Genomic DNA, 129,128 nt, shown 5'->3' with positions numbered 1-129,128 from the left:
TGTAAAGCAGGTGGTTAGAGTGTTGGACTAGTTAACCGTAAGGTTGCAAGATTGAATCCCCGAGCTGACAAGGTAAAAATCTGTCGTTCTGCCCCTGAACAAGGCAGTTAACCCATCGTTCCTAGGCCGTCATTGAAAATAAGAATGTGTTCTTAACTGACTTGCCTAGTTAAATAAAGGTGTAAAAAAAAAAAACGGCCAAACCGATTTCCGATTGTTATGAAATCGGCCCTAATTAATCGGCCATTCCGAATAATCGGTCGATCTCTAGTTTAAAGTTCAGTCTGCCAGCTCTGCCACCCTTCACAGATTAGTGCGTATTTAGCTAATTTTAGCTAGAGGGGTTTGGATTGTGGGATGAGGGGATGAAGGAGGGGGGAGAGAGGGAGGAAAGGAGGGGGGGCATAACCTTAGCTGCAGTCTTTTCTTCGGGAGAGGGAGATGATGGGTTGTGTGTGAGTGTGTGTGTGACAGAGAGAAAAAGAGAGCTGTCTGGGTTGTGTGTGCGTGTCTGTGGAGGAGGAGAGGGAAGGGTGCGTGCGGTGGGTCTGTGGAGACGGAGAGGGGTGTGTGTGCATGAGCACATACATGCGTGCGTGTCAGCTTTCTTTTTGGGTTGTGTTARACCCTGCCACAGACTTAATGAAGAGTAATAAGATCAACCCCATAGACCGGCAGTGAGACAGAGCCATGTGGTGTTCGTCAATGAACAGAGGAATCGATTATTTATTCACTTTGTTACTCACCAGCTGGGGATCCAAACAGGTCTCTATAGACAACCGTTCGTATTGTGAATTCAGTGTTGACCTGAGAAATTACAGCTAATTAACTGCTATGGTATAGAGATGACTGTTGATGGCTTTTGGCTTTAAATGGCTTCAAATAGCAGCGGAGGTCAAACGATTGCGTTCGCTGGACAAGCCTTCATCGGCGTTTGAAGAACGTCTATACGCATGATAGCGTCGCACGGGTAAGAGGGCGATGGTCAGAAGTCATGTGGTTGTTTCTGATGTCGTCACCAAGCTCGCATGGAATCCCGGTAAGGATATTTGTCCTGCCCTGCTACAGAGGAGAAAAGCCATTTGAAATTATGTAGATTGTCGTAGGAATTCTGGAACGCAGAATTCCTACGACAATCTACATAATTTCAAATGGCTTTTCTCCTCTATAGCAGGGCAGGACAAATATCCTTACAACCCGGGTGGGAGATAGCTTAGACTTACATAGCTATAAGTCCTATAAATAATGATAGCGTAGCAATAGTAATAGAGCTGAATACTATAAAGACTAAAAGCTATGTTATAGCATACTAATAGCAATAGCCATAGCTAAGAAATTGCAACAATGGAAGTCATATTATTAGTTAGGGCCTCATTAGTAATTGAACCATGGCTGTGCTGCAGAGGTGCATGGTGACCCAGCCTGGCCTGCAGTCACATAGACAGTGGTCTTCTTAGCCTCGAATCTATTTTTAGTGTTACCGGCCAGTGTCACCCACAAGTTGCCTGCCAGATCTCAGAAGGGACAGGGAGAGGGCAGCCGTGTCTGTGTGTTTGCGTGCGTGTGCACGCATGCACGTGAGTGTGCGTAACTAGGCAAGTGTGGCTCCTCTGTGTTCTTGGTGCTAAGCATCTTTCTAATTTCGGAAGGGGAGGAGAGAGGGTGCGCCTTGCAACGAGAGAGGGTGGAGCACATACAGTATAGTCCTCGGACTTAATCGAGCGGCTGACAAATTACACAAGACTTTAGTTCTGGGTTGACCAACATTATTCTTGGTCTAAAGGTCGAGCCTTCAGTACTTGGCTAGTAGGGTTAGCTGAGTCTGTGTTTCTGCTTCCTCTCTCAGACCAGTCTGTGTGTGTGTGCGTGTGTGCGTGTGTGTGCGTGTGTGTGCGTGTGCGTGTGTGCGTGCGTGTGTGTGTGCGTGTGTGTGTGCTAGGATAGTTCCCTTCTCAGACCAGTGTAGAATGCTGCTCTCTGACCCTTACAGATATTATTAGAAATAGGATGCTAACCTTACGCTAACATGTCTCCTAATGAATTTCACTAATAAACACACAGGAACTGCAGCAGTTTCATAACGATCATTGCGTAAATTGCACTGTAAGTGTTTAGAAGGGTAGTAGGTGCCTGTAGACACAGATCTAGGATCATCTTGTTATTCCCTGAAGCGTAACCCAGCACCATTAGGGTGCACGATTATGAACAGACCGTAGATCAGTAGAGGGACAGCTTCCTCCTACTTCCACTTAGCCCTGCTAGAGATAACCTTTGACCCGTCTGATGATAATGAGACACACAGATTGTATCTGCCCTGGTTGAAAACGTCCCAAATTATTTTGTTGGAGGACAAAACCGCTTATGGGCCTTTTGAGATCTTTCATGGTCACTCATTGTCGCAAGAAAAACTTGAAAAAGAGATGTGTGTTTGTGTGTCACTACATGGACACAAAAGCTATTCTGTCCCATGTGCAGGAGGAATGCATTGGAGTCTGTCGCAAATGACACCCTATTACCTTTCAAATGTACTACTTTTGACCGGAGCCAGTCATCTCAGTTGATATCTAGATCTGACAGAACGCAAGGCATTCTTCACTACACTGCAAAGAAAGATGGGTCGGCTGCAGACCTGGGTTCAAATGCTATTTGATATCATTTCAAGTACTTTATCTGAACTATTGAACTTACCTGTTAAAACCCTGCCTCGTCTGGCACTCCAGGCAGGCTAGTGCAAACGCTCAATGTATTTGAGAGATTTCAAATAGTATTTGAACCCATGTATGGTTGGTAGTGTTGCTGCACTCAGAACTAATGTGTTGTGCACATGTTATATACTACCACACCATTATTATGGCTGTAGTTTGGAACGATTGGAACGCATTGTTGTAGATATAGTAGCAGAATCACTGATGTGGGACTTGGGGTAGCAAAATATTTGATTCCGATTCCGATTGTTTAATGGTCACATGTACAGGGTGACTAGAGCAAAGTTCCTGTCCTTTTCACTGCAATGGATTGTGTAAAAACCCTCCACTCTTCTCCCTCCCTTCCTTCCACCCTTCCTGTATTGCAGTCCTGTCCCAGGATTTTGGTGACTTCGACCTGTCTGATGCCTTGGATGATGGCGATGTCACTAAAGCACGTAAGTACAGAAAGACAAAATGACTGTAAAATGTACAGTATTCAAATGCTTTAGACTTGCTGCTGTCTATTTCTGGCAAAACCTGGATTCATGCTTTAGGTCTATGGAATCATACATTTATTACGACAAAGTCATGGACAATGCATTCAGTTGACAATGTTTATCTAACAGGGTTTGGGTCCATTCCATTTCAATTCAGTCAATTCAGGAAGTCAACTGAAATTCCAATTGTTTCTCATACAGACGCATTGAGGATAACTGAATTTGAAATGTCAGTTTACTTCCTGAATTGACTGAATTCTAACCATGATTTCCAGTGTTTGAGGACGAAGCTATACATTCTGTGTAACATTGTTCTCTTCTCCTCAGCAGCAGCAGCCACACCGAAACCCAAACCGGTTCCATCGGGAGCAGGTAAACGATCCCAGATTTACTGATTCATCTAGATATGGACTTTCTCTGTTATTGATTATATCTGCCTGTACCGTAGATACTGGGCTTACATGAGTAAACACAATGCTCCTAATTGATTACCATTTATTAAARTGGTAGGCGTTAAAGCTGGTATTGACCACTTGAAAGACTACTAATAAAGATGTAGTMTATTTTCTGCTAATGATTATATAAGGTTCTAATATTAGAATAAGCAGCATCTACTTCCAATTCTCCCTATATCAGCCTAATGCAGATACTGTGTTTGACAAGCTGGCTGATACCGTGACATCTAAAAGGCATAAAAGAGGAACTGAGAAATAGTCTTAATAAAAGTACTTCTTAAAAACGGCTGATTTCGCGTTGCTTTGCCCTCAGCGCCTGGTCAATGTGACGCTCCACCTGCTACACCGAGCGTTGTTTTTTCCCTCATTATTTCAAATCACAATATAGAATGAACACATCGAGAATTGAACCTCGGCCATTCCTGAGCTTGGACGCTGCCYCCGGACGTGACGCAACGTGAGCGCAACACGGGCAGCACAGCAGCTTTCGTTGAGTTCAAAGGAAGAATTCCCTTGATGGCTGATGGCAATGGCGGACGCCCGGTGGCTGTAGTGTCGCAGGGTCCTTACAAAGTAAACGCACATGACTGCTGGCTAAAACAAATGGCTCTCCCACAGTCAGGAAAAAACCTTTTCAAGAAAACACAAGCCCTGGTTACACATTGGAGGCACCTGTGCCAATGAGCAGTGCAATACAACAGAAAATGTTGGCAGTGACAGAAAGCGCCGGTTATGGATTAAACGAATGCATTTATACAGAGCATAAATAACATTGCATGATGTCAATAAATACTTTGAATCCATATGTTTAAAAAGAGTAATTTAGTACTTAGTGAACGGCTCTCCCTCACATTTCTTCCCCCTTGTCCAGTTTCACAAAGCTTGAATCGGTGAGACAGGAAGAGAAACAGCCACCCGTGTAGTTGCCATTGAGTTCACTTCAATTGAATTACTGTCCAACCTTCACCTTGCTATTGTGCATACTGAATGAATGAAATACACCTGAACCGGTGCTCTCCTATACCAGGCTCCGCTGCTCTCCTCAGGGCTGAGCAACCGTCTACTCCCGCCCATCCTGGACTCTCCTCCAACGGAACACTTGCACCACTGTGGTTAGTTGACCTCCTCTGCTGCTGGTCTGCATCCTCAGGACTGTATCTGCCCGAGGCCACTATCACCGGCTGTTAATTCAGTCCATCCTGGAACCTCAGTCTTCTAAAAAAAAACTTTTAAAACCATAGGTCACCCCAAAGGTTAGGGGCTAATCCCAATTCTGACAGCAAATGTGACAAGCTGACCGATACCTTCTCATCTAAAAGGCATTAAAAGAGGAACTGAGAAATAAATAGCTATAAAATGACTTCATTTATTTTAAAAAGTGCAAACTTGCAAAGTAAACGTCTTCTTCTTCTGAGGTTTTACGGCGGTTGGCATCCAATATATGTTGCATTACCGCCACCAACTGGACTTGGGTAAACACATGATAATTTGCGCCACAAAATAAAATAAAGACATTTAAAGAAGGCGAAAGGGAAAATGGGGGAAAAAATAAACAAATCTCGTACCATCCCTGCAGTACAGTTGATAACCGTTGCTATGAATGCTAGGAAGCCAATCTTACTGAAGCATATATCACTTGTTGGCCTATCCCTCTTTGCTGGCACAGATCCACTTACTTACACGGATCCTCTCAGGATCTTTTCTCCCTTGACCCCTCTTCCTCTACTTTCTTCACTGTCTCAGCATACGACACCCCCTGGACTACTCCCTTGCACTGGCACTTCTGATCCCCAGCACCTTGGCCACCTTTACAATTAACACATACCGCTTCTTAGTAATCACAATAATCTATGGTTTAAACATGCCAATAAGTACTTTGAATCCATATATTTAAAAATACTTTTACCGTCTACTGTAGCTACGGTGCCTTCAGAAAGTATTCATACCCCTTGACTTATTCCACATTTTGTTGTGTTACAGCCTGAATTCAAAATGGATTAAATATATATTTTTCTCACCCATCTACACACAATACCCCATAATGACAAAGTGAAAACATGTTTTTAGAAATATTAGCACATTTATTGAAAATTAAATAAAGAAATATCTAATTTACTTAAGTATTCACAACCTTGAGTCAATACATGTTAGAATCACCTTTAGCAGCGATTACAGCTGTGAGTCTTTCTGGGTAAGTCTCTTAAGAGCTTTGCACACCTGGATTGTACAACATTTGCAAATTTTTATTWAAAAAATTCTTCAAGCTCAGTCAAGTTAGTTATTGATCATTGCTAGACATCCATTTTCAAGTCTTGCCAAAGATTTTCAAGTCGATTTAGGTCCAAACTGTAACTAGGCTACTCAGGAACATTAAATGTCGTCTTGGTAAGCAACTCCAGTGTAGATTTGACCTTGTGTTTTAGGTTATTGTCCTGCTGAAAAGTACATTTGTCTCCCAGCGTATTCAGGACATAAAGTTAATTTCTGTGCCACATTTTTTGCAATTTTACGTTAATGTCTTATTGCAAACAGGATGCACGTTTTTGAATATTTTTATTCTGTACACGCTTCATTCTTTTCACTCTGTCCTTTAGGTTAGTATTGTGGAGTAACTACAATGCTGTTGATCCATCCTATCACAGCCTTTAAACTCTGTAACTGTTTTAATGTCACTATTGTCCTCATGGTGAAATCCCTGAGTGGTTTCCTTGCTCTCCGGCAACTGAGTTAGGAAGGACGCCTGTATTTGTGTAGTGACTGGATGTATTGCTTTACCATCCAAAGTGTAATTAATAACTTCACCATGCTTTTAATGTTTTTTTTTACCTATCTACCAATAGGTGCCCTTTGCGAGGCATTGGAAAACCTCCCTGGCCTTTGTGATTGAATCTGTGTTTTACATTCACAGATAATTGTTTGTGTGGGGTACTGAGATGAGGTAGTCATTCAAAAATCATTTTAAACACTATTATTGCACACAAGAGTCCATGCAACTTATTATGTGACTTATTAAGCAGACTTTTACTCCTGAACGTATTTAGGCTTGCCATAACAATGTCTAAAAACATCCTTCCACTTTGACATTATGGGGTATTGTCTGTGGGCCTGTCAGTGACAAAAAAAACAACTAAATTTAATCCATTTTATAACGCAACAAAATGTGAAAAAAAGTTAAGGGGTGTGAATACGTACTTTTTCTTATTTTTTCTCTCCCAGTACTAATCAGGCCGACCCTAAACAGGCGTGTTCAGGGTGGTATGGCCACAAGCGAATTTTGTTTATCCCGTTTTCTCCCTGAATTTGGTCCCTTGGCTCATCTCTGTGTGAATACTTTCTGAAGGCACCGTATGTACTAAAGGGCTACTTACCACATGCATGAAAATAATTCCTAGTGCAAATTTAGACCAATGACAAAGACCTATAGGTGTACGGGCACAAAGCAGCTAAATCATCTCTTAAGCAGGTGGGCAATAATAATTCATATACAGGCTTTGTCTTGACGTATATCCAATCTAGCCGTGGTTTGACGGTACTGACTACGGTCATTTTGATGTTGTGTTCTTCAGACCTGGACCTGTCAGACTTCTTTGGAGAGGGGGACAAGATTACCACCACCAAAGCTCCTTCTAAGGTTCCTCCTAAAGTCCCAGCAACCAAGGCCCCGCTCAAACCCAAACCCAAACCAGGTGAGACATGAGGGAAGAAACCACCATAAAATACAGGCTTTCTAATCAGACCCTTTACACTTAGCACGTGAATGGAGAAATCCCTGCAACGGCCTGCTTACTAAACCCGCATGCATTAAGTCTCTCGTTTAGGAGAGGCTTTTACCCTAAGTGACTCACAAGTAGGCTATGTAGAAGACAGGTGGTGTACTTAGCAAATGCAATGGCCGCAGTCGAGTCGTGTAGAGTCAGCCAATACTGCTTGTCAATAGATATTGATTATAAGCTAAATGCAGTCTCGGGTTTGAGTCAGCTGGAACAGTTGATGGGTAAACTATTGACAACAAAGTCTCGACAATGCTTAAGATGGATCACTACACACAAACCGTTTTGAGAACCACTGCTATAAGATAGCATGGTACCATCAACACATGTATGTCTGTATCTCTCTTGTGAAAAAGGCTGTCCCTTATTTGTTAGTCATAGTCTTGGCCTCGCACCTCTTGTTTATGTTGTGCAGAGGAGGCTGGTGGGATGAGCTATCGGAGGACGGGCTCGATGTAATGGCTGGAATATAATAGATGGAACAGAGTCAGATACGTTGTTTTTGTGTGCTTGATGTTTGGTACCATTCCATTGATTCCATTCCAGCCATTACAATGAGCCCGTCCTCCTATAGCTCCTCCCACCAGCCTCCTCTGATGTTGTGGTATTAACGTGTATGTACATTTGCAGTCACCATACTATTCTCAGATCATCTCTAGCTAAATCCACTACAACTCACAAGCATCTCTACTATAGTACTGTATGGGATTCCATTAACCCTACTAGCTATCCCTAGAGTGATCACAACACTAACAGATCTGTACAGAACTTGTCCTAACACACCTTAAACGAAGGGCTAGATTCAATCCGGAGCGTGGAAGAGCCGCGTTATCGCGTGATTTACATTTAAAGGGGATTTCCGATTGAGCCGGCATATGCAGCGTTTACTTTGAATGCAGTCCCTATGAACGCAGAAACATTGCCTTTAAATTCCAATCACGCTATAGCCGAATCTTCCACGCTCTGGATTGAATCTAGTCCTAAGCCTAGCATTAAGCCTTGTTAAACCAGACTGAACGCTAACTAGGCTATACTAATTCCTGAGCACTCACTACACTAACAGATGACACCCAGGCTGATTTTGACTTTGGGCCCGGCCTCCGCCCGGGCCTGCTCCCCCGCGCCACCAAGGGCCCCCGTAACCCACCTAGGCCCCAGCCCGGTTGGTACCGCTACCACTTAACGAACAGACGTGGGTTCAAATACTATTTGAAACGCTTCAAAACGTAAATACTTTGAGCCTGCTGAAGTGCCAGATGGGCGGGAGCTTGCAATCTTCAGACTATTCTATTGGTCCATTAAGCTAGGCGAGCTCAAAACAAGCACCGATAAAGTATTTCAAACGATTTTGAATAGCGTTTGAACCCAGGTCTTAGAACCACCATCCCACCCTCCAGTCCGTTTTCACATCTTGCGTGCGGGTCCCAAATGGCACCCTGTTCCCTATATAGCGCACTACTTTTGACCAGGCCCAGATGTGGGGAACAGGGTGCCATTTCAGATGCAGCCTATGTATCAGCGTCAATATATGTGTGTATTCCCGTTGTCGCACATCATCATCCCTTCTGCACGGTTGGTTCGAAAGACCAGCGCTGCTTGTGGGTGACGTAGGCCTCTTGTCAGACTATGTCCCATCAGTCTGAAACAGAGGTGTAGATATACAGAGTTTGGCAAACTCCGTTTTAGATTTTAGAATTTGTATAGGCACCGTTTTGACACCATTCTCATTAGAATGCATATTAGAACGTTAATGGCATGGAATGTTTGGATTCAACATGGAGGCTAGTTTGCCAAAATCTCTATACAATATCAATGGCTCTGGTCTAAACTAGCTTCCTTGTTCCCGGTCTCTGCTTTGCCTCATGCACACTGGTCTGATTGGACCGGACAGATGACAACTCATAATGGTTATCATGGGGGAGAGGAGATGAGGAAAGGAAGCGAGTGAAGATTATTGGAACACACTCCATGTCTATATTCACACACGTTATAGTGGTATCTTGTCTGCATCAGTTACATCTTGTTCTCCTATAGCACACCATTGTAGACACACTATAGACACACACGCCATGTTGTTTTCATGTTGTTGTTGTTTGTCATCTGTTGTCACACATGTTGTTGTGTGTGTAAATATTGTGTTTTGAGTCAGTATCTTCTTTCACTGTTGGGCTTTTGAGCCATAGAACTCTGTCACATTCTGGAATGCAACCAAGTGACCAAACAACAATTTGACCTTTGAATGACCTTTGGACCTATTTAGTATGTATTCAATCCCAAAATGTCTCGTTGTCCTTATTTGTGGTCATTGTAAGTTTGTCTATTTGTTGTATACAACAGCTTGTTGTATATTGCTCTATTTCTGGAACGCTTGGTATATTGTGACATAAGTGTAGCCTAAGTGCATGTTTGGCTTGACAATGACAGCAATGGAATTGGCAAGAGCACAAACAGATCTTGGACCAGGCTAACAGAAGTCACTACTGCAGTGGTTTCCTCTCGGGTGAGGTGTGCTAGATGCCCTAACGCATCGTAGCAGTGGTTTGTTCAGGCTCACCTTTGTGACAAATTTTCCCCACATTTCCTGGTTTTCCAGAAATCCCAGTTGGAAGATTCCTAGAATAAGGAGAGAATAAGCACGAAAACTTGGGTATTTTGGGAAAGTTACTGTAATTTTGCAACTCTACCTTTGACCTTTGACCCCTGACCTGTGACCTTTCCCTGCAGCAGGTGATGAGTTTGACCTGAGTGATGCTCTGGACCCCAAAAACGACATTGGAGGGAAGGACAAGAACAAGGGACAAGCAGGTTACCTATTATTTTATTATTTGTCTATTTAAGTGTTTTGTATTTTTTTTGTTAATTTGTTAATTTATTTGTATTTGACATACCTATAGTGGGGGTTTGCAATAGGTATGGTACAGGGCACCAGAACGAATCAGTTGGACGGGCATTTGATTTCCAGAGGGGGCGCGCTTTTTCACAGGACCTCCTATGTGCGAACGAGCTTGGCACGAACACATCCAGTCATGATGCCTTCATCTGATTGTCAAACAAATCACGTAAAAAAGTAGGTTATTTTCGCACATTCTTCCGAAATAAGTCAAGCATCCGAACAGCGCATTCTCCAACTTTCCTTCAATTCGCAAGTGGCTGAAACTATCTCACCGGAGAAAGCATTCGATCGAGCGAAACAGCGCCCCTCTGTCTTACTATATGTTAATCAAATCAAATGTGGTCACATACACGTGTTTAGCAGATGTTATTGCGGGTGTAGCGAAAAGCCCATGTATCTGATGCTGTCATACTCTTTCTGGCCAGACAGCATCAGATACATGGGCTACATATAGTAACTAATCAAAAGAGAACCATCGCGTTCTCCCAGAAGCTTGGCTGGTGCGTAAACCCGCGAATTCAGACAAACAGGTGTAATGGGGTCGCACTCAATTTTATTTTATATATATATATATATATATATATATATATGTTTACCTCATCAGGGATAGRGTACACAGATGTTTCGGCTTTACAGCCTTCAGTGTGTAGTGTGTAGGTACAAATTTCTTTCATTCAAAACAGCATTTGCAAAGATCAACAGCTGTGCAGCAGGTGCTTCTAATCAGAGGTTGCATTCATCTGCCAATCAGGGATATCGCTTTTCTGGTCTACCTGTATACAAATGAGTCACAAAGAGATACAGAATTATAGGATATGGGAGCGGGCACGGGCAACTCACAAATCAATCGCCCTCAGGTGTCCACTCACCTAAATACATCACATCAATTCATCAGATAGCGTACCACAAAGGACATCAGGCAAAGCCGTTCATCAATATGTCGGGACAACTCATAAACGATATGCAAAATCTGATATGGACAGTTCTTGTATAACAGTCTAAATGTGGCATATAGGAAGGAGGTGAAATCGAATTCTTCGTTTAAACCGCGCGGAGAGACAGAATTGAATGTATACATCCACATGGCTTCTTTTTGGAGTAATTTGTTGTCATAGTCACCTCCTCTACGTGGTGGATTAACTTTTTCGATCCCGACGCAACGCAATTCATTAAAAAAATAGATTTTGTTTTATAAATTGTTTCACAACTGGCGAGGTGATATATTGACGTCTAATAGTGGATTTATGTTCTCCAAGACGTAATTTCAAGGCACGGGATGTTTTTCCAATATAATTCTAATTGCAAGAACACTGTAACATATACACAACTCCTTGAGTCGGGTAAGTTATACGTTACTTTATTTCATAGGTCCTAGAAGTCTGAGGGCATACAAAGTTTTAACATTTCCTGATGTTGCTACAAGAGGTAGATGGGAAGATCTACAGGGGGAAGCATCCTTTTACGAATGCCTCTGACCACATCTGATTTAACCAATAAGTTTGATAGATTTCTTGATCGTTTACAGGTGAATAAAGGTAGATTCTAAAAAGCAGAATTTAAGTTGGAGTCTGATGATAATGTACCAGTGTTAATTGACAATACACTTGATGCCATTACGGCTATTATTGAAAGTAAGTATATAGTTTACAGGAAACAGTTTCTTCTTTTTGTGGGGATTTATTAAGTAACTGGCTTCTGTTGACGCTTGTAACTTGTTTTTCGAGCTTTATCAAGCCAGGAATCGGGTATCCTCTCAAGCGGAAACGCTCAAGAAGAGAATTTGATTGTCTCATCATATTCTTCGTTTGTGTCACAGATGCGACGCAGTCTATGAAGTTGGCTTACTGGTAAACCTCTTTTTAGGGGGAGAGGGTGATAACTATCAACTGTCAATATAGTATTTTCTGTAAACAGTAGTACTTAGAGATTGTCCCTTCTTTGTATCAAGTACATCTAAGAAATGTATAGAGTTAATGTTATTTTCCATAGTGAATGAAATTGATTGTACTTCAGAGTTATTGTAGCTAAGACATTTAATTTAATTTCGTAACCCGACCAGATCATAAAGCAATCGTCTATATAGCTGGTCCAATATTTAACATGATCTTTGTAAGGATTATTTTCAAAAATAAAATCCAATTAGAATTTCCCCATAAAGGGATTTGTATAGTCAATGGAGCTAAGTTCCCATTGCTGTTCCAAAAGTCTGTAGATAGTAATATTTATCAAATAATGTTTATTTTTTTAGTAAGCACTAGTTGTGCAAACTCAATTATATAATTTGTAGGCACCTCGCTTAAGCGGTTGGAGAGGAAGAATTTGAGGGCGTCCATACCGCCATCGTTTGGAATATTGGTATATAGCAATGAGCCATTAAGAGTGACTAACCAGTCTCCTTCATTAATAACTGGTCTACTTTGTAGTTTCATTAGAACAAATGCTGTTTTGAATGAAAGATAATTGGACCCACACACTGAAGGCTGTAAAGCCGAAACATCCGTGCACGCTATCCCTTGATGCAGTAAAAAAAAAAAAAAAAATGGAATATTGAAGTAAGCTTTATGCGACATATTTTTGAGTGCGAACCCATTACACTTTTTTGTTCGTCTACATATAGTAAGACAGAGGGGCGCTGTTTCAGACACTTGCACATTGAAGAAAAGTTGGCGAGTGCACTGTTCGGACGCTAGAATTATTTTGGACGCACGCCATCTTTCTGTTGGCGCATGTCTCGGTCAAATAAATTATCAATACTCTATATTTCATTTGGGCGGCAAGGAGGTACGTAGGGTAAGGCCGGCCAGGTCCCCTAAGATCCGCCCATAACGCCGTCCCTGTTCAAATCCAAGTTTATTGTTCACGTACGCAGATTTGCAGATGTTATCGCAGGTGCAGCGAAGTAGTATGGTATTTACTAGGCCTAGATTCAATCCGGACCACGGAAGATCCGCGTTATAGTGCAATTGACATTTGCACGTAATTTCCGATTTGAGCATATGCAGCGTTTACCGCGAGTGAGTTCTCTGTGAAGAGAAAACATTGCCTTTAATGTTGTAGTGTAGTAGCAAGTAGTATAGTCATAGTATAGCTGTACAATCGCAGTAATGTTCTAGACACCAGAGGTGTGTAGGCTATAGTACTGTAACGTAGTAATAGTACAGTATAGTAGCAATATAGTAGAGCCGTGGTATTATTATAGTATTAGTATACAGAAGGTTGATGTGGTGTCATGTGCTCGTCAGATAAAGGTATCGGAGGCGGGGGCAAGGGTGCCGGAGCTTCCAACAACAGAGGGGGGAATGGGGGTAAGAACCCTGCCTGACCTACCCTATACCGTGCCTACCCTAACCAACATGGTCTACCTGACCAAACTAAACGCTACTGTGCCTGTCCTGCCTCTGTCTACTGGGCTGGGTACTAGCTTTTTTGGATAAACCTTCTTGGATAATACCGAGTTCAATTTAACCTCATTCCTCTCTTTAATATCCAATATATCTGTCCTGTCTTTATGTCACATCTCTCTATCTTTTATGCCTGTCTCTCTCTCTCTTTATTTCTCCCTGTCTCTCTGTCTCTTACTTTCTGCCTCTCCATCTCCATTTATCCATCTCTCTATCCTCCCGATCTATCTCTCTCACACCATTAACAAGGCCTACTGGGGAGTTATCGACTGGGCACACACAGAGTGTGTGTGTACTGCGTTTGGATGGGTATCTGTTTGGATGTGTTTAACACGTACTCTACTAAAAGCTTCCTCTTGGCATGTTTGTACTGTGGGTGTACTGCGCACAAAGCAGGACTGATGGTCTATATCCAAAACCCACATCCTCAAAAAGGCACCGCTTCCGATTTCCTGCCAATGTGGTCATAATATCTGGCAACTTGCATGGGGAAGGTAGCTGTAGTTTCACTCCGGCTGGGTCTTGTCAGAGGCTAATCTTCTCTTTTTTTCTTCCCGGGTGAAATCTGGCAACCAGCACTTATCCTCTACATACTGTGGTTGACCCCACGTCTGCTGAACTTTGTCCTCTCTCTGGTGACCTTCCTTTGGAGGCATTGGCATTGTTTGTATGGGGACCGTCCCTGGCTTGGAGCCTGGTGTGTCAGGTTAGGGTTGCCAGTTAATGTAATCCTATATCCCGCATTTTTAGGTGGATCCTTCTCGGACGATGATCTGTTTGGCGTTGGAAAAGACAACACCTATAAACCCGACAAAGGGAAAGGTGATGATCTCAGATTTGGGAAATTATGAGTTTAAGGAGCTTAAGGACAGACTTCTGTGTTCCGACCTTTGCTTGTATTTCTTATGATGAATTATTGAAGATACTCTTGTTTTAATATGACAAATAAATATATTTACATCTGGGTTGTTAAGATTCTCTTGTCAGGACACAAGATGTAAATACTGTATATTTACGCACATGAATGCACGTTAATAAATAACGTGATAGACTACCTCGCAGTACATCTTTCAAATGTGTCCATGTAGGTGGACGTAATGGTGGCCCATCCACTGCTGATGACAACAACTATGGTATGATGACAACAACAACAATATTGGTTGACAACAACATTATTTTTATGAGAAAAAAAAGATTTACATGACCATGGTCTGTGTCTAATATTGATGGTTGATTGTGAATTATACCTCTCTCTGTGTTCTCCCTTCGTTCCAGACACCATGGCGGAGACCGGAACCATCGCAGGTATCGTCAGTGCCGTTGGCGTGGCGCTGGTTGGCGCAGTTACGAGCTACATCTCCTACCAGAAGAAGAAGTTCTGCTTCAGCATACAACGTAAGTGACCAGCTGGGAAAAGTGTCTTCTATAATCTATAATCTAGAGATAATAATACATTCATATTTAATCATGAATTAGTTATAATAATCTAGATGTGAGATGATCTCAGACTGTTGTCTCCTCCCATCACAGAGAGCCTGAATGCAGAACTGGTGAAGACTGATAACCCGGACGCTGTGGTGGCCACAGAACCACAAGGTAACCACCCATAGAGAGCTAGAGCTCTATTCAATCAGATCCGCTTTAGCCCACATTTGCATAGCGGTTGTTTTTGCGGGGTCAGAGGTGGAACTGCGTTAGAGCTGACAAATCCACGAGCGGCTCCTCTGGCATTATACCTAAAGCGGACATTGCCATTGGCTGCACGGAGTGGCGTTACGAGAAATCCCATGCATCCTTGTTTACAAGTTCGAACTCTGGAATGTGAGATGTAATCGACACCTTGATTAGGCTGATAGAAATCCTCATTATTTCGTGGAATGATTTTCAATTTGAGCGCCATTATTTCTACATACCACTTTCTCGTTCTTAACTTCTAACGCAAGTGGGACGGGCAGTGCTTCATTTGTAAATCGGGAGGTGCCGGGAAACAAAAAGTGAGCGCGAGAGGGGGGTGACCTGGGGAGCTCTGAGGTACTGGAACGCATGAGAGAAACCTTTATAATAAAGCATTTCATGCATATCATCACATTTGCGTAGTGACACAAAGCAGTAGAGTAGAGGTACTTACAGAAGTTGCACACATGGGGAACATTGTAGTAGCCTCGGGTCCGGGACAAATGTGGCCTTTTATAAACGCATTTCATGCAATTCTACGTCATTTTACATGACTGGAGACTTTTGCAGAATCTTTTTTAATACCGCACAAATGATCGAAATGACAGGCTACTTTGACGCTGACAAACGGAGAATCTGAGATCAATTAAAACGACCTTAAATCCATCAACAGCTTAGGCCTACGTGTGTGGAGACACATATTGTAGGTTACAATATGAGGATGAAATTATAGTCCTAAAAATGCTATCCGGTTTCACTGACTCACCCAATGACGTGTTGCTCCCTCGCCGGTGAGTATTGATAGTTTTGCGGTGTTGATGGTTGACACGAGAGTGAAATACGAAACTGTATTCTCTCCAGTTAAAAGGGTCTGTCAGGGAGATGGGGAGGGAAGGAGAGGGAGGGAGATGGAGGGGGAGGAACTCGTGTTTTGTTTGGCAACTCAATACTCTGGGATGTCTCCAATCTGGTGAGAAAAGGAGACAAAAGAAAAGTGAGAGAAAGGTTTTCCTTACCCCGGAACTTATACCATATATGACCAACACCTTTCTTATAATGGAATCCATGAGAAGAAGTTGTCTTTGTGTTTGGACAATATGCAGCATATTTGACTTTACTTCAAATGAAGTAGATTAGAGTAGATAAAATGACCGCCAATTGAAAATGGTCATAGGGCTGGTTGTGGTTGTAAAAAGGTTTATGAAGGCATTATTAAGCTTTAGAGGTTTCAGTTTGTGGGCCCTACCGTTTGGCGCAGCGGTCTAAGGCACTGGATCGCAGTGTTGCGGCATCACTACAGCCTGGGGTACGATCCCCGTGACTGGGAGTCTCATAGGGCGATGTCCGGGATAGGCGAGGGTTTGGCCGGGTGGGGCTTTACTTGGCTCATCGTGCTCTAGCCACTCCTTGTGGCGGGCCGGGCTCCTGCAAGTTCAACAGTATTTCCTCCGACACTTTGGTGCTTCTGGGTTAAGCGAGCGGTTGTCAACAATGAAGAGGCGACTCCGGGATGCTGGCCTTCTAGGCAGAGTTGCAAAGAAAAAGCCATATCTCAGACTGGCCAATAAAAAGAGAAGATTAAGATGGGCAAAAGAACACTGACACTGAACAGAGGAGCTCTGCCTGGAAGGCCAGCATCCCGGAGTCGCCTCTTCACTGTTGACGTTGAGACTGGTGTTTTGCGGGTACTATTTAATGAAGCTGCCAGTTGAGGACTTGTGAGGCATCTGTTTCTCAATCTAGACACTCTAATGTACTTGTCCTCTTGCTCAGTTGTGCACCGGGGCCTCCCACTCCTCTTTCTATTCTGGTTAGAGCCAGTTAGCGCTGTTCTGTGAAGGGAGTAGTACACAGCGTTGTACGAGATCTTCAGTTTCTTGGCATTTTCTCGCATGGAATAGCCTTCATTTCTCAGAGTTTCAGAAGAAAGTTCTTTGTTTCTGGCCATTTTGAGCCTGTAATCAAACCCACAAATGCTGATGCTCCAGATACTCAACTAGTCTAAAGCCAGTGTTATTGCTTCTTTAATCAGGACAACAGTTTTCAGCTGTGCTAACATAATTGCAAAAGGGTTTTCTAATGATCAATTAGCCTTTTAAAATGATAAACTTGGATTAGCTAACGCAACATGCCATTGGAACACAGGAGTGATGGTTGCTGATAATGGGCCTCTGTACGCCTATGTAGATATTCCATATAAAATCTGCCGTTTCCAGCTACAATAGTTATTTACGACATTAACAATGTCTACACTGTATTTCTGATCAATTTGATGTTATTTTAGTGGACAAAAAATTTTTCTTTTCTTTCATAAACAAGTGCATTTCTAAGTGACCCCAAACTTTTGAACGGTAGTGTATATATAAAAAAAGAAGTTGCAGTTTGTGATCAGGTTTATAACCATCAGTTTCATCTCTCCTCTCTTTCACCAACAGTTCAACAGACTCTTCTGGAACCCCCCAATGCTGAGCCCCCTAGTGAGGAGAACGCTGTCTAACACCCCCCCCTGTTCTGCCTCGTCCCCCAACCTACATACACGCACAAACAAAGAGGGCATGACAACACACACTTACACGCTCCCACCTTATGAAATATCTCTCTCCACCTGACACACACCAACACACACACACCACGTTTGAATGATAGTCCCACCCCCCTTATACCTGGCTATACAGAGATCGGCAAACTCTGTTTGTAATGTAGCGTTCCATTGGCGGCCATGTTGACACCGCTAACTTGCATGACATTCTAAGGTCAGAATGTCATTGTTACATAACTTGGTGCCAACATGGAGGGTAGTTTGCTGACCTCTGTAGACCTACCCCTGCCAAACTATGTGTAAATATCATTTTAATTTATTTTAACTGTTTTGAATACCACTAATATGTCTGTTTACTATATGATTATGTAGGAGATGTTAACCTGATCCCGGATCAGTTTGAGTTTGACAATGATAGTCAGAGGACTTGCTAAACTAAAACACATACAGATCTCGGGCCAGGCTTCCATCTTGGTATTTCCTGAAGAGATAGTATAGGACATAGTATAGCCCACATACTTGTCCCGTAACTCTGTTTATTCAATCAAAAAGCGTATCTAATCGACACAAGCCCTATGATTGGTGTGGATTTGTTTGCTTAAGCATATAAAAAAGGAAGTGATTTGAACTGTTTTAACTGTTGATGCTAGAAATCAAACGTCGATTGATATCCGACCTGCACTTTCTATCTATTGGATTGCCTTCAATATTAGTTGAATTGGTTGAATTCAATTGGTTGTACGTATATCCCTCGTGTGATTTTGTACCATTTCTACCTTCATTGTATATACTCGTCTTGTCCTACAGACACAAAGCGTTTTTGCAGTGGTTACTTACACAGGTTCATGTCTAAAAGCTGCATTTTTATAGCCTCGATGCCAGTCTTTGTGCTTTTTAGGCACGTCCTTGTCACTCATTGTAGTGCTAGCATTTTTATAGTGTTGATTTGAGGATGGGGAAAAAATGAAGCAATTTGAACAACTTATTTGTTACCTACTAACCCCAGAGCTGCTGCTTATTGTCCCTCATAAAATGTGCGCTTTTTAATGACACTGAAGAGGAAATAGTCTCTTTTCCAATATCCTTAATAGCATACTACTTAGGGAACGAACCAGTAGGGAATGAACCAGTGTATTGGGTCCTAGCATTCTAAGTAGTATTCCAGTATGGACATCGGAGGGTACACAAAGGCTCTGTTCCAATATCCACACTAGCACACTACTTAAGCTGCGTTTATACTGCCAGTCCAATTCTGATATTTTGACAAATTATTGACAAAATATCTGATCTGATTAGTCAAAATACCAATTAGTGGCAAAAGATCAGAATTGGGATGCCTGTGTAAATGTAGCCGTAGGGAACGAGCCAGTGTATGAGGTCCTAGCATTCAAAGTAGTATGCTAGTATGGATATTGTAGCGTAGCCTTTAAGTCTACTTGTGTGGAAACGTGTTTGTGATGAAGATACTAATACTACCCTTTGTACGTTGTATATCTATTTTGTCTTATTGAGATAATGCCAGTGCTAGAGAAAGTTAAGTGAATGTGAAATCGAAGCCTAGTTGATCTTTAAAACCTCTTGATATTGAAGTAACATAATGGTCGCGTTCCAGGCCAACTACATTGTAGACGCTGCAGATATTCCAGGGCATCAACCAATAGTTGCGTGCCACATCATCGACTTGGCGGTCAGGCATCAGGTTGCTATATCATAATGTGGTTAGCTGATGTGTTAAAGTCTTATCCAAGCATTGTGAGATTTGGAAGGCGTCTGCAATGTAGTCAGTCTGTAACGCGCCCAGTGGCTCTATAGAAAATTGAAGTTTTTTTTGTAACAAAGTTATTTATGGCTATGTATAGACTTCTGAAGTCCTTCAGATGTAGCTCTTTGCTATATGAAAGCATAGTTAGTTAGTCTTAGGTTCTTTGGGTAGTCTTCATACTAGGTGTTGCTTTGCTGCAGTCAGTTGCTTGTTAGGAGGATTGGGGTCAATTCCATCTCAAACCAGCCAATTCAGGAAGGGATTTCAAATTCCATTTCAAGAATTGAGAAAATGCACAAGAATTTATAAAATCTTTAATTGAAAGACAATGGCACATTTCAGTTCATGAATTGGGTTTTGAAATCACTCCCTTGAATTTACTTAATTGAAATGAAATTGGCCCTAATCCTGGTTAGGAGACTAGTAGTGAAAGTGAAGCTTGTAAATTGCGGTGTGAGCATATTTCTGTGTTTTGACTATTACTTGTTGTATGAGCATATTCCTTGATATTACAGTGTGTCCTGATGATCTATACACTCCTTCCTAAGTGTGTTTTGCGAGAAAATAATTGCGTCTCTGCACCCCCACTCTTTCTACACTAACGTTTCCGAGAGTGGGTTTTGTCTTAACTTCTTATCTCAACTTATTTAACATTTATTTTAGATATAGAAGTACGTTTGTTTCCAAGTGACTTTTATTCCAGAAATGAAAACCTTTTTAGGGCGGATCTAAAATGGCCCCCTATTCCCTTTGTAGTGCACTACTATATAGGGAAGAGGATGTGATTTGGGATGTAGTCCTACTGTATGCTGCACCCTGTTCTGTTTGGCTCCCTTGTTGCCTTGGAAACACAGCTCTAGAACCACTCCTGTGATGTTCCAGCACTCTCCCTACCTGTAGTAACTCACTGTCCCTAACAACTGCACCAGGATCAGTTGTATCATCTTACTTATAATGGGTAAGGTAAGGATTTAGGTCGGAGGAACTGTTGTTAACCCTTTAAAAATACGGACAGAATATCCCGAAGACACATTTCAGTTCAAGGCATTTAGTTGTACAACTGACTAGGTATCCCCCTTTCCCCTTTCTTTCCATTCATTTTCAATCGTTCTAATTCATTCTAATCAATGACATAATAAAGGACCGTAGTATTGCGGAAAACAACACAGGACAATACAACTGTCCAAAAATTCAATTTCACAAAGGTTAAAAGGTCCAATGCAGCAGTTTATTATCTCAATATCAAATAATTTCTGGTTAACAATTGAGTACCTTACTAGCTAGGTTTCCATCCAGTTGTTGATTTTCTTGCAAATATGCAAAAATCCACATGAAAACATTATGCACATTTTCCCACCAGAGATGTGTTTCCACCAAATTGACTTGTTGCAGATAAAAGGCTGTGTGTGATGACGTAGTGCACATGAAAATACCTTTTGCGGTTAAATTCCCATGTACCGAATAAAGAAATACAAGTTACTGTAAATGGTTTTCCATCGCATTTTCAACTCTACTGATGGTTTTCTCGCCCAAAAAATTAGCGCGTGCCCACTCTGGTATTGGCGTGTGCGCTCTAGCCAATAGCTTGCAGATAACTTTGTGGGTATAGCCTACATGATGAGATTATGAACAAACGGCAGCCAATCATCGATGATCATGTTATTTATTGGAAAGGAGCATCAAGCTCATCACTGCACTTTCATCACCCTGTGAAGTTCATCATAACTTATTTCATCTGTAGCCTAATGAACTGCATGCTTTCCCGACGAGTCGTAGTGGGAGGATCACACAACATGTCATCGTGTGACTCCCAAGTTTACTTCGATATGATGGTTATTATATCAATATTTGCGCATTAAAGCATTTCCACCAACATTTCTTGCATAATTAATTTTACAAACACAAAAACGATCCCACCTTGTCTAGCGTATTTTGTTTTGTCGACATTTGAAAAGTTTACCGACAAATTTTCTGTTTCCATCAGACATTTTTTATTTGAGGTACTTTATGTGCATAAAAAGGGTGGATGGAAACCTGGTTATTGTGATTGGTTTCAATTAAAATAGTCAAAAGGAAACAAAATTAGCAATTTCTCAAGCAAGAATTTTGGTAGGACTGTCTGGGAGTGGTCTGAGTGGGGAGGGCAAAACTGATGTCACCAGGCAGGCCAAAACTCCATCCCACCAAAACAGGCCGAAATTTCAGCTCTTACACTAAAAGGGCATTATCATAATTTTCACAATTTCACAGTATTATTCTAACCTTACAGTGGAAATATATATAAAACATAGGAAAATCACGTTTTTGACTGCACTGGTCCTTTAACTAAGGGGCAGTGAGTAACTGGAGAACCGTAGTTAACACTTTCCTCTGTCACCCAGATTCAGGTGTGCATTGCTAACCTCTCTCCTATGACACTGCTGTAGTAGTTATGGTGCTTCTCTATGCCTTATAACCTGCTAGCTCATGCTGGGTCCCACAGTGCTAACCACATAGATCTAGAATCAATAGAATGAACAACGTTGTCTCCGAGCATTTGGTATGTAAACCCAAGACACTCCATTTAATATGATACGTTACATTTCATATGGTATGTTTTAATTTGTGGATGTCCTTCATCCATTTCATGATATGTTACGAATTGCAATGCGTACAATATGTTACGAATTTGCATACCGTACAATATGTTACAAATTCCAATTTGTTGTTGCTAATGTTAGCTAGCTGGCTAAAATTAGCTGGGATAGGGGTTAAGGTTAGGGAAAGGAGTTAGGTTAAAGGGTTAGGGTTACGGGAAGGGTTAGCTAACATGCTAAGTAGTTACAAATTAGCTAAAAAGTAGTAAGAAGTTGCTAATTAGCTAAAATGCTAAAGTTGTCCGTGATGAGATTTGAACACAACCTTTGGGTTGCTAGATGTTCGCGTTATACCAAATGTAACATCATACTAATTTCAGTGTTATGGATTTGCATTTACTATGTTACGTCTAGTCTATGAGACCAGTCTGGAATGGAACATTCAATGGCTAGAATGGATAGAATCTTCTCAGTGTTCTACACATGCAACAATGGTGTAGGAACTAGAGATGATATTTCTATGGGAACTACCAATTGAATTCCAGTAGTCTAAGGGCATGTGTCCATTCTATGTATTCTATTTCTATGGCTAAAACACCCCCGTGACTGAGATCTGTGCTTACACACAAAAACAACCAACAACGAATGTTAAACGAATGTAATCTTTCTCTTAACTCAGATGCGACAGCGCCTACCGCGGTGCTTTTCGCTCGTAGCAAAGATGTTCAAAAACCCACCAAAGATGTAGCATTGATGGATTTGACCATTGGAAGATTTTCAGATATTGGATCTTAGTGTTGTGCTTTGGGTTGAATGTTTCACTTTATAACTGCCACTAAATAGTAGAGGAAGGAATCCCCTTTCTTTTTACTATTGCATGCGAGGTAGTTTTGGGCACAACCAAAAAGAAAACACATGTGAAGACATTCGATTCTGGACCAATTGAATGTTTAGGAGTGTCTTCCACATGATAACATCACATAGCTACATAAAAATCCTCAAAATAAAATGACATAGAAATTCCTCACAAATATTCACTTTTTTAAATGTGGATTGAGACTGTTAGGGCGAAGAATCCCAGCATCCCTTGTCATAGACTTGTTATAGGCTTGGTAGATATAAGAGAATTTGATTTGAAGAGCACAGAGTTTGTGTGTCAGTACTGCCTGTGAGATGATTATCTTGTGGTACTATTGTGTACTCTTGTGGTACTATGCTATACTATGGTTTTGAAGGGTATTATTGTGCCTCTTGGATGCAGTATGGATAATTTGCCTGATTTGGAAATTAGATCATGTCAAGTTTTCGAAGACATAAGGAAACGTATATACAGTAGTATACGAGTCAATGAACTAGGAGACGCTGCCCAGTAGTTTGCAGTCCTAAGGCTTCGACGTTTCCCTTACTTTCTATGGTTTACGATAACTGGGAACTAAAGGTAGCAGACATAGCAGCAGTTGGATCGCCTTAAATCTAGGGGCTCCTCTACTACACATATAACGGTATGGGCTATAATGGAACTGTACAGAAATACAATGCATGTTTTGGGATATTTAGCAGTAGTCTTTGGAAGTTTTCCTCATTGGGTTTGCATTGAGAAAGCCTGGGCGCCAGTATGTTTCTGCTCTCTTGCCAACTCCTTATGACTTGACGCATGACAGCAATGGAGCTGGCAAGAGCACAAACAGATCTGGGACCAGGCTAGCATTGGTAGGCTTGGTCTGATGATAATATATTTGGATCAGGAGTAGTAGTTGGTGGTTGAATGTGAAGGTATGTATGAACTGGCAGTGAAGTCTAGGATGAGAACAATAAGGATTGGACCGGTATGTCATCATAATAGAAACCTGGAAGTACGCAAGAGTGCCACGTTTTCCTATCCAGTTCCATTCACTGGTGTCTCTGTTTTAAAAGTAGTACACTAATATCTAGGAAATAGGGTGTTCTGTGAGACACAGTTCAATTTGGTTCCAGTGCAGATCTACTTACTTAAGAATGATCTATTACACAACTGTCTCATTCTTCTTTATCTCATTCTAGAGTGAAGTCATCCAGTCGTTGCACTAGCTGTCACTCCAACCCCACTGACCAGTTAGAAGTAAGAACGCAGGGCTCTTATGACATCACAATGTATTCCGACTGTACCATTCACTTCAGATACGTACTAACAATATGGCCTTCTGCATGCACAGAATCCACGCCTGATTCACTAGTGCCTGTAAACTGAACTACACACACACAATTTACGCACGCACGTACATATGTATGCGCAATCACACACACAAAACACACATGTTACATGTATGCACACACACACACACAGTCAATAAAGGCCACTGGTTTGCTAACTAACAATGAGCATCTGAATGTTGGACAATCTTGGATAAATCTTATACTATCAACAGAAATGTGATGATTCCTACTGAGGCTTTCTATACTGCTGCAGTTCTATACTATATCTCACTGCTGTCTCTCACTCTCACTGGCAATACATTATGGAACAACATTCATCAATCAATGAAACCCAATAAAATTATTTGAAAAGAAAAGAAACCCCAAGACTCTGGACTCTGCTTAAATTTTTTATATCTGTGGAATATCTGAAGGTTTTTATTGACAGTGGCTCAAACACTGGACTGGGTGTAAGTCTGTTTCTGTTCTTGCCAACTCCATTGCTGTCGTTGTCAAGACAAACAGTTTGGTGTGACAGGGAGTAGGCATGAAAACACAAACAGACAGGCACTCAGGCTAGCTCATATACAGATATGACATGTTTCCGAGGGGGTTGGGATTTATTTAGAGTATTCACAGAAGCACCAAAGCATAATACCGAATGCTTGACATGTTAGATGACTGAAAAAAAACACATGGTAAAACACAGAATGCTAAAAAATCTGTGAGCAGCAATGAACGGGGTTCACAGGATGACAGGAAAGACACAAGATCAGTTGGATAACAAAGCAATCACTCCATCATGTAGGACAGGGTTCCCCATCTGGTGGCCCGCAGGCTGAATTTGACCCACAGGTGATTTTATTTGGTCCCCCAAGTTTTCAGAGCAAAATGTTTTATTTCATTTCTATTGTTGGACATAAAAAAAAACATCAAATCAGCTCCAAGTGATTTTAATTATGGAAATCTGTTCCAAAGTATTCCAATGCATAACATGTGATCGTATACAATTGTAAGCAAAGTTTGAAATTATGTTTTAGTCAAGTATTATATTTGTTTGGGCTTCTTGCGGGCAATTTACAAAGTATTTGTAATTGTGTTCCGGCCCCCTGACCATCTGCTCAAGAAAAAAAATCAGCCCGCAGCTGAATCTAGTTGATGATCCCTGCTGTAGGAACTATTTCCTTTATGCTCAATCAGTGAACGCATTACCATGTTTCTCTCTCAATACCACAAGGATGATGCAAGTGAAGTTTAGTCTAGTACTGTAGGTTGGTTATCTTTGAATGCAACAGGTAATCATTCAAAACATTTTACTTAATGTATTTAGTTTATATACAGTGGGGTCTGAAATGATTGGCATCCTAGATAAGGATGAGCAATAGTGAATTCTAAAGATGCTTATCAATAAAGTAGTCAAAAGTTTAGCATTTGATTCCTAGGAGGCAATGACTACATCAGGCTTGTGAGTTCATTTTGGTTGTGTTTCAGATTATTTTGTGCCCAATAGAAATGAATGGTAAATAATTAAGTGTGATTTGAGTCACTTTAATTATAAATAAGAATAGAAAATATTTCTAATCCAAATTAATGTGGATGCTACCATGATTACGGATAATCCTGAATGAATCGTGAATAATGATGAGTGAGAAAGAGGGTTAAAGAACATACCCCCTCGCAGCCGGCCGCAACCGGGAGACCCATGAGGCGGAGCACAATTGGCCCAGCAAAGTCCGGGTTAGGGGAGGGTTCGGCTATATTCCGACCACGTAATATGGCAACAATATGCAATATTTCACATTGTTTGTCTGCATAAATTAAATATAATTTTTTTTTATGAGACAAAGTCCGCCTGACCAATAGTTATTGCTCTAGTATCCTATGGTGCCAATGACATCTATAGTCCCACCAACTGGTCTGGTGCAGCCAACTAAGGTCCAGGCTGTATCACAACCGGCCGTGATATCACAACCGGCTGCTGGGCACAATTGGCCCAGCGTCGTCCATCTTTGACTGGTGTAGGCCGTCATTGTAAATAATATTTTTTTCTTAATGACTTGCCTAGTTAAATAAAGGTTAAATAAAAAAATATATTTTTTAAAGGTTGCAGTGACTTAATATTCACACAGCTTCTAAGGCCATATACATACGGTTTACATACCAAATTCCATGGCCCCATGTCCATCGGTTAATTTTTTATAGCCCTGGTGTGGGCGAAGCAAACTCCTGTGACTGGCATACGCCCCCAAAAGACATTTGCTTGAAAAACGAGTGAAGCTACAATATCACTGTTTGTCTCTCTTGAGACACCATAGCAACAACATAGCCAGTATACACTTCCTCAAAAAAGTCAGAATTAATCTAAGATAAATCAAGAATTCTGTAATTAATGTTGACATTTTTGGTCTTAGTCGTGCAATTTTACATCAAACTAAGATGTTTGGTGCAGTATTTATCAAGCGATTTTTTTTCTCATGAAAACTAGTTGTCTCTCGTTGAATAAAAAACACTTAATTGAAGAATCCTGTCCATAGTTCCCACTCCTATTACGAGTAGTACCGTTGACCATCAGTGGGCGTAGACTTCGGCTACCAAACCGACTTGCCTCAAACATTTTTGTGTGTGCGAACAGTCGGCAAAAAATAACGAAAACCGTCAAAATGTTGTCATAATATTTGCAAACTGTTTTGACTGGGAAGCATGTGACAGGCTTTAAGGTTCATGAGAAGATGATTTTTCACATTAGCATATGTGCTAACGTGCATCTATATGTACAGTGTGGCCATATCTGAATGCGGAAACTATTTTTTCCCAAAACCACTAGACTGATGTAATGATGTAAAGAAAACATCTGGAGTGAATCTGCCGTACGGTTCATGAGAATATGATTGCAGATCATTCTGAGCATTAGTGTTACATATGCAAAGAATCTTGCCACCAACAAAATGTTGAATATTTGAGGCATAAAACCATCGAAGCTCTGCAGATTTTGTTATGAGGGTACAGAATCAATAGACCATTTATTTTCGTATTGCCTTCAGGTAGCCGGTTTCTGGTCTCAGGTTCAGGAATGGCTGAAAATGCATAGCATTGATCTAAAATTGACCCTAGAAATTGTCCTGTTAGATCTGGAGAGACCGGGTCAGTCAATTACTAATACTCGTAGCAAAAGTATTTATCTTCAACTCACAGTCTGTGGATTCTATTCGATCAGATAGATTGAAATTGTACGTTAAACATCACAGCATAGTTGAAAGATATGTGTCGCGTAGAAACCCGAAGTGGGTGGCCAGCAGAGACAGATGGGATGGGCTGAGGGAAGCTCAGGATTGGTATGTGGAATTGGAGACAAGTGGGAGTGGATGCTGTGTGGGAGATAGAATGATGGTCAAAGATAAAAGTTAATGGTCAAAGATAAAAAAGTCAAAATAAAACATTAAAAAGTTCTCGGGGGTGGGGAATGGAATTAATTGTATTTTTAATTGTACATTTTTCTTGCTGGGGGGGGACTGTGGGAGGGGTCTCAAATGGTTTGGGGGACAGCTATTGGGGACCTGTGGGGGGGGGGGTCTTGGAGGGTTCGGGTTCACGTTTTTTGGCCTGGTGGTAGATCGGTCAACGTGCCCTTGAGCAGGGCATTGACCCTGGATGCTTCTGTGTGTTGCTCTGAATGGGAATCTGTTGGATGACCGGTATGATATAGTTGTTGAGCGGCTTCACTGCAAGTATATTGTATGTTTCGAATATTCAATAAATTATGTTAATAGTTTCCTTGTTAAAAAAAATATTAATACCAAAATAGCGACAAGTTTCAAGTTGATAGGCCACTGTGAAGTGGTTTAAATGTACACACAGATTTTTGATTTGTCAATAACTCTGCCATCTATTGACCAATTCCTTAGCTTTTCTCAAACTATGGGCCTACATTCAATTTGGTCATATAGTTCAGGGGAAGAAGATTTTACGTTTTTTTATAGCATATTACCATATGTGCTAATACTATTTCTCAAACTCCTTAGGGACTATTGTGAGTCCAAATACCAAATTGAGTTTCTGACTTTTAGTCCATGAGAATATTTATGATTATTTTAAGCATTACCATTATATAGTCATAAAAGTAAATTGTTAAGTTTCCTTTTTTAATTTCAATGCCAAACTTAACATGGATTACCCTAAAACATTTCCAGTTGATTCCAGGCCATTGTGGAGTGGATTTACAAAGGATATAAATACACGTCAAATCAAATGTCCTGATTTATCAATAACTCAGCCATCTCTTAACCAATCATTTAGCTCAGGGGTAACAAACTCATTCCACAGAGGGCCGAGTGTCTGCAGGTTTTTCCTTTCAATTAAGACCATCGGGTTCCGGTGGGAAGGAGAAAAAGGGGAAAGGGTATACCTAGTCAGTTGTCCAACAATGTATTCAACTGAAATGTGTCTTCCGCATTTAACCCAACCCCTCTGAATCAGAGAGGTGCGGTGCGGCTGCCTTAATCGACACCCACGTCTTTGGCGCCCGGGGAACAGTGGGTTAACTGCCTTGCTCACCGGTAGAACGACAGATTTTTACCTTGTGAGCTCGTGATTCGATCCAGCAACCTTTCAATTACAGGCCCGACGCTCTAACCACTAGGCTACCTGCCGCCCCTTAATTAGTGACCTTAATTCATCAATCAAGTACAAGGGTGGAGCGAAAACCTGCCGACACTCAGCCCTCCGTGGAATGAGTTTGACACAATGTACTTTAGCGTTTCTCAAGCTAAGTTAAGAGATGGGCCTACATACCGAATTTGGTGTTATTTGTACATTTTCAAGATGGAGGAAAATCTATCCTGACCTTATGGGTCCTTGAAGCAAATTTGTTCACCTACATACAATGTTTCAAGTCTCTAGGTCAAACGGGGCGACGGATATGAGGGCGTAAGTGAGACTGTTTATAACAGCACCACCTATAGGCCAATTGGTGCCATAAAAAAAAAAAAATGTACACACCAAGTTACTCATGGCCTCTAGGTTCTGTGTGCCAAAATAGAAAATATGTTACGAATCGATCCTTAAGTTATTTGACCATGTCAACCCAAAAAATAACTAAAAGAAAAACAATAGGTTATAATAATTGGAAAATAAACATCACATTTACCACGGAAGAGTTCAATGAAGTTGCAGCACAGTAATGAGAACATAAACTTGACACAGGAAACAGTGGTTATAACCATCACGACACAGGAAACAGTTATAACCACCATAATACAGTAGAAACCACACATGTCAAAGACATTAAGGTTAGTTAGGCTTAAATGATATTGATCTAATCCTCGAGGAAAAGGAAATGGGTATCATAGGATAGCAGTATTGCTGCAGTGTGTCTTCAAAGCCACAATGGGGATACGAGCTCAGACCACATTACCATTGATTAACGTCGGCAGAGGGCAAGGAGAGCATCTTGGTGCAAATGGTAACCTAAAATGAGGATTTGGCATCAGCACAATGAAAGAAAAGTCACAAAGGAATACCACAGATAACAAGAGTACAAGATATAATACAGATCATATGGATATCACCATTGCATAGAAATGAAACGCACATTGAATAGAAAAAAATTACCTAAAAATGCAGAGTAAAAAAACAAGAGACTTTCAATGGAACGTGTTGATAGGAACACAACATACACAAAGGTAAACCTCCAGTCAGGGCACATTAAACGGACGGACAGGAAGAGGGGGCACATTATATTACAGAGTAATAGTTATGGCACAGCTGGATCAGGTTAAGTTAGTACAGAGAGAGAGATCTTATTCAGACTACACTCCAAATGGCACCCTATTCCCTACATAGTGCACTACTTTTGAACGGGCCCTATAGGGAATAGGCTGCCATTGAGTTGATATAACATGCTTATTAATACATGCTTACTGGAATGTGGCAGTTAAGAAGTGCTGTTGATAGTTATAAAAAATATGAAATATGAATTCAATTAGAAATTGTTGTCATTCGTAAAGAGTATACTACTTTTGGTCGGTAGAAATATATTAGTTACATCTATTTATATTTACACTTTCAACGTTCAACAAAATACTATGGTGCATTTCTCTCAATACTGTAATATTTCTTTCAACAATTACATTACCATATATCTTTTCTCTTATTTGAACACAACCAAGAACAAAACTTTGTTACAAGTGTGTACTTATTTTCTCTATGATAAAAACACTTGATGTGAAAAACTAGGGGAACACAAAGACAAACGTGTTGGTAGGGGTATGTGTGTGTATCAGACGGTGTTGTGTGTGTGTGTGTGTGTGTGTGTGTGTATCAGACGGTGTTGTGTGTGTGTATTTATTCAGACGGTGGTGTGTAGGGGCGTGCCCCCGCTGTGTGACGGTGATGATGTGCGTTCTGATGAAGAGGAAAGAGAGCCGTGTGATGAAGATGCTTCTCTCTGTAGCTCTTCAACCTTCCTCTGTAACTCAGCTTTCAGGAACAACAACTCCTTCAGGTTCTGGTGCACTGGCATCTGATGGGGAGAGATACATAGTTAGTAAGATATACACAAACATACAACGCATTTGGAAAGTATTCAGACCCCCTCGCTTTTTCCACATTTTGTTACAGCCTTATTCTAAAATATACTGTATATATTTTTAAATTCTAGTTTTTCTAAATAGTATATAGTACGATTAGTACACAGTTAAGCAGTTTATGTAAGAAGTAGGCAAGACAGATTTCAGACCCCACACACACACTTTTCCTTCCTTCCTTCCTTCCTTCCTTCCTTCCTTCCTTCCTTCCTTCCTTCCTTCCTTCCTTCCTTCCTTCCTTCCTTCCTTCCTTCCTTCCTCAACAAGCACACTTCCACCCCCAAACGTGCACAACACCCCTACCTGCGGCCTCATACGGGGGTTCCATCGCACGTAATACCCGGTCCACAGCTCCAGGTGTCTAACACTAGCCAGAGGGTACAGGACGTGGTGCTCATAGTCCACATAGAACGGGTTGGTGAAGTCCTCTGGTTGACTGTTGATGTAGGACCATAAAGAGACTGTCTTAGTCTGGACTTCCTGTGGAGGAAGAAGGAAGAAGAAGAGACAGATGGGCAGGAGTCAATTAACATTCCATAGACAGTTTTACTGTAAGAGACCAGCTGAGAACTGTAACTCAGCCTCCCACCCCCGCCGGTGAAGAAATGATACTTACATTGGCGACTCTCTCCTGTTCGCTGTTGTAGAGGAACGTACCAAAGAGACAGCTGTAGAGGTGGTCCAGAATGGTGATTAGGAACAACTCATTGAACTCAAATGCTGCAGGGAACTTGGAACAAATAAAGAGACAGAAAGACAGATTGAGTATAACTACACAATTACCTGTATGTGAGTGTGTGTGTGTGTGTAGCAGGGAAGTCTCACCAGATGTGCATCTACTGTGAGTGTTTGTGTCTGTGCGTGCGTCTCTGTCTGTGCGTGTGTGTGTGTGTGTGTAACACTCACCTGTCGGGTCATCTGCCAGACACAGTCTATAAATTGGATGAAGAGAGGTGATCTCTCCGAGTTGGCATGGTTCTCATCCCCATGGCCCACACGCTGAGAAACACACCCACAGGTTATTAAACACACACATACAAAGATCCCCTCACACATCTTTAAGAAAACACACAAGAAACCATGCGGACACCACACACACTCATCTCACCGCGGCGAACTTGTGTCCGAAGCTGATCCACTCCTTCTCCAGCAGCACCTGAGAAGACACACCTCTTATACTTTACTTATAACACTAATGACGACAGAGACAAAGGTTTCCCTTCCTCACTCACCACAGTCTGCTCTCCCTCTCTCTTCCCTTCCTTCCTCCTACTCACCTGAAAGCCCCTGAGGGTGCTGTAGTGGCTGTCCCCTCTTCATCACTTACCCTTTCTCTTGCTCCCACCCTCCCTCTCCCCTTCTCTCCCATCCTTCTTACTCACCTGGAAGCCCCTGAGGGTGCGGTAGTGGCTGTCCAGCATCAGCATGGCCAGAGAGGTGAGCTGGGCTGTCCGGTCCCACCCATCACTACAGTGGACCACCACAGAGGTTTTACCAGACTCCAGCTTGTCAGCTATACGCACTGCACCCACAAGGAGGACCTGGGTAGGGGGGGGGGGTGATATGTAAGGACTTGTGAAAATGTGTTGTGTGCGTATCCGTCTCTCTCCCTTGAGCCAGTGTGTGTGTATGCGCCTGTGAGCAAAAGAGAGAGAGAGAGAAACAGAGTCCTCACCCGCATGTACTCTAGCCAGTGTGTCTGGTCGACTGCAGAGTGCCAGTGAGCCTCATCGGTACTAGGGTAGACCACTTCCTTCAGTTTCCTCAGTGACTCCCTCATCACGTGGATGTTGGGGATCTCCAGGAAGTTGAGTTCTACGTTGTGATAGAAACTCTCACTCTCATAACCACCATCCTTAGCCTAGGGGAGAGAGGGATGGAAAGGACATTTAGCAGAGTGAAAAAGGGAGGAGTGGCAAAAGAGAAACAGAAGAGAAAAAAATATCAAATGAAAAAAGGGAGAGGGCAGGAGAGAGAAGAGAGGAATGCAGCAGAAGGCGAGGAAGAGATGGAAACAAACATGAAGTAATCAATAACCCTTGGAGAGCTGGTGGTGTGACATAAGAGTAACCTCAAAACAGGCAGACACAGTTACAGGACATTCACCAAAAATGCTCAAACACCGTACATACCAGACATTTACCATACCATCACTTTACGGTCACCATAAAACACAGAGTGATATAGAACATAGCTGAGATTCAAGTCAAACTTAGCTTGAACACCAATGCTTACATCACGGTCTCCAGTTGACTACATCGGTCTTAAATTGTAATAGATCACCTTGTTGTTGTCTGCCACGCTGCTCTGTCGGGCGTCAAATATGGTGAGTTTGTGCGACTGTGCGTTAGCATCCATGATGGTCTGGAGGTATCTTTCGTCCTCCTTGCAGCGCCGGTCAGAGGGTCCCACTAAAGGCTGACTGCTACGGACTATAGTGGCCTGGCTCTCCGGGTGGATCCATGACAATACCTAAAGAAGAGGAAGGAGAGAGAGAACAAGCGAGAGAGCGAGGAAGGAAGGAGAGAGTTAGCTGGCTGCTAAGGACTATAGTGGCCTGGGCTCTCTGGGTGGATTTATGGTAAACACCTAGCGGGGTACAAGGTAAGTTTCGGCATAATTTTGAAGATAACATTTGAGGAATCTTTCCAGGTAACTTTCAAAATAACAGCACATTTAAACATGTACACAGTATACACAAAGCTAGCACCAACAGGTAAAACATTATTTTCCCCCCCCACACATACCACCCCCACACATCCCCAGACGTACCGGTATGCGGTGCCTGGCCCTGAAGGCCACAACTCGTTTGAGGTCGTCGTCCTTGATGCTAGTGGGGATGACCAGCAGGGCAGGGTAGGTGTCACACACCTCATAACTACTGTTCATCTTACTGATGGTCCAACTCTCGTTGGGAAGACCCTGGTGTGGGGAGAGCAGGAATACAAGAACTTCTAAATGTAGTGAAGAACAGTTCATTCATCAGTTCTTTAACTACAGTATTGTTTAATACTATTTTCTGATTGCCCATTTCTAGAATGCCCTTCTTGCCATTAAAAACAGATATACGGGACAGTTGGATGTCTCTGGGACAGATACACTGCACACGCAAGACCATCCTTGCTACAAAGTTACAGAAAGCTAAACCAACAACCACACAAACGGATATTGGATACATTGTAAACGCAGGTCGAACGAGGAAAAAAACGTAGCTAGCAAGCTAGCATTCATTTGTTTTTGCAGAGACATCTGATGACCAAACGTGGCGAGTAATGGGATGAACATGAATTTCCTCGGTTCTTCAATGTTGCAGTCATGACGCAAGTGGCGCTATGCTGTCAAATCCTCCCACATTTTTGTAGTTTGATCAGCGGTTTTCAGCAACTGATATTGTTGAATTCAGTTGTCACATTGGCATGTTTCCTAGCAACAAACTATTTAGCTAGATTCTAGCCTAGTGTTCGATATGCAATGTGAATGATATCCTCGTAATGAACAAAGTCCCGACAAGAAGACACTGAGCGTTACGCTGTGATTGGCTCAGTGTTCTGTCACTCAAAGGGACAGAGTCACCTCCAAGTCTAAGGGTAGAGCAAAAATATTCTAGCCTATTGGGTGCTGTCATAGAGTTACATTAGATGTGCCCATCCAAGATGTCTCAAAGTCATTGGCCACAGATAAAATGACGTCAAATCACATATCTACGGTAGCTTTGATTGGACTGATCATGTCAACATCGTACTTTCAAAATCTTAGCTAGCAGTTATCATGAATCAACACTCCACTGGCAAATCCTTTTTAATCCTTGTCATATGAAGAGAAATGATAGATAAAACATATCGGTGCTCATCGGCCATAAACATTACACAACAAGTTGGAAATAACAAATTCAACAATGAGTGGTTTGGAAGGAATCAGTGTGGCCAACTGCAAGCATTGGAAAACAATCATTAGCCTGCTATTCAGTGGAGTGGATGTATGGTCCAAAGTCTAAGATTAAGGGTCGCTTTTCCTAGTTTAAAATAATAAACATTCAACATTGGCCATTCGGTCAACGAAGCATGATTTGTGCCGCGCTCAAAACAACTGTTAACTCGGAACGGCAAAATCTGACTTTAGAGAGTTCAAGACAACTGGGAACTCGGGGGGTGTGGGTGGGGTACGGGCTACGACTGGGAAAATACGTTTTGAACTTTCATCCAACTCGGAATTGTAAAAAAGTTTGATGACAGAATTTGCCAACGAAGGGTCGCCGCGCCACCTTCCTGTTCAAGTGAGCACAGCACAACAAGGTGAGTCCAAAAATGTATTGTATGCTATTGCATAAATGATTTCATATGCATACTATAGCTAAGAAAGTAATACTAAGTGTATGTTGTGTAGTAAGCTGTTAGTAGCCCATGTTTATCACCCTAATAATTTGGTCTATTTTCACCTACTGTTCTGACTTGTGGTGCACATGTAGCCTATAACCTGTTTTTGAGAAATGTAATCATCGAATATTGTAAGAGCTTTCGTTGTCTGCTTATATGCCCCCTTTATTTATCTTACGGTTCTGAATTGGTATACAGGAAGAACACTAGGAATAGCCCATGTTCTGAATTCTGTTGCTGTACATTTCAAAAGTGCWGAACAAATAGTTATATTGACTACGTCCGTCCTAGCTCGCTCATTAATGTCTTAATCGAAATTATGGATCGCCTCTTATCCGCTTGCCGTCCCCTTATGCCATAGTTTGTACATCTCAATTGTCAGCAGAAACCACATTTTTTTAAGCAAGTCAGCCATATCAGCTATGTTTTTTTTTAAAGGAAGTAAATGAGGCTGAATTAACTGTTTCACTGCCAAACAAGACTCCGCTGATAGCCAGGTGTAGCAGTGGTAAGGTGTTGGGACTCTGCTGTTGGGACAGCTTTATGTAGGCCCTAACAGCTTGTGGGCACCGTTTATCACCGTTCTACTTCAATTAATGTATTGTTTAGTGTTGTGGCTTTGCTGGCATGCATCCCACGTTTTTTTGCCCCACCAAGATTTACATGCTAAAATCGCCACTGGAACTAACAACCACCAGATTTWGTGGAAAAATTTGAAGGTATGTATTCACATATCAAAATGAAAATAGAATTTAAAACATGTTATTTCTTACTGTAAATGTGTGTTTAGTTGTCCATTACTTGCAAAGTAATGTACAGAACATCTGCATTTATCCATTACATATACGTTAGTCAACATGAAACATTTCAAAGGACTTTAAGACTCAAAGCAAATAAATCTCAAGGGATCTCTCTAATTACTAACACAGGATTTCTCCAATTACACAGACATTTCTGATTTTCTAATGTTGGAAAATCAGGAATATTATTTTTTATGTCATCTGTTCTCTTAGCTAATATCAGCCATGGTTACCTGTCTCTTGTACTCAGATATGGGATCGTACACCTTCCATCCGTCCACAAGAAACTTCTCCTTATACAGGAATGCAAACAAGGGCTGCAAAGGGATAAAACAGGGAGAGTAAGTGACAGGTCTCAACAAATGAACAAGCAAGGATTTTAACTAAGATCACAACCCATATTGAGTTACATGCCGGCACCTATCAGAATGCTAGGGTCCTTAACTCCCGCCCTGTATTGGTTGATTGACAGGTCTTACCAGGCCATTTGATAGGGGGAAGGTGTGTTTTGTTAGAACCTCCACTATCTCTGGTTGGCTGGCGTCCTCCTTCTTATAGGCAAACCTGGGACTACGCATGTCCTGATGGAGGGAGGGAGAGAGAAAGGGGAGAGAGAGAGGAGAAGAGAAGAGAGTTTTTATAAGTAAAATCTATGAACACAAATGAAATCAGATATTCCAACAATCCTTCCTTCAACTCTCGTACACAATTCGTAAACCTGTGGGCAAGCACATGCATTTTAACAGAGAATCCTACGTGTGTGTAACTCCTGGGTTGTATTCTCTCTTACCTTACAGACTATCTCCATGTCCTATGTGTTCCCTCCATGACTCTGGCCACCGATGGCGGTTGTTATGACTGCTTATAACAGCCTTGTGCAGGCTTTATAACAGTAGTAGGGTGTGCTTTCTCACCTTACAGACTATCTCCATGCCCTGTGTGTTCTCTCCATGACTCTGGACACTGATGGTCTCGAGACGACTGATCGCTCCCAGGTTCACATCCAGGATGAACGGAGTATCCTGGGAAAATAGTGGGATGAGAAAGGGACGGGAATGAGACGGGAACAGGATGGGGAAGTTTACATATAAAAGTTTTAAATAAAGAATTGGGTGAACAAGGGTCAAGCTTGAGTCAAACTTGAGTGTGTATGTGGGTGCTCTTACCCTCTCCAGGCTGATAAAGTATAGTTTATAGTTGGTGCTGGTGAGGGTTCCTGTCACCAAGCCAGTGAAGGGACAGATGTACATCACATCCTTGGCTGAGGGGACAAACAACAAAGTAAACAGACACATGTAAACAACTAGAGCTCCTCTCATATTAGGCTGAAGACAAGAGAGAGGAAAACAGAAAGGTAGAGAAAATGGGAAAAGAAGTCCAAATGGAGAAAAAGAGATCTAGAGGGAGAGAGAGAGGGAGAGGCACACAGAAAAGTAGTGGCTGGATTCGAGAGAGAGGGAGAGGCACACAGAAAAGTAGTGGCTGGATTCGAGAGAGAGCGAGAGAACGTGAGCGCGAGCGACAGCGAGAGAGAGACAGAAGACAGAGACACAGAATGGATGCCCACCCACAGCCTTGATGGTCTCTCCCGGAACCAGTGGAACCTCATCCACCTGGACCTGCATGGTTCCGTCTCTGAGAGCCTAGAACATAGAACCATAGAACCAGCTCAGAGATCTAGAACATCTGGTTCTAAGCAGAACCTTTTCTCACTGTCCGAGCTACAGCTACACAGCCAAAGAGAGGGGGAGGCAGAAGGAGAATGAAACGAAGGTTGTAGGTGGAAGAGAAGGAATGGAGAGAGAGAGGGGGGAGAAGAGAGAGTGAAAGCGACAGAGAAATAGACAAGGGGAAAGGGGCAGCAGTAGATAAGGAACAGAGGAGGCCGAAGGGGCAGGAGAGAGGGATGGAGGGAGTGATGGACAGAGAGTGAAACTTGCCAAAGCGTGGGGGGGAAGCTCAGAGTCACTATCGCCTTGGTAACAATGTCCCCTTTCCATAAAGTCCTGGACCAAGATGGGAGGCAAGGCAAGCGTGGAAGCGGAGAGAAAGAGAGAGCGAAGGGAAGAGTTAATTCTCTTACAGTTGCAAGTTATGGTGAGAGAACAAGAGAGAAAATGAGGAAAGAGAAAATGAGAGAGAGAACGTGAGAGAAAGAGAGAATGCAGAAGTGGCAGAGAGGTTGATAAAAGGGTCTTTGAGGCCTAGAAGGTCACAGAGACCGGACGTGAGCATTAAGTGGGTGAAGCACTGTGGAGAAATTAGAATAGTTAGTCAGTAGAGTTCTAACAGGAAGTGAAGAAGGGAGCAAAGCTGCGACCTCACTATGGAAGAAAAAGTGATATAATCAACGGCTAATGTTTAGTATATTGCAAATCAGTCTGACAGTACTTTTGACAGCATTTCAATATGTAGGAAGTATGGTTTGAAATGACAAATGCATCAGAAAGGGTATAGAGAAGTTGAGGAGACCATCAGTTAATGAGTTTGTAGGATTTTCTGTGTATAAAAGATCATCATCATTAGCCTGGTTTCCATCCAATTGGCAACAGATTTTAATGAGAACATTCTAAAATCTGCATAAAACAATATGTACATTTTCCCACCAGAGGTGCTTACATCAAATTGACTTGTTTAACTAGGCAAGTCAGTTAAGAACAAATTCTTATTTACAATGACGGCCTACACCGGCTAAACCCGGTCGACGCTGGGACAATTGTGCGCCACCCTATGGGACTCCCAATCACGGCCGGTTGTGCTACAGCCTGGAATCAAACCAGGGTCTGTAGTGACGCCTCTAGCATTGAGATGCAGTGCCTTAAGACTGCTGCGCCACCCGGGAGCCCACGAAATTCCGATGATGGTTTTGTCACACAAATTGTTGCGTTATATAGCGAGTGTGTCCTCTCTGATATTGGCACGTGCGCTCTAGCCAACAGCTCACAGATACAGTGCAGGTATAGCCTACTTCACGATGAGATTATTATGGACAAAAGAGCGAGATTCTTTTTATTTGTCAAACGGCAGTCAAGCATCTATCATCATGTCACCAGAATAAAACCCTCTATAGTTATTGGAAAGGAGCATCAACCTCATCGCTGTGCACTTTCAGCACCCTGTGAAGTAACTTATTTTATCTGCAGCCTTAATAAACTGCACGTTTTCACAAGTCGTAGTGGGAGGACCACAACACATTATCTTGTGACTCCAAGTTCACTTCGATATGATGGTTATTATATCAATATTTGCGCATAAAGGCGATTCCACACATAATACATTTTACCGACACAAAAAGATTTTGTTGACATTTGGAAAGTTAAGCGACAAATTTGCTGTTTCCATCAGGCCCGTCGTGACATTTTTTATCCGGCATTTCCCTTACTCTAATAAAAAGGTTGGATGGAAACCTGGTTATTGATTCTGTTATTTTCCCCCCAGTTTGATTTAGAAAAGATAGAGCCACATTTGTAGGAAGTAAACAGAAACGGCTCGGTTTATTACAACCATATCTAGTGGCTACCGGAGGCTACTGACGAAACCAGGGTTCCATGAATGAAGCACAATGAAAAACATTTCGGACTTTCTCTCGCGACCCTATTTTCAAATCAGGCGAGCCCACACGGGGTCGCGACCTCTGGTTTGGGAAACGCTGGCCTTGACCTTGAAGGCTGTCGACCCGCAGTATCTTTATCCTTGAAAGTAATAGCTACAGGTACAAACAGCATGACCGCTCCTACAAACTACTGCACAAAGAACTAGCTGACAACCATAAAAATAGCAGTAGAACATCACAAATAAACGATATGTAGGTAATCACAAAGAAACACACTGCGCTGTACTTTACACACTCCTTGACAGGTTGTACTAAGATAACCTACAAATATTAAAAAGGCTGTTGGGTAGATGCCACCAGTCTTCAAATCTTACCCTGAGAACAGGCCTCTTGGACACCTGTGGGTTACAGACAACCGCACACACCGAGTTACTACACACACAACCACACTCTCCGGGTTAACACTCACATACACAAAACACACAGAGCTAAAGGATAGGCCTAGCAGACCTCTGAACAGTGGTGTATCAACGGAAGGCAAAGCTGCAACAGACGGCAAGAGAAGCATTGACACGCTGAAAACAAAAGCTATAACCTCAATTCAGAAACAGACTAAAATAATGCTTTCTGAACGGTGCAAAGAGAGAGACAGACAAAAGGTTGACTGTGGCCTTTGCAAAAATAATGACATTGCATGAATGAGTCAGTTGCTATAGAAAAGACTCAGCATAGGAAGACTACCTAAATCACTCTACACTGGGTACATAGAGCGTGTAAGCACACACACACAAGCAACACTGCTGCTGCTATGGTTAACCTTACCCTTGGGAGATCTGTCCTTCTCCCAACCTGTCAGTCAGAAAACACAGGTTATGACGTGTGTGTCCAAACCTGTTATTGTGTGTGCATTTGTGTGTGTTGTCATAAGGCTGCTATTACAAACAGCAAGTGTGTGTGTGTATCAGTGCTTGTGCATGTGACCAACCACGCGTGTTTCCCCCACCTTGAAGTCTCTGGATGCAGTGTCTGGGGTTATGGATGACATCTGGCTGGAGATGGTGGCTGCTATCAGCTGCTTACACCACTCCACATGAGAACCTGTGGGACTGGGCGAGGGATGAAGGGAGAGGGGGGTGAGAGAAACAGACAGACAAAGGTATATAGGGGATATACAGAAAGACAGAGAGAGACACAGATAGACGAAGGAATATGGGATATACAGAAAGAGAGGGAGAGAGAGAGAGAGACATGAGGGAGAGGGGAATAGACAGAGAGAGTTCAAAGGAGAGAGGGACAAGGGGACACAAAAACAAAGAGACAGACAGAGTGGGACAGAGGGCTCAATAGTGGTTTCAAGGGAGGGAGAAAGAGAGCAATGTTTAAGAGATACCAGAGGTAGGCAGTCAGTCAGTCAGTCACGCACAGTAGTAGGCTACATAACATTAAAAAAGCCTGTTTGCAACATCTGGGAAAAATAGGTCGCGGTTAGGCTGATTCCTGCTGGGCAAAGCCACTGCTTTAGAACAGGGGCGTGTTCACTTGGCACAGATTAGTGATGGGCATTCCGAGTTTTTTCGGCGAGCCGGGTCATTTGGCTCCCAAACGGCTCTTTTTCCACAATGCTTAAAAAAACGACCTAGAACAATAAAATAAAAAAATAATCCCCAATGTGAAGCCCAAAAGTCTGCCATTATGTCAGCTCGTGAAATGCGCATTCAAATACATTTTTAACTGGCCAAATATGGAATATTACGTTTTTCTTAAACGCACTGCAAAAAAGAGCGTGGACCAGATTTACTTGCTCTCCCCACTATTTATTGTTTATGCAGTGAGGATTCATCCTCATTATTTTGTAACTTAACTAAGAAAATCTTTTGAGCTCAAAAAGCAGTGTGCAAAATCAGGGCGCCAAATGAACGGCTCTTTCACCGATGCGATTCAGTTCCCGACGTTCACCAAAAAGATCCGTTCAACGACCCATTACTAGCACAAATCCCTACGCCCATCTGGCGCTCTCGTTGCCGAATGCCGAAATACACAAGAGACACAGTAGCTTACTATGAATTTACTGCATGTTACAGCACAATGAAACGCTTTGAAGATCAAACGTCAAACTCTTTGAAAATAACACTAACAACATATGTCAAACAAGTACCTAAATGCATGCAGGCAGGCTATTGCCTAGGAAAGAGCAAGTCACTTTTCTACAACGATAGGCCTATACACGACACCGCCCAAGAACCAATACTCAAACATAACGAACGCTGTAGTAACATTCTAAACGTTTTGTAACATATGACAAACAATGTCTAACAACTGCAGCCTACGAAAGGGAAATTCGTTCTTATATTTCTACTGCCCAGTGCAAAATCATCAGAACAGTGTAGCTAGTAACACTAACAGTTTTGTAGCGACACCGGAAAAGCTAGATATTCACCTGTCCAATGTCTCCACGCTAGCCTGTGTCGATCCAGAGTTGGCCAGCGTTCGTGGCTTGTTGTTTCGATTCGGTACTCCCGGCAGCGCAGGGCTATCTCCTCCTCCAACCGACTGCTTTTCCATTTTAGTCTCCACTCAACCCCGTTTCCTTCCCGTTAGATGACGGATCAAATATGCTTCCTTTCTGTAGGTCGACAAATCTGTCGCGGCAACGTGTTTAAGAATTGACGTTGTTTTATACCGATGAGACTGACTCTTCCGCTAGCTAGCTCACAGCACGCACGAGAGAGAATACGGATGTTCGCTAGCTTCCGAGTCTCATTCTGTAATGAAATAGAGCCGGTGTGTTTATTTTGCAGACTTGAGGAAGCAGTCAGTGAGCTCAACCCTGGAGCAGGACAGCACACACCTTGCCCAGGCGAACCATTAAGATCACCCAAAATGCTCACATCCTTACTAACCAGCCTCAGCAACACATAGATTGAGGATAAATTTGAGGCCTACTTCCAAAAAATGGTTATTACATTGTTAGTGTTCCTGCAAATGTAGGTCACAAGAGGCTTACTACATGTGGCCTATTGTAACTAACGACTGACTGAGGGCAAATGGCATCAACCAGCCTCATCAGCAACAGACGCCTAGACAGGGAAATGTAAAAGGGTGTAGGGATTTTATAGTAAGCCTGGAAAACTAATAGCCTAGATCATAAGAGGTTACTACAACATATAGCCTGATGTAGCACTGGGGGGATATTAAACATATTGATCACTTGAAAGGTCACTGGGTCGTTCCACGAAATCAGTCCCATTTCGGTAATGTAAGTTTATTTCACATAATTTAACATTCGGTTATATAGGCAGAGAATTTTCCCATCTCAAGAGGTTAAATAAAAAATGGCTATATTAAGTGCCAAATAAAGTAAAGGGGTTGACGATTTCATCTTAATTCATCCAAAAATCCCTGTGTGAGAGGAGAAATGGAAGCTTATTGTGTGCAACATGGAGGTGCAATTAAATGCAAGCTTAGTTTTCTACCACAAAACACCAGAAGTTTGCCAGAAAGAGTAGAACCAGCTTACCTYCATTTACAATGTGATTGTTGTTCAACGTTTCTTTTGAAAATAATATTCACAAATTAATAGTTTCACCATATTAAAATGAGCGTTCAGTTCACATTACAGGGTTGACCTTAAAATGGTAAAATGTTTTACCTTGAAATCAATCACATCACTAATAGCTGTCTATTTACCACCACAAACCGATGCTGGCGCTAAGACCGCACTCAACGAGCTGTATAAGGCCATATGCAAACAAGAAAATGCTCATCCAGAGGCGGCGCTCCTAGTGGCCGGGGACTTTAAAGCAGGGAAACTTAAATCAGTTTTACCTTATTTCTACCAGCATGTTACATGTACAACCAGAGTAAAAAAAACTCTAGACCACCACCAATTGTGCACTCTCAAACAATAGCATGGTATTATTTCACTGTAATAGCTACTGTAAATTGGACAGTGCAGTTAGATTAACAAGAATTTAAGCTTTCTGCCCATATCAGATAAATCTATGACCTGGGAAATGTTCTTGTTACTTACAACCTCAGTCTAATCACATTAGCGCACGTTACCATCCCGTGGGGGGGGGGGACTCTAACCCGGACGCTTATAAGAAATTCCGCTTTGCCCTCCGACGAACCATCAAACAGGAAAAGCGTCAATACAGGACTAATATTGAATCCTACTATACCAGCTACGATGCTTGTTGGATGTGGCAGGGCTTGCAAACTATTACTGACTACAAAGGGAAGCACAGCCACGAGCTTCCCAGTGACACGAGCCTACCAGACGAGCTAAATGACTTCAATGCGCGCTTCGAGGCAAGCAACACTTAAGCATGCATGAGAGCACCAGCTGTTCTGGACAACTGTGTGATCACTCTCTCCGTAGCCAATATAAGTAAGATCTTTAAACAGGTCAACATTCACAAGGCCGCAGGGCCAGACAGATTACCAAGACGTGTACTCAGAGCATGCACTGACCAACTGGCAAGTGTCTTCACTGACAATTTCGAGTCTGTAATACCAACATGTTTCAAGCAGACCACCATAGTCCCTGTGCCCAAGAACACCAAGGTAATGACTACACCTGTAGCCATGAAGTGCTTTGAAAGGATGGTCATGGCTCACATCAACACCATTATCCCAGAAACCCTAGACCCACACCAATTTGCATACCGCTCCAACAGATCCACATATGATGCGATCTCTATTGCACTGCACACTGCCCTTTCCCACCTGGAAAAAAAGAACACCTACGTGAGAATGCTATTGACTACAGCTCAACATTCAACACCATATTGCTCTCAAAGCTCATCACTAAGCTAAGAACCCTGGGACTAAACACCTCCCTCTGAAACTGGATCCTGGCCTTCCTGACGGGCCGCCCCCAGGTGGTAAGGGTAGGTCACAACACATCTGCCACGCTGATCCTCAACACGGGGGCACCTCAGGGGTGTGCCCAGTCCCCTCCTATACTCTGTTCACCCATGGCTGCATGGCCAAGCACGACTCCAACGCCATCATTAAGTTTGCAGACGACAACAGTGGTATGCCTGCTCACTGACAACGATGTCTATAGGGAGGTCAGAGACCTGGCAGTGTGGTGCCAGGATAACAACATATCCCTCAACATAATCAAGACAAAGGAGATAATTGCAGACTACAGGAAAAGGAGGGCCAAGCACGCCCCCATTTTCATCAATGGGGCTGTAGTGGAGTAGGTTGAGAAATTCAAGTTCCTTGGTGTCCACATCACCAACAAACTAGAACGGTCCAAACACACCATGACAATCGTGAAGAGGGCACAACAAAGCCTATTCCCCCTCAGGAAACTAAAAAGATGTGGCATGGGTCCTCAGATTCTCAAAATGTTCTAAAGCTGCACCATCGAGAGCATCCTGACCAGTTGCATCACCGCCTGGTATGGCAACCGGTCGGCCTCCGACTGCAAGGCACAACAGAGGGTGGTGCGTACAGCCCAGCACATTTGTTTATTTAGTAAATACTTGAACACTTATTTTTCTTAAAACGGAATTGTTGGTTAAGGGCTTGTAAGTAAGCATTTCACAGCACATGTGACAAATAACATATTATTTGATTTGAAATTATTTGATCCAGAAATTGCTTTGTCAAAACAACAAAATAACTTGGGCTCAACAACGATAGTGAAACATGGGTTAAAATCTTCCTAGAAGTCACAGAGGGTGCACAGAGGGACATGCCAAAGTGACTCATTTCGTGGAACAACCCCACTAATGGAATAGACCTAGTGAACGTTCAGTAGTCTGAATGTCATTTTTAGTAGGAATCGATTCCAGGGAGCTAGAAAATCTCATTTAAATGCAGCTATAATGTATAAAACAAGCATTTTGGACCAATTCCAATATCCTAAGGAGACGTGAACTGGTGCTTCTGTTATATTTAGGGCTGAGATATGCTATGATGGGACAAGGTCTGAATATCCACAATCTTCTCCGATCCAAATTTTCACATCAGCAGACATAAGATATTTTGCACATTTCCTTATGATCCTGAATAAATAAAGGATAAATTACCACAAGAATTTGAATGAAAGAATCAATCAATTTTTTTTTAAAGTGAGAAATCTTTAAATTAATTTAATCAGCATTATTTACACAACAAGAGCCGGTCAAAACAACCAACAGTGGAGCACTCATACATGAGAGGGAGTAGTACAGCCCGGATCCCACATCGATTCGTGTTGTCTTGCCAAAACTCCCATGTAGTCTGGGTGCAAGTCTGTTTCTGCTCGTCATGGCATGAACAGAAAGTAAGCCTCGTCTGAGCCAGAACGTCCCATAGGGCAACAGCCCATCTCCTATTTCAGTAGGGTGAGGCAGGTGGTTGTAAAAGTACACCCCCTGGACAGAATGCCCCCTGAAAGACACTCAAGCTAACTCCTATGGTCACGAGAATCATGACTCACAAGGACTTTGCAAGACAGCACAAACTGATTTGGAACCAGGCTAGGGAGTCGTAAGTAGGCATTAATATGACAAAGAAACCCCCCTTTAGACTATATATTACCTACGTTAAGATATAATAAATGAAGAAAATAAAAAATGAATGAGTGACAGTTTGTCTGTGTCCCAAATTGTACCCTAGTCCCTATATAGTGCACTACTTTTGTAGTGCACTAGGGTGCCATTTATCAGAGTCCTCAATTCCTCAAGGTCTGGCATTTAATCCAACTTGCTATGGGAATGTTTACGGTAGTGCCTTTGTTTACAAACTACTGTCCATGCATAGACTTCTTAATGTGGAAAATGGAATCATCTACTTGTCAGTGGAGTCTACTTGGTAGTAGTAGTAGGTTTTAACAGTTCCCATAACCATTCTGGCATTTCATTTGACCATGGGGGAAAAAGAGCTCCACCGAAATTCGAGTTTGATTGAATCACGCACCAAGTTTCACAATCACAGGTAAAGAACCAAAAGGAACTGAATCGATTCCCAATTGAATCAAATCTCCCATGAATCATGATTCAAACATGATTTACTGTCCTCTCTTCTATGTTAGAAAGCAAAAATGCCCATAAGGTAAAATAAAACAAACTAAAGAAAACTACATTTATGGAACAAATCCACAAATTATTAACCAACCATTCAAAGCAACAAAAAAGACATGTCTTATTACTTTCCTTTTTATAAAACGTGTCAAATTTGACACTAAATAAAATAATTATATTTTACAACAATATAACTTTTCTACAGTAAAATAGGTTTTGTTTGAGGTAATTATACTGAACACAAATATAAAAGAAACATGTAAAGTGTTGGTCCGATGTTTCATGAGCTGAAATAAAAGATCACACACATTTTTCATATGCACAAAAGCAAATTTCTCTCAAATTTTGTGCACAATTGTGTTACATCCCTGTTAGTGAGCATTTCTCCTTTGCCAAGATAATCCATCCACCTGACAGGTGTGGCATATCATTAAGCTGATTAAGCAGCATGATCATTACACAGGTGCACCTTGTGCTGGGGACAATAAAAGGGCACTCTAAAATGTGGAGTTTTGTCACACAACACAATGCCCCAGATGTATCAAGTTGAGGGAGTGTGCAATTGGCATGCTGACTGCAGGAATGTCCACCAGAGCTGTTGCCAGAGAATTTAATGTTAATTTCTCTACCATAAGCCGCCTGCAAGAGAATTTGGCAGTACGTCCAATCGGCCTCACAACCGCAGGCCATGTGTAACCCCATCAGCCCAGGACCTCCACATCCGGCTTCTTCACCTGCGGGAATGTCTCAGCCCAGCAACCCGGACAGTTGATGAAATTGTGGGTTGGCACAACCGAAGATTTTCTGCACAAGCTGTCTCAGGGAAGCTCATCTGCGTGCTCGTCGTCCTCACCAGCGTCTTGACCTGACAGCAGTTCGGCATCGTAACCGACTTCAGTGGGGACATTATCACCATTGATGGCCATTGGCACACTGGAGAAGTGTGCTCTTTACGGATGAATCCTAGTTTCAACTGCACCGGGCAGATGCCATACGGCGTCATGTGGGCGAGCAGTTTGCTGATGTCAACATTGTGAACAGAGTGCCTCATGGTGGCGGTGGGGTTATGGTATGGGCAAGCATAAGCTACAGACAATGAACACAATTGCATTTTAACAATGGCAATTTGAAAGCACAGAGATACCATGACAAGATTCATTCGGCGCTATCCGGTTTCAGCATGATACTGCACGGCCCCATGTCGCAAGGATCTGTCACACAAAACCTGGAAGATGAAAATGTCCCAGTTCTTCCATGACCTGCATTCTCAACAGCCATGTCACCCATTGAGCATGTTTGGGATGCTCTGGATCAACGTGTACGACAGCGTATTCCAGTTCCCCCCAATAACTTAGCACAGCCATTGAAGAGGAGTGGGACAACATTCCACAATCAACAGCCTGATCAACTCAATGTGAAGATGTGTCGTGCTGCATGAGGCAAATGGTGGTCACACCAGATACTGACTGGTTTTCTGATCCATGCCCCTACCTTTGTTTTTAAGGTATCTGTGACCAACAGATGCAGATCTGTATTCCCAGTCATGTGAAATCCATAGATTAGGCCCTAATGAATTTATATACATTTACCGATTTCCTTATATGAACTGTAACTAAGTAAAATCTTTGAAATTGTTGCATGTTGCATTTATATTTTTGTTCAGTGTACATCAGTTACTGTACTTGTACAAAGTAAAAAATAAAAATAGATTTTTGTCTTTTACATTTTTCGCTAAAAACAATCAACCAACTAACACAATCAAACAACAAAGTATTCTGCGATGTGGTTATTTTTCCCTTGCAGTCTCGTTTTTTTACTTTCCCCCCTTATTGAGGCCAAAGACTTCCAAAGTGATGCATTCTGGTGCGGCATTAGGGAGCCGCTAGTGCACTCATTCTTTCCCCACCACCATCTTTCAACATGGGTGACCGCCTACAAGCCTTCTAAGTCATATKTATTCATTCTCTTGTATTGCGTTGCCAAATCCATTATGGTGACCGTTTTAAAACAAGCGTAACCCACCCGAAGAGTCTTCACCAGAACGAACCCACAGCAACCCATCAACAGTTTCCTTTCCCCATCTTTCTCCCCTCTGACGACGAATCAGGATTTTACTTTCCCACACCACAACAAATCAGGTGCTTCCTTTTTCCTGCCACAACCAATCGGGTGCTTTCTTTCCCTTTCTCCCTGCCACAGAGGAACGATGACAAAGACAAAATGTATAGTTTGAGCAGAGAGGAAGAGGTGAAGAGAGAGGTTTCACTCCTGCCAAAATATATTTAAAAAATTGCCCAATGCGTTTCTATGGGCTAATTTTTGACCTAAGCTTGGTCGCCTGCCTTGATGCCTTTGGGTCAACGACTCCCATTGCTGGGGCAGAGACATGAGCATCTCATCATAAAATACAGATCTCTGGTTTGGGTACAAAACGTCTACCTGAGGTTGAACCTCAGATGGTCAAAGGCACAGAACTTTACCCGACCAGCGGTCCTGAGAACACTGGACCTGCCCTGTAAATAGTTACTAAACATTTCTAGACTTCTTTTTACTAATCTTATCCCAAATATTATCTCAAACTCTATGGTAGTTATTGTCCAAAGAACTGTATCTTGTCTGAGAATACTTGGGACACATTGTTGTCCCTTGAAAGGTTTTAAACTATTCTGGACTTTTCCACCGATCTAATCCCACCTCTGGTTGTTGCTCTTGTCAAAATAACTATTTCCTGCCCATAGTCTTTTGGAGAATACTCTGTGGAAGTCCTAAAACTTTTAAATCAAGCAAACTTGATCTAAACCATTTATCTCCCTGGATTGAGATAAAGTGGTTGGAGACAAATGTTTAAAGATGGAATGCGCAGTAGGCAAAACAGCGCCACTGTCCGCCACACGGCCGTTGTCATCATTTTTGTTTTGTTGATGAAGCAGAGCTGGGGAGCGTTGCGCATCATGGTAAAAAAAATTGCATTACATATGCTTCTATTCTATCGCATGTGCAATGATGTCGGAGGGAAATAACCAGAATTAGTTGTTTGCAGTAACTTCTTTGTTGTTATAATCGCAAATGGACGTGGCAGTTTCACCATTAGGGATTCCAGGTGTAAGTTTATGCCAAGAGGAGTTTGACCGGTTTTAAGGTGACAGGTTTTAGGTTGGCAAAATGAGAGTCCCGTTGATGCAGAACTTTATTGGACCGACTGAGTGGACCTAGCCTGGTGCCAGATCTGTTTGTGCCGTCTTGCCAATTCCTATGGTCATTGTCATACATGACATGCATGAGTTCGCAAGACAGCACTAACAAGTCTGGGACCAGGCTAGGGTGGACATTGTTGGAGATAAAACTCACAGCTCCTCTGATAAAAACCAATACAACTCAGTGTCCTGTCTCTCCATAGACCTTCTACAGTACAATACATGGGGATACTAGGCCCACTGTACATCTCATAGAGTGGACTACAGTCAACCCCTGATAAATGCCAGGACTTAGGGCTGTTACGAATATATGCAGTAAACTGAAGGATGCAGATATTCAGAGAATTTAAGTGAGTTGGGACTGGGGAACTGCAGGGTTTGTACTTAGCCAACTTATGGAAGTCGACTGAAGTTACTCTAGTTTGTTTTCCAAACCTCACTGGTTGACTGGACTGGTATTGCTCATATTGAGGACATTTGTACAGGTGCACACTGATTTAAGTCAGCCAAATGCACTAATAGTCAAACTTTCTCTTTTTAGTATGTTTGTCATAACAGTTTAACAATGCCCTTTTCAGGTCTTGGAGTTGACACAGTGTACAGAGTTCAAGAGGAGCAGGGGCTATGTTCTCATTCTTTACCCTTCTGGAAGTGTGCACTCGTTCACACCCCTCATGGATTTAAAATGAATGGACTGGTGTGAGTAATACGATAGAAACTACCTCCAGCCTTGCTTTTACCAATGCAATGCATAAGCATGATGGGGAGTAAATGAGTGCACACTTCTATGTAAAGTGTAGAGAATCGTAATGCAGCCATTGAGTTTTAACCCTTCACACATGTCCTTTAGTATAGTTTATCTACAACACACTGAGTATTTATTTTATTTCGTATTAAGGCTTCTCTGTTTTTGCAGAAAAAAAAACAACGTTATACAAAAGTTGTCAAAAGGCTGTACTGTGACATATTGCATAATCACCATAGTTAAGTTTTTGTTATGGTCATACGTCATGATTTCCATGTTATTTATCGTCTCCATTATTACTTTACTAACGCTATGTACAAAAAACAACTTATTGTATCTGTGTCTGTCAGGGTCAAATTACATGTCGATTCAGGAAGTGAATTGAAATTGTAATTCAAGAATCTGAAAAATTCCTATTTGGAATAAATGTCACTTTTCAACTCTTAAATTAGGAATTTCTATTTCCTTTGATTCATTGACTGAATTGATATCGAAGTAACCTCAACCCTGACGAACAAACACACACTCACATGTGTGTTTGAGTACCCCACTCAGAAAGGGGTGTGCAGGTGCGTGATGTGCTGCGTGGGCGAGGCCGCATTGGGGGCAGAGCTATTTGATAGGTGGGAGGAGTTAGGGGAGGAGTCAGTGAGCTGCAGTTCCTCTAGTTTCTTCAGGTATTCGTCTCTCAGTGCCAGGAGCTCCATGTAACGCTGTTCCACTGGACTCTGCTGCTGTAGAATAGAGTAGAGACAGATAGAGTCGAGTACGATAGGATAGAATAGATTACAACCACCACCAGGTGGAAGCAAAGAGAGAGAAATGAGAGGAGGGAGATGGACGGATGGGGAGCAAAGAGGGAGCGAGAGAGACGGGGGTAGGGAGTGGGATGAGGGGAGAGTGAGAGAGGGGGTAGAGAGAGAAGGTGTGGGGGAGAGAGTAAAAAATACTTGAATGATATGCAAACAATGCAAAAAGATCTGCAAATAAACAAACAAAGAGGTGTACAGACAGATTTTCTCTTTTTACATGTACATTCTACACACAAAGCATTTTTTACCACAATAGTTACAGTATATAGCAAGAATATAGTTATTTGAGATACATTACATCTGGATCGATAGTACTTAAACACATACAGCAGGGGTGTCAAACTCATTCCTGCTGGATTTTGGTTTTTCCTTTTAATTAAGCCCGAGACAACCAGGTGAGGGGAGTTCTTTACTAATTAGTGAGCTTAATTCATCAACCTTATACAAGGGAAGAGTGAAACACCGCAGACACTTGGCCCTCCGTGGAGTGAGTTTGACACGTGACATACTGTATACATTATATATTGTGTCAACTATTACAGTGCATTCGGAAAGTATTCAGATCTACACACAATACCCCATGATGACAAAGCAAAAACAGGTTTAGACATTTTTCAACATTCATTAAAAAATAAAAAATACAATTTAATAAAAAAATCACATTTACATAAGTATTCAGACCCTTTACTCAGTACTTTGTTGAAGCACTTTTGGCAGCGATTACAGCCTCGAGTCTTCTTGGTGTATGACGCTACAAGCTTGGAGTTTCATTATTCTCTGCAGATCCTCTCAAACTCTGTCAGGTTGGATGGGGAGCGTTGCTGCACAGCTATTTTCAGGTTCTCCAGAGATGTTCGATCAGGTTCAAGTTCAGGCTCTGCTGGCCACTCAAGGACATTCAGAGACTTGTCCGAAGCCACTCCTGCATTATCTTGGCTGTGTGCTTAGGGTCGTTGTCCTGTTGGAAGGTGAACCTTCGCACCAGTCCGATGTCCTGAACATCTTTTCATCAAGAGTATTTATCTGGTCAATATATCAGTGTATTATGTCTGTTTGTAACAGTGTGTTATACAGTTGAAGTCGGAAGTTTACAATACACTTAGGTTGGAGTCATTAAAACTTTTTTCAACCACTCCACAAATGTCTTGTTAACAACCTATAGTTTTGGCAAGTCGGTTAGGACATCTACTTTGTGCATGACAAGTCATTTTCCAACAATTGTTTACAGACACATTATTTTCACGTATAATTCACTGATTCACAATTCCAGTGGGTCAGAAGTTTACATACACTAAGTTGACGTGCCTTTAAACAGCTTGGAAAATTCCAGAAAATTATGTCATGGCTTTAGAAGCTACTGATAAATTATGTAAATTAGCCTGAGTCAATTGGAGGCGTACCTGTGGATGTATTCAAGGCCTACCTTCAAACTCAGTGCCTCTTTGCTTGACATCATGGGAAAATCAAAAATAATTGGCCAAGACCTCTTGCTCCCAAGTCTGGTTATCCTTGGGAGCAATTTCCAAACGCCTGAAGGTACCACGTTCATCTGTACAAACAATAGTATGCAAGTATAAACCCCATGGGACCAGCAGCCGTCATACCGCTCAGGAAGGAGACACGTTCTGTCTCCTAGAGATTAATGTGCTTTGGTGCGAAAAGTGCAAATCAATCCCAGAACAACAGCAAAGGACCTTGTGAAGATGCTGGAGGAAACAGTTACAAAAGTATCATATCCACAGTAAAACGAGTCCTATTATCGACATAACCTGAAAGGCCACTCAGCAAGGAAGAAGTCACTGCTCCAAACCACCATAAAAAAAGCCAGACTACAGTTTGCAACTGCACATGGGGACAAAGATTGTACTTTTTGGAGAAATGTCCTCTGGTCTGATGAAACAAAAATAGAACTGTTTGGCCATAATGACCATCGTTATGTTTGAAGGAAAATGGGGAAGGCATGCAAGCCGAAGAACATCATCCCAACCATGAAGCACAGGGGTGGTAGCATCATGTTGTGGGGTGCTTTGCTGCAAGAGGGACTGGTCAACTCACAAAATAGATGGCATCATGAGGAAGTAAAATTATGTGGATATATTGAAGCAACATCGACAATCAGTCAGGAAGTTAAAGCTTGGTCGCAAATGGGTCTTCCAAATGGACAATGGACCCCAAGCATACTTCCAAAGTTGTGGCAAAATGGCTCAAGGACAACAAAGTCAAGGTATTGGAGTGGCCATCACAAAGCCTGGACCTCAATCCATAAAATATTTGTGGGAGAACTGAAAAAAGCGTGTGTGAGCAAGAAGGCCTCCAACCCTGACTCAGTTACACCAGCTCTATCAGGAAGAATGGGCCAAAATTCACCCAACTTATTGTGGGAAGCTTGTGAAGGCTACCCAAATGTTTGATCCAAGTTAAACAATTTAAAGGCAATGCTACAAATACTAATTGAGTATGTAATCTTCTGACCCACGGGAATGTGATGGAAGAAATAAAAGCTGAAATAAATTAATTTTCTCTTACTATTTTCTGACATTCACATTCTTTAAATAAAGTGGTGATCCTAACTGACCTAAGACAGGGATTTTTACTAGGATTAAATGTCAGGAATTGTGGAAAACTGAGTTTAAATGTATTTTCTTTTTTGGGGGCTTGTTTAAGTTGTATGTAAACTTCCGACTTCAACTGTATGTATGCTCTCTCTAATTCTCTCTCTCTCCCTTTCTCTCGGAGGACCTGAGCCCTAGGACCATGTCCCAGGACTACCTGGCCTGATGACTCCTTGCTGTCCCCAGTCCACCTGGTCATGGATGCTGCTCCAGTTTCAACTGTTCTGCCTGTGGCTATGGAACCCTGACCTGTTCACCGGACGTGCTACCTTGTCCCAGACCTGCTGTTTTCAACTCTCTAGAGACAGCAGGAGCGGTAGAGATACTCTGAATGATTGGCTATGAAAAGCCAACTGACATTTACTCCTGAGGTGCTGACCTGTTGCACCCTCTACAACCTGTATGTGAATATGTGATTGCATTATAAGTTGTATTTTAATGTTTAAGAACTCTTGGAAGATTAGTCCAAATGAGGACTAACAGAGATCCTAATAAAATCAAACCTCTCTGTACTTTGCTCCGTTCATCTTTCACTCAATCCTTACTAGTCTCCCAGTCCCTGCTGCTGAAAAACATCCCTACAGCATGATGTTGCCACCACCATGCTACACCGAAGGCATGGTGACAGGTTTCCTCCAGACATGATGCTTGGCATACAGGCCAAAGAGTTCAATCTTAATTTCATCAGACCAGAGAATCTTGTTTCTCATTTACTGAGAGTACTTTAGATGCCTTTTGGCAGACTCCTCGCGGGCTGTCGTGCCTTTTACTGAGGAGTGGCTTCACTCTACCATAAAGGCCTGATTGGTGGAGTGCTGCAGAGATGGTTGTCATTCTGGAAGGGCCTCCCATCTCCACAGAGGAACTCTGGAGCTCTGTCAGAGTGACCATCGGGTTCCCATCTCCCCCAAATGCTCAGTTTGGCCGGGCGGCCAGCTCTAGGAAGAGTCTTTGTGGTTCCAAACTTCTTCCATTTAAGAATGATGTTGCCCACTGTGTTCTTGGGGACCTTCAATGCTGCAGAAATGTTTTGGTACCCTTCCCATGATCTGTGCCTCGACATAATCTTGTCTTGGATCTCTACAGATAAAAAACCAAGCCATGAGGTCGAAGGAATTATCTGACATGCACTGTCAACGGTGGGACCTTATATAGACAGGTGTGTACCTTTCCAAATCATGTCAAATCAATTGAATTTACCACAGGTGGACTCCAATCAAGTTGTAGAAACATCTAAAGGATGATCAATGGAAACAGGATGCACCAGAGCTCAATTTCAAGTCTGATAGCAAAGGGTCTGAATACTTAGGTAAATAAGTACCCTCTACTTTCCAACTGTTCTGTTTCACATACAGTACAATCAAAACCTTTCTAAATCGCATAGTATGTACGAGATTGTAAGTTAAGGATGAATATTTTTCCTATATGTATTATTATAATGATGATTGATTGACTATGGCTTTCCAAATCTCCCAACAGTGCTATTTGTAGGGTTCATTTTAGGTAAATGTTTTGTTTTCAGCCATTCCAGAACCTGACCAGAAACTAGCTACATACTGTAGGGGCAATATCAAAATAAGTGATCCAATGATTCTGTCTCGTCGCAGAAAAATCTGCCCATAACATTCTGTTGGCAAGAATTTTGTATAATAATTTTAATAGAAAAAAACTTTTGAATCAAGCGTTGTTTTGTGTATCACTTGATAAATCATGTGCCATGGAATCGGCACATTGAAAATCTCTTCAACTACTTTTTCAACCTGTATGGCGCCGCTGTCAACATGTTGGTCAAATGAAATTGTTATATTTTTCTATTTATGAACATGTTTTGGTGCCAATTTTAGTCTTTAACAAAGGGCAGACAAAAAGGTTTCTCTACCTTCTCCACTTGCCTCCATTTTTGCAGTAATGCTGCTATCAGTTGTGTCCTCCTCCCAGAGTGCTAAGAACCTTGGCGTGATCCTGGACAACACCCTGTCGTTCTCAACTAACATCAAGGCGGTGACCCGTTCCTGTAGGTTCATGCTCTACAACATTCGCAGAGTACGACCCTGCCTCACGCAGGAAGCGGCGCAGGTCCTAATCCAGGCACTTGTCATCTCCCGTCTGGATTACTGCAACTCGCTGTTGGCTGGGCTCCCTGCCTGTGCATTAAACCCCTACAAATCATCCAGAACGCCGCAGCCCGTCTGGTGTTCACCTTCCCAAGTTCTCTCACGTCACCCCGCTCCTCCGTCTCTCCACTGGCTTCCAGTTGAAGCTCGCATCCGCCAAGACCATGGTGCTTGCCTACGGAGCTGTGAGGGGAACGGCACCTCCGTACCTTCAGGCTCTGATCAGGCCCTACACCCAAACAAGGGCATGCGTTCATCCACCTCTGGCCTGCTCGCCTCCCTACCTCTGAGGAAGTACAGTTCCCGCTCAGCCCAGTCAAAACTGTCTGCTCTGGCACCCCAATGGTGGAACAAACTCCCTCACGACGCCAGGTCAGCGGAGTCAATCCACCTTCGGAGACACCTGAAACCCCACCTCTTTAAGGAATACCTAGGATAGGATAAAGTATCCTTCTAACCCCCCCCCTTAAAAGAGTTAGATGCACTATTGTAAAGTGGTTGTTCCACTGGATATCATAAGGTGATGCACCAATTTGTAAGTCGCTCTGGATAAGAGCGTCTGCTAAATGACTTAAATGTAAATGTAAATGTTCTAATTTTAGATAACAAAAATACATGGAAATGTTCTCTAACTGCACATTACTCCAACTTTCCTATTCATAATATCATTAGCAAAGATAGTTCCGTATTTATTTTTATTCCATACATTTAAAAAATATATATTTTTGATCAATTAGTATATTTGAGTTTAACCATAATATTTGTTCGGTCTTTTCTGGGGGATGAAACTGGAATTGCAATTGTATGGATTGTTTTAGAAAGGGAAATAATTAGAAAATGGTTCCATTTTCAATTAACTAAAAGTGAGAGGTTCTAATCTGGATAGAGGTTTAATGATTTAATAATTTTAGCCTCCTGAAATCATATTCATTACACAAATAAGCATGTTTAATTTTGTCTGGCTTATCGTTCCAAATAATGTTCAATATTTTTTGCTTATATAATGAAAAAAATGAATTGTTCGGAATAGGCAGGGCCATAAGTAAACAGATACACTGGGATATGGGGAAACTGGGATTTTTCCACAAATAGACCCTACAACATAGGGTCAAAGGACTCAATCCTGACTTGAGATTCAATAAAGACTTTTTTCTGTCAATTCTGCATTGATATTAATGTGAGATTCCTCTTTAAAAAAGGTATTTTCGGATATTATTCATCCTGATCAGACAGGTTTTTTTTTTTTACATGGGCGATACATTGGAGATAATATAAGACAAGTACTGGAAACAGTAGAATACTATGAAACATCTGGGAAACCAGGTCTGGTATTCATGGTAGATTCTGAAAAGGCTTTTGATAAAGTACGACTAGAATTTATATATAACGGCCTGGACTATTTAAATTTTGGAGAATCTCTTATACAATGGGTTCAAGTTATTAGTAAAACAACAAATAATGGCTACTTCTCAGAAAGAATTAAACTGTCGGCGTAAAACAAGGTTGTCCACTGTCGGCGTATCTATTTATTATGGCCATCAAAATGTTAGCTATTAACATCAGATCAAATAATAATAGAGGGGCTAGAAATCCAAGGCTTAAAAACAAAGGTGTCATTGCATGCTGACAACTCAAGTTTCCTCTTATATCTGTAATTTGGATCTCTGCACAGTCTCATAGAGGATCTAGATAATTTGTCTAACCTCTCTGGATTACAACTGAACTATTGTACGATAAATGTACCATATTACGCATTGGATTGCTAAAAAAATACAACTTTTACATTACCGTTTAGTTAATCAATAAAATGACGGTMAAGTGGACATACTCAGTATTCATATCCCTAAAGAAAGAAATTAATTCACTACAACAAATTTCAATAGAAAGTTAGCAAAAATAGGAAATAAGATCTTGCTACCATAGAACAGAGTGCTGACTGGAGAGCTGGATTCAATTTTCGCCTGAAATGACATGCCTGTAGCTCAGGACCTGAAGCAAGGATATTCTTGATACCATTTGAAAGGAAACACTTTGAAGTTTGTGGAAATGTGAAATGGTTGTAGGAGAATATAACACATCAGATCTGGTAAAAGAAAATACAAAGAAAAAAATAACTTGGGGGGAATTTTTTGTACCATCATCTTTGAAATGCAAGAGAAAGGCCATAATGTATTATTCCAGCCCAGGCGCAATTTAGATTTTGGCCACTAGATGGCAGCAGCATATGTGCAAAGTGTTAGACTGATCCAATGAACCATTGCATTTCTGTTCAAACTGTTGCATCAAGACCGCCCAAATGTGCCTAATTGGTTCATTAATAACTTCAAGTTCATAACTCTGCACTCTCCTCAAACAATAGGATGGTATTCTTTCACTGTAATAGCACTGTAATAGTAAATTGGACAGTGCAGTTAGATTAATGCTATGCCCTATGCATTTTTCTAGGATTTTTGCACCACAACACTGAAGTCTAAAGGGCCTCCAGTTTTTTAGATGGACTGGATCTTTATACTTACCACCTGGGTCCTGTAATAGTGAAATCAGACCTTCTTGCTGAGTACCTGATAGTTTACAATTTTTATAGGAGTGGTTAAAATTTGAGTACATAAAAAAAAAAAAAAAAAGATATACCTCAACTGGTATGCCATCCAGCCCCTGTCTCTTATACACATCTAGATGTGTATAAGAGACAGGTTGACAGTTTGTGTGTGTATTGTGTAAAGACGATTTTCAGCTCCAGTGACTCAGGCCCTGCCGAGGGGGGCCAGGGATGTTTCGACTAGAGTGAGTGTGTGTGTGAATATCTGTGTGTATGTGTGTGTTGAGGATGGGAGGGGGGTTAAAAGAGCCAGAGGGTAAGAAGGGTGTGTGTGTTTAAGAACTGGAGGGGGCAGGCAGCGGGTGCTCTACAGACATACACAATTATTTAATTTACACACACACACTGCAAGCCCTATAGGATGCCACGGCATCACTGCAGCCAAACCAACCAATCCCCAGAGGTGATACTTCACACTCAGACTGACCACAAGATAACCACAACTAATTGTCCGGTGTATCTGACTGACAGTATGGTATATTCTGTGTTTTGGCTAAATCTTAACAAAACGTCAGCTAGCCCACTAGCTTACCTGGATTATCAAAATCAATCAAATCAAATTTTATTTGTCAGATGCGCCAACAACGCAGCTTTAAGAAAATACCTAAAAAAAAGAAGCAAGAATAACAAATAATTAAAGAGCAGTAGTAGGTAGGGTACCGGTACAGAGTCAACGTGCGGGGGCACCGGTGTCGAGGTAATATGTACAGGTAGGTAGAGTTATTAAAGTGACTACGCATAGATAACAACAGAGTAGAAGCCTGTCTCTTATACACATCTAGATGTGTGCAATGCAAATAGTCTGGGTAGCCATTTGATTAGCTGTTCAGGAGTCTTATGGATTGGAGGTAGAAGCTGTTTAGAAGCCTGTTGGACCTAGATTTGGTGCTCCGTTACCGTTTGCCGTGCAGTAGCAGAGAGAACAGTCTATGAATAGGGTGGCTGGAGTCTTTGACAATTTTTAGGGCCTTCCTCAGACACCGCCTGGTATAGAGGTCCTGGATGGCAGGAAGCTTGGCCCCGGTGATGTACTGGGCCGTACACACTACCCTCTGTATTGCCTTGCAGTCAGAGGCCGAGCAGTTTCCATACCAGGCAACTGCTCAGGATCGTCAGGATGCTCTCGACGGTGCAGCTGTAAAACCTTTTGAGGATCTGAGGACCCATGCCAAATCTTTTCAGTCTCCTGAGGGGGAATAGGTTTTGTCATGCCCTCTTCAAGACTGTCTTGGTGTTCTTGGACCATGTTAGTTTGTTGGTGATGTGGACGCTAAGGAACTTGAAGCTCTCAACCACTACAGCCCCGTCGATGAGAATGGGGGCGTGCTCGGTCCTCCCTTTCCTGTAGTCCACGATCATCTCCTTTGTCTTGCTCACGTTGAGGGAGAGGTTGTTGTCCTTGCACCACATGGTCAGGTCTCTGATCTCCTCCCTATTACATTTATGTTATAAATTTGTAACATCAGTTGTGATTGTTATAACAGTATTATTTAGGCCTTATGAACGAGGGTCTAGATAACGATACAGTATATTAGCTGGACTAAATGTATGTTAGGACTGTGTAATGTCAGTTGTCATAAGCGGACATTATGACAGTGTTATGTAGCCTTATTACAGAGGGTAAAGTGTAACCGTACTTTCATTTATTCTCCATCCATCCTCCCATCCCGCTGTACCTGTTGTCGTATGCGTGGGTTCCAGCGGATGTAATAAGTCACCCAAAGCTCTAGGTGTCTCATGCTGGCTACGGGGTAGAGGACCCTACTGGACTCAGGAGTGTAGAAGGGGTTCAGGTAGGAAGTAGAGTCACTGTTCACCAACGACCACAGGGACACTGTCTTAGACCGTACCTCCTGGAGAGAGAGAAATTATTTGTTTAGAGAGAGAGTGAGAGAGAGGGATGAGGAAGAGAGAGAAGGGGTTCAGGTTCATCAACGACCACACCTCCTGGTGAGACGAATAATACTTTAGTTAAAGAGAGAGAGGTGGGAAGTATCACTGTTCACCAACGACCACAGAGACATCGTATTACACCGAACCTCCATGAGAGGGAGATGGAGGGGAAGAATAAAAATTGAGAGAGAGGGGTGTAGAAAGGGTTGAGGTAGGGGACGCGTCACTGTCGACCTAACGTAGCAGGCGTAGAAAGACGCCTGAGCAGAGTTCGCACTTCAGTTAGGTTGAAAATACTGTATCCCTGAAAACCGGACGTTAACGTTTTCTGGCGACTCCACATAGGCTACTGTTGAACAGGGACCACAGAGACACATCTTGGACCACAGAGACACGTCTTAGACCACACCTCCTGGAGAGAGAGGGATAGAGCGGGAGAACGATCAGACGTTTTTGTCCAACGCAACCTACAGTTAATAGATATATTTAGCATACGGCCCATGCTTGAATCAAACCCTGAATTACCTGAGCCATTGGAACCACAGATAGATGGAAAGCAAACTAAAGAAAGAGTCTCTGGACCAATAATTAAACCCTTCTGCAGTCCACAAATTTTAACACTGGGATGTAAAGGGAGAGGTGTGTGTAGATAAGAGGGTATCTGTGTTTTCTAGATGTGCTGTTACGCAGACAGTCTCTTTGTTTGTGTCATAGAGTGAGTGCAGTGTGTACTACTGTGTGTTGCATCCCCCCATAGTGCATTATTACTGTCTGTTTGAAACTCAGAACCAGTGATGCGTCCCGTCTTTCTCCCTCTCTCTTCTGCTCTACTTCACATGATCAGGATGGAGAGAGGGAGGGGGAGGGAGCGTGGTGGGACAAAGAGGGAGAGAGACATATTAGACAGGGAAATGGTTGGAGATGAAGAGAGGGTTGGCAGTGAGAAATATTGTAGAGAAGAGAGGGTGTATTGGAAAGGAGGAAATTACCAAAAGATAGAGAAGTGGGGCTCTGACTCATTATGTTGTGGTCTCAGATACTTGCAGTTGCAGAGGAAAAGAGAGAGCGATAAACAGAGGGAGAAAAATAGATAGAGGAGAGAATGAGGAAAGTGACAGCATAACTTACGTTGGTGTCCCAGGCGCTCTCACAGTTGTAGAGGAAGAGAGAGAGGGAAACAGAGAGAGAGAGAGAGCGATAAACAGATAGTAACAGTCTGACTTACGTTGGTGTGTCTGGCGCTCTCACAGTTGTAGAGGAAGGTTCCAAAGCGACAGCTGAACAGGTGATCCAGGATGGTCATTAGGAGCCGCTCGTTGAACTCAAACGCTGTCGGGAACTGATGGGGAAATAAGGAAAGAAGAGAGGAGAAGGAGAAAGAGAGAAATGTAAAGCCTGGATGGCTTTCACTTCAGCAGTGATAAATTCATTAACTTATTTGACGAAAAGATCATGATCATTAGAAAGCAAATTATGGACTCCTCTTTAAATCTGCGTATTTCTCCAAAGCTCAGTTGTCCTGAGTCTGCACACAACACTGCCAGGACTTAGGATCAAGGGAGACATTCAAGTTTTTTTAATACTATATCTCTTGACACATTGATGAAAATAGTCATGGCCTCTAAACCTTCAAGCTGCATACTGGACCCAATTCCAACTAAACTACTGAAAGAGCTGCTTCCTGTGCTTGGCCCTCCTATGTTGAACATAATAAACGGCTACCTATCCACCGGATGTGTACCAAACTCACTAAAAGTGACAGCAATAAAGCCTTGCTTGAAAAAGCCAAACCTTGACCCAGAAGAATTAAATAAATAACTAATCGGCCTATATCGAATCTCCCATTCCTCTCAAAGCTGTTGCGCAGCAACTCACTGCCTTCCTGAAGACTAACAATGCATACGAAACGCTTCAGTCTGGTTTTAGACCCCATCATAGCACTGAGACTGCACTCGTGAAGGTGGTAAATTACCTTTTAATGGCATCAGACCAAGGCTCTGCATCTGTCCTCGTGCTCCTAGACCTTAGTGCTGCTTTTGATACCATCAATCACCACAATTATTTTGGAGAGATTGGAAACCCAAATTGGTCTACACGGACAAGTTCTCGCCTGGTTTAGATTTCATCTGTTGGAAAGATAGCAGTTTGTCTCTGTGGATGGTTTGTCCTCTGACAAATCAACTGTAAATTTCGGTGTTCCTCAAGGTTCCGTTTTAGGACCACTATTGTTTTCACTATATATTTTACCTCTTGGTGATGTCATTCGGAAACATAATGTTAACTTTCACTGCTATGCAGACAATACACAGCTGTACATTTCGATGAAACATGGTGAAGCCACAAAATTGCCCTTCCTGGAAGCCTGTATTTCAGACATAAGGAAGTGGATGGCGGCAAATGTTTTACTTTTAAACTCGGACAAAACAGAGATGCTAGTTTTAGGTACCAAGAAATAAAGAGATATTCTGTGACATCTAACAATTTATCTTGATGGTTGTACAGTCGTCTCAAATAAAACTGTGAAGGACCTCGCCGTTACTCTGGACCCTGATCTCTCTTTTGACGAACATATCAAGGCTGTTTCAAGGACAGATTTTTTTCCATCTACGTAACATTGCAAAAATCAGAAACCTTTTGTCCAAAAATGATGCAGAAAAATGTATCCATGCTTTTGTCACTTCTAAATTAGACTACTGCAATTCTCTACTTTCCGGCTACCCGGATAAAGCACTAAATAAACTTCAGTTAGTGCAAAATACGGCTGCTAGAATCTTGACTAGAACCAAAACATTGTATCATATTACTCCAGTGCTAGCCTCTCTACACTGGCTTCCTGTTAAGGCTAGGGCTGATTTCAAGGTTTTACTGCTAACCAACAAAGCATTACATGGGCTTGCTCCTACCCATCTTTCCGATTTGGTCCTGCCGTACATACCTACACGTACGCTACGGTCACAAGACACAGGCCTCCTTATTGTCCCTAGAATTTCTAAGCAAACAGCTGGAGGTAGGGCTTTCTCCTATAGAGATCCATTTTTATGGAATGGTCTGCCTATCCATGTGAGAGACGCAGACTCGGTCTCGACCTTTAAGTCTTTATTGAAGACTCATCTCTTCAGTAGGTCCTACGATTGAGGGTAGTCTGGCCCAGGGGGGTGATGGTGAACGGAAAGGCACTGAAGCGACGAACCACCCTTGCTGTCTCTGCCTTGCCGGTTCCCCTCTCTCCACTGGGATTCTCTGCCTCTAACCCTATTATGGGGGCTGAGTCACTAGCTTACTGGTGCTCTTCCATGCCATCCCTAGGAGGGGTGCATCACTTGAGTGGGTTGAGTCTCTGACATGATCTTCCTGTCCGGGTTGGCGCCCCCCTCGGGTTTGTGCCGTGGGGGAGATCTTTGTGGGCTATACTCTGCCTTGTCTCAGGGTAGTAAGTTGGTGGTTGAAGATATCCCTCTAGTGGGGGGGATTATATGCTGCCTGGTTGGCCCTGTCCGGGGGTATAGTCGGACGGGGCCACAGTGTCCCCCGACCCCTCCTGTCTCAGCCTCCAGTAATTATGCTGCAATAGTTTGTGTCCTGTGTGAATTTAAGGGCGGGCGGGCCGGGCGGGCTGGCTGGCTGCCTGCAACTGCCTGCCTCAGGACTGCCTGCCTCAGGACTGCCTGCCTCAGGACTGCCTGCCTCAGGACTGCCTGCCTCAGGACTGCCTGCCTCAGAACTGCCTGCCTCAGGACTGCCTGCCTCAGGACTGCCTGCCTCAGGACTGCCTGCCTCAGGACTGCCTGCCTCAGACTGCCTGCCTCAGGACTGCCTGCCTCAGGACTGCCTGCCTCAGGACTGCCTGCCTCAGGACTGCTGCCTCAGGACTGCCTGCCTCAGGACTGCCTGCCTCAGGACTGCCTGCCTCAGGACTTGCCTGCCTAGGACTGCTGCCTCAGGACTGCCTGCCTCAGGACTGCCTGCCTCAGGACTGCCTGCCTCAGGACTGCCTGCCTAGGACTGCCTGCCTCAGGACTACCTGCCTCAGGACTACCTGCCTCAGGACTACCTGCCTCAGGACTACCTGGCCTGATGACTCCTTGCTGTCCCCAGTCCACCGGGTCATGCTGCTGCTCCAGTTTCAACGGTTCTGCCTGCAGCTATGGAACTCTGACCTGTTCACCGGACGTGCTACCTTGTCCCAGACCTGCTGTTTTCGACTCTCTCTCTACCGCACCTGCTGTCTCTAACTCTGAATGATCGGCTATGAAAAGTCAACTGACATTTACTCCTGAGGTGCTGACCTGTTGCACCCTCGACAACCACTGTGATTATTATTATTTGAACCTGCTGGTCATCTATGAACGTTTGCACATCTTGGCCATGTTCTGTTATAATCTCCACCCGGCACAGCCAGAAGAGGACTGGCCACCCCTCAGAGCCTGGTTCCTCTCTAGGTTTCTTGCTGCCTTTCTAAGGAGTTTTTCCTAGCCACCGTGCTTCTACATTTGCATTGCTTGCTGTTTGGGGTTTTAGGCTGGGTTTCTGTATAACACTTTGTGACATCAGCTGATGTAAAAAGGGCTTGAAAAATACATTTGATTGCTTGACTGGTTCGAAAACAACTTGAAGGCTCTGTCTCAGTTAATATTTCCTTGATTCCTTGCATCCTCTCTCCTTACTTCCTTCTCAAAACCCATTGGAGAAGAAGGTCCGAGAGGGACCTTAGGCCTTCTCACCAATACGGTTGAGAAGGTGGAGACAAATTGAGATAGAGCCGTAGCCATACACAGGTGAGTGAGTGTGTGTACCTACCTGTTTGGTCATCTGCCAGACACAGTCTATGAACTGTACAAAGATAGGAGACCTATCCTGGTCTGCATGGTTCTTATCCCCGTGTCCTATCCTCTACACATACACAGACAGAGAAACAATATGGCGTGTTATCAGCTTCCTGTCACTGTAGTTTTGGTCATTTACATACTGTAAGACAGAGGTGATATCTATGCAATCACACAGTCATAACATTGCAGACAGTATAGGTGCCGTCAACAGGGAAGTTGGTACAGCTGGAACAGCTGGTACATCACATGGAGTGACAATTGCAGCCCTGGGACTGATTTATGCAAGAGTGAGGGCACATATACATTTCTAGAAATAATGAGTTATATAGAAAGAAATAAAACTCTGAACATGGACAGCACAGAGCCTGGTTTTCCTGATCAGAAATGGGATTAAATGTCTACGAGGAGAACAAAAAGCCTTTGTCTGACTTACAGAGGCAAACTTGTGTCCGAAGCTGATCCACTCCTTCTCCAGCAGCACCTGAATGAATTAATAAATGTATATTTATACATCTAGTTGCCTCATCAATTTGAGTACAACAATTCATACATACCTGGAATCCATTGAGTGTGTGATAGTGGCTGTCCTCTGTTCTTCCCTTACCCCTTCTCCTTCTTTCCCTTCCCTTCCACCCTTCCTTCCTCCTACTCACCTGAAAGCCCCTGAGGGTGCTGTAGTGGCTGTCCCCTCTTCATCACTTACCCTTTCTCTTGCTCCCACCCTCCCTCTCCCCTTTCCCCTTCTCTCCCATCCTTCTTACTCACCTGGAAGCCCCTGAGGGTGCGGTAGTGGCTGTCCAGCATCAGCATGGCCAGAGAGGTGAGCTGGGCTGTCCGGTCCCACCCATCACTACAGTGGACCACCACAGAGTTACCCCCCGATATCTTATCTGCTACCTGGATGGCTCCGGAGAGGACGAGCTGGAGAGAGGAGGAGAGTAAGAGAGCGCGAGAAAGAACAAGAGAGTTAAAGTCACTACAGTGGACCACCACACTGTTACCCCCACTGATCTTTTCTGCTACCTGGATGGCTCCCAATTACACCAGCTAGAGAAGAGAGGGGTGTTAAGGTGTGTGTGTGCCAGGGTTGGGCTCAATTCTAATTGAAGGCAGTCAGTTCAGGAAGCAAACTGAAATTCCAATTCAATGATTGACAAAGACTTCTGAAAGGGAGAAGTCATTTATTTTTTATTCAAATCACTTCCTGAATTGACTGACTTCAATTCGAATTGAGCCCAACCCTGGTGCGTGCACATCCCTACCTTGATGTGTTCTAGCCAGTGTGTAGACTCCAGACTAGACAGCCAGTGTGACTCCTCTACGTTGGGATAGACGATGTCCTTTAGCTTCTTCAGTGACTCTCTCATGACGTGGATGTTGTGTATGTCCAGAAACACCAGCTCAGCGTTCTGATAAGTATCGTCACCTTCGTAACCCCCACCCGTGGCCTATAGGGATGGAATAGAGGTCAGAGGTCACGGGTTAAGGTTAGAGAGTGATGTCATCATTCATGGACAAAATAATAATAATCACTGGCCCTGTTTGAATACTGAAAAAAATAAGGGCCATTTTGAGAACTTAAGGAGCATCAGGTACTGCTGGAATGTCTACCAATGGCATGTCCGTCTTTTTGTTCGAAATTACACTGGTCATTCTAAACATTTATAAAGTATAAATAGGCCTCATCTAAAGCGAGGGCTTGCAAAAAGACTTCACTAATGATTAGTAAATGGCTTAAGGACCTACAGCTCTGCAAAAATTAAGAGACCACTGCAAAATGATCAGTTTCTCCGGTTTTACTATTTATAGGTATGTGTTTGGGTAAAATTTACATTTTTGTTTTATTCTATAAACTACTGACAACATTTCTCCCAAATTCCAAATAAAAATATTGTCATTTAGAGAATTTATTTGCAGAAAATGACAACTGGTCAAAATAAGAAACAAAAAATGCAGTGTTGTCAGACCTCGAATAATACAAAGAAAATATTTCACAGTGGGTGCGAGACACTGTGGCTCGTAGGCCTCTCCAGGTCTCGCACCCACTGTGAGATTTGGTGGAGGATTGGTGATGATCTGGGGGTGCTTCAGCAAGGCTGGAATCGGGCAGATTTGTCTTTGTGAAGGACGCATGAATCAATCCACGTACAAGGTTGTCCTGGAAGAAAAATTGCTTCCTTCTGCTCTGACAATTTTGGTTTTAGTTTTTCCAGCAGGACAATGCTCCATGCCACACAGCCAGGTCAATCAAGGTGTGGATGGAGGACCACCATATCAAGACCCTGTCATGGCCAGCCCAATCTCCAGACCTAAACACCATTGAAAACCTCTGGAATGTGATCAACAGGAAGATGGATGGTCACAAGCCATCAAACAAAGCTGAGCTGCTTGAAGGTATGCGCCAGGAGTGGCATAAAGTCACCCAACATCAATGTGAAAGACTGGTGGAGAGCATGCCAAGACGCATGAAAGCTGTGATTGAAAATCAGGGTTATTCCACCAAATATTGATTTCTGAACTTAAAACATTAGTATTGTGTTGTTTAAAAATATGAACTAATTTTCTTTGCATTATTCAAGGTCTGAAAACACTGCATCTTTTTTGTTATTTTGACCAGTTCTGCAAATAAATGCTCTAAATGACAATATTTTATTTGGAATTTGGGAGAAATGTTGTCAGTTTATATAATAAAACTAAAATGTTAATTTTACCCAAACACATACATGTAAAACCAGAGAAAATGATAATTTTGCAGTGGTTTCAATTTTTTCCAGAGCTGTATATTCAAAATCTTAGAAAAGATCTTAGGAATCATAACATACTTTAAAAGTTGTTTATAAATGTGAATAAATTGTTTACTAATATTTACAAATGTGGAAGTAAGGATTATTAAATTAATAAACTATGTACTAATCCATTATAAATGCCTTATTCAAAGATTATTCCTTCCTTGAGGTTATTCAAACAGGGTCATTAGTAAATGCTTTGGGCTTTTGATCAGTCATTGACACACACACTGCGGGCAGAGGGCAGCTAGCTGTTAAAAGCCTCTCACTTGGGTGTCAGATATTTTGGGATTATCCTCATAGATTCCATATCAGTAGAGTCCAAACACACTCACACACAGTGTAGTTGTTGTGTCCTCTTAGCTTCTAAACTCTACCTCCTTGGTTCTGACACCAGTAAACAATGTAGGAGACTACTATCAAGGCCCTACAGTAGACAACAAGAGAACACAACATTCTATGTGGATGTCTAAAAGACACCATAGCCAACACACCTTCCAAAACATTGCACCGTATCACTCTGTCTCTATGTAGCAAAGCTTTGCTGTGACGTAGGAGCTCACAAAGAAAACTCAATACCAAAGATTCCTCGCTAGCTTGCCTGTACATGTAAATAAAAAAGGGTGGAATTGTCCCTATTTGATCCATTGACCCCATTGTGACCTTTCAGTGACCTTTGTCCCCTGACCTTGTTGGCAACGGCGTTGACGCTGGGCCGTGCGTCGTAGATGGTGAGCTTGGCGGTGCCGTTAGCCTCCCGGATCAGGTCCAGGTAGCGCTCGTCATCCTTGTTCCTCTTCCCAGACATCCCCACCAGGGGCTGGGAGCAGCGGCAGATAACGGCCTGGTTCTCACGGTGGATCCAGGATAGGACCTAGAGAGAGAGGAGAAAAAAAGACGCAGTGTGAGAGAGAGGAGAGAAAGAAAGACGCAGTGTTAGAGCGAGAGAGAGGGTTAGGTAAGTGGGGAGGTGGGAGACGTAGGGGTGTGGGAGGAAGTAAGATAGAACACAGGGATATGATAGAGGGATAAAGATATGGAGGAAAAGAAAGAAGGAAAGCGGGATAAGGTGAATAGAGAGGGCAGGAAGAGTGTGAGGATAGGATGAGGAAATGGGGATTTACCGGTATGCGTCCTCTCGACCTGAAGGTAGACACTTTCTTCAGGTCTTCCTCTGTAGCTTTGAAGGGAACAACCAGTATAGTGGGGTAGGTGTCACACAGCTCATAGTTGTCATTGATGAACGTGATGCGCCACTTGTCAGTGGGTAAGCCCTGGGGACCGGGGTAGACAAACAGCCAATCAGAGAAGAGATTGCAGGTTGTGACTCGGAGGCATTATTGGTGAAGTACAGTACTACATCACTGATGCCAGGATAAGGACAGTATTTAAAAACAGACTAAGTACAGGTACAGTGGGGCAAAAAAGTATTTAGTCAGCCACCAATTGTGCAAGTTCTCCCACTTAAAAAGATGAGAGAGGCCTGTAATTTTCATCATAGGTACACTTCAACTATGACAGACAAAATGAGATTTTTTTTCTCTCCAGAAAATCACATTTTTTATGAATTTATTTGCAAATTATGGTGGAAAATAAGTATTTGGTCAATAACAAAAGTTTCTCAATACTTTGTAATATACCCTTTGTTGGCAAGGACAGAGGTCAAACGTTTTCTGTAAGTCTTCTACAAGGTTTTCACACACTGTTGCTGGTATTTTGGCCCATTCCTCCATGCAGATCTCCTCTAGAGCAGTGATGTTTTGGGGCTGTTGCTGGGCAACACGGACTTTCAACTCCCTCCAAAGATTTTCTATGGGGTTGAGATCTGGAGACTGGCTAGACCACTCCAGGACCTTGAAATGCTTCTTACGAAGCCACTCCTTCGTTGCCCGGGCTGTGGGTTTGGGATCATTGTCATGCTGAAAGACCCAGCCACGTTTCATCTTCAATGCCCTTGCTGATGGAAGGAGGTTTTCACTCAAAATCTCACGATACATGGCCCCATTCATTTCTTCCTTTACACGGATCAGTTGTCCTGGTCCCTTGCAGAAAAACAGCTCCAAAGCATGATGTTTCCACCCCCATGCTTCAAAAGTAGGTGGTGTTCTTTGGATGCAACTCAGCATTCTTTGTCCTCCAAACACGACGAGTTGAGTTTTTACCAAAAAGTTATATTTGGTTTCATCTGACCATATGACATTCTCCCAATCTTCTTCTGGATCATCCAAATGCTCTCTAGCAAACTTCAGACGGCCTGGACATGTACTGGCTTAAGCAGGGGGACACGTCTGGCACTGCAGGATTTGAGTCCCTGGCGGCGTAGTGTGTTACTGATGGTAGGTTTTGTTACTTTGGTCCCAGCTCTCTGCAGGTCATTCACTAGGTCCCCCCGTGTGGTTCTGGGATTTTTGCTCACCGTTCTTGTGATCATTTGACCCCACGGGGTGAGATCTTGCGTGGAGCCCCAGACGAGGGAGATTATCAGTGGTCCTGTATGTCTTCCATTTCCTAATAATTGCTCCCACAGTTGATTTCTTCAAACCAAGCTGCTTACCTATTGCAGATTCCAGTCTTCCCAGCCTGGTGCAGGTCTACAATTTTGTTTCTGGTGTCCTTTGACAGCTCTTGGTCTGGCCATAGTGGAGTTTGGAGTGTGACTGTTTGAGGTTGTGGACAGGTGTCTTTTATACTGATAACAAGTTCAAACAGCTGCCATTAATACAGGTAACGAGTGGAGGACAGAGGAGCCTCTTAAAGAAGAAGTTACAGGTCTGTGAAGCCAGAAATCTTGCTTGTTTGTAGGTGACCAAATACTTATTTTCCACCATAATTTGCAAATAAATTCATAAAAAATCCTACAATGTGATTTTCTGGATTTTTTTCCCTCATTTTGTCTGTCATAGTTGAAGTGTACCTATGATGAAAATTACAGGCCTCTCATCTTTTTACGTGGGAGAACTTGCACAATTGGTGGCTGACTAAATACTTTTTTGCCCCACTGTAACTGCCAAAATAAAGAAACACCAACACAAAGTGTCTTAGGATGTTGGCCAACTACTAGGCTTGGGCAGTATACTGTATATTCCGTATACAGGGATATTTGGAAAAAGCCACGGGATGGTTTTTCAATACAGTCAATACAGTTCAAAATATTTATTTGAAATGTTTTAATACATTTGAATATTTGTAGCTACTTAAGTAAATACCTGCAGACAACTTGTGCAATACGTTAGGAGATAAAGAACATTGCATTCTTCATTTCACCTGTCACATTATTATGTAGCTTATGGTAGTTCCAAGTCACGTGGTGTTTGTTTATAAGCACACAACAACAAGAGACCAGAGTCACTCACTGTCGTGTAGCATGCACCAGGTGATCTAATTACCGTATGGAATTCACAACTAAATGTTTGCCAGCTAGATATCTTATAACTTAAGTTAACTGTCTAAAATGTGCTAAATTCCCTGCAGTTGTGCATTTGGTTTGCTAATTTAGTAGCTAGTTAGCCATCCAGCTAAGTGGTTAGCTTCTTCCCAAAAAAATCATGCATTTGCTTGGTAACAGCAGATAATTCCCTCCTGGATCAAGAGTCTTGCTGGCTAATATTTGTTTGGGGGTTCAGCAAACTGTGAGTAGCATTTTTGAGTTACTTGTATACCTGTACAGTTTAGTTCAGAAACTACAAAATGTTCGTTAGCATTTAGTTAGCATTCTCTATGAGGATTCCTTAGTACTTGTTAGCATTCTGGTAAGTGATGTTTTTTGGGCTTTGAATATGAGTACTTTTTAAATAAATACCTGCAGTCAACTTGTGCCCTAGATAATAGATAAAGCAGATTGCGTTTACCATTTCGTCGTTAGATCATTTTTCATTATGAAGCTTTTTCATTATGAAGCTTACTGTTACTAGTTTCCGAAAACAGCAGTTTGAGACAGTCGTGTATGTTTGTTTACAAAGAACAATGAGCAAAAACAAATAAAATTTTATTTGTCACATACACATGGTTAGCAGATGTTAATGCGTGCAGCGAAATGCTTGTGCTTCTAGTTCCGACAATGCAGTAATAACCAATGAGTAATCTAACTTAACAATTCCACACCTACTACCTTATACACACAAGTGTAAAGGGATAAAGAATATGTACATAAAGATATATGAATGAGTGATGGTACAGAACGGCAAAAGCAAGATGCAGTAGATGTTATCGAGTACAGTATATACATATGAGATGAGTAATGTAGGGTATGTAAACATAAGTGGCTAGTGATACATGTATTACATAAAGATGGCAAGATGCAGTAGATTATATAGAGTACAGTATATACATATACATTATATTAAGTGCCATTGTTTAAAGTGGCTAGTGATCATTTTTTAATCAATTTCCATCAATTTCCATTATTAAAATGAGCTGGAGTTGAGTCAGTATGTTGGCAGCAGCCACTCGATGTTAGTGGTGGCTGTTCAACAGTCTGATGGCCTTGAGATAGAAGCTGTTTTTCAGTCTCTCGGCCCCTGCTTTGATGCACCTGTACTGACCTCGCCTTCTGGATGATAGCGAGGTGAACAGGCAGTGGCTCGGGTGGATGTTGTCCTTGATGATCTTTATGGCCTTCCTGTGACATCGGGTGGAGTATGTGTCCTGGAGAGCAGGTAGTTTGCCCCCAGTGATGCGTTGTGCAGACCTCACTACCCTCTGGAGAGCCTTACGGTTGTGGGCGGAGCAGTTGCCGTACCAGGCGGTGATACAGCCGGACAGGATGCTCTCGATTGTGCATCTGTAGAAGTTTGTGAGTGCTTTTGGTGACAAGCCGAATTTCTTCAGCCTCCTGAGGTCTGCGCTGCTGCGCCTTCTTCACAACGCTGTCTGTGTGGGTGGACCAATTCAGTTTGTCCGTGATGTGTACACCGAGGAACTTAAAACTTGGGAGCTTCGTGAGGTGTCACTCCTGCTGCACAACTTAAGTGAGGTGATTCAGCCTAAATTCACTACTAATGTTTGCCAGCTATATATTTTATAACTATTAAGTTAACTACCTAAGATTTCCCTAATAAATTCTCACCAGCTGGGTTTTTCTAACTTGTTAGCAAAGTGACTAACGTTAGCTTGCAAGATCACGCTTCTTGGTAACAGCAACAGAGAGGATCCCCTCCTGGATTGAGATCCCTGCTGCCTAATATTTGTTTTGTGCATGCTGAAAACTGCATTTTGAGATACTTGCATAACATTATGAGCTGCGTTTTCTGTCCTAGTAGTAAATGTTTGCATACACTCATTAGCATTTACCTAGCATCTGCTATGACAATTCCTTAGTACTTGTTAGCATTTGGAGCTTTTTATTTATTTTTACATTTACCGTATATCACGGGATGGCACATGGTATGAAGGTATAGAAATCTGGATACCACCCCCAAGCCCAGCCACCACAAGCTAGAACAGCTTCAATGCACCTTGGCATAGGATTCTACAAGTGTCTGGAACTCTTGGAGGGATGCAACACCCTTCTTCCACAAGAAATTCCATCATTTGGTATTTTGTTGACGGTGGTGGAAAATGCTGTCTCAGGCGCCGCTCCAGAATCTCCCGTAAGTGTTCAATTGGGTTGAGATCTGGTGACTGAGAGGGCCATGGCATATGGTTTACATCGTTTTCATGCTCATCAAACCACTTGTGCCCTGTGGATGGCGGCATTGTTATCCAATGAGGGCATAGCCTTGGTAGACAAAATATTTTTATAACATGATTCTAAGCATGATGTGATGTTAATTGCTATATTAAGTCAGGACCCACACTTGTGTGGAAGCACATGCTTTCAATATACTTCGTATCCCTAATTTACTCAAGTGTTTCCATTATTTTGTCAGTTACATGTAAGTGACTGAGTTAAAAGCTGTGACATTGGATCTGGCTCAATAGACACATAAAACCTAGAAGACTTATCATAGCAATGTAATGACACATTTAATAAGACAATGATAAGGCTTACCTGCCGCCTGAACTCTTCCATGGGCTTGTAGACACTCCAGCCATTCTCTTCATATTTCTCCTGACTCAGGTACGCAAACAGAAGCTGAGGGAGAGAGAGAGAGAGAATGTGATTGATTGTCATTACTGAGGTTTTATTTGTCATGCAAACAACATGGGAGAGTTTCGCTAAGTAAACTGCTCTCTGTGAGTGATTGTTTGACTCTACTCTTAATGATGTGCGAAGACAAATAACAGGTCACCTCAAACTGACGAACTCTAATAAAGCACTTGTCTTGAACAATTATAGTTGTTAAACAGTTATTAAAAGTGGTAATGATATCAGGTGAGACTAAATAAAAAAGGTAGAAGGAAAAAAGGTGTGTACGTACCAGGCCATGGGATAGTGGAAAGGCGTATCTAAAGAGTATATCGAAGATGTCTCTTCTGCTGTGGCCCTCTTGCTTCAGCGCAAACCTCAGGTTCCTCATGTCCTGTTGGGAGACACACAACACACAAAATGCTGTCAGAACAAAATAAATAGTTGTAGTCTTTGATGTTGTAACTTCCTGATCCAACACTGGAATTAACATCTCTGAGCACAATGTCAAAAATAAATAAAATTGTGTTTCATTACGATTTTATCTGACAGACTAGGACTGAACCATTGTGTATAAAAGAGGGGTGTCAGGGCCATGATGAAGTATTTTACCTTGCAGGTGATGTCCAGCCCGTATGAGTTCTCCCCCCGACTGGAGGCTCCGCCCATCTTCTCCACCCGGCCAATGGCACCCAGCGGAACGTTCAGGGTCACCGACGGGTCCTATGATGTCACAAGAAATAAAAACACGTGATTGGTCCTGCTGGGATTCCAGTTGTATCACAACAGAACACGCCATAAATTGATGATTGGTGCTGCAGTGGTTGAACTGAAATCATACTTGATATTGGTATTGAGAGGGCACAAACCATATAATTGTGTAACGCACTAAACTCTTGAATATGCTTTATGTAGCCAATATTTAATATGCAAGACAGGGCAGACTTATTAAGTAAACCCTTAGTAAAGCATAGGCCCATGTAGCAGGCACTTATTCTAAATCACGTGCATCAGTTCATAGTCACCAGAGTATGTGCGTGTGTGTAGAAGTAGTATGAAGTCAGCATATTGTTAAAGTGTTGTCAGATGTTGTATTACAGACAGTGGAGTATGAGTTCCAAATGGCTCCCTACTCCATATCTAGTGCACTACTTTGACCAGAGCCATATGGGACCTATGGGTTAAAAATAGTGCACTACATAGGGAATAGGGTTCCATTTGGGACGTAGACTGGAGTAAAGAGCATTACTGCTGCAGTAGTGTCCCTGTAGACTGTTATAACCTACTCCATCACTGACACACACTCAATTACACACGCACATGCACAGACTCACACAGACACACACACACACAGATGCACGAGCACACACACCACTCTCCCTGACTGATGATCTCCGATAGAGCCAACCTTGGGACCTCCACGTCTGCTCCATCTATCATTCTCTAACCATCCCTCTTCTCTCTTGTTCTCCTCCCTCCGTCAACAATGCCCCCATACCTCTCCATGGATTACAACTAACAGAAACTGAAAACAATTCTGCAAGTGCCCACGAAACTGTGCCAAACATTGGTGGTGCCAGGAGAAAGAGAGAGGGAGGAGGAAAGAGTGAGCGAGAGAGAGAGAGAGAGAGAGGGATGAAAAAGCAAGAGGGGGATATGGGATTCCCCACTTTTTGTTGTGTTGGAGATTAACTTCTTTGGTATAGGGGGCAGCATTTTCACTTTTGGATGAATTTTGTGCCCATAGGGAACTGCCTCCTACTCTGTCCCACATGCTAATATATGCATATTATTACTACTATTGGATATAAAACACAATGAAGTTTCTAAAACTGTTTGAATGATGTCTGAGTATAACAGAAATCATATGGCATGCAAAAACATGAGAAAAAATCCAAACAGGAAGTGAAAAATCTGAGAGTGGTCGTTGTTAAAGTCATCACCTATTCAATTCCCTGTAATATATGGATCTGTTTGCACTTCATACACCTTCCACTAGATGTCAACAGTCAGTAGAACGTGGAATGAAGCTTATGCTGTGTTGTGGGACCGGATGGGAAGGGAATGAGTCAGTGGTCTGGCAGATTGCCAGTTCTTGGTCACGCGCTTTCCTCATTATATCGTCTTGCGTTCCATTACTTATAGAGACTGAAAAGAATTCTCCGGTTGGAACCTTATTGGATATAAATGATAACAACATCCTGAAGATTGATTCTCTACTTACTTTGACCAGTTTATTCGACCTGGAATATAACTTTTTGAAGTTTTCGTCCGACGTTTGCCTGCATCTGCGCGAGAGTTTGGACACGTGCACTACACATGCTAGTAAAATTAGCTAATTGGACATAAGTAATGGACATTATCGAACAAAACAACGATTTATTGTGGAACTAGGATTCCTGGCACTGCATTCTGATGAAGATAATCAAAGGTAAGGGAATATTTGTGATGTAATTTCGTATTTCTGTTGACTCCAACATGGCGGAGAAATGTTGTTACTATCTGAGCGCCGTCTCAGATTATTGCATAGTGTGCTTTTTACGTAAGGTTTTTTAAAAAGTCTGACACAGCGGTTGCATTAGGAACAAGTGTATCTTTAATTATATGTAAAACATGTATCTTTCATCAAAGTTTATGATGAGTATTTCTGTTATTTGACGTGGCTCTCTGTAATTACTCCGGATATTTTGGAGGCATTTCTGAACATGGCGCCAATGTAAACCGAGATTTGTGGATAAAAATATGCACATTATCGAACATAAATGTATTGTGTAACATGTCATACGAGTGTCATCTGATGAAGCTGTTCAAAGGTTAGTGATTAATTTTATCTCTATTTCTGGTTTTTGTTAGTACTATCTTTTGCTGGGAAAATGGCTGTGTTTTTCTGTGGCCATGTACTGAGCTAACATAATTGTTTGGTGTGCTTTCCCCGTAAATCCTTTTTGAAATCAGACATGTTGGCTGGATTCACAACATGTGTAGCTTTAATTTGYTGTCTTTCATGTGTGATTTCATGAAAGATTGATTTTTATAGTAATATATTTGAATTTGGCGCGCTACATTTTTTCTGGATTTTGGCCAAGTGGGACGCTACCGTCCTATCCTAGAGAGGTTAACGTCTTGTCTAAAACAGGAAGAATAAAAGTGAAAATACCAGAGAGACTGGATTACACTTAGAGGCACAATATTGCTTTATTTAAGAGTGTGTGTTTATATCCATATCCAAATAACCTGGACAGTGCCAAGTCACACACAACTACACACAGACAGCAATAGCAGACACACACAGTATTGGAACGCTTGACTACGGACCTCTTCTCACTACGAGAGATTGCCTACAGTAAAAATCATAATAGCAGAGAAATGTTTTTGAAACAGCTGAGATGTATAATCATGTTCCTTATTATTAGCGACATGTTACATTTCGTTTTTACCTGAAATTGCAGTATAAGCCGGTTAATCTGAAATTGACGTCGTAGCTTTAAAGTAATCTCAGAACTCCATTTATTCCATTGCAAAAGCAAGCAGGAAAGCAAGCAGCAACTCCCCAGTGAATTAACAACTGTTTCAGTCACAATTAGCTTTTTTCCATGTAGCCCTACCTATTTGCATGATATTGATGAAATGAAGCATGGCTTGTTCTAAYCCTGGCTGAAAATCAATCTAGCTAGGTATTGTTCAGCTAACGTTGGCAGAAATAAACATTCAGCTAACTAATGTTAGGCAACTAAGCTAGCAAGTTACTATTTTACATTTTGCAGGATGAAATCTTTTGAGATGCACCATCTCATTTTTAAGTCTCCAAATAAATAATTTCAAAAAACAATTCTAAATAACAAGAATAATATGGCAACTACTGTCTAATAATAGAGACAAAAAGTTGTAAAACTACAAAATGGGCCTACATCTAAAACTGCTGCAATTACTAATACAACTAATAAAACTAAGTACCTAAAATATATATATTTTTTGCAACTGCACATGAAGAAACTTTTAAATTACTTGAAATGTTCCTCATTGACTGACCTTCATGTCTTAAAGTAATGGACTGTCGTTTCTCTTTGCTTATTTGAGCTGTTCTATGAAGTTGGTATTTTACTAAATAGGGCCATCTTCTGTATACCTTGTCACAACACAACTGATTGGCTCAAACGAAGAAAGAAAGAAATTCCACAAATGAACTTTTAACAAGGCACACCTGTTAATTGAAATGCATTCCAGGTGACTACCTCATGAAGCTGGTTGAGAGAATGCCAAGAGTATGCAAAGCTGTCATCAAGGCAAAGGGAGGCTAATTTGAAAAATCTCAAATAAAAAATATGATTTGTTTAACACTTTTTTGGTTACTACACGATTCCATGTGTTATTTAATAGTTTTGATGTCTTCCCTATTATTCTACAATGTAGAAAATAGTACAAATAAAGAAAAACCCTGGAATGAGTAGGCGTGTCCAAACTTTTGAATGGTACTGTATGTCACTTAAAATAATGTTGGACCTTCTGTTAAAATGACACTACTTTAAATGAACACTAAGGCCATGCTCTACCTTCAACATGACAATGTTGTCATTGGACCAGTATTATTTGTGACCGACCGCCTTGATTCGGTCTTAAGTAGCAAAATTTGATATTGTGTTTTTTACATTGGATAAAAGCTGACACACAAAGCTACATTTGAGGAACAATGGGAAAGTAATTCTGCTTTGAAAGTTAATAAACTTGTAACCTCACTTTTGAGAAAATAGCAATTGAATGTTTTGGTATCTACTGGAGAGCTCTTTGTCTACACCCATTCGGCATCGTTCACACCCTCTTAAGCTTTAGCACCACCCATCTCTTTAAGGGTTGATCTGAGCGTTCTGTCCTAACAACAACAGTCAAACACCCAAGCTAACTGGCAAACATTGTTAAGACATGTTGCTAGCTAGCTAGGTAAACAATGAACCATAATCCCAACTCATGACATTATTACCCTGCTTGAATCTGCAGGTAACTAACTAACCAACCAGCAAGCTAGCTAACATTAGGCTATAACTAGCAAAGCAAATGGCTCTGAGATAAGAATAATAAAATTACACACATTATTAGCTAGCTAACAGTACACAAACTTGAAATGAAAGTGTCAAAAATAGAAATGTGTAATATCTGAAAATGTAGCTAGTTAGACTATCTTACCTGTATACATCATGGATGGACGCTTCTCCCTGTCACAGATGCTATGGCTGCCCTTAGTTTGAAGAGTTAATCAAGAGACAGGTGTTTTCTCCATCTCCTAAGCTATCATACTCTAATTCCACTGATTTCAACAAGCCGCGTTAAACAGGATTACCTACACATACTGACCAGCTCAAATAGACAGAAGCGTGCGATATGGCAGACCAATCCGACTCATCTCTCGGCACGTCCAGCCCACCCATTAACTCAGCCAATCATGGCTAGCGGGAAGGTTGCTGACTTTTTCTGTGGCTAAACCAACTAGGCCCGTAATTGAACAATTGTATTTGTATTTACAGATGGCATACAAGTCTGTTATTAAGGCACATTAAAGTGCACATGTTCCAGAAGGGATTTCTGCCCCCAAAATATGCATTTTAAAAGAAAAGAAAAAGTACACATTCAAATGGCTCTCCAGTGAAGTAGTGACCCGAGACATAAACTAGCTTCCTGAAACGAGTCACATTTAGTCTTTTATTACAACTATTGCATATTTTCTTGTTATTATCCAATTTCCTCTAAAGGGGTAAGGCGCAGGGGAAGGAGGCTGCTTTTTGGAAGTGGTGTGGAATGGTTGGCGAGCTGCGGACACCCTACCAGTTCCTGTATTGGCCATTAGAGCTACAGCTTCCAATGCTACAAGGAAGTGCACAATGAAGCACCTGTGCATGCAGCAATGTGTTGAGGTTGTGAAAAGTCCTGACAGGGACATCATCAGACTGGCCGTGAAGAAGGTGCCCTCTGACTCTGTAGAGACACTTTCATGGTTGCTCACATAGTTGGAGTCATAGGGACCTGAGATCCCAAGGACTGTCCTATAGTGTAAGAGAATTGAAGACTGTTCTTTTCTGTACAAGTTTTTCAGAATTTCCCTGGGAATAAATCTGTGCATCCAGCAAGAGCAGAGGACACAATGGAAAACAGGTTGAGACAAGTACCACTCAGCCACCCAAGCACATAAAACGGCACATCATCGCAGCCTTGAAAGAAGACTAATCTAATCTCAGAGTTGTGATGGCTAGGCTACTTCAGCATTGGGAATGGGGGTAGATTTTAAGGGTGTCCAACATGTAGTCAACTATGGACCACCTCAAGACGTCCAGTCTTAATTGCAGGCATATGGAAGAGCGGGGAGCGCCTTCAAAGTACAGAGATCCTTGATGAAAACCTGCTCCAGACCGCTCAGGACCTCGGAAGGTGAACCTTCCAACAGGACAACAACCCTAAGTACATAGCCAAGACAACGCAGGAGTGGCTTTGGGACAAGTCTCAATGTCCTTGAGTGGTCCAGCCAGAGCCCGGACTTGAACCTGATCGAACATCTCTGGAGAGACCATTGAATAGCTGTGCAGCAACACTCCCCAACCAACCTGACAGAGCTTGAGAGGATCTCTAGAGAAGAATGGGAGAAACTCCCCAAATACAGGTGTGTGAAGCTTTTTATTTAACTAGGCAAGTCAGTTAAGAACAAATTCTTATTTACAATGATGGCCTACACCGGCCAAACCTGGACGACGCTGGGCCAATTGTGCCCCGCCCTATGGGACTCGCAATCACGGCCGGTTGTGATTGTGGCTTGTAGCGTCATACCCAAGAAGACTCAAGGCTGTAATCGCTGCTAAAGGTGCTTCAACAAAATGAATGCGTAAAGGGCCTGAATACTTATGTAAATGTGTTATTTCAGTTTGTGGAAAAAAATAGATATATTAAAAAGAAACTATTTTGTAGATTGATGAGGGAAGAAAATAAAAAAACAATTTAATACATTTTAAAATAAGGCTGTAACGTAACAAAATGTGGAAAAAGTAAAGGGGTCTGAATACTTTCCGAATGCACTGTATCCTGTAACATGGAAGACAGCTTGTCAGAGTTTCAAATAGTACAAGCTGCAGGCGGGTGAAACTGTTCCAGCTCTTTCATGATGTCACGCAACCAGTATCACCCAAACATGACCGCTGTAACAATTGTGCTACCTCATGCAACTGCAATGATGTATGTGAGGGCAATTCAAGTCCTTGGGAGAGGCATGCTGGACAACAATTACAACCAAGACATAGGCTGGTGATTGAAGAGCATAGGTAATACCCGAGAGAGAAATTACATGACCTTGCACTTGAGATGGCACACACAGGTGTTCATGGGAGTCTCGGTTTATTACACATCAGCCAATGAGGGTAAGCCTGACAAAATCATAAACAACATTCTGAGCACAATTGCCTTATGTTTCTCAGTTGAGGAAATGTTTCTGCTCTGCCCATTACTGACATAAGACATGCAATATCCCTAGTGTTTATCATCAGAGGTTTTTGGAGATGAGAAACACTTTAGATGATGATTATGATTCAGCGTTGGGACAACGTAAGTCTTTTGCAAACATGACTGTCTATACATTGGGACTTTTTTCATGCTGTGTCGATTAATATTGTAGGCACTCTCATATATACTTAACACTTCAAAAGACTTAGGGTATGTAGTCTAGGATATTATTGTTGTGGAAACCATTGAGCTGTGTGGAATAGTAGAACGTATGCCATACACACTGTAAATAAATACTTTTGCTTAAATATTTGTTCTTATACCCATTTTGAGTTATCTAAAGTATATAGTGGGCAAAGATGTGAACCGTCACCCATAGTTACTTGTTCATAAAGTGCATTTTTTAATCTCCCTTTTCTCCATCACTTGACTTCAATACATCATCCATATTTGAAAACATTAATGCTCGGTGGATTGTATGACTATTGTAAATGAACTTTTAGTTGCCTTTATTTGATGAAATAAGTAACTAATTGTACTACTATCAACTTTACAAGTATAAAAAGTGTACACTTTCCCCTCTAGAGTTGGCATAGAGAATTGATAAAAGGCTAGGCTATAGCATTTGTGATACTGCTCTTGCATTAGTGTACACATCACAGCCCAAAAAACGTCTTCCTATTTAAAGTTTAAGACAGCAACAACAGGAAGAATGTTAACAGTACATAATAATTGTAAGTAAAAGACATTATACCAATAAAATGGTAAATAGATGGTAAAGAAAATGTACATACAATACCTTCAGAAAGTATTCACACCCCTTTACTTTTTTCACATTTTGTTGTGTTACAGAAAAAAGGTGCATTATGCAGACCATTTCCTGGTTTCAAAAATTCTAAATCGTTCGCCTAATTTCAGTATGTGTGACAAAACCAGCAGTCATTGAATCATTGTACCATCTAAACCGCTGTGAAATATATATACAGTGGGGAGAACAAGTATTTGATACACTGCCGATTTTGCAGGTTTTCCTACTTACAACGCATGTAGAGGTCTGTAATTTTTATCATAGGTACACTTCAACTGTGAGAGACGGAATCTAAAACAAAAATCCAGAAAATCACATTGTATAATTTTTAAGTAATTAATTTGCATTTTATTGCATGACATAAGTATTTGATACATCAGAAAAGCAGATCTTAATATTTGGTACAGAAACCTCTGTTTGCAAATACACAGATCAAACGTTTCCTGTAGTTACGTACCAGAGGTTTTGGCACACACTGCAGCAGGGATTTTGGCCCACTCCTCCATACAGACCTTCTCCAGATCCTTCAGGTTTCGGTGCTGGCGCTGGGCAATACGGACTTTCAGCTCCCTCCAAAGATTTTCTATTGGTTCAGGTCTGGAGACTGGCTAGGCCACTCCAGGACCTTGAGATGTTTCTTACGGAGCCACTCCTTAGTTGCCCTGGCTGTGTGTTTCGGGTTGTTGTCATGCTGGAAGACCCAGCCACGACCCATTCAATTTCTTACTGAGGGAAGGAGGTTGTTGGCCAAGATCTCGCGATACATGGCCCATCCATCCTCCTCAATACGGTGCAGTCGTCCTGTCCCCTTTGCAGAAAAGCATCCCAAAGAATGATGTTTCCACCTCCATGCTTCACGGTTGGGATGGTGTTCTTGGGGTTGTACTCATCCTTCTTCTTCCTCCAAACACGGCGAGTGGAGTTTAGACCAAAAAGCTCTATTTTTGTCTATCAGACCACATGACCTTCTCCCCTTCCTCCTCTGGATCATCCAGATGGTCATTGGCAAACTTCAGACGGCCTGGACATGCGCTGGCTTGAGCAGGGGTCCTTGCGTGCACTGCAGGATTTTAATCCATGACGGCGTAGTGTGTTACTAATGGTTTTCTTTGAGACTGTGGTCCCAGCTCTCTTCAGTCATTGACCAGGTCCTGCCGTGTAGTTCTGGCTGATCCCTCACATTCCTCATGATCATTGACCGCACGAGGTGAGATCTTGCATGGAGCCCAGACCGAGGCTGATTGACCGTCATCTTGAATTCTTCCATTTTCTAATAATTGCCCAACAGTTGTTGCCTTCTCACCAAGCTGCTTGCCTTTTGTCCTGTAGCCATCCAGCCTTGTGCAGGTCTACAATTTTATCCTGATGTCCTTACACAGCTCTCTGTCTTGGCCATTTGTGGAGAGGTGGCGTCTGTTTGATTGAGTGTGTGGACAGGTGTCTTTTATACAGGTAACGGTTCAAACAGGTGCAGTTAATACAGGTAATGAGTGGAGAACAGGAGGGCTTCTTAAAGAAAAACTAACACGTTGTGAGACCGGAATTCTTACTGGTTGGTAGGTGATCAATACTTATGTCATGCAATAAAATGCAATTAATTACTTAAAAATTATAAATGTGATTTTCTGGATTTTGTTTTTATAGATCCGTCTCTCACAGTTGAAGTGACCTATGATATATAATTCAGACCTCTACATGCTTTGTAAGTAGGAAAACTTGCAAAATCGGCAGTGTATCAAATACTTGTTCTCCCCACTGTATATATATATTTTTTTTTTACCCCCTTTTTCTCCCCAATTTCGTGGTATCCAATTATTAATAGCTACTGTCTTGTCTCATCGCTACAACTCCCGTACGGGCTCGGGAGAGACGAAGGTCGAGAGCCATGCGTCCTCCGAAACACAACCCAACCATGCGTCGTCCCATGGACCTCCCGGTCGCGGCCGGCTGCGACAGAGCCTGGGCTCGAACCCAGAGTCTCTGGTGGCACAGCTAGCACTGCATCGCAGGCTTGCTGTGAAATATCTTTGAATCTGGTGTACAAACCAGTAAAAGACGAAAAAAACGAAACTTAAGAACAGGAAGCATAGAAATAGTGCACATAGAACAGATCTGCTTCTTCAACTTGTTTTCAATGAGAATGATACATTTATAACTCACATTTCTATGTGAATTTGGTCAGGTCGCCCAAAAAGTTATTGCAGCAATACCCCATAATGTCAAAGTGGAATTTTGTTTGTAGAACATTTTAGAAATGTATTAAAAATGAAAAGCTGAAATGTCTTGAGTCAATAAGTATTCGACCCCTTTGTTATGGCAAGCCTAAAGAAGTTCAGGAGTAAAAATGTGCTTAAATTGCATAATAAGCTGCATGGACTCAGTCTGTGTTCAATAATAGTGGTTAACATGATTTTTGAACGACTACACCATCTCTGTACCCTACACATACAGCGAATTGTAAAGTTCGTCAGGACAATCACGTAAAACACAAGGCCAAACATACACTGGAGTTGACGATAACATTGAATGTTCCTGAGTAGCATAGTTATAGTTTTGACTTAAATCTGCTTGGGAAAATCTATGGCAAGACTTGAACATGGCAGTCTAGCAATGATCAACAAACAACTTGGCAGAGCTTGAAGAATTTTTTAAGTAAATGGGCAAATATTGTACAATCCAGGTTTGCAAAGCTCTTAGAAACTTACCCAGAAAGACTCACAGCTGTAATCGCTGCCAAAGGTGCTTGTACAAAGTATTGACTGAGGGGTGTGCATGCTTATGTAAATTAGATATTTCTGTATCTCATTTTCAAATCAAATAAATTAGCAAACGTTTATAAATACATGGTTTCACTTTGCCATAATGGGGTATTGTGTGTAGATGGATGAGAAAAAATATATTTTGAATCCATTTTAAATTCAGGTTGTAACACAACAAAATGCGGAATAAGTCAAGGAGTATGAATACTTTCTGAAGGCTCTGTATAATATTTTCTGTTAAATAATTACACAAATAAATGCACTGAAGAATGTAACGGTATAAAAGTAAATACAGGTTGAGTCTACATTGTCATTGGTTTCAGTACTACATCTTCTTTCCTCTTTCCTACATTACTTCTCTAATTGCGGCGTTTAAGATTATTTCTATTCTAGGGTCTCAACACTGCAGCTGAAATCAACTGTCAATGTTTGTGCCTCTGCCTGCGTGCCAAATGAGCAGACAGTTGGTTCTTCTCACCAGTGTAAGCTCAGTTTGTGGTTGTTGATCCACAACTATAGTTCCTCATAGTCCAATTTGTGCAATAGCTATATTTGGAAGTTCCGGAAGCTTGGGTAAATAAAACCTGCCAGGTGTCAAAGCAAACAAATTCTGATAAAGAAGCACACTTACTATATGGTCGATGTCCTCAGATCTACTTGAGATTGAGTGCTTTCCACACTCTGGCTTCAGCTCACGGTCTTTATCAAATCGATGCATGAGGTCTGTCTGCTCTCCAATGGTCCTGCTGACTTTCTGTGCAATGTCAAACTTGACACGGGCCCGTTGATGTTGCATGAGGTCTTTTGTGTGGCACACATGGGGTTCGCAGTTCAAGTCTAACGCTATGTTGTTTTCTGATCCACCACCTGTATTCACTGTGCGGTTCCACCGGAGTCTCCGAGACACACTGGGGCTTTATGGAGGCTAGATCAAACTGCCGTTTCAGCCCCTCCAGGCTGTTTTTTCTTCCCTTGGCTTGCCTAAAATGCAGCGTTTTTGAATTTCCACAGCCTGCAGGTTCTCTCCATCACCCTCATGTATAGAATGTATACACACAGGCCACTGTGATAAATGAAAAGTGTATCAACTGCATTGTCTGTGTTTTTTAGATCTGGCTTCAATTTTAGCTTGATTATAGACAACTGATATCTTGTGTTCTTTTTGCTGATGGTGACTCAGTTCTTTCTGACTTCGGGAAGGCCGGATGGCTAAAGCCATGATAGTGACAGGTCAGCATCTGTGGTTGTTTGTCCTGCGTTTTGGCTTTTCTCCACTAAGCTGGCGGTGGAAACCTGTGTCATCGTTCATGACATAGGTGTCTACTATGGTAAACATCTGAGCATCAAACCACTTGTGTTTTTCAGTGGCAGATGTTTGAAATCTTCTGGTGGACTATGTCTGTGTAGTGTCCTGCGCTGAAGCCATGCTAAAGTAATTGAGCGTAGCTGTGATGACGGAGGCATCTGTTCCATCTTTTAAAAAATTCCAAACATGGCCTGTAATTGTCTCCAACTGCACTTTGAGTCACATTTCTTCTGTTCACCATGTTCCTTAATTGGTTCAAAGTTCACATTTCTCCATTGGACGTTGTCTTGTAGAGGTCGGTAAAGTTGATTGCGCAGTGGAAGTCCGTAAAAGGCAGGCAGTAAGTCTTCGACTTTGTCCATGGGTTCAAGGGCATTTTTCAAACGTCCAATTGCTGCATTTGCATTTTGTTTTGTCCACTGATCKCTTGTTAACGTCAACTTCCCATGTGGGGTTTGAGTGTTCTTGCCATCTACTTCAATGGAAGAATAAGGGACATAACGTCATTAAGTAGATTGATCGTCCTCATCATGTCTTTTGAACGTATTTCATTTTCATCCAGTAGCCCTAAAGGAATTAAATCTGATTTCCTTGTCATTACATCTGAGTAATTGTGAGGTATGTGCCATTTAACAGACTTGTAGTGCTCAAATTATGGTAACTGTCTCACAACGACACGTCCCACAAGCTCTTAGAATTCAATCTTTAGATATTGTTTGTCGTCAGTGTTTGGAACAAATGTGGATATAGGAAATTGAAGGACTTATATGGAGACCTGTTGTGGAAGGTGATCTACACCAACACGTTTCTGAGACGCGAACATTTTGATCCAGTGGTAGATTTAAAAAAAATATATATTCTAGTCAAATGATGCAAGGTTAAATGACGCTGCTGTCAAATGTGTCTATTGTAAGTTGATATGGATTTGTCTGTGCATWGGCCTAGAAAAGGAGCACAGAAACATGTTAATAAAAATAATGCTTATTCCCTAGAATTCCCAATATCAACCGAATGTAGCTGTATATTACAACCAAAAAGATAGTTCATTGAGAGGGTCTCTCCTCGGAACCAGGCGATGGGATGTCAGGAAGAGCTTCGATCCCTGACATTAAAACCTGGCCACAGTCAAGCTGGCCATGATGATTGCAAACAGTTGCAAAGGAGGTTCAAAACAGTTATCAGTGATTAAATTAATGCAGAAAACATACACACTGTAGCCAAGTAATGCATGCTGTTAAGGGACGCTACTGTGAGTTGCCATATATAAACACCACGCCGTGTGCATACTATTCCAGCACTGCTGAGATGAGATCATTCCTCGGATCCAGGGGATGGGCTATCAGGTAGAGCTTCAATCCCTGGTAGCTGGACCTGTTCACTCTCAGGCATTGGATTATAGATAATGACATGGGTCATAACAGGTTTTTATATTAGATTAACACAGAAATGCTGACGTCGTGACTTCGCGGTAACGCGCCAGACATCAAGGTATATGCGATTAGTGCTACCCAAGGAACTGGGTTCGTCACCCTGTCTTGCAGTCACTCAATTCCTACTGCCTTGGTAATTGTAAAAAATCCCAATAAATTTTTTTAAAAATAAAACACAGCAAACATACACAGCCGTATATCATACTGTATGTAGTCTGTTATAGTGGTTGTATTTAGAATTAACATAAACCATCAACACATTTCAATAGCTACAGTCTATACAGTGCATTCTGAAGGTATTCAGACCCCACCCTTTATTGTTACGTTACAGCCTTATTCTAAAAATGGAGTAAATACATTTTTTCCTCAACAAACTACACACAATACCCCATAATGACAAAGCAACGTTTTTATTTATTTAGTTATAAAAAAAAGTATTCAGACCCTTTGCTATGAGACTCAAAATTGATTTCAGGTGCATCCTGTTTCCATTGATCATTCTTGATGTTTCTACAACTTGGAGTCCACCTGTGGTAAATTCAATTGATTGGACATGATTTGGAAAAGAACACACCGGTCTATATAAAAGGTCCCACAGGTGACAGTGCATGTCAGAGCAAAAACAAAGCCACTCCACCAATCAGGCCTTTAAGTACAGTGGCCTGACGGAAGCCACTCCTCCAACTCTCAGACCATGAAAAACAAGATTCTCTGGTCTGATGAAACCAAGATTGAACTCTTTGGCCTGAATGCCAACCGTCACTTCTGGAGGAAACCTGGCACCATCCCTATGGTGAAGCATGGTGGTGGCAGCATCAGGCTGTGGGGATGGTTTTCAGTGGCAGGGACTGGGAGACTAATCAGGATCGAGGCAAAGATGAAAGGAGCAACAGAGAGATCCTTAATGAAAACCTCCTCCAGAGCGCTCAGGACCACTCACATTCCAAAAAGAGAATGACCCTAAGCACACAGCCAAGACAGCGCGGGAGGGGCTTCGGGAAAATTCTCCGAATGTCCTTGAGTGGCCCAGCCAGAGCTTGGACTGGAACTCGATCAAACATCTCTGGAGAGACCTGAAAATAGCTTTGCAGCGACACTCCCCATCCAACCTGACAGAGCTTGAGAGGATCTGCAGAAAATAATGGGAGAAAATCCCCAAATACAGGTGTGCCATGCTTGTAGCATCATACCCAAGAAGACTTGAGGCTGTAATCGCTGCAAAAGGTGATTCAACAAAGTACTGAGTAAGAGGGTCTGAATACTTATGTAAATGTGATATTTCAGGGGTTTTTCTTCTAATAAATATGCAAACATAAAAATAAAAACACTGTTTTTGCTTTGTAATTATGAGGTATTGTGTGTAGATTGATTAGGAAAAAAGGCAATTTAATTCATTTTAAAATAAGGCTGTAACGTAACAAAATGTGGAAAAAGTCAAGGGGTCTGAATACTTTCCGAATGCACTGTACATACCATTCGTTGTGGTGTCAGGACAAGCTACACTCCCTACAGACAGGACCTGGACACTCTCCATATCTCTTCTCCACTGGAGGCATTACTCATCCCATGACTCGCCAAACCTTTTCAATTTTGTCATTGTACTCTTCCTACACACAGACACCGAGCCTGGATAGTTGATCAAATAATATTTTTTGGGCCCCACCATAAAGCATGACAAGCGCATTACAAAACATGGTGCACACATACATCTAGAACGTGCCCTTAAATGGGTGGCACCTGCCACGGCCATTGAGACCTTCTTTACGCAGCCTGAAGGCCTATTCCTTGTTCCTGTAGCCACAGTCATTGAGAAAGTGCTCACACATTGCAAAAATAACAGTAATCTTGGGCCTGACTTTTTCCACTCATTCAAAGTTTATCCCATGAAAACTCTTTCAGTGCTTACGGACTGGTGTGTCGCAGTAGAGTCCACCTTTTTACTGGCCAATCCTCTACACTTCTCAGTCACAACATTCAGTGCTTGCTTGATAACAACTTGTGACAAACCTGGAACTTGCATCAAATACTTTGGTATTGCCCTGGGCCGATTACCTTGAAGACATATACCAATTCTTTCCAAAGGACCCCTAAGTATCCGTGACTTTGTACCAGAAGTAGTTGTAACAGTGACCTTAAATAAACGGAAAATAAGGTTTTTAATCATCTGAGATTGCCTCATGCAACACATACAATACATGTATGTGACACACAACATCGGTTATCAGTTACTTCATTGTCAAGAACATTATTTATATATAAATTACCTAGGCTACAATTGTCACCATGATCAACTGAAAATATTAAATGTAGCCTACACATGTGACTGCAGGACTTGTGCAACACTGCTTTAAACCTATATGATAAGTCTAGTAAAATTATAACGATTAATACCGGGATAATAAACAATCAAACAAAAGCTAAGCTAACTTGTAGCTGCATGGCCTATTGCATTGACAAAAGTTAGCAGTAGATAGCGATGTTGTTCGGCGGTAAAGCACTTACTTTAAACTATACGGTGATCACTTTACTTGTCACTTACAGCCGATGATGCACCAAAAACCGGTTGAATTCCTAGCTATATCTGGCAGCTGGTCATCTGTCGCAGGGTTCTTGAATAGGCCTAGTCTGGGCCAGACTCTCAGTGTTTTCCTGAACAGACATTATTTTGGTACTTCTGGTGGTCGAGACAGCTGCGGCATATCTTTTCGTCCTAAATGTAGAATTCTCTCTTTCCCTCACATAACAGACGATTATTTCCACGTCATTGGCACTTTATTATTTGAGTAGCATATTGTGACAGGAGCCACCTAGTGCTTTTGAAAACCCATCACTCAGTGTGATGGGTTTGAAGTCTGGTCACAATAAAGACAATTTACTTTCACCACAAACACTGCATACATCAACATACACTACCATTAAAACGTTAGGGGTCACTTAGAAATGTACTTGTTTTTGAAAGAAAAGCACATTTCTTGTCCATTAAAATAACATTAAATTGCTCAGAAATAGTGTAGACATTATTAATGTTGTAAATGACTATTGTAGCTGGAAACGGCAGAATTTTAATGGACTATCTACATAGGCGTACAGAGGCCCATTATCAGCAACCATCACTCCTGTGTTCCAATGGCACGTTGTGTTAGCCTTTTAAAATGATGAACTTGGATTAGCTAATTGATAATTAGAAAAGCCTTTTGCAATTATGTTAGCACAGCTGAAAACTGTTGTTCTGATTAAAGATGCAATAAAACTGGCCTTCTTTAGACCAGTTGAGTATCTGGAGCATCTGCATTTGTGGGTTCAATTACAGGCTCAAAATGGCCAGAAACAAAGAACTTTCTTCTGAAACTCGTCATTCTATTCTTGTTCTGAGAAATGAAGGCTATTCCATGCGAGAAATTGCCAAGAAACTGAAGATCTCGTACAGCGCTGTGTGCTATTCCCTTCACAGAACAGCGCAAACTGTCTCTAACCAGAATAGAAAGACGAGTTATTTATTTATTTGTAATAATGACAATTACAAAAATACTGAATGAACACATATTTTCACTTAATATAATACATCAATAAAATCAATTTAGCCTCAAATAAATAATCAAACATGTTCAATTTGGTTTAAACAATGCAAAAACAAAGTGTTGGAGAAGAAAGTAAAAGTGCAATATGTGCCATGTAAGAAAGCTAACGTTTAAGTTCCTTGCTCAGAACATGAGAACATATGAAAGCTGGTGGTTCTTTTTAACATGAGTCTTCAATATTCCCAGGTAAGAAGTTTTAGGTTGTAGTTATTATAGGAATTATAGGACTATTTCTCTCTATATGATTTGTATTTCATATACCTTTGACTATTGGATGTTCTTATAGGCACTTTAGTATTGCCAGTGTAACAGTATAGCTTCCATCCCTCTCCTCGCRGCTACCTGGGCTCGAACCAGGAACACATCGACAACAGCCACCCTCGAAGCAGCGTTACCCATGCAGAGCAAGGGGAACAACTACTCCAAGTCTCAAAGCGAGTGACGTTTGAAACGCTATTAGCGCGCACCCCGCTAACTAGCTAGCCATTTCACATCGGTTACACCAGCCTAATCTCGGGAGTTGATAGGCTTGAAGTCATAAACAGCGCAATGCTTGAAGCATTGCGAAGAGCTGCTGGCAAAACGCACGAAAGTGCTGTTTGAATGAATGCTTACGAGCCAGCTGGTGCCTACCATCGCTCAGTCAGACTGCTCTATCAAATCATAGACTTAATTATAACATAATAACACAGAAAAAAAGAGCCTTTGGTCATTAATATGGTCGAATCCGGAAATGATCATTTCGAAAACAAAACGTTTATTCTTTCAGTGAAATACGGAACCGTTCCGTATTTTATCTAACGGGTGGCATCCATAAGTCTAAATATTCCTGTTACATTGCACAACCTTCAATGTTATGTCATAACTACGTAAAATTCTGGCAAATAAGTTCGCAACGAGCCAGGAGGCCCAAACTGTTGCATATACCCTGACTCTGCGTGCAATGAGCGCAAGAGAAGTGACACAATTTCACCTGGTTAATATTGCCTGCTAACCTGGATTTCTTTTAGCTAAATATGCAGGTTTAAAAATATATACTTCTGTGTATTGATTTTAAGAAAGGCATTGATGTTTGTGGTTAGGTACACTTTGGAGCAACGACAGTCCTTTTTCGCGAATGCGCACTGCATCGATGATATGCAACGCAGGACACGCTAGATAAACTAGTAATATCATCAACCATGTGTAGTTATAACTAGTGATTATGATTGTTTTTTATAAGATCATTTTAATGCTAGCTAGCAACTTACCTTGGTTTCTTACTGCACTCGCGTAACAGGCAGGCTCCTCGTGAGGCAGGTGGTTAGATCGTTGGACTAGTTAACCGTAAGGTTCCAAATTGAATCCCTGAGCTGACACGGTAAAAATCTGTCGTTCTGCCACTGAACAAGGCAGTTAACCCACCGTTCCTAGGCCATCATTGAAAATAAGAATGTGTTCTTAACTGACTTGCCTAGTGAAATAAAGGAGTAAAAAAAAAAAGAAACGGCCAAATCGGTGTCCAGAATTACCGATTTCCGATTGTTATGAAAACTTTAAAATCGGCCCTAATTAAATCGGCCATTCCGATTAAATCGGTCGACCTCTCGTAGGCAGGGCTCTAAAGTGCGACCAATTCGGTCGCASATGCAACAAAAACAATTGCTGCGTGACCAGTACTTTTATTTTGGGAGCACCGTGCGACAAAAAGAATGCATAACAATATTTTGCCGCAACACTTCTCTTCACTGATCATACAAGAAAGGCTGATACGTTGTTTACAAATCATAACCAATCATAATTCTACAAATGTAGATAATTAAACCAATCACACGCCAGGCACAACCAATCCCTTTTCCTGCAAACTTTCCCGTAGATCTGTGCTGCCCCTTTCTGTCAGCTATATGGCATTAGCTAGCTAGCTAGCAAGAACAACAATGAAACATGGTGGATTTACAGCTTTCTTGAACAAAAAAATAATAATTATGAAATGATCAAGCACAAGCAGAAGATGAGGACAATGTCAGAGAAGTTGCCACGTGATCCACCACTTCAGAAAAATATCTACATGTTTCGAGGGGGTTGCTTCGCGAATTCAAGTGGCTACGGAGGTACAAAACTAGCAACAACTGTCTGTTAGTACTGTCGAAATTGGGGTGTAATTGCAGCAAGGAAGACACATTTTGCTACTGGGTCTAGCAACCTAAAAAACACACGAGTCGTTGCTAAAACTTAAGCCAAAATCACATCAAGTACATTGGGGCAGGGGTTGGAGCAACATCACTAAGTCCACTACCAGGCAGCCATATTTGACAGGCAACAACACGTGGCAGCCCAAGCCGGTCAACAGGCCAAGCTATGAAATTTAACAGCACTTACTGCATTGCCAAAGAGATGGTTTTTACCAAATTCAGATGCAATGTTACTCCCCCAGAAAAATAATGGACTACAAATCAACCCAACATATGGAAATGAGTTGTCCTGCACAAACATTATTATAATTTGGTACCATCGCGAAGACTATCCGGGAAGAGGGTTAGTGCAATCAGTGTTCCCTGGGACATCCCTACCCTAACAGCAGGTTGATTCTAGAAAAAACTAAAATCATTAGTTATTGTGAGGAGACTAAACATGTATTTAATTATCCAAGTATCAGTTCATAGTTAGCATGTTGCCTTTTTACAAGATGTATATTACATAGTTTTGTATTATTAGTTTTATTATTTTATTATTAGTTATTAGCAGAATGCAGAAAAGTTTACGGTTGCACTTTTAAATACAATAACTTATGTTTTAATCACCTATATAAATATGTTTGCTGTTGCACTTTGATTACAATAATGTTCTGTTTTGCAGGTTACATTTGTTTGTACAAAACTAATTACCTATGTAAATAGTATTCAAAAGTGCCACTAGCAAACCTATTTAACATAGGTAATTCGCCTTGGACAAACAAATGTAATATACAAAAACAAAACATTGAAAATAATCAAAAGTGCAACAGCAAACCTATCAATGTTCTGTTTTGTATTTTACATTTGTTTGTCCAAAACTAATAACTATTGTAAATATCTTTGCAGTTGCACTTTTGAATACATCATCAAGGTAACAACTGATGACAATTAAGTAATTTTTTCTGGTGCTCCTAAAGTGTCTGGTGCTCCTTATCTTTTGAAGTTAGGAGCACCAGTGCTATCAATTACAAAAGTTAATTTAGAGCCCTGCCTGTAGGTCATGTCCTTCCTGGGAAATAAATGCAATAGGCTAAATGGGAGGAAAGCAATCAAAAGGAAGAAAAAAAGTTAGTAGGGGAATAGCTACCAACTTATATTGACATATTTATCCCATGTAGGGATTCACCTCAATATATTGTTCGGTGTTCGTTAATTGGAGTGGTGTTATCACTGTGTTAATGTCCTGGACCATAGGCAATACAATAATAAATTCCAATGATCAGCAATAATGTTCCTAGTATTAGCCACTTGAGAGGCTATCCTCATCATTGTCTTATGCTGAGGGCAGAATCATAGCAATAGGCTAGGCTGCGTGATGGTGCATGGATAGGCTACCTGGGAGCCTAGTGGTTAGAGCGTTGGACTTGTAATCGAAAGGTTGCAAGATCGAATCTCCGAGCTGACTTGGTAAAAATCTGTCGTTCTGCCCCTGAACAAGGCAGTTAACCCACTGTTCCTAGGCCGTCACTGAAAATAAGAATTTGTTCTTAACTGACTTGCCTAGTTTAAATAAAGGTACAATAAAATAAATGGATAGCATACCAGAATATTGAGCCAGTCATGATGGGGTTCCATCTGTCGACTCCTCCCCTTGTGTATTGGTCTTAATGTGATTCTAAAAGAAATCCTGAGCTTCCTTGGCAGTGGTGAACATATATGTTGTGTTCCGGAATGTCAAGACTAGTTTTGCCGGGTGGATGAAGGCGCTTCTCAGATTTAGCTCGTGTAGCTGGGATCTCACCTAATTGTAGGTTGCCCTCCGTTTTAGCAGTTCGGCACTCAGGTCTGGGTAGATGTTAATCCTCTTCTCCTAATAGGTCAGAGCCCCCAATTCCGCTGCAAGGCGAACAATTCGCCGTTTGACTTGGATTAGTTGCCGAGAGGACCCATTTGGTGCGCAATGTTTATCACTGGTACAGGACCCAGCTTCTCCTACTCGAACAGGTCATAGAAAATATTTCTCATGAAGGAAGTTGAGTTGCCCTCTTCCACACCAGTTTCTAGTCCTATGATCCGCACAGTGAATTTACAGGAATGATTTAAGTGATTCTTTCTTTTAGGAYATTGATTGCCTATTCTAGTTTAGCTCGCGCTAATCTTAGTTCGCGTTTCCAGGTCATGGAGTCTCACCCGCATTCTTCAGACTTTCCACTTTAGTTGAAAAGGTATCTACTTTAGAAGTGAGCACGGCGAGTGAAGTCGAGGGCAGAGTTAATCTCCTCACAAACAATTTCTCGGATAGTAGCGGCCAGCTCTTTCTGCTGTCTGGTGTTGAGAGCCACCACGTTCCCACAGGTGAATTGTGGGCGGACAGATTATGCCACCTGCTGAAGCGAAATAGACCTGCTAGTTTTTTTCTTGTAATACAATGAACGTTCCACACCTTAACATGGTGTTTACTAGTGAACACTTTTACTAAACAAGTCTGCTCATTTCTTGTAATTCTGCAAAAGAAAGCCACGCGTTCATTGACAAGGAGTAGTTAAGTATATAGCAGTCATGTTATTTAGAGAGTTAGACTGACTGGGTGTTCTGATGCCTTCCACACAAGACGCAACCACCACGACAGATGTGTGTGTGTGTGTGTGTGTGTGTGTGTGTGTGTGTGTGTGTGTGTGTGTGTGTGTGTGTGTGTGTGTGTGTGTGAGACACTCACAGGTGTGTGTGTGTGTGTACTACTCACTGCGTCTGCACTCTTGAAGTACAGTCTGTAGTTAGTAATGAAGACTTTGCCTTTGACAGGCCCGCTGAATGGACATATGTACATTATGTCTTTGTCTTGGGGGGGGAAGAGAACACGAGCAATATAAGAATGACCAAGCATATACAACGCACACGTACACACACAAACCATGATGTAAACACTACAGCAAGAAAGAAAAAAGATTTTCAAAAGCTGTATTCAACCAGTCTTAAAATGATCCAAGCAATAAATAACATTGGCAGAAGTGATCCAAGAGAGCAAGTGAGAGAGGAGATAGAGTAATGTTCACTGTTCAGTTTTTATCCCTTTTGTTTCTTGTCTATTTCACTTGCTGTGGCAATGTAAACATGTTTCCCATGCCAATAAAGCCCTTGGAATTGAAGGAGAGACAAATTGAGAGAGCGATAGCGACATTATAACTACTCTGGAACAATGCAAGTTGACACGGCTGGGGAGAGTAGGTTCTTTTCTGAGCCTCTCCTGTGACAACCCAACAAGAATCTCCTCCCTACCACCTCTCATGTAATATTTACAGTAAACACTTACACACCACGTTTTGGTGTGGGCGGTATACTGTATATACAGTGCATTCGGAAAGGGTTCAGAACCCTAGACTTTTCCCACATTGTTATTTACATTTACATTTAAGTCATTTAGCAGACGCTCTTATCCAGAGCGACTTACAAATTGGATGTTACAGCCTTATTCTAAAATTGATTAAATCGTTTCCCCCCCCCCCTCAATCTACACACACACACAACACCCCATAATGAAAAAGCAAAAACAGTTTAGAAATGTTATAAAATGTATTAAAAATAAACTGAAATGTCACATTTACATAAAGTATTCAGACCCTTTACTCAGTACTTTGTTGAAGCACATTTGGCAGCGATTACATCCTTGAGACTTCTTGGGTATGACGTTACAAGCTTGGCACACCTGTAAAATGGGTTGTTTCTCCCATTCTTCCCTGCAGATCCTTTCAATCGCTGTCAGGTTGGATGGGGATCATCACAGCACAGCTATTTTCAGGTCTCTCCAGAGATGTTCGATCGGGTTCAAGTCCGGGCTCTGGCTGGGCCACTCAAGGACATTCAGAGACTTGTCCCGAAGCCACTCCGGCGTTGTCTTGGCTGTGTGCTTAGGGTTGTTGTCCTGTTGGAAGGTGAACCTTCATTCCAGTCTGAGGTCCTGAGTGCTCTGGAGTACGTTTTCATCAAGGATCTCTCTGTACTTTGCTCTGTTCATCTTTCCCTCGATCCTGACTAGTCTCCCTGCCACTGAAAAACATCCCTACAGCATGATGCTGCCACCACCATGCTTCACCGTAGGGATGGTGCAGGGTTTCCTCCAGATGTGACGCRTGGCATTCAGGCCAAAGAGTTCAATCTTGGTTTCATCAGACCAGAGAATCTTGTTTAGGTGCCTTTTTGCAAACTTGTACAGGCTACCATGTGCCTTTTTCATAAAGACCTGATTGGTGGAGTGCTGCAGAGATGGCTGTCCTTCTGGAAGGTTATCCCATCTCCGCAGAGGAACTTTGTCAGAGTGACAATCGGGTTCTTGGTCACCTTCCTGACCAAGGCCCTTCTCCCCCGATTGCTCAGTTTGGCCGGGCAACCAGCTCTAGGAAGTCTTGGTGGTTCCAAACTTCTTCCATTTAAGAATGATGGAGGGCACTGTGTTCTTGGGGACCTTCAATGCTGCAGACATTTTTTGGTACCCTTCCCCAGATCTGTGCTTCGAAGCAATCTTGCAGGACAGCTACTCCTAGGGAGAGTAGCAACAGTGCTAAACTTTCTCCATTTATAGACAATTTGTCTTACCGTGGACTGATGAACATCAAGGCTTTTAGAGATACTTTTGTAACCCTTTCCAGCTTTATGCAAGTCAACTATTCTTAATCTTAGTCTTCTGAGATCTCTTTTGTTCGAGGCATGGTTCACATCAAGCAATGCTTCTACTGAATAGCAAACTCAAATTTCTTGAGTGTTTTTTTTTATAGGGCAAGGCAGCTCTAACCAACCTCATCTCATTGATTGGACTCCACGTTAGCTGACTCCTGACTCCAATTAGAAGTCATTACCCTAGGGGTTCACATACCTGTTCCAACCTACACTGTGAATGTTTGTTTAAATTATGTATTCAATATAGACAAGAAAATACAATAATTTGTGTGTTATTAGTTTAAGCACACTGTTTGTCTGTTGTGACTTAGATGAAGATCAGATCAAATTTGATGACCAATTTAAGGGTTTACATACATTATACAGTGGTAAGAAGAAAAGTATCAATTTTAGAATAAGGCTGTATCGTAACAAAATGTGGAAAAAGTCAAGGGGTCTGAATACTTCCCGAACGCACTGTAAGTATTCTAAGACACCAACTACTGCAGCTGAATGATGACACCAACTTTCAAGGCTAGAGAAGTTCCTCTAAGACAGCTAGAGAAAGGTTACAAGGCTAAATACAGATCACATTCAAGAAATCCTTTATGATGTAACCATCTATGGAATCTGAAACTAACCACTAGTGAGAGTTGCTGTTATGAGAGGTTCCTTTAAGACAGAGAGAGCGAATCTCAATATTTCCTCGATACTTTTTCTTCCCTCTCAAAGCACATTGGAGCAGAAGATCTGAGGCTCCTCCACTCAGATCTTCACCTCCAATATGTTTTGAGGAGGCGAAGAGCGAGGATGCACGCAATCAAGGAAATACAATTGAGATTCACCCAGAAACAGCTTAGAAAACTCACCTATGACTCTCTCCTCTCCGGGCAGTAAGGTGACTGCCAGTGGTTCCATCTTCAGACTCTCTCTGGATGCCTGCCATCAAAACAGACAGAGGAACATTAATAGGACTCTCTCACACACACACGTCTCCTTACAGAGAAAGATGCACACTGCATTTACCACTGCATGGTTAAGACAAGAGGATCCTAATATCCCACAACTCTGTGCCACTATAGCTCGTTATCAATAAACCGTCACAATACGATGTAGAGCTCTATCAGAGTTATACAGCAAGTAACTGCATGATTTTTATGTTCAGTAAACAAATTGATTATGCATTTTCAGGAACTCGAAGGTAGCCTATCCATTTGGCATGTAGCTAACTAGCTAGCTAAGCAAACAACATGTCATTTAGCTTGCTTTATCAGAGATTAGGCTTCTGGAAAGAGCTTGACATCTGCAAGGCCTCGTACTGGTAAAGTTGTCAGTCAGACTACTGTCGTCACCACTATAGATGGCAAGAAAATCAAACAATATTTGGATAATGCCATCTAGTTTATCCCCTGAAAGTTAGCATGTTAAATAGCCATAGAAGTGATGTTATTAGCTAGCTAGCCAATTTGACGTGGTCCATCAATTAAGGCTGACCCCATTTAGTTGACTGGTCGATTGTTTGGTCGATAGGCTGTTGGTCGTCAGAAATGTCTTTAGACACTTGTCTGATTTGCGTCTGCCTGAGGGGACTAATCAATTGTGGAGGCCTTGGGGAAGGCACATCCATCACTCTAAGACATGTGCTACAGAAATTGTATGTGGTTATATTACGTAAGAACAATGGCGCAACACGAATACAGATTATATTATTTTATAACAAATGCGGTTTCTACCAGATTGGATAGCGGCCGTTGTCCTGAAACACATCAGTGCGCTGTTGAATTGGCATTTCCTACACCATGTCGCTATGTGCAAAATAGCACAGTTAACCAGCATATTGGCTGCCGAGTTAGGAGACGAGAAAACAGCGCTTGCCATGAATTGTCTTAGAAAAGTGAGGAGAGCGGAAACCTCAACTTAATTAGGTCTATAATCAATAGCCTAACTGTTAAATGTGCCTGGCCTTACAAATCATCCAGATACAGTGCCTTCGGAAAGTGTTCAGACCCCTTGACTTTTTCCACATTTTGTTAAGTTACAGCCTTATTGTAAAATGGATTAAATAAAAAAACAAAATCAATCCTCAGCAATCTACAAACAATATCCAATAATAACAAAGCAAAAACATGTTCATTTTTGCAAATGTATAAAAACATATCTTATTTACATAAGTATTCAGACCCTTTGCTATGAGACTCGAAAGGTTCATCCTGTTTCCATTGATCATCCTTGAGATGTTTCTACAACTTGGAGTCCACCTGTGGTAAATTCTATTGATTGGACATGATTTGGAAAGGCACACCTGTCTATATAAGGTCCCACAGTTCACAGTGCATGTCAGAGCAAAAACCAAGCCATGAGGTCGAAGGAATTGTGTTCAAGACAGGATTGTGTTGAGGCACAGATCTGGGGAAGGGTACCAAAACATTTCTGCAGCATTGAAGGTTCCCATGAACACAGTGGCCTCCATCATTCTTAAAATGCAAGAATTTTGGAACCACCAATTCTCTTCCTAGAGCTGACCACCCGGCCAAACTGAGTAATCAGGGGAGAAGGGCCTTGGTCAGGGAGGTGACCAAGAACCCGATGGTCACTCTGACAGAGCTCCAGAGTTCCTCTGTGGAGATGGGAGAATCTTCCAGAAGGACAAGCATCTCTGCAGCACTCCACCAATCAGGCCTTTATGGTAGAGTGGCCAGACGGAAGCCACTCCTCAGTAAAAGGCACAACAGCCCACTTGGAGTTTGCCAAAAGGCACCTAAAGTCTCTCAGACCATGAGAAACAAGATGATCTGTTCTGATGAAACCAAGATTGAACCCTTTGGCCTGAATGCCAAGCGTCATGTCTGGAGGAAACCTGGCACCATCCCTACGGTGAAGCATTGTGGTGGCAGCATTATGCTGTGGGCATGTTTTTCAGCAGCAGGGACTGGGAGATTAGTCAGGATCGAAGCAAAAATGAACGGAACAAAGTACAGAGAGAAATCCTTGATGAAAACCCGCTCCGGAGCGCTCAGGACCTCAGGTGAACCTTCGCCCCAGTCTTCAACAGGACAACGACCCTAAGCACACAGCCAAGACAACGCAAGAGTGGCTTCGGGACAAGTCTCTGAATGTCCTTGAGTGGCCCAGCCAGAGCCTGGACTTGAACCCGATCGAACATCTCTGGAGAGACCTGAAAATAGCTGTGCAGCAACACTCCCCATCCAACTTGACAGCGCTTGAGAGGATCTGCAGAGAAGAAATGGGAGAAACTCCCCAAATACAGGTGTGCCATACTTGTAGCGTCATACCCAAGAACACTCTAGGTTGTAATCGCTGCCAAATGTGCTTCAACAAAAGTACTGAGTAAAGGGTCTGAATACTTATGTAAATGTGACATTCGTTTTTTTTATACATTAGCAACAAAAAAAATTGCCAGCTGTACTAATTTTCTAGCAGTAGCTTGCTAAGTAAACATTATCAGTTAACAATGGGCCCTTCTGCTGCTTGACAAGCAGGCCCGACAAAGGATGGGAAATTAACATTAACCACTTATACTTGTCAGGTATAGTTCACTTCTATTTTATATCGCTCAAATACAGTGCCTTCAGAAAGTATTCATACCCCTTGACTTTTTCCACATTCTTTTATTACAGCCTGAATTTAAAATGTATTCAATTGAGATTGTGTCATTGGCCAACATACAATACTCCAAAATGTCAAAGTGAATTGTTTTTAGAAATGTTTACAAATCAATTAAAAATGAAAAGTTGTGAAATGTCTTGAATCAATAAGTATTCAACCCCTTTGTTAACCTCTTGACGCTAGGGGTCAGACTTTTTTTATTATTCTACTTTTTTTTTWAAAATAACATTCCCAAGGTAAACGGACTATTTCTCAGGTCCAGATTGTAGAATATGCATATCATTTACAGATTAGGATAGAAAACACTCCAAAGTTTCCAAAACTGTCAAAATATTGTCTGTGAGTATAACAAAACTGATTCTGCAGGCGAAAACCTGAGAAAATCTAACCCGGAAGTGATTCTTTTTTTTTTATCTGTGTTTCCTGGCCCGTCTTTCTTCCATTTAAAGGGGTATGAACCAGATTCCTTTTCCAGTGGCTTCCTCAGGCTGTGACCAGGCTTTAGACATAGTTTCAGGCTTTTATTTTGAAAAATTAGCGAGATTTTTCAAAACTAGTCAGGTGGCCTCTGATTAGTTCCTGCGCGCGAGAGGGGTAGCTCTCCATTTTCTTTCTCTTTTATTGAATAGGTTACGGTCCGGTTGAAATATTATAGATTATGTTTGTTAAAAAACAACCTGAGGATTGATTATAAAAAACATTTGACATGTTTCTAAAGAACATTACGGATACTTTTTGGAATTTTCGTCGAACCGAACGAGGCTTTGGTTTTCTGAACATAACGCGCAACCCAAATGGCGTTTTTGTTATAAAAGTAATATTTATCGAACAAAAATAACATTTGTTGTGTAACTGGGAGTCTCGTGAGTGCAAACATCCGAAGATTATCAAAGGTAAGCGATTAATTTGATTGGTTTTCTGACTTTCGTGACCATGCTAATTTGGGGCTAGCTGTTGTAGCATTGATTGATACACTCACAAAAGCTTGGATTGCTTTCGCTGCAAAGCATATTTTCAAAATCTGACACGATAGGTGGATTAACAACAAGCTAAGCTGTGTTTTGGTATATTTCACTTTTGATTGCATGATTATAAATATTGTTAGTAATATTTTGCGCCCTGCAATTCAGCGGTTGTTTAGGAAAATGATCCCGCTAAAGGGATCCGTAGCGCAGAGAAGTTAAGGAAAGCCTAAATAAGTTCGAGTAAAAATGTGCTTAGGTATTTATCTGAACAAATTAACAACAGACTTTCAGTATGCTTATAGAGAAGGGCACTCATCATGTACTGCACTGACACAAATGACTGATGATTGGTTGAAAGAAATTGATAAGAAGATTATGCGAGCTGTACTGTTAGATTTCAGTGCAGCCTTTGATATTATTGACCATAACCTGTTGTTGAGAAAACTTGTATTATGGCTTTTCAACCTTTGCCATATTGTTGATTCAGCGCCATCTATCGAATATAACTCAAAGGGTTTCCTTTAATAGAAGCTCTTATGTCAAATGTAAAGTGTGGTGTACCACAGGGCAGCTCTCTGGGTCCTCTACTCTTTTGTATTTTAACCAATGACATGCCACTGGCATTAAACAAAGCATGTGTGTCCATGTATGCTGATGACTCAACCATAAAACGCATCAGCAACCACAGCTAATGAAGTCAAACTCTTAGTAAAGAGTTGCAGTCAGTTTTAGAATGGGTGGCCAGTAATAAACTGGTTCTGAAAAGGGCTGTGGCAGTCATGAAATTTTGTCAGCTAGTTACTGTAATGCAGAAGTCTGCCGGTCGCACATTAATTGACCTTCAATTAACAAACACAATTAGCATCTCCAGGCCTCCACTCACACAAGCTGCTGATGCATGCCTTTGGAACATCTACATTTTTTAAAAGGCTAATAAATCTATTTAATATACACTATTACAAAAAATCCATTATTTATTTTAGTCAGGTCTAAAGAAACATGATATGAAAAAATTTCAGAAGAACAGCATATGAGTTGGCCAACTGTATGTTATCTGGCTATGCTCCATGCCATAGGCTTGTTCATTTAGCTGACAAGATATGCTTATAAGTTCCATGTAACTATTTTATATGATTTTATAGTAGAATAATATAATTGAACTTGGCTGAATAAAATAGAAAGGATATTTTTCCTCATTCCGGAGCAAGRGCGCATGTGAAGTGGCTTCGCTGAGCATAAAAGTGATCATTTGAAACAGGTCCTACATGCTAGATGTAGAGTAATTTGGCAACTGCAGTTGTGAATGATACAACCCTTAGAACGTCTTACAAATCAAAACATATGGAGCTGCATGATGCGACCATAGGCTGTTGATGATTGGCGAAAGTAGCAAAAAAAGCTTGCGCTCTGTTCCTTGCCTCAGGCTGCACAGCTGTTCTCTCATCAGACTATTCTCAATGAATCTTGTCTTTACTAGTATCTAACATTTGGGGCAGAAGAAAGAGACGTCATCTGTATGAACTCGAATAGCGAATGGAGGCTGTGTGCTGCCAGTCCGTTTTTCAAGGGGCTCTACAACCCTGTTTCCGCGGCTACCCGGTGCTTAATTTGGGAAACCAAGTCTAATCTGTATGGGAACATTGAAAGTAACATGTTTTCGCAACACATATTTTACTAAACTGTTGACAAGCGCACTGCATGCTCGAGAAAAGAATAAAGGGGAGAGAGGAGAAGATGGAAACGGTGGTGATATAGTCTGTATAGCTAAAGGTGTGTCACCCAATTTATTATGAAAATATATTTWAAAAATGTCCTATTACCCGGATATTCAAAAATTTAATTCACTATAATTGTAGGCTACCTGTAAGCCGCCCTGCACAACCAATAGCATCGCCAAGGGCTATTCATTCTCTCCCAGACTCGTGGATAGAAATTTGGAACATAGCATTAGGTAACCAGTCCATTCAGTATGCATATGAATACAGTCCACACTCAAAGAACATTACTCAAATTGGTTTCATTTTGGAGTATAGGCTAGAGCAATTATGTACCAAAGACATCTTAAATCAGTTGTGTTTTTCTGCCATGCGTAATACAATACCAGTCAAATCTTGACAAGCCTACTCATTCAAGCGTTTTTCCTTTATTGTTACTATTTTCTATATTGTAGAATAAAGGTGACAACATCAAACCGAACAAATAACAGGTGATTGTGGAGGCCAGGTCATCTTGGTCAAATAGCCCTTACACAGCCTGGAGGTGTTTTGGGTCATTGTCCTGTTGAAAAACAAATGACAGTGGGCCTAAGCGCAAACCAGATGGGATGGCATATAGCTGCAGTATGCTGTGGTAGCCATGCTGGTTAAGAGTGCCTTGAATTCTAAATAAATCACAGAGTGTCACCAGCAAAACACCCCCACACAATCACACCACCTCCTCCATTCTTCATGGTGGGAACCACACATGCGGAGATCATCCGTTCACCTACTCTGCGTCTCACAAAGACACGGCGTTTGGAACCAAAAATCTCAAATTTGGACTCATCAGACCAAAAGGACAGATTTCCACCGGCCTGATGTCCATTGCTCATGTTTCTTGACCCAAGCAAGGATCTTCTTATTATTGGTGTCCTTCAGTAGTGGTTTCTTTGCAGCAATTAGACCGTGAAGGCCTGATTCACGCAGTCTCCTCTGAACAGTTGCTGTTGAGATTTGTCTGTTACTTGTACTCTGTGAAGCATTTATTTGGGCTGCAATTTCTTAGGCTGGTAACTCTAATGAACTTATCCGCTGCAGCAGAGGTAACTCTGGGTCTTCCATTCCTGTAGCAGTCCTCATGAGAGCCAGTTTCATCATAGCGCTTGATGGTTTTTGCGACTGCACTTGAAGAAACTTTCAAAGTTCTTGAAATGTTCTGGATAGACTGACCTACATGTCTTAAAGTAATAATCGATTGTCTTTTCTCTTTGCTTATTTGAGCCGTTCTTGCCATAATATGGACTTGGTCTTTTACCAAATAGGGCTATCTGCTGTATACCACCCCTACCTTGTCACAACACAACTGATTAGCTCAAACACATTAAGAAGGAAAGAAATTCCACAAATGTACTTTTAACAAGGCACAAATGTTAATTGAAACGCATTCCAGGTGACTACCTCATGAAGCTGGTTGAGAGAATGACAAGCATGCGCAAAGCTATATTTGGAGTTGTTTAATACTTTTTTGGTTACTACATGATTCCATGTGTGATTTCATAGTTTTGATGTCTTCACTATTATTCTACAATGTAAAAAACAGTAAAAAGAAATTAAAACCCTGGAATAAGCAGGTGTTCAAACTTTTGACTGGTACTGTACGCAGTAGGCAATGTATTGTATAACGGCATAACAATCATTTTAATTCCTGTGGGGGGGGGGGGGGCTTGGGCTCCTAAGCCGATTGTGTATGCGTATTTGTGTATGCGTATATAAAACCATGTTTTACACTCAGTTTCAACCTGCTGTTGAACTTCTTTCTTCAAGTTGATCATCACAGTGAGTTGAGTTTTAAAAGCAACATACTGTTTTGATGTGTTTGATGTGATTTTTGATTGCATTTGCATTGATGCCCGAGTGGTTAGAGGGACAACAGAGCCCAGAGTACCAGGCCATTAGCGACCTGATGGTTGTTTGCAAATTGGGTACTACCAAAGCATGTCCAAAGTGCATAAAAAGGAGATTACCTTGACCTAACGGTCACGTGGAATTTTACTGTGGTCATGACTCATGACTGCCGGGTCTGGCGGTAATACGGTCACCGCAACAACCTTAGTCCTGAACATCTCTGAAACTAAGGGCATTGTATTTGGTACAAATCATTCACTAAGTTCTAGAACCCAGCTGAATCTGGTAATAAATGGTGTGGCTGTTGAACAAGTTGAGGCGTCTAAATGACTGTGTGTTACCTTAGATTGTAAACTGTCATGGTCAAAACATATAGATTCAATGGATGTAAAGATGGGGAGAAGTATGTCCGTAATAAAGAGATGCTCTGCTTTTTTGACATCACATTCCACAAAGCAAGTCCTACTGCCCCTGGTTTTATTACACCTGGACTACTGCCCAGTTATATGGTCAAGTGCTGCAAAGAAGGACATAGGCAAATTACACTTGTCCCAGAACAAAGCAGCACAGGTGGACCTTCGATGTACACGGAGGGCTAATATGAAGAACATGCATGTCAATCTCTCCTGGCTCAAAATGGAGGAGAGATTGACTGCCTCACTACTTGTCTTTGTGAGAGGTATTGACGTGTTGAAAGCGCCGAACGGTCTGTTCAAACAGCTAACACACAGCTTAGACACCCATACAGTACATACCCCCACAAGACATGCCACCAGGGGTCTCTTCTCGGTCCCCAAGTCCAGAACAGAGGCTGGGAAACGCAAGGCACTACAGAGCCATGACTACATGGAACTCTTCCACCAATTAACTCAAGCTAGCAGTACAATCAGATAAAAAAAACATAAAACACTTCACAGTACAACACAGACTGTGAAGACACACACACTCCAAAAGACACATTTTGTAATATTATATTGTTTCAATATTGTACATTTTTAAAAGGAGCTGTGCAAATTTGCATAATGCCTTGTATGATGTATTGTATTATTTATGATGTAGCCCATTGTTTCATTATGATGTATTGATTTATTATGATGTAGGCTATTGTTTTATGATGATGTATTATTACGATGTAGCCTATTGTTTTATTATGATGTATTGTATTATTTATGATGTAGCCTACTGTTTTATTATGATGTATTGTTTTAGTATGATGTGTTGTTTTGTTCCTGTTTGGACCGCAGGAAGAGTAACAGCTAATAAAACACCAAATCTTCAGTGACGTACTGTATGTGAGAGAGAGGGAGAGAAAGAGAGTGAGGCTACTGTTTAGTATGTGTACATCCGCATGTGCAAGAGAGAGTGTGCCTCGTGTGTGTGTGTGTGTGTGTGTGTGTGTGTGTGTGTGTGTGTGTGTGTGTGTGTGTGTGTGTGTGTGTGTGTGTGTGTGTGTGTGTGTGTGGAGAGAGAGTGTTTGTGTGTCTAGCAAGGGGCACTGTTTCCTTTGGCGTCTAGCCTCCCTAGGTCTCGACAAAGCCACACTTGTGTCCATAGTACTGTACCTAGCCGTCATTTGTTTTGCATGGAAAACCCTCAACAGTCAACGCTATAAGAGCACTGTCTTTATTGGCCGCCACTCGAGGACTTCCTGAGTCGAGAGCCAATAGGAATGAGCAATCTGTGAAAGAGGGTCTCTGTATTGACAAAAACTCTATACCGTGTACACTATCCTGGAAGGCCGTAGGAACGTTTTTCAAAAATTCGACCCAACTGACACACATGATCTAAAGAAAACGACGTGCTATAAATTGCTTTCATGCTGGTTGCCGGAACTGTACAGACAGACAGAGTTCCTACATAAGAGCTTTCAACACAGCACTACTGTCTATGGATGTTAGGTAGAGCCACCATAACTTATTAATGACAGAAGAGGCTAACCAACAGGAGCTAGTAACAGCAGCAACCTAGAAAAAGCCTGGTTAAAAAGTTTGGTCACTGAGTTGAGTTTGCAGATGGATAAAAATAAAAGAAAATCCCCTCAATCTACACACAATGCCCCAAAATGACAAAGCGAAAATAGGCTTTTAGAAATTTTGCAAAGAAAACTTGTGGGGCCAAATAAAATCACCGGCGGGCCACCTATTGGGGAATCCTGGTGTAGAGAGATGTGTGAATGGATACGAGTATGTAAGTGAGAGAGATGAGAGTTTGTGTGTATTAGCGTGTGCTGGCACCATCATCTTTACTGCTCAGCCAAACCGCTGAAACAGCTTATTAGATGTGGTCGGTAGTACGGTATCAGTAGAGCAAATAATATATGCTGCAAACCACAAAATAACACTGAAAAGACACATAGAACAGAGAGTTTGAGAAATAACATGTGAGTATACAGAGCCCTTTGAATTGAAATAGAGAAAGACACAGAGAAGGGAAAGAGAAGCGAGGAAGAGAGCGAGATCCTTACATTCTGACTAGAGCTGTTCTCCAGGGGGTTATTCGAGCGGTTGTAGACTGGTATTGATGCAGAGGCCATGACTCTACAGGGGAGAGAAGATGGAAGGAGAGGAGAGAGGTCAGAGAACAAACGTAAGATATCAATATTGATTAATAAATTCATTGGGACTGTTTCCACTCATGGTTATCCCCAAAAAGAAGAACCACATTAGGTCTTCACAGATCCACCTGTACCCAAATACCTGAGACCCGATCCAGGAACCGAGCAGGTCCGGATCCAGAATTCTAAATAATGTCACATTTCTGGGTTGGTTAGGATATGATTGACACGGGTCTTGGGTATGTGTAATTTTAACTGACTTGTCAGGAAGGGCCTGTACAGATCCGAACGCAAGTGTTGCAGCAGAGAGAGAACATTTCTGATTTATGCTGCTGCTCTTGCTTTTCACAAGAGCGGAGCGCGGCGCTTGTAAAGTCATCAAAGAGGCAATAGGCTACAGTACAGACTATAGAGCCACGCACAGTGTGTGGCAAAAGTTAGGAGATATATAAATCAATGGAAGATGACAGAATTAAAAGTTGTAAGATGAGAAAGCGCATGCACTGCAGCCTCAGTTAGCCTAGCTAGCTAACGTTAGCTAGCTTCTCGTCCCGATTTGATGCAGTCCAAGACATATTTTATGATAAATAACCTAGCTATGGCAGCTAATAGTTTACTGTAGCACGAGTCGTTTTGGTTGGTTGCTGTCTCGTCTCTCCCTCCATGTGTCACTCGCTCACAGTAAGGCCCCTCCCTCGCCCCTACCCGTTTTGCGGGTACTATTTAATGAAGCTGCCAGTTGAGGACTTGTGAGGCGTCTTTCTCAAACTAGACACTTTAATGTACTTGTCCTCTTGCTCAGTTGTGCACCGGGGCCTCCCACTCCTCTTTCTATTCTGGTTAGAGACAGTTTGCGCTGTTCTGTGAAGGGACAATTCTGTTCTTCCAACTTCGTGGCAAAAGTTTGGGGAAGGCCCTTTCCTGTTTCAGCATGACAATGCCCCTGTGCACAAAGTGAGGTTCATACAGAAACGGTTTGTTGAGATTGGTGTGGAAGAACTTGACTGGCCTGTACAGAGCCTTGACCTCAACCTCATCTAATACCTTCGGAATGAATTGGAACGCCGACTGCGAGCCAGGCCTAATCGCCCAACATCAGTCCACGATCTCACTTATGCTCTTGTGGCTGAATGGAAGCAAGTCCCCGCAGCAATGATCCAACACCTAGTGGAAAGCCTTCCCAGAAGAGTGGAGGCTGTTATAGCAGCAAAGGGGGGACAAACTCCATTTTAACGCCCATGATTTTGGAATGAGATCCACAACCATGTTTAATGCCTACTATGCAGTCAACAATTAATTGGGAAGGTGTTTCAGAACAGCCTCAATTCATTGGGGCATGGACTCAACAAGGTGTAGAAAGCATTCCACATGGATGCTGGCCCATGCTGACTCCAATGCTTCCCACAGTTGTGTCAAGTTGGCTGGATGTCCTTTGGGTGGTGGACCATTCTTGATACACACGGGAATCTGTTGAGTGTGAAAAACCCATCAGCGTTGCAGCTCTTGACACACTCAAACCGGTGCGCCTGGCACCTAAATATGGTCAGTCTGTCATGGAAAGTGTTCAGTGCAGGTGTTTCTGATGTTTGCACACTCAGTGTATATCAATACACACAGCTGTGAATCAAACTGAGGTATATTTAAAACACACACACGGATGTGCAGTTATTCAAATATCCGAATATCTGAACTTGAAAAGTTATTAATAAACCAATTAGGCACATTTGGGCAGTCTTGACAATTTTTTACAGACATGCAATGGTTCATTGGATCAGTCTAAAACGTTGGACATACACTGCTGCCATCTAGTGGCCAAAATCTAAATTGCATCTGGGCTGGAATAATACATTATGGCATTTCTCTAGCATACAAAGGTAATACAAAACCTGCATGTTTTATCTTTTATCAGATCTAATGTGTTATATTATCCTACATTAATTTCACATTTCCACAAACTTCAAAGTGTTTCCTTTCAAATGGTATCAAGAATATGCATATGCTTGCTTCAGGTCCTGAGCAACAGGCAGTTAGATTTGTCATTTTAGGCGAAAATTTGAAAAAAACGGATCCTTAACTAGCGTCTCTAGGCTACTCCAGTCAAGACAGGCATTGTTATATGGGATGATAAATAACATTGTGGATGCAACAAATTAGCTTGGCTGTAGCCGAGTTGCCTTGGATATCTGATATCCAACAAAAATGTATGATACTATTCGTATAGTGAAATTATTTCAAACCCCTATCCTAACACACACACACACACACAAATCAAACTGCTCATCTCAAGGAGCAGCTATTACAGTTTGAAGTAGTGACCACTCAAGTTATATTTAGCATCATATAGCCTAGTTCAGCCTGGTTTATTCCAGCACCGGAATATCAAACCAACCAACCAACCAACCATGTCAGTTTAACAGGGCAATCCGGGATTCGAAAAATTAACACAGCAGTCAACCCCGACACCTTTTTGGTAAACAGCTGAGGGATGGGGAAATGTAGGTCTAACCACTGTCAACTTCATAAGGATGCAAGGACAGACCATCCTTGGGAACAAAATGATCGTTTTAACCATGTTTTGAAACTATACCGTGTTTGCTTATTATATTGTTCAGCAGCAATGGAGAAAAAAAACATTTTATTTTTAAATTGAACCTTTATTTAACTAGGTAAGTCAATTAAGAACAAATTCTTATTTACAACAACAACCTACACCAGCCAAACCTGGACGACGCTGGGCCAATTGTGTTCCGGCCTATGGGACTCCCAATCACGTCCGGTTGTGATACAGCTTATATTTTGGGAGTCAGGTGAGCTAAGCTCATGAGGCATTTATAGGTTACATTCTTCAATGGATAGGCCTATATATCATTGATTTAAAAGTCAACGTTTGGATTGTCCCTTAAATGCTAAAGGTATAAGTCAGGACATTAATAATTTCATTGAAAGTGCCAGTCTCTATATCTGATATAGCAACATCGGGCACATCAACATACTGTAACCAATGAGGTAGTGCTACGCTGCGTCGAGACAAAGAGCATCGCTATTTATAACGTTTGACACACACACGCCAGACACAGACACACGCAAACACAGACAAATATATACAGTGAACAAAAGTATAAACACAACATGTAAAGTGCTGGTCCCGTGTTTCATTTCTATCAAAATGTTGTGCCCAAATTTGTTTACATCCCTGCTAGTGGCATATTAAGAAGCTGATTAAACAGCATAATCATTACACAGGTGCACCTTGTGCTGGGGACAATAAAATGTCACTCTAAAATGTGCAGTTTTGTCATTTCCACCAGAGTTGTTTCCAGAGAATTTTATGTTAATTTCTCGACCATAAGCCGCATCCAACATCGTTTTAGAGAATATGTCAGTATGTCCGACCGGCTTCACAACCGCAGACCACGTGTAACCATGCCAGGCCAGGATCTCCACAACTAGCTTCTTCACCTTCGGGATCATCAGAGGAGGGAAGGGGTGGTGCTGAGGAGTATTTCTGTCTGTAATAAAGCCCTTTTGAGGGGAGAAAAGTCATTCTGATTGGCTGAACCTGGCTCCCTAGTGGGTGTGCCTGGCTCCCAAATGGGTGGGCCTATGCCCTCTCAGGCCAACCCTTGGCTGTGCCCCTGCCCAGTCATGTGAAATCCATAGATTAGGGCCTAATGAATGTATTTAAATTGAGTGATTTCCTTATATGAACTGTATCTGAGCAACATATTTGAAATTGTTGCATGTATATTTTTGTTCAGAATATTTGACAAGTGAAACGGAGGGTGGGAGACAAGGGGGCTGCCCTAGCTTAGCAAGCCTCATCATACAGTACGTCACTACAAACTACTCTCATCTATTCAATCCATCACACAAACACAACAGAGACAGACACAGAGACAGACCTCCCCCCCAAAAGGGCAAAATCAATACCTGCATTGTTGTTGATATTATCATACTGTAGGCTGATGCTGCAAGTGGGTCAAACACTGGTTTACATCCAAAATAGCACCATATACCCTACATAGTGCACTACTTTTGACCAGAGTTCTATGGACCCTGGTCAAAATTAGCACACCATATAGGGAATAGGGTACCATTTGGGTCAAGCATTCTGTCCTATATTCAATATTCTGGTTACCTCTTTTGGATGAATGCAATATGAAAAAACATTTTGATAGATTTATGTGCTAAAGAATATCCACACGAGGTCTAACGTTAATGATTCAATAATGTTCCTTTCAAGCTCTGAGCTTATTAAAAGCTATTATCCCGATGACTACATTTTCATGGTCGATGCTACTATGATACAATGTGTTACATGTATCATTGCAACAGCATGACAACCTCCCCACTTTCCATTTGTATCCAGTGTAAGTGACAAATACTGTAGCAACAAAGTAGCACTAGCACGGGACTGTCACAAGTGAAGTCAGACTTGCAATGCAGAAATATGGGAAACGAATAGTGTTTTGAATTGAAACCATATCACGCTAACGTTAATCATCTCGGGAACGTTTTGTATTCTAACTGACTATACTTGTAATTCCTGCTTGCTGACTAGCCCGATCCCCAAAATCAAGTAAGGTGTAGGAGAAATGGAATGCAAAACTAGCTTCAATGTTGCGCTGAAAAAAACAACATTATGCTAGTATAGACGTTACGGCTCAAATAACATTGTAAACACAAAAAATAACCACCAACTGAAAGGAATGTTTCCAAAATAAAGGCTTCAAACACGCGATAACACAACTTTTACAACTTTGCCCCTGCCCCATTCCAGCAAGAGCGCAAAGCCAAAACTCGAGCCAGTGCATCACATCCACAGACATCATAGAATGCGAGCATCGCGAGCATCGACCAGGAAATAGCGAAGGCCCAAGATAAAACCGACAGCTACTTTAGAACACAACTACGACAGTTTCTCTCGTCTCAGCACAACGTAACATCAACCAACAGCTGCCGAAAAGCCCACACAATTTATTCGCCGCGGTATTTTTATCGTAATTTGTATTACTTACACACAAACTGCAATTCTCCGTTCCTGGATTTGTCAGTCTGTTTTGCACCGCTCTCTCAGGAAGAACTTCACCCAGAGTCACGTGCGGAGCTGTCTTGACGCGGATTGGACGATTGTCAAATTGGACCCTGCAAAGAGTTTCGGGAGTTGTAGGCTAATATTCACTGGTTTGTACTTTGTAATTATATTTCCAGCTATAACGGTTTATTAATATTTTTTAACATGGCATGTAGATTCAGTTTGTATTCATGTGTTTATTGATATGGGGTAGGCCGTCATTGTAAATAACAATTTGTTCTTAACTGACTTGCCTAGTTAAATAAAGGTTAAATATTATTTTTTTAAATTTAATTTAATTTTTTATTTCACCTTTATTTAACCAGGTAGGCTAGTTGAGAACAAGTTCTCATTTGCAACTGCGACCTGGCCAAGATAAAGCCCATACAGTTTGAACAACAACAACACAGAGTTACACATGGAGTAAACAATAAACAAGTCAATAACATAGTAGGGGGAAAAAAGAAAAAAAGAGAATCTATATACAATGTGTGCAAAAGCATGAGAGGTAGGCAATAAATAGGCCATAGGAGCGAATAATTACAATTTAGCAGATTAACACTGGGGTGAAATCATCAGATTATCATGTGCAAATAGAAATACTGTGTGTGCAAAAGAGCAAAAAGTAAATAAAATAAAACAGTATGGGGATGAGGTAGGTAAATTGGGTGGGCTATAACCGATGGACTATGTACAGCTGCACGATCGGTTAGCTGCTCAGATAGCAGATGTTAAAGTTGTTGAGGAGATAAAAGTCTCCAACTCAGAGATTTTTGCAATTCGTTCCAGTCGCAGGCAGCAGAGAACTGGAAGGAAAGGCGGCCAAATGATTTTGGCTTTAGGGATGATCAGTGAGATACACCTGCTGGAGCGCGTACTACGGTGGGTTTGCCATCGTGACCAGTGAACTGAGATAAGGCGGCGCTTTACCTAGCATAGCCTTGTAGATGACCTGGAGCCAGTGGTCTGACGACGAACATGCAGCGAGGCCGCCGACTAGAGCATACAGGTCGCAGTTGGGGGTGGTATAAGGTGCTTTAGTAACAAAACGGATGGCACTGTGATAAACTGCATCCAGTTTGCTGAGTAGAGTATTGGAAGCTATTTTGTAGATGACATCGCCGAAGCGAGATCGGTAGGATAGTCAGTTTTACTAGGGTAATTTTGGCGTGTGAGTGAAGAGGCTTTGTTGCGAAATTGAAAGCCGACTCTCGATTGATTTTGGATTGGAGATGTTGATATGAGTCTGGAAGGAGAGTTGCAGTCTAGCCAGACACCTAGTACTTATAGATGTCCACATATTCTAGGTCGGAACCATCCAGGGTGTGATGCTAGTCGGGCGTCGCGGTGCAGGCAGCACCGGTTGAAAAGCATGCGTTTGGTTTTACCAGCGTTTAAGAGCAGTTGGAGCCACGGAAGGAGTGTTGTATGCATTGAAGCTCGTTTGGAGGTAGATACACAGTGTCCAAGGAAGGGCCAGAAGTATACAGAATGGTCGTCTGCGTAGAGGTGGATCAGGGAATCGCCCGCAGCAAGAGCAACATCATTGATATATACAGAGAAAAGAGTCGGCCCGAGAATTGAACCCTGTGGTACCCCCATAGAGACTGCCAGAGGACCGGACAACATGCCCTCTGATTTACACACTGAACTCTGTCTGCGAAGTAGTTGGTGAACCAGGCAAGGCAGTCATAGAAAAAACCGAGGCTACTGAGTCTGCCGATAAGAATATGTGATTGACAGAGTCGAAAGCCTTGCCAGGTCGATGAAGACGGCTGCACAGTACTGTCTTTTATCGATGGCGGTTATGATATCGTTTAGTACCTTGAGCGTGGCTGAGGTGCACCCGTGACCGGCTCGGAAACGGATTGCACAGCGGAAAGGTACGGTGGGATTCGAGATGGTCAGTGATCTGTTTGTTGACTTGGCTTCGAAGACCTTAGATCGGCAGGCAGGATGGATATAGGTCTGTAACAGTGGTCCAGGGTGTCTCCCCCTTTGAAGAGGGGATGACCGCGGCAGCTTTCCAATCCTTGGGGATCTCAGATGATACGAAGGAGAGGTTGAACAGGCTGGAGATAGGGTGCGACAATGGCGCGCGGACAGTTTCAGAAATAGAGGGTCCAGATTGTCAAGCCCAGCTGATTTGTATGGGTCCAGGTTTTGCAGCTCTTTCAGAACATCTGCTATCTGGATTTGGAAAGGAGAGCTGGGGAGGCTTGGCGAGTAGCAGCGGGGGGGGCGGAGCGGTTGGCCAGGGTTGGAGTAGCCAGGAGGAAGGCATGGCCAGCCGTTGAGAAATGCTTTTTGAAGTCTTCGATTATCACGGATTTATCGGTGGTGACCGTGTTACCTAGCCTCAGTGCACGTGGGCAGCTGGGAGGATTGCTCCTTGTTCTCCATGGACTTTACAGTGTCCCAGAACTTTTTGGAGTTAGAGCTACAGGATGCAAATTTCTGCTTGAAAAAAGCTGGCCTTTGCTTTCCTGACTGACTGCGTGTATTGGTTCCTGACTTCCTGAACGCTTGCATATCGCCGGGACTATTCGATGCTATTGCAGTTCGGCCACAGGATGTTTTTGTGCTGGTCGAGGGCAGTCAGGTCTGGAGTGAACCAAGGGCTATAATCTGTTCTTAGTCTGGCATTTTTTGAACAGAGCATGCTTTGTCTAAGATGGTAGAGGAATTACTTTTAAAGAATGACCCAGCCATCCTGCTACTGACGGATGAGGTCAAATATCCTTCCAGGATAACCCGGCCAGGCGTCGATTTTAGAAAGGCCTGCTCGCAGAAGTGTTTTAGGGAGCGTCTTGACAATGCATGAGCGGTGGTCGTTTGACCCTGCGGACCCGTAGCGGGAATACAGGCAAATGAGCATGTATCCTGAGATCCTGCATTGAAGACAGCAGAGGTGTATTTGGAGGGCAAGTTGTCAATAATGTCTATCTAGGGCCCCATGTTTACGGATTTAGGGTTGTACCTGGTGGGTTCCTTGATGATTTGTGTGAGATTGAGGGCATCTAGCTTAGATTGTAGGACTGCCGGGGTGTTAAGCATATCCCAGTTTAGGTCACCTAACAGAACAAACTCTGAAGCTAGATGGGGYGCGATCAATTCACAGATGGTGTCCAGGGCACAGCTGGGAGCTGAGGGGGGTCGGTAGCAGGCGGCAACAGTGAGAGACTTATTTCTGGAGAGATTKATTTTTAAAATTAGAAGTTCGATCTGTTTGGGCATAGACCTGGAAAGTATGACAGAACTTTGCAGGCTATRTCTGCAGTAGATTGCAACTCCTCCCCCTTTGGCAGTTCTATCTTGACGGAAAGTGTTATAGTTGGGTATGGAAATCTCAGAATTTTTGGTGGCCTTCCTAAGCCAGGATTCAGACACGGCAAGGACATCAGGGTTGGCAGAGTGTGCTAAAGCAGTGAGTAAAACAATCTTAGGGAGGAGGCTTCTGATGTTGACATGCATGAAACCAAGGCTTTTTCGATCACAGAAGTCAACAAATGAGGGTGCCTGGGGACATGCAGGGCCTGGGTTTACCTCCACATCACCCGAGGTGATGTGGAGATAGACAATCAATTTAGATTGTTTTCTATTGAAATATGACAGGCCTACAGTAGATTTATAGTGGCCCATCTGATTTTACACTTCCCCTATCTATCTTATCTTATCCTAACCCCTCGGCCATTAGGCTTATTACTCAGCAATATTTACATTAGAAACAGGAAGCCTTAGTGTAACCCCTCATCCAATATAGGCTTAGGCATTAGCCTATTAGACCACTGTCATTGCAAAGTCACAGATGTCAACAGGGTCTTCAAATTGGCAAATCCTCTTACATGCTGTGCAATTAATCATGGAAAAGACCCATACTGGTATTGCGGCAGTATGGGTCTGATAGAATGGTAGCATATGTTCACATACTCTTAAGATGGAAGCCAACCAGCACTGCTTCTGCTCCTGCTTGTGCTGCTGCAGTTCTGCTTGAAACATGGGTTGTGTCTCTATACTATAAAATTGCTCGGTTTGGTTGTCTCATCTTCCTTTATTTTCAGTGATTATTAAAAGGACTGGTTTCATCCATACTGCTTTCACCTGTCCTGTCATGACCTGAACCATTATGAAAACACAAGGAAAGGAAACTATGGAAACAGGAAAGGATACAAGGAAAGGAAGCTAGTTAAAACTATTGAGACACAGACGTGGTGCATTTTATAAAAAAATCGGAAAGCTGCCGACACCAGGGATCAAGAGGACGACGGCTATTCTGCGCCGGTGCCCAAAACTGTGTCCAGTTGCATGAAATACATTGGATTTCCTGAGAGACTGGGAGACCAGGCAGGGCAAAAAGCCTTTGGCAGTTTATCAAGGAACATACTGTATTTTTGTCTTGGCAGCTCCCATGACTCCCAAAATAATCAGGAAGGAGTATTGACCCAAAAGAGAAGACGTATGTATTGTATGTAATGTGTTTGTGTTCAGTAGGCATAGTATATATTCATAGGTTTGTATGGTAAATGTCATAGTAGGGCCAGGAGTTGTTTCTGGTCTGGTCAGAAAACACCCCTGGACCTAATTATATACAAGAGAGTAGGGTGAAGTTGCCCTTAGAAGCTGATATTGGGTCAGTTTTAAATGTTTCAAACTAATGGGATTGGGGAAGGGGAAGCTGATCCTAGATCTCTACCTAGGTGAAACTTCACCCCGGAACATAGTTACAGCCAGGAGTTTTTCCTGACCAATGGAAAACTCCAGCCCCTAGTCAGAAAGGGATTTTTACAGCGGGCAAAATAGGCAGAACTGGTTGAAACTAGTTCTATATGAATTATGATGCCATTTCAACCAGTTTGCCCGCTGGGTTAGCCTTTATTCTCATAGCTACTATGAGAATAAAGGCTACATCTGCAGACTCAGACAAACGGTCCTAACATGGTGGAATCTCAACCAGGTGCCTGTATGGTCTATAATTGAACACACACACACCAGTGAGAAGTGTAGAAAAACAGAACTGATACGCTTTAGATATATAAATGTCAGGGTGTTGCTATATACTTACTTCCATCAGCATTTCCTGTGAGGTTTCATTCACATATGAACGGTTACAGCTGCACTTTGTCACACAGATAAACAAACCATGATGAAATACGTTTCACATTTCCTGTGAGGTTTTTATCCATGAATGGTGGAGGCAACCATGAAGCAACCAAATAGATGCATGTCAGTTATGCTCTAAATGGGGTAGCTAAAAATCACACACACACACACACACACACACACCTGTCTCTTATACACATCTAGATGTGTATAAGAGACAGCACACACACACAAACACACTCACTTCAGTGCAGGCGGCACTGGGCCTTGCATGAGAGTACCGGCTGTTCCGAACGAATGTGTGGTCACGCTCGCCGCAGCCGATGTGAGTGGGACCCTTGAACAGGTCAGCATTCGCGGGGCCAGACGGATTGCTGGGGGCGGGTACTCAGAGCATGCGCTGACCAACTGGCAAGCGTGTTCAGCCTCTCCGTAGTCTGTAGTGCCTGCATGTTTCAAGTAGACCACCATAGTCCATTTGCCCAAGAATGCCATGGTAACCTGCCTAAATGACTCTCTCCCCGTAGCACTCAAGTCTGTAGGCATGAAGTGCTTTGGGGGGCTGGTCATGGCTTGTATCTACACCATGGTCCCAGAAGCCCTGGACCGACTACAGTTTGTGTGCCGCCCCAGTGGATCCACGGATGGCGCAGTCTCTATTGCGCTCCACACTGCCCTTTCTCATTTGGACAAAAGGAGCACTAAGTGAGGGTGCTGTTTGTTGGCTGGAGCTCAGCATTCAACACCGCGGTGCCTTCAAGTCTCATCACTAAGCTGGGAACCCTGGGACTGAACACCTCCCTCTGCAGCTGGATCCTGGACTTCCTGACGGGCCGCCCCCATGTGGTTGGGGTGGGCAGCGTCAGATCTGCCGCACTGTTCCTCGGCACGGGGGCCCCCCGAGGGTGCGTACTTGGTCCCCTCCTGTGCTCCCTGTTCACCCACGACTGCGGCCCATGTTGACTTCAATGCTTCCCACAGTTGTGTCAAGTTGGCTGAATGTCCTTTGGGTGGTGGACCATTCTTGATACGCATGACTCCAACACCATCGTTGGGTTTTCTGATGGCGCAGCGGTGGTGGGCCTGATTGCTGACGGTGATTGGACAGCCTATAAGGAGGAGGTCGGAGACCTGGTAGTGTGTTGCCGGGACAACGACCTCTTCCTCAACATGAGCGGGATGGAGGAGCTGATCGTGGACTACGGGGGGGAGAGCGAGTCCCCATTCACATCGGCGGGGCTGTAGTAGAGCGGGTGTCGACATCACTAACAAACTATCATGGTCAAAACAGTTGTGAAGAGGGCACGACAATGCCTATTCCCTCTCAGAAGACTTGGCTTGGGTCCTCAGATTCTCAAAAAGTTCTACAGCTGCACCATTGAGAGCACCATTGCATCCTGACTGGTTGCATCACTGATTGGTATGGCAACTGCTCGGCATCCGACTGCAAGGCGCTACAGAGGGTAGTGCGTACGACCCAGTACATCACTGATGCCAAGCTTCCTGCCATCCAGAACCTCTATACCAGGCGATGTCAGAGGAAGGCCCTAAAATTGTCAAAGACTCCAGCCATCCTAGTCATAGACTGTTCTCTCTGCTACCATACAGCAAGCGGTACCGGTGCGCCAAGTCTAGGTGCAAAGGGATCCTCAGCAGTTTCTACCCCCAAACAAGAATAAACAGTTAAACAGTTAATCAAATGGCTACCCTGACTATTTGCATAGAGATCCTTTTTTACGCTGCTGCTACTCGCTGTGTATTATCTATGCATAGTCACTTTATCACTTCACTTTACAAATTACCTCGACTAAGCTGTACCTCCGCATATTGACTAGGTACCAGAACCCCTGTATATTGCCCTGTTAATGTTATGTTATTGTGTTACTTTTTTTCTTTCTTTAGTTTAATTTTATATTTAGAAAAAAATGAAAGGCTAATATTTTCTTACTAACGTCAATTGTTGTTGTTGTATTGTTGGTTAAGGGCTTGTAAGTAAGCATTTCACGGTAAGGTCTCTACACCTGTTGTATTCGGCGCGTTTGACAAATACAATTTGGTTTGATTTGAGTAGCCTATATCGAGACATCAGGTGCTGGGAGAGATGCATAGCCTACTGTACAGAGAGAGATACATCATGAGAGGTCATGTGTTCCCTGCAGCTAAATGCATGATAATTCATTGACGCATACAATCGGCCACACACATGCGCGCACGAGCACGCAATCGTTTTTCCCCCATTTCCCTATTGTTCCATAGTGTGATGTTGTCGTGAACCAGGTTAACTGCAGCATCGACGGAAATTCTATAGAATAACGTACAGTGACAACAGACAGTATTCACACCACGTGATTTTTTCCACATTTTGTTGTTTTACAAAGTCGGATTAAAATGGATATAATTGTAAAAATAAAAAAGAGATATTCAGGAAAATAAAAAGCTAATATATCTTGATTAGATAAGTATTCAACCCCCTAAGTCAACACATGTTAGAATCACCTTTGGCAGTGATTACAGATGTTAAGTCTTTCTGGGTAAGCTTTGCAAACCTGGATTCTACAATATTGCTCGACAGCCATTTTCAAGTCTTGCCATAGATTTTCAAGCTGATTTACATAGAATGTACAAAACATTAGGAACCTAATATTGAGATGCACCCCCTTTTACCCTCAGAACAGCCTCAATTCGTTGATGGACTCAACAAGGTGTCAAAAGTATTCCAAAGGGATGCTGGCCCATGTTGACTCCAATGCTTCCCACAGTTGTGTCAAGTTGCCTGAATGTCCTTTGGGTGGTGGACCATTCTTGATACACACATGAAACTGTTTAGCGTGATAAACCCAGCAGCGTTGCAGTTCTTGACACACTGAAACCGGTGGTCCTGGCACCTACTACCATACCCCGTTCAAAGGATACTTACATTTTTCGTCTTGCCCATGCACTCTCTGAATGGCACATATACACAGTCCATGTCTCAATTTCCACAAGGCTTAAAAATCCTTCTTTAACCTGTTTCCTCCCTTTCATCTACACTTATTGAAGTGGATTGAACAGCTGACATCAATAAGGGGTCATAGCTTTCACCTGAAAAGAGCAGGTGAGCCTAATGTTTTGTACACCCAGTGTAAGTCAAAACTGTAACTAGGCCACTCAGGAACATTCAATGTCATCTTGGTAAGCAACTCCAGGTTATATTTGGCCTTGTATTTTAGGTAATTGTCCTGCTGAAAGGTGAGGTTGTCTCTTCTTTAATCAGAACAACAGTTTTCAGCTGTGCTAACATAATTGCAAAAGGGTTTTCTAATGAGCCTTTTAAAATGATCAACTTGGATTAGCTAACACAACGTGCCATTGGAACATAGGAGTGATGGCTGCTGATAATGGGCCTCTGTATGCCAATGTAGATATTCCATTAAAAATCTGCCGTTTCCAGCTACAATAGTCATTTACAACCTTACAATGTCTACACTGTATTTCTGATCAATTTGATGTTATTTTAATGGACAATTTTTTTTGCTTTTCTTTCAAAAACAAGAACATTTCTAAGTGACCCCAAACTAGTGTATATTCAACATCTACTTTTTATTTACATTTACATTTAAGTCATTTAGCAGACGCTCTTATCCAGAGCGACTTACAAATTTTATGTGATTTATTAAGCACATTTTTACTCCCGAGCTTATTTTGACTTGCCATAACAAAAGGTTTGAATACTTATTGACTCAAGACATTTCAGCTTTTCATTTTTAATTAATTTGTAAACTCTTCAAAAAACATAATTCCACTTTGACAGTATGGGGTATAGTATGTAGATCAGCGACACAAAATCTCAATTTAATCCATTTTAAATTCAGGTTGTAACACAATTTTTMMGGGGGAAAAGTCAAGGAGTGTGAATACTTTCTGAAGGCTCTGTATGTGTTCTGTGTGGAATCCAGAATGTCCTGCAGGTTCTTTGTGTAGTTCGTATTAGAAGGACCACTTGAGGCGGCTACTCACCAACATCATGGAATGTGGAATGGGTGTCAATGCGATGCATGTCAGACAAAAGGAGAAGGAGAGGGAGTGGAAGGCTATTGTTTAGGCATGGTAATTAACCCAGGCAATATTTTGAGCAGGAAAAAGAAGGGAAGTATAAAAAAAACAGGAGGAAAAACAGAACAAGAGACTGGGCAAGACCCATGTGGAATAAAAACATCAGACGACATGTTTTTTTCTCTCCCATTTATACAGTTTATTATTTTAAATCCAAAAAAATATCAAGACAAAAAAACAAAAAATAAAATCACAGATAGTCGATTAACCTCTTTTCATGGCTTTTAAGTCATTGTCCACCAGCCTGTGTGGTCCAAAGGTAGGGGAAACCGTAATGGGGTTGCGTCCTAATAATCTACAAAAGCTTCCTTTCCTAGTCTCCCCTTTATCAGCACTAATCTGAAAGGATAGAAATCGGATATGTGAAAGCAGTATGGCAGAAGCCTATTTACCACCTGTCCGTTTCTTTCACATCTGTGTGAATGAAGGAAAGGAGACAAGGACAAGAGGCGACGCTAGACTATAGACTAATGCATCTTTATAGAGTGTGGTGATTCTATGATAGTGGCTTCCACTTTAAGGTAGGCTGTGTTCTTTACCTTGTGATATGGAAAATACAGATCAAACAGGTTATATTGTTGTTTTGGATTATGTAATGTTGACCATGTCTAAGTCTATGGATATATTGCCTGTGAACAAAGATATTACAGTACAGTAGATGGACCAAGATGATGAACTTCGACCTCACAGGTATGGGTACTGCCAGAGTGAGAGAGGGTGTGTGTGTGTGTATGTGTGGAACAATATCTTGCAATGGTGTGTGTATTGTGAATGTTCAAAATCCACTTTCAAAAGAAGCCTTGGCCATTGGGGTACCAGGACTCGAGTTATGTCAAAAACATAACAAATACGTAATAACATTGTAATACACAGTATTACTGGAAAAAAACGACACTAATTGTATTGTCTTGCATATTTCAAACAAATTACAATAAGGTTATTCTAGTGTAAAACAGATTTTATTTTGTGAGCTAAAATTTCAATCTTTTTTGCAGCATTTATGTGTGTTTGTTTATAATTTTTTGATAATTTATGTACAAAGGGAATCTGTAGACTTAAGCTGCAGAAAAGAAGTATAAATATGTGTACTTCTCTTTTGTGTATGATACAGTTTACCAAAAACATATTTTACAAAATAGTTTACTATGTACAAGCCCCCACACTCCCGTTCGTTCACGATCAAAATAGTGATGACAATTTACCATGGAAACAATGGCAGACCATCTCTGTAGTTCCTTTGGCCAATCAGTGATAGATATTACCCCAAACTGATCAGGGATTGGCTGTTTTCCCCTGTATATTCATATTTTATTGGCTCAAAGACATTATGTGAGAGCAGGAGCTAATTGGATTGGTTAATCTGGAATCTTTATTTTTCGCTGTGCTTCCAAATCACACCAAAATACTTTGAAACAAAATTCTATTTAGTACAGACCACAACATTGCACTGAAAAACATTGGACCAATTGCATGCTGGAGGACATTGATTTCATCCAATCACAGTGTGTTTTATACACCTATCCCTTCGTTAAGAGAAATCCCTACAGGGTAAAGGATTTCAAATAACTTCATTAGTCCAATGTCCTAGAAACAGACACAGAAACAGCCAATGGAAATGTTTGGACTCCACTACTCTGCCACCCTCAGCGGACCGACTAAAACCAGATAAGTACGCCTGTGACGCGACTTCCGCTTTAGGACGTTAACAAGGCTATCTTAACTCCTCCTCCACATTTACTGGATTTGCGCGTACAGCAGAAGCTAAAATGTACTGCCGGGGGAGTTTTTCTTGTCAGGACCAGAATGTGGAACATCTCGCTCTTTTACTCCTGCTACGCTAGGTTACTACTCCGCTTGCTAGCTCTTTGGAGTTGCTTTAGCTTCTGTTCCCCAGCATTACGAGGTTCCATATGTTCCCTGTGTTCCGTTTGGGCCATTCCCTCTTTCCAAAATGGCAACCGATGATATCGGACAGCGGACTTGTTGGGGAGTGAAACCATTTTGGGTATAGTGGGAGTTTGAAGTCTGGGTTGGACGGCTGGGAATTGGTTGGCTTTGTAGTGCATCACTCCGACACAACCGATCACATTCATTCAAAAACGTCCACTCAGGTAGAAGCGTCTAGAAAGGTACACACACCTTGTTATAAACCTTCATAAGCCTGTAATAACCCCTTTCCCTGTCACACCCCAGAACCACATCACTTCTATACAGCTGAGAGGTCAACAAACTGACCCCTAACCCCTGAACTATAATCTCTAACCTTTGACCCCCCCTCCTATGAGTTCTGCTCCAGGTACTCGTCTATCATTGTCAGGTTGTTCAGCCAGTCTTCATTGGACCCCACCAGAGTGTCAATAAAGTCTACCTCCCCTCCTCCTCCACCTCCTCCCGGCCTACCCCCCATCCCCACATTGCTCTGCCCCTGCTGACTGTATTCATATGGGGGTAGCTTGTGTCCGGGGTTCCCCTGTCCTGGTCCATATCCAGGCCCATGGGGGTGTTGATGTTGGTGTGGATGAGAATGGGGGTGTTTTGCGATGGCGGCCCCAGAGGCAGGGTAGCTTGGTGGGGCCATGCCGTGGCCTGGGTGGATCATACCAGGAGGACCGGGCTTCATCCCGACCAGGGCAGAGAGGGGTCCCCTGGGTCGCATACCGGCCTGGAGCCCCTGGTGGACCATGGAGGGTAGGGGCTGCCCTGCCACGGAGACACCCAGCTTCTGCATCAGTCTACTAGGTAAGGAAGGCACCCCGACCCCCTGGTTGGAGGGTAACGACGGAGGTCCTTGGTGGGGGGCGAAATTGTTCCCACCGCCACCGACCCCGGGCATCCCCGACCGCAATGCCTGCTGGGTAAACTGGGCGTTAGGGTTCTGACCACAACTTCCGTTTGAAGCCCCGGCCACTCCAGGAAAAACATGCCCACGCAGCTGCTGGTGATTGGCCGACTGGTCCATGTGGGAGTCACCGCAAGGCATGCACTGCTGCAGGGCGTTCACTATCCCCCCCTGTTGCTGCGGAGGCCACATTGCAGTCTGTTGTTGTTGTTGTTGATGTGCTTGCTGGGCGGTGAACATCATTCGTGGGAGTGGCGCTCCTCCACCACCATGATGCAGAGCCTGGCGTAGATGCTGTGGGTGCTGGGGGTGACCCGGCGGTAACCCCGATCCAGGCCCGGACCCGGGCACCGAACCCCCTATTGTCATCCCTGTCCTGGACACCTGCTGCTGCATTCCTGGTCTTGGAGGGCCAGCCAGACCGCCCATTCCCATCATGCCGTGCGGTAACTGTGGCTGTCTCATTGGCATACCACCGGCACCAACAAACTCGCCCCCCTGTAGACAACAGCAAGGAACGTCAGGAGAGTGCAAGGGAACACACAAAAAACACAGCAACTACTGGCTTGTTTGAGATAGACAAGTTTCCGCTATGCAGGGCCAATGGGCAAAGTCTATCTTACCTGTGGAGGATGGTAGAGGGACTGCTTGGAACCTGGAGGCCCACCCATGAAGCCTCCTATTGGGCGGCCCACTTGGGTGAGAGATCCTGGGGGTCCGGGGTGGCCTGGATGGCCAGGGGGAAGGGAGAGGCGGCCGGGCCCAGAAGGGAGGGGACCTCCGTGGGATAGCTGGGGACCGCCCATGGGGTAACCTCCGCCACCACCACAATCTGGGGGGAGAGGCCGACCACCACCTAGAGAGGGGACACAGGGAAGGAGAAGAGAGTAAGGCTGAGAACATCCATACTTCTGATTTTCATTTCATGTTGAGTTGGAACGCTGCCTGCTTTCTGGTGGTATTGAAAGCCAAGATTGTTACTGGAACCCATACGTTTTCCCTGACGCCTAAAAGTACTGTCCCGAATGCTTAGCAGGACAGGAAAATGATCCAATTCACACACTTATCAATAGAACATCCCTGCTCACCCCTACTGCCTCTGATCTGGCGGACTCACTAAACACACAAGCTTAGTTTGGAGAAGATAGCCCCTGGCTATCATTAAATCCAAATGACAAGAAAATTGTGCCATCTGGTTTGCTTATTATAAGGAATTTGAAATGATTTTTACTTTTATTTTTGATACATAGGTCGTATATTTCAGCAATTACATTTACTTATGATACTTAATGATACTTTAAAACCAAATAATTTTTGACTTTACTCAAGTAGTATTTTAATGGGTGACTTTCATTTTGACTTGAGTCATTTTCTATTCAGGTATCTTTACTTTTACTCAATGACAACTGAGCACTTTTCCCACCACTGTTTGACTGTACCTGTAAACGGTGCCCCCTGCTGACACTCAGCCATCTGTGGTCCGTTCATCTGTTCCATCTGCCTCTTCTGCTCCTGGAGAACACAACGTCACAGTCTAAGGCTTATGTAGGCCACTCACACAAAGACCCTGGCCACAACTTGCAATGGATCACTGCGAAGTGAACATTCTTCAAAAACCCAATCTCTCTCTCTCTCTTCCTGTTTGTCTCTGTCTCTCTCCCCTCATCCCTCCCTCAGCCACTACCTGTTGGAGGTGTTTCCTCATGAGCTGGCTCTTCAGCAGCAGGTTGTAGTTGGTGGTGGTCTGGGCTGGACGGGGGACTGATGGGTCCTGGAGACGCGAGATCATGCCTGGAGTCTGCTCCTGGAGAGAGAGAGAGAGAGAGAGAGAGAGAGAGAGAGAGAGGGAGGGAGGGAAAATGGTCAGAAAAATGTTTTCCGTCATCGATCTGCAAGACTATCAGGACAGAAACGCACACAAGATTTGATTCTGGGTTCTGAGATAAATGGCACAGCCAAACTAGTCGTTTCCCTGCCAAAGCTATTTGTTTGTGTTGGCCATTTATACAGTCCCCAATCAGTCGTTCCCCCATCCCCTCCCTCCCATCCCCTCCCTCCATTCCCTCACTCCCTCCATCCTTTTCTCCTCTGGTTTATCACAAAGCCAGCACATTCAAAAGATGCATAGCCTTTCCCTGCCGCCGCCACACACACACACAACAACACCACACCACACACACACACACACACACACACACAACACACCACACACACACACAACACCACACACACACACACACACACACACACACCACACACACCACACAACCCTAAGCTCTTCCCGTCACCATGCATCTCACTTGGGGTTGATAGACGGCTTAAATGGAAAAGGAGAGAAGGACGGAGGGATACACACACTTCTCCTTCCCTCCACTCCTCTCTCACTGAAATACTGTTGAGCCATTACGCTCTCTCGTCCCTTTCGCTTTCCTCCTCTTTCTGTGTATTCTCAGCTTTTCTCGGGCTCCTCATCTATGTAAAGCATATATATTATTTACAGCTTTTACCTCAAGCGATAAAGGCTAGCGCCAGGCTGTAACCAACTGAGCTACCGGACCCATCTTATAATAGCTTTGGCCATGGACATTGAAGACATTGATTGTGTTGGTAGGCCAGGTCGGTGTGTGTGTGTTGTGTGTGTGTGTGTGTGGTATTTGTGTGTGTGTGTGTGTGTGTGTGTAGCTAGAAGGTGTTAAAGGCCATGTCAAACCTACA

At 42.3% G+C, this 129,128-nt stretch overlaps 4 protein-coding genes across 21 annotated transcripts in view; 1 reads left to right on the top strand and 3 right to left on the bottom strand.

The window, feature by feature from the left end:
• The window catches only part of LOC111952096 (CD99 molecule-like 2), a 27,883-nt gene extending 3,076 nt beyond the window's left edge, over window positions 1-24,807 (top strand). Inside the window, exons 2-12 of one of the 10 annotated variants that reach the window (XM_023970596.2) lie at window positions 3,074-3,142; window positions 3,512-3,556; window positions 7,206-7,325; window positions 8,473-8,571; window positions 10,134-10,214; window positions 13,545-13,607; window positions 14,454-14,525; window positions 14,792-14,836; window positions 14,979-15,098; window positions 15,234-15,299; window positions 24,295-24,807. In XM_023970596.2, coding sequence (XP_023826364.1) covers window positions 3,074-3,142; window positions 3,512-3,556; window positions 7,206-7,325; window positions 8,473-8,571; window positions 10,134-10,214; window positions 13,545-13,607; window positions 14,454-14,525; window positions 14,792-14,836; window positions 14,979-15,098; window positions 15,234-15,299; window positions 24,295-24,299 — 785 coding nt within the window. In that variant the 3' untranslated portion in view covers window positions 24,300-24,807. Of the gene's footprint in view, window positions 1-3,073; window positions 3,143-3,511; window positions 3,557-7,205; window positions 7,326-8,472; window positions 8,572-10,133; window positions 10,215-13,544; window positions 13,608-14,453; window positions 14,526-14,791; window positions 14,837-14,978; window positions 15,099-15,233; window positions 15,300-17,812; window positions 21,552-24,294 lie in introns of those variants that run through there. The other 9 variants (XM_023970588.2, XM_070435088.1, XM_023970578.3 and 6 more) reach the window with 9 other exon arrangements.
• A 4,757-nt stretch (window positions 24,808-29,564) lies between these two features.
• mtmr1a (myotubularin related protein 1a) lies at window positions 29,565-42,782 on the bottom strand. 6 transcript variants are annotated; one of them, XM_023970506.3, is made up of 18 exons: window positions 42,171-42,782; window positions 40,737-40,839; window positions 40,556-40,582; window positions 40,108-40,131; window positions 37,748-37,823; window positions 37,347-37,441; window positions 37,095-37,202; window positions 36,660-36,761; window positions 36,414-36,497; window positions 33,780-33,929; window positions 33,291-33,479; window positions 32,683-32,868; window positions 32,390-32,548; window positions 32,116-32,163; window positions 31,914-32,006; window positions 31,624-31,737; window positions 31,311-31,487; window positions 29,565-30,943 (listed from the first exon to the last, which is right to left on the bottom strand). In XM_023970506.3, exons 1-18 carry the CDS (start codon window positions 42,293-42,295, stop codon window positions 30,770-30,772), a joined length of 2,034 nt encoding a protein of 677 aa, XP_023826274.1. In that variant the 5' UTR covers window positions 42,296-42,782; the 3' UTR covers window positions 29,565-30,769. The 6 variants fall into 6 exon arrangements, with proteins under 6 accessions (XP_023826274.1, XP_023826283.1, XP_023826291.1 ...); XM_023970515.3 differs by lacking the exon at window positions 40,108-40,131 and having other exon boundaries at window positions 42,171-42,781; XM_023970523.3 differs by lacking the exon at window positions 40,556-40,582 and having other exon boundaries at window positions 42,171-42,781.
• Window positions 42,783-49,719: 6,937 nt separating this feature from the next.
• Window positions 49,720-114,408, bottom strand: LOC111952080 (myotubularin). 4 transcript variants are annotated; one of them, XM_023970564.3, is made up of 16 exons: window positions 114,327-114,408; window positions 109,219-109,291; window positions 99,430-99,499; window positions 96,654-96,748; window positions 75,016-75,126; window positions 74,696-74,797; window positions 74,326-74,409; window positions 69,461-69,610; window positions 69,025-69,210; window positions 66,813-66,998; window positions 66,316-66,471; window positions 65,984-66,031; window positions 65,522-65,614; window positions 61,950-62,063; window positions 60,508-60,684; window positions 49,720-51,428 (listed from the first exon to the last, which is right to left on the bottom strand). In XM_023970564.3, the coding sequence occupies exons 2-16, from the start codon at window positions 109,285-109,287 to the stop codon at window positions 51,246-51,248; spliced, it is 1,824 nt and encodes a 607-aa protein (XP_023826332.1). In that variant the 5' UTR covers window positions 109,288-109,291; window positions 114,327-114,408; the 3' UTR covers window positions 49,720-51,245. The 4 variants fall into 4 exon arrangements, with proteins under 4 accessions (XP_023826332.1, XP_023826340.1, XP_023990358.1 ...); XM_023970572.3 differs by having other exon boundaries at window positions 49,720-51,425; XM_070435080.1 differs by lacking the exon at window positions 49,720-51,428 and adding an exon at window positions 59,626-60,263.
• Window positions 114,409-124,920: 10,512 nt separating this feature from the next.
• The window catches only part of LOC111952050 (mastermind-like protein 2), a 136,627-nt gene continuing 132,419 nt past the window's right edge, over window positions 124,921-129,128 (bottom strand). The window contains exons 3-6 of the mRNA XM_023970493.2: window positions 128,098-128,217; window positions 127,853-127,925; window positions 127,037-127,269; window positions 124,921-126,911 (exon numbers count right to left, since the gene is read on the bottom strand). Of these exons, the coding sequence (XP_023826261.1) occupies window positions 125,853-126,911; window positions 127,037-127,269; window positions 127,853-127,925; window positions 128,098-128,217 (1,485 nt within the window). The 3' untranslated portion in view covers window positions 124,921-125,852. The remainder of the gene's footprint in view (window positions 126,912-127,036; window positions 127,270-127,852; window positions 127,926-128,097; window positions 128,218-129,128) is intronic.

Source organism: Salvelinus sp. IW2-2015, linkage group LG3 (genome assembly GCF_002910315.2).
Source record: "Salvelinus sp. IW2-2015 linkage group LG3, ASM291031v2, whole genome shotgun sequence".
In the NCBI taxonomy this organism is placed as follows: Eukaryota; Metazoa; Chordata; class Actinopteri; order Salmoniformes; family Salmonidae; genus Salvelinus; species Salvelinus sp. IW2-2015.
This window is presented reverse-complemented; position numbering and strand designations above follow the sequence as displayed.

Excerpts from the sequence above, each read along its gene's own strand:
- mtmr1a (XM_023970506.3), bottom strand. The coding sequence starts at position 42,295 with ATGGAAAAGCAGTCGGTTGGAGGAGGAGATAGCCCTGCGCTGCCGGGA. Across the intron at positions 33,930-36,413 it reads TATCTGAGTACAAGAGACAG|GGTCTTCCCAACGAGAGTTG; the intron begins GTAACCATGGCT and ends TCCCCACACCAG. Across the intron at positions 31,488-31,623 it reads AACAGGAGAGAGTCGCCAAT|GAAGTCCAGACTAAGACAGT; the intron begins GTAAGTATCATT and ends CTTCCTCCACAG.
- LOC111952080 (XM_023970564.3), bottom strand. The coding sequence starts at position 109,287 with ATGGCCTCTGCATCAATACCAGTCTACAACCGCTCGAATAACCCCCTG. Across the intron at positions 66,999-69,024 it reads TCAACGCCGTTGCCAACAAG|GCCACGGGTGGGGGTTACGA; the intron begins GTCAGGGGACAA and ends CCATCCCTATAG. Across the intron at positions 66,032-66,315 it reads GCACCCTCAGGGGCTTCCAG|GTGCTGCTGGAGAAGGAGTG; the intron begins GTGAGTAAGAAG and ends TAATTCATTCAG.